This window comes from Polypterus senegalus, chromosome 11 (assembly GCF_016835505.1).
Source record: "Polypterus senegalus isolate Bchr_013 chromosome 11, ASM1683550v1, whole genome shotgun sequence".
In the NCBI taxonomy this organism is placed as follows: Eukaryota; Metazoa; Chordata; class Cladistia; order Polypteriformes; family Polypteridae; genus Polypterus; species Polypterus senegalus.
The window spans coordinates 28,425,589-28,541,758 of NC_053164.1; the positions used below are offsets into that span (position 1 = coordinate 28,425,589).

The 116,170-nt window shown below is 40.9% G+C and overlaps 1 protein-coding gene across 1 annotated transcript; it reads right to left on the reverse strand.

Annotated features, from left to right (window-relative positions):
• Window positions 1-23,633: 23,633 nt before the first annotated feature.
• Window positions 23,634-80,554, reverse strand: nccrp1 (P1, F-box associated domain containing). Its single transcript, XM_039768245.1, has 6 exons — window positions 80,063-80,554; window positions 53,518-53,589; window positions 43,243-43,339; window positions 37,671-37,766; window positions 24,092-24,239; window positions 23,634-23,925 (listed from the first exon to the last, which is right to left on the reverse strand). Exons 1-6 carry the CDS (start codon window positions 80,406-80,408, stop codon window positions 23,788-23,790), a joined length of 897 nt encoding a protein of 298 aa, XP_039624179.1. The 5' UTR covers window positions 80,409-80,554; the 3' UTR covers window positions 23,634-23,787.
• Window positions 80,555-116,170: the final 35,616 nt, after the last annotated feature.

A 116,170-nucleotide genomic window follows, 5' to 3' on the forward strand; every position in this document is an offset into this window, starting at 1 on the left:
TGTGTCTCTCTCTGCACACACAGGGAATGCACAGGAAGAGACTGAACACGTGCCGTGTGGCCCCACATACACACGAGCTCCTGGACGCACACAGGGGTTTTATTAAAGAGGATTCACTTAGTTACGGTGAATTAGGATTACAAATAATTAAGGAAAGGAAAAACATTTATAATGAACTGTTTACTCTCCAAAAAGATAAAGCTGAACTCAAAAGATGAAATGAAAAAGCCGAGTTAGACAGATATCGATTATTCTCATCAGTATCTGTGTTGTTTACTACCAGAATGGAAGTGAAGATTCAGGGGAAAAAGTGTGTGCACTACTTCCGCAGATGCTGATTGGTGTACGGCTTTCAGTTTTTACCAATAATAAGGATATGGGGATTTTCAAATTTTTAGGAGCCAAAATTCTGGACTTTTTCAAAATTTTATAAATTCCTCCCAGACAGTCCAGGGTGCATTAAAAATGAGGACGGCTGACAGCCCTGTTTTCTCCTACACCTCCATATAACTGATTTTTCTCCCCACATTGTTTACCTCACTTCTCTGTACATGCCCATACCACTTCAACATTCTTTCCTGAATTTTCTTAATGATTTCCCCAACTTTTACTTTACTTCCCTTTCTCTCATTCAGGGTCTTATCAAGCTTTGTTACTCCACACTTAAATCTCAGCATCCTCATTTCTGTAGCACCCAGTTTCCTTTGAATGCTGGTTGGACCACTGTTTTATACACTTTGCCCTTCTCTCTTGCACTGATTCCTAAGTCAGATAACGTTCCAGATACTCTTTTTTCCAGTTTTTTTGACCTGATTATATTTTGTGTTTTTTTTTTACAAGTTCTAGTTCTCCATTCTCTGTTATTTTTGATCTGAGATGAGATATTTTAACTTTTACATCCCTTTATGCCTTTCCCCTTGCAGGTTAACCTCCCAAACCTGATCCTTTCCCTTAATATTTAAATATTCTGTCTTTACCCTGCTAATTTTAAGGTCTCTGTCCTCCACAACTCTTCTCCATTGCTCCAGTTTCTTGCCACAATATTCTTAGTGATGTCACATTGCACAATACCATCCGCAAATAGCATGCACCATGAGACCTGATCTATTATTCCCCTTGCAATTACATTCATATCTAGACTAAAAAGATATGGGCTGTAATAAGGATGCAAAAGAGTCAAATAAAAAGTTTGGGGATGGACACCCTGTATAGTTGAAAAAATGCAGGAAAAATAAACAAACAGGTCTTTACAGACAGGAGTCCAAAACACAGCTAACGGACATTTGGAAAGCTGCTCTATAAATGAGGTGGAGGTGGAGTCAGGGAGGCTGGATCAGGAACTGACATGGCAGGAAGACGGGTTCGAGGTAACGAATATGACTTCATCAGAGGGTGCCCAAAGTTAAATCAACAGGGGCCAGACTGGTGGTGATTCCATAAAGATCAAATTCTTCGGCTGGTCTGCTGAGCTACAAAGAGAAAGCATCAGATGACAGCGCTAACCCCCGGTTCAACTGAGAAATAACACTATTTGAGTCTGTAAACCGTCTCCTATACGCACATGTGTGACAGAGCTTAATGATGATTCTTGATGCAATCCAACCTTAAATGGAAACCTTTCTGTTATTCCTACACTATTTCTGACTTTTGTGTAGGCACCCTCGTACATATCCTTAACTATCTTTACATACTTATCTACTTCTGTGATATTTCCTTAAATTTCATACAGCTCAACATTCCAACTCAGCTTTATTGTTCCAAAAATTAAGTTTGGCTTGTTAGCAGGTTTTGCAGAGAGACCACGACATAACATTAAAAAGACATCAACAAAGAACGTAGCTATTAAACATAGACTTAATACAAACAAGTTAAATATAGCAATGAGTATAATTTACATGGTGAAACATCAGTCAAATTAGACATACAAAGTAAACTAACATTTAGACCTGATTGATTCAAAATGCCAACTGTTCATCCTGCGATTTAAGCTTGTAGATGTTTATTAAAATTGAAATTATTTAGAAGATTAATAGCATTTGGAACTCAAGAGTATTTGATAGGGAACTCTAAATATATTAATTCCATACTATTTTTCCATCGATCTGGCATTTTTCTCTTCAAAAAAGATAATCTTCTATATATACATTGTCACGCATGTACGTCAGAGGATCTCCTCACAGGCTCAGGCAAGGTATCTGATAACCCACCACGGCGAGAGGGGGCACTGTTGCTAACATTCTCTACCCCTCCTTCTCTCCCCAAAGTACAGAAACCTAGTGAGGGTACTTAGCCCCACCCCTTCTAGTTTGTGCAATACAAGAAGCCCACCTGCTCCGAAGGAAGTGTCTTTTGCAAACAATGTGACCTGCTGGGCAGCGCTCCAGTAATTGACCCTAATTTGATTGGAGGAGAGCCAAATGCCTTTTGTCGATTATTTGTCCAAGGGGGCTGCTTATAAAGACACCAAGTGGTGTGTTTTTTGTTGGACTTCCTTTAATTAAACTGGACAACCCATTTGGTGTCCCAACTATTCATCCTCTCCACGACTGCCATTCCTGCATCTGGCCACACCATCTTTATTATGTAAACGTACTGAAGTAATACAGAGCCAGAGTGTTTCTGGGCAACCTCCTGCTCAAGGCAGAAATTAGCCCTAGATAAGAAAGCAGGACATTATTGGATATCCACACTTGCACTTCTTCATACCAAGCCAATTTAGAAACACAAATACCCCTAATGCATATCTTTGAAACATGGAGAAAAACAATATAAACACTCTTATAACATGTAAACTGAGCATCTGTAGATACCTTGCTAGAGGTTGAACTTAAATCCAACCCACGCAGTGGGGTTATTGACTGTTGTGAAGCAGAAGGAGTTGGTTGACATTGTTCCTTACCACTTTTTCCTGACAGACTTTTTTCCCAGAATCAGGATATTACAGATGGATTATGTTGGCCCTTTGAGACATATAACCAATACATACTACACACCTTCAACATCATAAAAAACTGCTTATGTGATCTTGCTAGCTCTATATCAGATGTTTCTTTGTTGATGAAGCATAATCATGCTTCCATTGTTTCAGTTTTTGTTTGGTCATAGTGGTGTATCCAAGTCTTATCCTGAGTTATTAAAAACCCATCTTGAATTTTCCCCAGTCTGAATTCATTCACTTGAGAATCTCCTTGGAACATTAAATGCTTAATTTCAGGAACCAACATTCTAGGCAGCCAACATCCACACACTGTGCTCATGTGTAAATTGTTCAGGAAGAGGGAATTCAACTAATGTGCACTGTTGAAAACTCCTTGCAGGTTAAAGCTCAAAACGTTGCAATCACTCCTTGTATAAAAATGTTTTCTCCATCCATTGAGGTCTCTAGAGGGTGCTGTTGAACTAAAGCTAAAAGTTGCTGGTGAGGAAAAAATAAGTACATTTAAAAAACGTTTCTTTATAGTACAAAACAAAGTGAATGGAAGAGTGGAGGGAATTTGAGAGGCAAGATACAAAATACAACAGCAATAAAAAAACAACAGGCACTTGGGGTCTTTCTGCACAAGATTCATGCATTAACTATTAGGTGGCATTGCTGCTTCCTTTGCTTGCCTATTCATAGTTTCATATGGTCTATTTCTGCTTTCACCTCTTATCTCTGTGTCTTTAGACCTTTCTTCCTATCTACCAATCACCAACTTCTCCAATCTAGGCTCAGTAAGGGATTGTCTGGAAGGAGCTAATAAGCAGGATAATTTCAGGAACTGGTTTGGAACATTTCTGGCCACCCCCACTAGACCTCCTTCTTGCACCTTCTAAGCCTTAAGTCCATGGCTATTTGCCCACTAAATGGTTTGCAGGCACCCATGTTTGCCATCTGCCAGACTAGGGCACTTTTAACAAATAATTGTGTGTCCCAGGAGTATGTAGCTCTGGGACTCCAACTACTGTCCTTTGGTAATGTCTTGTTACTTAACAGGGGTTTAGCCATCACTGTCAAATAATGGGTCATGTGCCCTCTGGGGTCTTAGCGTATCACTTTTCCCTACAAGGCTAATTAATTCACTAACTTTATTGCACTCCTAATAATCTTTTACAACACATTGGATGATTATGGTACATATTGCCCCAATAATTGTTCCGCAAACGTTTGTATTGCTCTCCACTTAGGCTTTGAATAGCCCAACTCCTGTCTTGTACTGTTTCAAATCATTAACAGCCGTGGTTCTCCTATCACACAGTATTTCTTAATGTCTGTTTCTAATATTTCTAATAACAAGTTTAAAATTCTCTTCACAAAAACTAATAAAAAGGGAGCTTCAGCTAGTCCAACAATTACCACTAGAGGTTCAGTTTCTGATAAACGAATGGGCTACAAAGCTACAATGGGCTACAATCCCACATTAGTTCCTTGACGCTGCAAAAGGTTCAGACAGGTTGTGTTGAAAAATCATTAGGGGTAACATCTCCAGTGGTCTTATTAAGACTGAGTTGGAGTTAACACCATTTAGAGTGGACTTTTTACAGTACACTGTGTTAGGAGTTAAAGTGCTCACTGGGTAATCGGAGGGTAATTGGTTTAGCTCTTGCTAAAGGATAATAACACCATTATATTAAGTCAGTGTCAAGGGTGAACTGAATTTATCTGATGAGCCAGCTGTCTTCTGTGTGCCATTCTGAAATTCAAGAGCTGCTTCTCTCTTGGTGGTGCAGGTTCTGCTTAACTCAATAAGCTTAAGTATTTAGTTCATAACATATGGTGTCTGATGTAACAAAATGCTGGTTTAGAGACATTTTAATATAAAGTCCTTAATTTTTTCTTCATTAATATTTATAAATAAAATGAATGTAAAAGTGAATTCCAGCCTAACAAAGTAAGAAAAAACATGAAAATCTTTAAAGTTTTCCTTTTATTTTTTACATGGAAATGTTTTGTTTTGCTCACGCATGCTAACACAACACTTCTTAACTTCATCTTATAAGCTTTATGTGGCTGTGTAAGAGAAACGGTCCAAAGTAAACTAAAATTCTCATAACACAGTGATAATGAAAATATTAATGGGAAGATGGTGCACCTGTCTACAACATTTAATTCAATTCAATTTTATTGTCCCAAGAGTTAAATTTTGTTTGTAAGAACATTTTATAGAGTGACCATGACATAACATTAAAACACATCATAAGGAACACAGTCATCCAGCATAAGCTTATTACAAATAAGTATAGCAGTGAGAAAGAATGGTGAAACATTAGTGCAAATATAATACATATACAAACCGGATTCCAAAAAAGTTGGGACACTATACAAATCGTGAATTAAAACTGAATGCAATGATGTGGAGGTGCCAACTTCTAATATTTTATTCAGAATAGAAAATAAATCACGGAACAAAAGTTTAAACTGAGAAAATGTATCATTTTAAGGGAAAAATATGTTGATTCAGAATTTCATGGTGTCAACAAATCCCAAAAAAGTTGGGACAAGGCCATTTTCACCACTGTGTGGCATCTCCCCTTCTTCTTACAACACTCAACAGACGTCTGGGGACCGAGGAGACCAGTTTCTCAAGTTTAGAAATAGGAATGCTCTCCCATTCTTGTCTAATACAGGCCTCTAACTGTTCAATCGTCTTGGGCCTTCTTTGTCCCACCTTCCTCTTTATGATGCGCCAAATGTTCTCTATAGGTGAAAGATCTGGACTGCAGACTGGCCATTTCAGTACCGGATCCTTCTCCTACGCAGCCATGATGTTGTGATTGATGCAGAATGTGGTCTGGCATTATCTTGTTGAAAAATGCAGGGTCTTCCCTGAAAGAGATGACGTCTGGATGGGAGCATATGTTGTTCTAGAACCTGAATATATTTTTCTGCATTGATGGTGCCTTTCCAGACATGCAAGCTGCCCATGCCACACGCACTCATGCAACCCCATACCATCAGAGATGCAGGCTTCTGAACTGAGCGTTGATAACAACTTGGGTTGTCCTTGTCCTCTTTGGTCCGGATGACATGGCATCCCAGATTTCCAAAAGAACTTGAATCGTGACTCGTCTGACCACAGAACAGTCTTCCATTTTGCCACACTCCATTTTAAATGATCCCTGGCCCAGTGACAACGCCTGAGCTTGTGGATCTTGCTTAGAAATGGCTTCTTCTTTGCACTGTAGAGTTTCAGCTGGCAACGGCGGATGGCACGGTGGATTGTGTTCACTGACAATGGTTTCTGGAAGTATTCCTGAGCCCATTCTGTGATTTCCTTTACAGTAGCATTCCTGTTTGTGGTGCAGTGTCGTTTAAGGGCCGGAGATCACGGGCATCCAGTATGGTTTTACGGCCTTGACCCTTACGCACAGAGATTGTTCCAGATTCTCTGAATCTTCGGATGATGTTATGCACAGTTGATGATGATAGATGCAAAGTCTTTGCAATTTTCACTGGATAACACCTTTCTGATATTGCTCCACTATCTTTCTGCGCAACATTGTGGGAATTGGTGATCCTCTACCCATCTTGGCTTCTGTGAGGCACTGCCACTCTGAGAAGCTCTTTTTATACCCAATCATGTTGCCAATTGACCTAATTAGTGTTTATTGGTCTTCCAGCTCTTCGTTATGCTCAAATTTACTTTTTCCAGCCTCTTATTGCTACTTGTCCCAACTTTTTTGGGATTTGTTGACACCGTGAAATTTTGAATCAACATATTTTTCCTTTAAAATGATACATTTACTCGGATTAAACGTTTGATCTGTCATCTACGTTCTATTACAAATAAAATATTGACATTTGCCATCTCCACATCATTGCATTCAGTTTTTATTCACAATTTGTTTAGTGTCCCAACTTTTTTGGAATCCGGTTTGTAGAAATTGAACCAACACTTTGGCTTACCTAATTATTCATGCAAATGACAGCTGTTCATCCCATGATTTAAGCCTGTGAATATTTAACTTGTTTGGTAAAAAGCAGTTAGAATGCAAGAGTATTTGGACAAGCTGCTCATTATCCTTGAACCTGTCACCTGATGGCAACAACTGGAATTGTGAATGTAGTGGGTGAGTCCTGAATGACAGAATACAGTCAGCTTTCTCTAATATTTATGTTAGAGTTATTTTACTGCTCCATTTTACAATCTGATTTATTCTGATTTTCTTGTGGACATTAGGATGGACTTGTGCCCTGTGGAGGGTTTGTTCCTGCCTTGTGCCCTACGCTAGCTGGGATAAGCTCCGATACTTCCCATGACCCTGTTCAGGACTAAGTGGGTTGGAAAATGATTGACAGACTCAATGTAGGATTTATAAAAAAACCTGACATAATGATAAGACTAGCATTAAACAGACTCAGCTTCTTTAAACAGTAGAGTACTGATGTCAGCAAGCCATATACCTGTTCTTGTTCTCTTAGACTTGAGTGCGGTGTTTGACGCCATAGACCAAAGTATTTTTATAAATCGCCTTAGATAACAGATGAGACTCTCAAGCAGTGTCTTAAATTTGTTTCAATCTTATTTAGATAGACATTTGTGCCCCTGGGGAAAATTTGAGTTTTTACTGAAGCTCTGTAAATAAATCAGACAAGATGTGTGTGTGTGTATGGAGCCATCTGCTCTGCTCACGCTCAGCCACAGCCACTAGATGGCACATGCAGGCACTTTTAAAATTTTTTGGCATTTGCATCCACCTCAGTTGTCACTATGAAAGACGTGTGTATGTATGGAACAGACTGCTCTGCTCACACTCAGCCTCATCCACGGGAGTTGATGTGAATTCTACGGAAAATGTAGAAGCTTATACAAGTGTGACTTGCACATCTGTAAATGACGGCTGTCCGACTAACTGCAATTTTAGTTCCTTCTCCTTTCTCTTTCTCAGATCGCTTTTCAGAAGGAAGTCAGTTTTGAGTTTTTATAAACAGTTCGAAAGTGCCTTTCCACATTTTCCTTCTTTGGAATAGCAATGATAGATTGACAGATTAGACAAACGCACTTCGACTGTGACATTGTGAGAAAAAAAATCCTCTTCCATTTCCACATCCAGCCTATACCCTCCCCAAACAATTTTTTTAAATCCCTTCTTTAGTCAATATAAATTGAAAGGCTAACTGGATGACAGCCGGAGTTTTGCAGTAGCTCGCGCGTTTGATAGTGCATGTCGGGATGACCAGTGTTAGAAGAAAACAGATCTCAGACTGGCCACCCTGTATTGTATGTCAATCAAGTGGCAAATGCCATAGGGAGGATATACTGTATGATAGACTAACGTTTAAAAAATTTTTTTTTGAATGCAATGCGATCTACCGGTCGATCGTGATCGACGTCTTGGGCACCCCTGATTTAGACACAGGAATTAGCGAAGGGGGGTTTGGGAGGACCATTCAGAATGATGCAGTGAGCACAGCGGCAGCTTCTCAGAATTTTTAAATCAACTCTCTCAGGCACTTTAAAACTGTACAAGGACTGTCTAACATCCACTTTATCCAAGGAAGACTCAGGAATTCTCAGAAGAGTTGGTCTTTGCCACAGCCCATAGTGTTCAGCAAATGACGACCCTGAAGAAGAACTCAAGAGAACAGCCAACTGGAGACAGAGCAGTAAAAGTAACAGTGTGAACTCTTTTAATTACTTCATACTTCAAGGTTATTGGATTTATGTACAGCAGATGCAGATCAAATTGTTTTTACTTCCTTTATATTTCATACATGGATGAAGTATTGCTTTCACAAATCAACAAAAACACATTTTGGTATGCATAGATATTCTTAGCATTTTTGGAAAGATGTATGTCTAGGTGCCCGTGTGCAGTTAGAACTGTAAGGCATTACTGACTGGCCTAGTTTTGTGTTACACAAAGTTAAATTAACACAAGCAATTGTATGGCCAGCAGGGCACCAGAAAAACCAGGGAATGCAGCCTGTCTGCTTGATACACTTCAGCTCTTTGTCTTTTTTTCTGTCAGTAAAAGTAGCAGGTAGCAAACAAAGACAGGATACATAGAGACGTGGACAAATTTGTTGAAATTTGAAAAAGTGCTGTTTGGCTCCTGAAAAGTAATGAAATGAAGAGCAATTTTCCAGTGTACACCTGCATACCTTTGATACATTACAGTATAAAGCAAGTCTTGTGTGAAAAGAGATCGAGTATCACTTATTCTACAAAGATATTTTAAAATGGCTTTGACATATTTCTTGATTTCCCTATAAAAGATCATAAATAATTGGACTGGAGCGATTTTTTAAGCAAGCCATTTTCTTGAATTAGTATCACACGTCTCCAATCGTGCAGTCAGCCATTCAGCTTACTTAAATGGCGAAAAAGCATCACTCTGCTTGGTATCATCATGTGTCTCACACTGAATATGGACCAGAGAAAGAAAAGGAAAGAGTTGTCCAAGGAAAGTAGAAAGAAACTTGTAGACAAGCATGTTAGTGGTAAAGAATAGAAGACCATTTCCAAGCAGCTTGATGTTCCTGTGACAACAGTTGCAAATATTTTTAAGAAGTTTAAGGTCCATGAGACTGTAGCCAACCTCCCTGGACACGGCTGCAAAAGGAAAATCAACCCCAGACTGCGCAAGAGGATAGTGAGAATGGCAGACAGAAAGCCAAGGACAACTTCCAAAGAGAAATTCCAAAGACAAACTGAACTCCAAGGTCAAGGTCCATCAGTGACTGATCACACTATCCATCAGAGTGACAGTGGACTCAATGGAAGAAGACCCATGAGGACTCCACTGTTGAAAGAAAAACATAAAGAAGCCGGACTGGAACTTTGTATAGAAACTACAATGCTTTTGGGAGAAAGTCCTTTGCAGAGAGGAGACAAAACTGGCAAGCCACATCAGCTCTAGGTGCACAAATGAAACAAAATTAAGCTTTCAAAGAAAAGAACACCATAGCTACTGTGAAACATGAAGGAGGCTCGGTTGTGTTTTAGGGCTGCTTTGCTGCATCTGGCACAAAGTGCCTTGAGTCTGTGCAGGGAACAATGAAATCTGAAGACTATCAAAACATTCTGGAGTGAAACATACTGCCAGTGTGTGACAAATCTGTCTCAGTTTCAGGTCATAGATCCGTCAACAGGATATGATCCAAACCACACAGCAATACCCTAGAATGAGTAAGAAAAAAATATTTGACTGTTCTGAAGTGGCCTTCTGTGAGCCCTGAGATGAATCCTATTGAACATCTATGGAAAGAACTGAAACACGCAGTTTGGGGAAGGCCCCCATCAAACCTCATTGAGAGATCCAGGAATCACTTCTTTGTAGTGATTGTGCAACAAAATATGAAGTTAAGGTTCCCATTATTTTTGTCCATGCCATTTTCATTTCTGTTATTATTTGAAATATTCTGTTGAATCAAAACTCTGAAGTCAGACTTTTTTTAAAATACAGTATAAAGAATGATGGGTTCCAATTAATTTTGTTAGTTTCAAATTATTTCTGGGACAATTGTGGGATCTTCTTTTTTCTTGGAGGGATACCAACAAATTTGTCCATGTTGGTAGAGGGTTAACCAGTTGGAATTCATTAGAATGAATCAATAACAATCACTATCCAGGCAGAATGAAATGTGTTTAAGAGAATGATAAAGTTCATTTGGTGGCGATACATCTACAGTACATTTGCTGCCAGCCAAGATCTAAAGCAAAAAAGAACAAAGATCAGTGCTGACTGCTGCCAATTGTCTCCCATTAAGTATTCTGTTTTATTAGAAAAATATTTAATTGTATAGATAGATAGATACTTTATTAATACCAAGGGGAAATTCACATAATCCAGCAGCAGCATACCGATACAAAAAACAATATAAAATTAAAGATTAATAAAAGTTGCAAATAACAGAGAACAACTTTGAATAATGTTAAAGTTTGCCCCCCTGGGGGGAATTGAAGAGTCGCATAGTGTGGGGTAGGAACGATCTCCTCAGTCTGTCACTGAAGCTGCTCCTCTGCCTGGAGATGACACTGTTCAGTGGATGCAGTGGATTCTCCATGATTGACAGGAGCCTGCTCAGTGCCCGTCGCTCTGCCATGGATGTCAAACTGTCCAGCTCCGTGCCTACAATAGAACCTGCTATCCTCACCAGTTTGTCCAGGCGTGAGATGTACTTCTTCTTAATGCTGCTTCCCCTGGACACACCCGCATAGAAGAGGGCATTCGCCACAACCATCTGGTAGAACATCTGCAGCATCTTATTACAGATGTTGAAGGACGCCAGCCTTCTAAGGAAGTATAGCCGGCTCTGACCTTTCTTACACAGAGCATCAGTATTGGCAGTCCAGTCCAATTTATCATCCAGCTCCCAGGTATTTATAGGTCTGTACCCTCTGCACACAGTTGCTTCTGATGATCACGGGGTCCATGAGGGGCCTGGGCCTCCTAAAATCCACCACCAGTTCCTTGGTCTTGCTGGTGTTCAGGTGTAAGTGATTTGAGTCGCACCATTTAACAAAGGCCTTAATTAGCTTCCTATACTCCTCCTCTTGCCCACTCCTGATGCAACCCACGATAGCAGTGTCGTCAGCAAACTTTTGCACATGGCAGGACTTCGAGTTGTGTATATAGGCTGAACAGGACCTGAGAAAGCACAGTCCCCTGTGGTGCTCCTGTGTTGCTGACCACAATGTCAGACCTGCAGTTTCCGAGATGCACATGCTGAGGTCTGTCTGTAAGACAGTCCACAATCCATGCCACCATGTGTGAATCTACTCCCATCTCTGTCAGCTTGTCCCAAAAGAGCAGAGGTTGGATGGTGTTGAAGGCGCTAGAGAAGTCCAAAAACATAATTCTTACAGCACCACTGCCTCCGTCCAAGTGGGATAGGGATCAGTGTAGCCCCCACCTTCTCCTGGTATGCGAACTTCAGTGGGTCAAGGGCGCGGTGGACTTGTGGCCTCAGGTGGTGAAGCAGCAGCCGTTCCATGGTCTTCATCACATGTGACATCAGAGCGACAGACCGGAAGTCATTCAGCTCACTAGGACGTAATACCTTTGGGACTGGGATGATACAAGATGTTTTCCAAAGCCTCAGGACTCTCCCCTGTTCCAGGCTCAGGTTGAAGATGTGCCGTAGAGGACTCCCCAGTTCCAGCGCACAGGCCTTCAGCAGTCGTGGCGATACTCCATCTGGACCCGCTGCTTTGCTGGCACAAAGTCTCCTCAGCTCTCTGCTCACCCTAGGCAGGTATAAGCAGAAGGATGGTTGGAGGATGCAGTACTCTGAGGTGAGAGTGGGTTAGGGTGGTCAAACCTGTTACAGAAAATTGTTCATTTGGTTTGCTCTTTCCACGTCTCCCTTGATGGTGGCACCCCGCTTCGAACTACAGCCAGAGATGATCTTCAACTCATCCTACACTTCCTTCATGCTGTTATTCTGCAACTTCTGCTCCAGCTTTCTCCTGTACTGCTCCTTCGCCACACTGAGCTTGACTCGGAGTTCCTTCTGCACACACTTGAGCTCATGCTGATTACCGCCTTTAAAAGCCCTTTTCTTCTGGTTCAAAAGGCCCTTGATGTCACTTGTAATCCATGGCTTGTTGTTAGCATAGCAGCGTACTGTTCTTACTGGAACTACAATGTCCATACAGAAGTTGATGTGATCAGTAGTGCAGCCAACAACCTCCTCAATGTTCTCACTATGTAATCCTTGCAGGATATCCCAGTCCGTAGTTCCAAGGCAGTCTCTCAAAGCCTGCTCTGCCTCAGGGGACCACTCCCTGAATGAGCATGTGGTTGTAGGTAGCTCCCATACTCTTGGTTTGTAGTGAGGCTGAATGGTTAGGTTAGGGTTACTAAACAAACAAAAATCTTTATATATAAAACACTACCGTGGCTGTTCATTTGTATGTCCAGGATTTTAAATCACCTGCAGCTTGCAAACCATTTGACCTATTGACCTGAAATTTGGTATACAAATACTACATGACATCTATAGTCCGCTTTCAGGGTGATGATTGACTTCCAAGGTTATTCTTGTTTTTATTTTATTGTAGAATCAACTCTCGGCAGTGGGCTGCAGTGTGGCTGTGCCGCACATGCATATGTCGCTGTTCTCATCCCTACCACCTTTGCCGTCACTTCCCCTACCCCTTCATAGCTTAAATCATTCTTGAAGCAGATTGAAGACTTGAGTGCCGGCTTAAGAGAAGAAAACAAACTAAGTAATTACAACACAAAAACTGATTTAATCAGTTTAAATGCAAAAAGATGCAGACAAAAGAAGAGAAGAAGTGGGCCACTAGGGTGGAGAAAGCAAGAGCTGCTCAGGAAGCAGCAAGCACATCAACCTCTGAGCAAACAAATGCTAAACGTTCAGAGAAAGAAAGAGGATGAAAACTAGGAATGCTCAAGTCAAGTGTATTCACTGCACGATATGCAGTGCGCCGTTACTGGTTAATAATATTACAGTTAAGTTTGAAATTAGGCTCTTGTCTGTCATTGCTCTGTCTACTACTCTGTCTCTACTATAAGAGAGGCATATTTAAAGATATGGAGTGATTCAGGATAAGAAACCTGTAAGGCGGCTTTGTGTTTGTTTTTCCAACAGGGGTAGATGTCCCTTGGTGGAACACTTAAGATGATATCTTCAGAGGCAACTTGGTGGAGCAAGAGTATAACCACACATAACATGGTAAGTGGATGATGGTTTTCGGAAGGGATATAGAGAAGAGTAATGGTTGTGACTGTTATTAGCCTGAACATTAAAACAAACATTTTACACCCCAATACAGTGTTGTGAGAATTTTGTGGAAACTGAACTTTGAGAACAAATGGGCCCTTATGAAATTCTTTAGATGACGTGCACTTGTTAAAGTTTTGGGTGAACTCCAATTATTCAGTTTCAAGGTTTAAAAGTTTAAAGTTTAAACCACTGCTCAAAAGCTCCCAAAATCTATCAAATATGTTCATGATTTTAAAAGTAGGACTTTTGTGAATTCTGAATTCAACTTAAAGTTTGAACTTAGAGATTTCAAAGTTCAGAAATTTCCAGTGCAGTAGTTATAACAGCTAAACTAATAAATAAATAAATAAATAAAACATTGATTTGATGTTTTTATTTGACTTCATCAAATTACAGGATGTCTTTTTTTTTTTTTTTGCACTTTTTATTTAAAAATCTTTTTGCATTTTAAGATTGCATCTTTGGTTTATGAGTTAATGGAAGAAATTATTAAGCAAAAGATTTAGCAGCACATGACAAGAACAGTTTTACTGAACAGTCAGCTTGGGTTCAGACGAGGAAAGTCATGCTTTACTGGCATGCTGGAATTCTATGAGCATGAACAAAATAGTGTCAAAGTGGAGCTTATGATAGTATTTATCTTGAATTTCAGAAAACACATGATAAGGTGCCACATGAGAGGTTGGGCATAAAACTGAAAGAAGTGGGAGATCAAAGTGATGTTTTTAGGGTGGGTGCAGAATTGGCTAAGACACGGGAAACAGAGGGTGATGGTGTGAGGAACTTCTTCAGAATTGGGTGATGTTAAGAGTGTGGGATTGGTAGACAATCTGGAATACGTTGAATCATTACAGAGGGACTTAGACAGCATTCAGGCTTGAGCAGATGAAATTTAATGTAAGTAAATATAAAGTATAACACGTAGGAAGTTAAAATGTTAGGCTTGAGTACACAATGGCTGGTTGGGAGCCTGCACTGATACAGCACATTGCCGCACCCACCATATGACAAAACCACTCAGGATCCCAGATTAGGACCCGAGTTCAGTCGTGCAATGGGTGACACCTCAGCACCACACTAGTTCAAATGGAATGGAATAGTGTGAGGATTTTTACAGTCCCATAATGGGAGGTCTGAAAATCGAAAGTCCATCTTATGAGAAGGACTTACGAGTCATAGTGGAGTAGACAATATCAACTGCCAGACAGTGTTCAGAGGCCATTAAGAAGGCTAACAGAATATTAGGTTACATTGCACCCTGACATTTATATAGTTCAAGTCACAGGAGGTTCTGCTCAAACTTTCTAACATACTGGTGAGGCCTCATCTTGAGTACTGTGTGCTGTTTTGGTCTCTAGGCTACAAAAAGGACATAGCAGTGCTAGAAAAAAATCCAGAGAAAAGCAACTAGGCTGATTCAAGGGCTACAGGGGATGAGTTATAAGGAAAATTTTAAAAAGTTGAGCCTTGTCAGTTTAAGCAAAAAGAGATTAGCAGGAGACATGCTGGGCATAGCTAATAGAAGATGGGTAAATTGTGGCCATGAAGGGATGCACTTGGTCGACAACAATACTCAAATAGGTTGTGGCATTCAAGCGAAAATTCACTGGCATTAACAGGCCCAAAGTGTACCAAGAAAACAGTTCCCACACAATACTAGTACCAGCTGTTGACACAAGGCAGGTTTGTTGCATGGATTCATGCTGTTCGTGTCAAATTCTGACCCAACCATCTTTGTGCCTCTGTAGCAAATGAGACACATCAGACCAGGTTAGATTTTTTTCCAGTTTTGGAGATTCTGTGTCCACTGTAGCTTCAGCTTTCTGTTCCTTGGCTGACTGGAGTGGAACCCAACATGGTCTTCTGCTGTTGTAGGCCCACCACCTCAATGTCATCTGCATTCTGAGATGCTTCTTTGGTTGTACAGAGTGCTTATCCTAATTTCCATAGCCTTTCTGTCAGCTCAAACAACTCTGGCCATTTTCCTCCTCCATAATAAAGAGTCAAAAATCAAAAGTATCATCAAATAGTCTAAAACGATACCTCACATGCTCATGGATGAAATTTGTTATTTTTATCCTTCTTGGAGTTTCTCTTGGGGGCCTAGGACTGCCAGTAAAGAAACAAATATCATAAATAGCACATTCAAAATAGCATAAAATAACACTCCACATGCCTTTAATAGTTTGAAAGCTTTGTAAAAGGAGTAAGCTTAACCCCTCATATCCTTTTGGGCATGAACCCCTGGGGTCAGTTGATGTGGAATGAACAACCTCAAGTTCTTTTAATAATTTTTGCTGAAGACACCTATTGGTTAACTCATCATAAATGTGTAATTTCCTGTGCAAAATATGATTCACATTTTTTAAATTATATTCACTCTCACTCAAAAATTTTTTTTTTTTTACAGCTCACAGTAGCATTTCATTTATGGCCACAAAGCCTCCAGCAGCCCAGCACTGTCCTACTGTGGCTTTTCTGTAATTTTGCTTGCTACACCATGGCCCTTTATCACACAGAATTTGTTTTCATCTTCTTGAGTGTTAGTCCCACACATGTACCAGGTTCAATGCTGGGAAATGTACTGTGGAAGGGTAATTCCACTTATGGCACCACCTATAGTCATAATGGTGAAACACAAAACAACCAAAACCATCATGACACAAGTAATAATTTCATATTTGGCTTACATAAAAGAATTTATTTCCTTCTTTAGCAGAGACCATCCATGTGCTCTGGCTACTATCTTCTCTGAGTGCTGTTGGAGTGTGCAGAGGATTTGAGGGTGGAAGGTTACCAGTGCAACACCTTCTCGCTGCTCCTGCCTTTTGAGCAACCAGGCCAGTGCCCAGCCCACTCCTGATTAACAGTATTAAATCTGCCTTCTGTTCTTACTGTTCATAACAACATTGCATCAAAGAGCGTTTGGCAAAAACAGACAGCACATATGCAGAAGTGCGCTGCCCTTTCAACAAAGTAATTCACGTGACCTCTGTATTTTTTTCTCCTCTTCACCACTTTATCCCCCTGTGATTGCAGGTGCCATGTCTCAGAAATGTATCTGAAATCTGATATAAGTGGGGAAATGCAATATAGTTATTCAGTCAATCACAGTGACAATTAATTCAAAACTGTATAATAGATTAAGGAAGCATTGCTGCTTTACAGTTAGGAGACCCAGGTTCACTTCCCGGGCAGTCCCTGCGTGGAGTTTGCATGTTCTCCCCATGTTTGCGTGGGTTTCTTCCCACAGTCCAAAGACATGCCGGTTAGGTGCACTGGCGATTCTAAAAATTGTCCCTAGTGTGTGCTTGGTGTGTGGGTGTGCGTGCCCTGCAGTGGGCTGGCGCCTTGCCTGGGGTTTGTTTCCTGCCCTGTGTTGGCTGGGATTGGCTCCAGCAGACCCCTTGTGACCCTGTAGTTAGGATATAGCAGGTTGGATAATGGATGAATAATAGATTAATATTTTGATAATTATTTATAAATTGTTGGTTATGAATGAATTAGTATCTTAAAGAAGCAGATTTCTTCAAAGACGTCATTGTAAACTCCACATTTTAGGAATGCTGTCACTGATTACATTTTTTAAGTGCTGCTTTCACAAATAAAATTTTTGTTTTTTGGGAAGTTGGAATTAGTCATCTACCTACTTGTAAACAGTTTTATGAGCCATCACCCCAAGAAGGTACAAGTAAACCGTTGAAACTGGCAAGCAAGCCTGAGATGAAAGGGCAACACAGTTAGCATGGAGATGGAATGGCGTTGTGCTGAACTTCTTATTCCTGCTTATTCCATTGGTCATTGCAAAACTGGGTTGTGGCTGATTACGAGTGGTCACTGCATCACGAGAGTCACTATGTACCACAACACCCCATTGGTGCTTGACGTGTGACCAGAAAACAAAAAAAAGGATTGGCATAAGTTTTGGTCTCTCTGCATCTCTCTCACCAACATTTTGCATCTTGTGAAGACCACCTCTCTATCTCAGCACAAATATTCAAGACAGGCTTATTGGCCTTATCCAAATGATAATCTGAAGAGAGGTGACCAAAAATGATCTAACCAGAGAAAACAGAGCTTGACTCCATGCATATGTGTTACTTGAAAATGCACATCGAGCACTAGCAGCTTGTATTAATTGCAAAGCCATACTCCGTTAGCTTTTATATGGCACTTATTATAATAAAATGTGTCATCTATAATACATACATAAATGTGTTCTTGCCTGTTCTGGTACTCTGTCTTGTTGTCTAATGTCAAAGATATAAAAAAAATAATGTAACATAGGAGGGTTATAGAAGGGAATTCGGGACATTTATGGATTACACAATAAAGAGTATAAAGGGGAGGAACTGAGTGAGGCTAAGACAACAAAACAAAAACTAAAGGGTATGTTACTCCTTTTTCAAAAAGTAACTTTTGTCACAGTCTTTGCATACATTAAATTTGCCAAATTGTTTTAAGTAAACATAAAAAAAAAAAGAACTACCATGTCTGTTGCAGTTTTAAAAAAGGCATCTATGGTGCCTTGGTCCAAACATGAAAACAAAAGCCTTAAAAGGAATACTCCACCCAAAAAACACTTTTTTTTTTGACACTTGCCCTATGAGGTTTGTTGTGATGGCAATCCCACTTAAAGATGAAGATTAGTGGCGTTTCTTGAGGCTAACAGCTTGAGCTAATCCGGGCCCCTTCAATGACCATTAAACAGCTGCTTATGTTTAATTTGTCAGGTCACTGTGCATCCTCTTCATCTTCAAGGGGGACTGTCGTCCTCAAAAGTCTTCACAGCACACGGCCTGCCTGCTTTTCTTTGCCGAGTCTGAGTTAGGGCATTGGATCTGCCACACTATTCATCACTGCCCTTTTTTAAGCTCCTTCAGTGCACACTGCTACCACCTGCAGAGTCTGCCCGCTCCTGTGGAAACTGTCCTTGATCACAGGCATTCTGCTAAATCGATATGGCACCCTGCTGCAGCATTATGAGACTGAAGTCACCAGAACCATCATGGCAGTTTGGTCATCCGTGTCAACACATGATGATCAATTGACATTGTTATCACTATCTATTCAACTAATGGTTCTTTCTCGGTTTGTTTTAAAATTGGCTTTACAGCTTTCCGTTTACACTCCATTGTATGTTTTAGTTGGCTCTGCCTCCTCATGAATATTGATGAGTTAGCATAGTGTGGCAAACAAATATTTATGATTTTGTTTGCAGCATAATGTTATTTAGTTCCCCACTAGATAGCAGGATAATACTGTCCTAAGTGTTATTTGGGCTTAATGCTGTACTTTAGATCACAACAGCTCAACCCAAGAGACACTCAAGGTTAATAGCTTTTACATAGAATTCCAAGTCGGAGAGATGCTTGGGGTAAACGTCAAAGAGGTAAAAAATAAATAAATAGATAAAAATAAAAAATGCCTCTTGCATGTTGAGACATTACACATGAATTATGGGACACAAGTAACAGGATTTTTTTTCTTGGACATTTTCAAATGATTTTATTTAACTTGACTCCTCTGTCTGTTTGTCTGGGTCAAATCTTGCAAATGATTTTAAGCCCACTTTTGGCAAAATTAATTACTTCAAATTTTGCATACATCTTCAGTATCAATGACAATGCTATAATCTGTCAAAACCGATGCAATTACGTAACAAATTTTGCCATAATCAATGGTTATGTGATTCTAATTAACGTACACACAATGACGGACAGAGAATTATAGTGCGATATAGGAGCATAAAAGTGAGAAACGCACCGTATTGCAAGCACTTGCCTCTTCCAGTGAGTGGAGTGGGTAAATATGCAGGCTGACTTTACTTGTTTACTCTGTCGAAGGAGTAGCCTTGATGATCACAGTGAGGAAGTTTTGCCATAAGCTTGCCGTTCTGTCGTCGATATTTTTTTTTTTTCCCCCACAGCATTCGAGCGCTAAGAGACTGAACAGAAAAACAAACTAAAATATAATTCTTTTTAGTATTCTAATAATTCTGCAAAGAAGATATACTATGTAATACTTTTAAAGATGCTTCCCATTGATGAAAAACTATTAAAGAGAAATCACTAAGACTAAAAAGTGAAAACTAAAATATATAAAAAATGTTTTTTTAAGTAAAACATTTTATTTACTTTAGTTATAAATGCACTAAGAAGCAAAAAATACATTTTTCTTGAACCACAATTTTCGTGGTTATATGTGACTAAATTGTGGGACACATATAAGTGAATTAATTCATAGATTAATAGAATAGCTACTTTCATCATAAAATATAAAAAAAAACAACATTGTAATTCACCACCATTGTTTGAGTCAATTAATTTATGTGCACCCCACAGTTTTATTTAGTCACATATAACCATGAAAATTGCGATTATAAGAAAACAATTTTTTGCTTTTTAGTGCATTTATAACTAAAGTAAAGAAAAGCCAAGCAAAATGACACCTTTTATTGGCTAACTAAAAAGATTACAATATGCAAGCTTTCGAGGCAACTCAGGCATCTTGCCTGAAGAAGGGGCCTGAGTTGCCTCGAAAGCTTGCATATTGTAATCTTTTTAGTTAGCCAATAAAAGGTGTCATTTTGCTTGGCTTTTCTCTACATTCATAATGGCTAACACGGTACAACAACCTAGTACTAACTAAAGTAAATAAAATCATTTTATTTAAAAAAAAATAATAATGTTTGCTTCAGTCCAGTGTTGGTCTCCACAAACTCCCATTCTATCAGAAAATGCTTTATTGCCAGTATGTATGAAGACAAATTCAATAGGTATCATACATAAAAAATAAAAAAATCTAAATCTAATTTTTGGTTAGGGTATTCCATTAACTCCACTGGAGTGCAGCAGTGGCTATAGGTTTTCATTCTAACCCTTTTTCTAATCAGTGACCAATTTTCACTGCTAATTAACTTTTTCTCCATCACTTCAATAGCCATGTTAGAAGAGTTCAGCCCTCTTAATTGATTCCTTTCTTCATTAAATGACAGCCAAGCAGAAATGAGTTGTGAAACGAGCTAACAGATAACCAGCTAAACTGGGGCTTCAAACTCCAACCAATTTCACTCCAATCACTCTTAATGAGAAGCCAATTCTTGCTGTTAATTAAACCAGTTATTTAATTCCATGGCTTGTTGCTGCTCTCTTTCTGCCACAGCACACATTTTGAAAATTGTTGTTTTTCTGTTCTAAGAACACCAATGTCAAAATGTTTTGGTGACCTGAGAGATCAACCTTACCAAGACCATCACCTCTCTTTAATTTCAGATATTGTGTGATGGAAACAGGGGAGCTGGTCGTGTGGTGGCTTGTTTTGTGTCTCATTATTGTTTGGCTGCTAATTAAAGAAACAACTAAGAGGCCTGAGTCAAATTAATTAAAAGAAGTAATCAGCAGCAAAAACTGGTCACTAATTAAGAAGATGGTAAGAATGAAAACCTGCAGCCACTCTGACACTCGAGGCCAGGAGTTTGCCACCCCTGCATTAAAACTTACCTAACGTGTGATTTCCAAGCTAAGATTGTTCTCAGTTATGAATATGCAATAAGATTGTACTCGGCACATTAATATTGCATTTGAAGAAAAAAACAATAGTGAGATTCTGCCATCATAAAAGTCTGGTGGTGCTCTTCACCTCATATCTCGACTCCTTCCTTTTAGCCCAGGGGTTCTCAAACTCAGTCCTGGGGGCCCACTGTGGCTGCAGGTTTTTGTTCCAACCAGCCTCTGTTTTTAATTGGACTCCTGGGCTGATTAAGTGAACTGTTGTTTCCCAGATTCCCTGTTTTGGGAACAATATACAAATTAGAAAACTAAGTTTGGTAAAAAAAAAAAAAAAAGTATTAAAATGTACTAAGCAGTTATAAGTATTTTTTCTTTTTCACAGAATTTTCATCTTGATTGTCATTCTACTTTTCTAGGTGTTCTAATTGTTTAATTAATCCGTTATTTACTACATTGTGGGGCTGACACTAAAGTAGTTGCAGCCTTTCACGATTGAGTGTTGTTTGCTTGTGTTTCTGCTCTGCTCGTTTTTAATTGTCATTATTAAGATTCAATGAAGGGAGCAAACTGCACAGAGAAAGGGTGAAATATAATAAAAAGAGAGTTAAGCATTTAAATCCATAGCAAAAACAGACATATTTCAAAGTTTCTTGTAAATGTAAAAATCATGCTGCTGTGCTTTTCTGAATCCAAAAGAAAAATAATACCAGCTAATTAAATGAGATCAGTGCTATCAGGTGTTGTCACTGATTAGGAATCTGGTTGGAACAAAAACCTGCAGCCACAGGGGTTCCCCAGGACCGAGTTTGAGAAACACTGTTTTAGCCCCAGATGAGTAGTTCACTGCAGCGTGTCTTATGAAGGCTGCAGTTGTTGGGTGGGGTCGCTGTGCTTAAGGTAAGATTTTTCTCAGAATTTAGACAATTAATCCATCATTTTAATAACAGTGACAGGTCTCACCAAACAATTCCAGACATGTGTGGTTTCAGGCTATTTTACTTACTTGTTTACTTGCTGAATCCACCCATGACAGTTGCTGTGAACAGAAATGTACTCTTAACTTGGGAGAAATAGTGCTAAGAATCTATACTAATAAAAGGTAAAGCCCTCACTCACTCACTCATCACTAATTCTCCAACTTCCCGTGTAGGTAGAAGGCTGAAATTTGGCAGGCTCATTCCTTACAGCTTACTTACAAAACTTTCGAAACTCTACACTGAATGGTCATAACTGGAACCTATTTTTTCGTCCATATACTATAATAGACATCTGCTCAATGGCCATGGGAGGCGGAGTTATGCCTTCCACGTAATTTAGTGCCTGCCCATATAAGGCCGTCCGTCAGCGGCAATCCAATAGAAACACTGCCGCTAAATATTCACGTGTGAAGGACTGTGCTTATGCAGACGAAGATGAGATGATCAGGGTGGTGTTTGGCACAAACTCTGTGAAACTGCGAGAGAAACTTTTAAGTGTTGGGTCTTAGCTAACATTAAATACAGCCGTGAACATCGCACGAGATGGCACCAGCACAGCTAGGAACCTTCGATGCATGTACACCGAGCAGCTCACGTGAACTGATGCAGTGCACAGACAAAAAGCAACAGTTCCAAAGAGTGCTGAACAAAAAACGAATTACACAATTGAGAAGGCAGCAATAAAATATGAAGCGTCTGACACATACAAGCATATTCACAAGTGCAACTACTGTGGAAACAAAGCACACGGTGGAAAAAGTCAATGTCCCGCTAAAGGAAGACAGTGTAAAAAAAAACCTGTGCATGCAGTGTGTCACGTCTCAGATAAAGAGGAAGACGAGCTGTTTATTGATGCTTCACTTAAGAACATTTTCAGGGGCAAATTAATGAGTACCATAATCGTCAAAAACTAAACAGGACTTGAAACAAATGCTGTATTTCTCCTTTAAGCTAGAAGTGCAGCTTGAATGGTTTCGCTGAATGATCAGCCTATCCAGACACTTTGGAGCACTGGGACTGCACCTCATTATTAGGAGAAAACAGAGTGGTGGTCCTTTAGTTCCAGCCACTTTCACCTTATAGTAGGCCACCTATTTTAATTGAACATATTATTTAACAGTGTATGCCTTTATTGTGTTAAACTAACAGCTGCCAATACGTTTTCTTCACTCATGTTCTATAACCAGTTTTGCAGTTTATACAGGAATGTGCAGTTTTTATAAAATACAATTTAAGAAATCAGTCAGTCATTTTCCAACCCGCTATATCCTAACACAGGGTCACGGGGGTCTGCTGGAGCCAATCCCAGCCAGCACAGGGTGCAAGGCAGGTACAAACCCCAGGCAGGGTGCCAGCCCACCGCAGGGCACACACACACACATACAGTACGTGGGACAATTTAGGGTCGCCAAAGCACCTAATCTGCATGTCTTTGGACTCTGGGATGAAATATTTAAGAAATCAAGAGAAAGAGAAAAAAAAATGTCAGTCATTGTATACCTGTGTGCTCTTTAATTCCTACCCTCCGTGATTACACCCTTACATTGCTCAAACTCAAAGCTGCAATGCATCAGGACATCGCACAAGTTTGTCAAGTAAGATTAACAAAACAATTCCATTCTCAGTCTCTCAGCTTCACCACCACACTGCTGTCTGTAACTCGGGTGCCTTGAAAGTCAACCACCCGCATGTTCTTGACGCGGTGCAGGAAATGGATGTAACGTACTCCAGAGCCATAATCTCGAAATATGTGGGAAACCTGTGGAAAATGAGAAAACACTTCAGAATGGTAAAAGGTCTCCGATATGAGAAAAGAAAAAAAAGTGGCTACTCCTGAAGCAAAAGGAGCACAGAGAGAGGACAAGCAAAAGAGCAGAGTAAGAAGTAAATTAGCCTGCAAGTTAACCAGCGTATCCCAGAAGTACCTCTATCCAGCTGTGAGAATTCTCTCCTTCATGTCCTCTGTCACTCTGAGGGTTGTGGGAGTATTCTTGAATCACAGTTTCACCATCTGTCCCAAGCAGCTTGACATTCAACTGGTATATAAATTCATGAATCTTGCTGTCTTCATACCTGAGTTAAAATCCAAATAAAATGAGCTTTGTTTATTTATGTGGGGGCCAGATGGTGACCAGCTGATTTGGCACTTCGATAGCGTAATTCATAGCATTAAAGCAATGTCACACATTTATACAGGGTGAGCCAAAGTGAAGTAGCACATTTCTCAAGGTCACTGCGCGAGGTAGAGGCAGCGGAGTGCATTGCGGTGGGGGTCCTTTGATAGGCGATCCCTTGTAGTTTTTAGTCGGCACATGCATTGGTCCGGTGAACACCATGATTTCACTGTCAGGGGGTTCTTCAAAAACAACGAAATCATCATCACTATGCAACACACCTTCCTAATGCACTTCAGCATTCCTCCTAATGGTGACGTCCCAAATTGGAAAACAATTCTTCAATGGGTGGTTTAACTTAGACAGACGGGTACAACATCCATCCATCCATTATCCAACCCGCTATATCCTAACTACAGGGTCACGGGGGTCTGCTAGAGCCAATCCCAGCCAACACAGGACGTAAGGCAGGAAACAAACCCCGGGCAGGGCGCGCGCACGCACACACACCAAGCACACTCTAGGGACGATTTAGAACATTAAACAGAAAATTTTCAGGCCATCCTCGGACTGTACAAAATCCTAAAAACATCCAAGCTGTAAGGGCATCAATTTTGCAGTCTCCTAGGCGTTCAGCGCACAAACATGCTTCTTCACGTCTTTGAGGAGGATTTTGCATGAGGACCTTAATTTGTATTTCCATACAAAATGACGGTAGTGCAGGAACTCACTGAAAGAGATTGGGAGAGCCATAGAGAGTTGTGTGCGAACATTCTGCAAACTGTTCATCGAGATGCCATTGTCATGTGCAGCAATGAGGCAAATTTTTATTTCAATGGTTGCATAATACTCAAAACTTTTTGCGATTGGGCTGAAATCAACCCTCGTGAACTTCATCAGAGACCCCTGCACAGTAAGCATGTTACAGTTTGGTGCGCTGTGGCAGAATTTGGCATTGTAGGCCCTTACTTTTTTTGAAGGGGTGGGCGCAATGGTCACCATCATTTCTGAATGTTACATTGAAATGCTAGAGAACTTTTTGCGTCCTCTACTGGAAGAAATGAATGTGGTGGATGTCGGGTTTCAACAGGATGGAGCAACGGCTCATATGGCGTGGAGATCCATGCAAGTTTTGCGGGAGATGTTTTTGGGGAAGCTGATCTCCCTGCGTGGTGTGTGGGGTGGCCTTCATGTTTGCCTGATCTCGCTCCATGCGATTTCTTTTTGTGGGGCTATCTCAAGTTGAAGGTATACACACACCTACCTCAAAACCTTGAAGCCCTCAAGGACGCTATTTGTCATGAAATCGCCGTTATTCCCCTTGAAATGGCCGAACGAGTCGTGTGAGTGTTCAGAAATCATCTAGAAGAGTGCATCACTAATGATGGCCACCACCTTGAAAACATGATTTTTAAAACACAGTGAAAAAAATCTATTTTGTATACCCTTTCTTGTGTCGTAAAGTAATTTATCTTGCAGTGTTTTTGTAGAGTAAATGTTTGAAACATGGTACTTCTTTTTGGCCTACCCTGTTATCCCTCCTATTTATTGAATTGCCCTCCATTTCTTGTAACTTTCAGTAAGAGTGAACAGCTCACTTTTATTATACTTATATATACACACACACACACACACACACATAAAGTGCATCCAGAAAGTATTCACAGCACATCACTTTTTCCACATTTTGTTATGTTACAACCTTATTCCAAAATGGATTAAATTCATTTTTTTCCTTAGAATTCTACACACAACACCCCATAATTACAACATGAAAAAAGTTAAATTGAGGTTTTTGCAAATTTATTAAAAATAAAAAACTGAGAAATCGCATGTACATAAGTATTCACAGCCTTTGCTCAATACTTTGTCGATGCACCTTTGGCAGCAGTTACAGCCTCAAGTCTTTTGAATATGATGCCACAAGCTTGGCACACCTATCCTTGGCCAGTTTCGCCCATTCCTCTTTGCAGCACCTCTCAAGCTCCATCAGGTTGGATGGGAAGCGTCGGTGCACAGCCATTTTAAGATCGCTCCAGAGATGTTCAATCAGATTCAAGTCTGGGCTCTGGCTGGGCCACTCAAGGACATTCACAGAGTTGTCCTGAAGCCACTCCTTTGATATTTTGGCTGTGTGCTTAGGGGGGTCGTCCTGCTTAAAGATGAACCGTCGCCCCTGTCCGAGGTCAAGAGCACTCTGGAGCAGGTTTTCATTCAGGATGTCTCTGTGCATTGCTGCAGTCTTCTTTCCCTTTATCCTGACTAGTCTCCCAGTTCCTGCCGCTGAAAAACATCCCCACAGCATGATGCTGCCACCACCATGCTTCACTGTAGGATGGTATTGGCCTGGTGATGAGCGGTGCCTGGTTTTCTCCAAACGTGACCCTTGGCATTCACACCAAAGAGTTCAATCTTTGTCTCATTGGACCTGAGAATTTTATTTCTCATGGTCTGAGAGTCCTTCAGGTGCCTTTTGGCAAACTCCAGGCGGGCTGCCATGTGTCTTTTACTAAGGAGTGGCTTTCGTCTGGCCACTCTACCATACAGGCCCGATTGGTGGATTGCTGCAGAGATCGTTGTCCTTCTGGAAGGTTCTCCTCTCTCCACAGAAGACCTCTGGAGCTCTGACACAGTGACCATCGGGTTCTTGGTCACCTCCCTGACTAAGGACCTTCTCCCCCAATCGCTCAGTTTAGATGGCCGGTCAGCTCTAGGAAGAGTCCTGGTGGTTTCGAACTTCTTCCACTTATGGATGATGGAGGCCACTGTGCTCATTGGGACCTTCAAAGCAGCAGAAATTTTTCTGTAACCTTCCCCAGATTTGTGCCTCGAGACAATCCTGCCTCGGAGGTCTACAGACAATTCCTATGACTTAATGTTTGGTTTGTGCTCTGACATGAACTGTCAACTGTGGGACCTTCTATAGACAGGTGTGTGCCTTTCCAAATCATGTCCAATCAACTGAATTTACCATAGGTGGACTCCAATTAAGCTGCAGAAACATCTCAAGGATGATCAGGGGAAACAGGATGCACCTGAGCTCAATTTTGAGCTTCATGGCAAAGGCTGTGAATACTTATGTACATGTGCTTTCTCAATTTTTTTATTTTTAATAAATTTGCAAAACCTCAAGTAAACTTTTTTCACGTTGTCATTATGGGGTGTTGTGTGTAGAATTCTGAGGAAAATAATGAATTTAATCCATTTTGGAATAAGGCTGTAACATAACAAAATGTGGAAAAAGTGATGTGCTGTGAATACTTTCCGGATGCACTGTGTATATGTGTGTGTGTGTATATATATATATATATATATATATATATATATATATATATATATATATATATATATATATATATATATAAAATCAACTGCTCAAAAATTAAAGGAACACTTTGAAAACACATCAGATCTCAATGGGAAAAAGAAATCCTCCTGGATATCTATACTGATATAGACTGGGTAATGTGTTAGGAACGAAAGGATACCACATCGTTTGATGGAAATGAAAATGATCAACCTACAGAGCCCTGAATTCAAAAACGCCCCAAAAATCGGAGCGAAAAAATTATGTGGCAGGCTAGTCCATTTTGCCAAAATTTAATTGCAGCAACTCAAAATTATACGCAGCACTTTGTATGGCCCCTGTGTTCTTGTATACATGCCTGACAACATCGGTGCATGCTTCTAATGAGATGACAGATGGTGTTGTGGGGATCTCCTCCCAGATCTGGACCAGGGCATCACTGAGCTCCTGGACAGTCTGAGGTGCAACCTGGTGGCATTGGATGGACCAAAACAATGTCCCAGAGGTGTTCTATTGGATTTAGGTCAGGAAAGTGTGGTGGCCAGTCAATGGTATCATTTCCTTCATCCTCCAGGAACTGCCTGCATACTCTCACCATATGAGGCCAGGAATTGTCGTGCACCAGGAGCCACTGTACCAGCATAGGGTCTGACAATGGGTCCAAGGATTTCATCCTGATACCTAATGGCAGCCAAGGTGCCTTTGTCAAGCCTGTAGCGGTCTGTGTGACCCTCCATGGATATGCCTCCCCAGACAATCATTAACCCACCACCAAACTGCTCATGCTGAATGATGTTACAGGCAGCATAATGTTCTCCATGGCTTCTCCAGACCCTTTCACTTCTGTCACGTGCTCAGGGTGAACCTGCTCTCATCTGTAAAAAGCACAGGGCACCAGTGGTGCATCTGCCAATTCTGGTATTCTATGGCGAATGCCAATCGAGCTGCATGCTGCTGGGCAGTGAGCTCAGGGCCCATTAGAGGACATGGGGCCCTTGGGTCACCCTCATGAAGTCTTTCTGGTTGTTTGGTCAGAGACATTCACACCAGTGGCCTGCTGGAGGTCATTTTGTAGGGCTCTGGCAGTGCTCATCCTGTTCCTCCTTGCCCAAAGGAGCAGATACTGGTCCTGCTGATGTGTTATGTACCTTCTATGGCCCTCTCCAGCTCTCCTAGAGTAACTGCTTGTCTCCTAGAATCTCCTCCATGCCCTTGAGACTGTGCAGGAGACACAGCAAACCTTCTGGCAATGACACGTATTGATGTGCCATCCTGGAGAAGTTGGACTACCTGTGCAACCTCTGTAGGGTCCAGGTATCGCCTCATGCTACCAGTAGTGACACTGACTGTAGCCAAATTCAAAACTAGTGAAGAAACAGTCAGAAAAGATGAGGAGGGAAAAATGTCAGTGGCCTCCACCTGTTAAACCATTCCTGTTTTGGGGTCATCTCATTGTTGCCCCTCTAGTGCATCTGTTGTTAATTTCATTAACACCACAGCAGCTGAAACTGATTAACAACTCCCTCTGCTACTTAACTGACCAGATTAATATCCCATAAGTTTCATTGACTTTATGCTATACTCTGATTAAAAAGTGTTCCTTTAATTCTTTTGAGCAGTATATATATATATATATATATATATATATATATATATATATATATATATATATATATACACTAGCAAAATACCAGCTTAGCTTGGAGAAGTAGTGTGTTAAAGAAGCAATGAAAAGAAAAGGAAACATTTTGAAAATAACGTAACATGAGTGTCAATGTAATTGTTTTGTCACTGTTGTGAGTGATGAGTGTTGTTGTCATATATATATATATATATATATATATACACATATATATATATATATATATATATATAAATATATATATATATATATAAATATATATATATATATATATACACATATATATATATACATATATATATATATATATATATATATATACATATACACATATATATATACATATATATATACATATACATACATATCTACATATACGCTGCTTGTTAAAACGGATAACTCCCGCTCTTACGTGCAAGTCTGCGTGGATATTATGAACTATCGTATTTGTTCAAGTTCTATTTAAATTTTAAATAGAAGGAATTTTTATTTAGTCGACAGAAATATCTTTGGTAGGAATGGTAAAACAGACAGGAATATTATTCGTGAATAAATCAACTCAAACCTTAAACAACTTATAATATTTTGCTCTCCATAAAAATTTATCCTGTCTAAATTATACAAGTTAGAAATAAAGTAAGCGTTAAAAGAACAAACATTCAAATTTCTTTACTCTTATGTAATTTTATATAAAAATAAACTTAGATTTTAAATATCCCAAAAGATTTTGCTCTCCATAAAAATATATCCTGTCAAAATTATACAAATTCAAATATGAACATGCTGCATAACAAAACCTAGAAATATAAATAAAATGTGTTCCTTTCAGCAATAACAAATCAAATCATTCAGTTGTCTTTGCTCATATGTCATTTTAGAGCTGGACGCCTGGCATCTTTTTGGCCACAGGTTCGTTTCTGTTTGGTGTGAGGTTCTGTGTTGTGGAGATTCTCAGGATGGATTGCAGGTGCTCATCAGTGAGGCGACTCCTGTGTGCTGTTTTGTTAGTCTTTATCACTGAGAAGAGCTTCTCACACAGATATGTGCTACCAAACATGCACAAGGTTCGAGCCGCATGTAGACGGACTTTTTTTGTTCTTCAAAGTCACCAAAGCGCCGTGCAAACTCAGTGCGCTCAGTTTATCAGCAAAGTGCGATTTGGGAACACCGTAGTGACGACTTGGTTTAACATTACTTGGCAACAGGGAAAGTGGGGCAAGGTGCACTGGTGCATTTGTGTCTCCCATAAAAGCAGCTTCACTTGAAATCACTTTGTGATTGTGCACGGGTTAAACCGTCCGCTGAAGTGTCAGATTCTTATTTAATTATGCTGCTTTCTGTATCTTCTGCATTGCATTCAGGTTAACCTGATGTTTTGTCTCATAGTGCCGTCTTAGATTAAATTCTGTAATTACAGCCACATTAGCTCCACAAATGAGACACACGGGTTCAGTAAACATATACTCAGCCTCCCATCGGTTTTTAAAGGCTCTATTTTCAGAATCAACTTTTCTCTTCAGCATCGTGTGAGCTAGCTTCGCAATAACTTGATTAACTCGGTAAGTGTTAGGCAAGGCAGCTGAAGCGCTGCATTATGGGATCTGTAGTTTATTGTGTTACCAGCGCTTCATATACCGGGCTTTAATAACAATAATACAGTATATAAAATGATCTGCGGGCGGATATAATTACACGCGGGCGGATGTGGCCCTGCCCTTGAGTTTGACACATATGGACTAAATAGAACTTGAAAAGATATATTTTTCAAATGTGATCGCGCAATTCAGATAGAGTTGCGCACTACAGCCTGCATGCCTCAATAAGTCATCCTCCCTCGCTCTTACTTTTTACCGTTCATCTAATGAATACACTGAGTATGGCTTTACCAAAACAATCATTGATGGCGAATAAAGTATCCATTATTCGAGTATGTAGATCGGGTTATATATATATATACATATATATATACCAGCGTATAGCGAGAAGTAGTGTGTTAAAAAGCTAGAAAAGAAAAGGGAACATTTTAAAAATAGCGTAACATGACTGTCAATATACAGTATTTGTTTTGTGAGTGTTACTGAGTGTTGCTGTCATCAAGGATTTGATTATCATTATTTCTTTCAATCAGGTTCGTATTTGTAGGATGTGTTGTGTTCAAGTTACATTCCGTGTTTGTCAATCGTTGTAAAGATGACAGGTTTCATTCATCGATTCGTTTCTTACTGCATCAATAAACAGCTCGTCTTCTTCTTTATCTGAGACCTGACACACTGCATGCACGGTTTTTTACACTGTCTTCCTTTAGCGGGACATTGACTTTTTCCAACGTGTGCTTTGTTTTGGATTTATGAATATGCTTGTATGTATCAGAGCGCTTCATATTTTTGCTGCCTTTTCAATTGTGTAATTGGTTTTGTTCAGCGCTCTTTGGAACTGTTGCTTTTATCTGTGCACTGCGTCAGTTCCGTGAGCCGCTCGGTGTACATGCATCGAAGGTTCCCAGCTGTGCTGGTGCCATCTCGTGCTATGTCCATGGCTGTATTTAATGTTACCTTAGTCCTGGCACTTAAAACTTTCTCTCGCAGTTTCGCTGAGTTTGTACCAAACACCACCCTGACCATCTCATCTTCCTCTGCATAAGCACAGTCCTTAACCCGTGAATATTTAGTGGAGTTTGCTATTGGATTGCGCTGACGGACGGCCTTATATGGGCAGGCACTAAATTACAAACGCCAGCGCAGCCTGTCTATGAACTTAATTTAAAGTGTAGGTTTACATCGTGCTTTGTTTCAAGTAGCAGAACTCATGAATATGGTTGTATATGTCACTCGCCGCTTCTTATTGTTTAGCTGCCTTCTCAATTATATAATGCATGTTTTCTTCAGCGCTTTTTAGGTCTTCCTGGTTTTCTATGTACTGCGTGATTACGTGAGGCGTGATGATGTCACACGAAACTCCGCCCCACGCGTTGAAGCTCATCTCCATTACAGTAAATGGAGAAAACTGCTTCCAGTTATGACCATTACGCGTAGAATTTCGAAATAAAACCTGCCCAACTTTTGTAAGGAAGCTGTAAGGAATGAACCTGCCAAATTTCAGCCTTCCACCCACACGGGAAGTTGGAGAATTAGTGATGAGTGAGTGAGTGAGTGAGTGAGTGAGTGCTTTGCCTTTTATTAGTATATATATATATATATATATATATATATATATATATATATATATATATATATATATATATATATATATATATATATATATATGCAAAAGTTTGGGCAACCTTGTTAATAGTCATTATTTTCCTGTATAAGTCGTTGGTTGTTACGATAAAAAATGTCAGTTAAATATATCATATAGGAGACACACACAGTGATATTTGAGAAGTGAAATGAAGTTTATTGGATTTACAGAAAGTGTGCAATAATTGTTCAAACAAAGGCAGGTGCATAAATTTGGGCACCGATGTCATTTTATTGATTCCAAAACTTTTAGAACTAATTATTGGAACTCAAATTGGCTTGGTAAGCTCAGTGACCCCTGACCTACATACACAGGTGAATCCTATAATGAGAAAGAGTATTTAAGGGGGTCAATTGTAAGTTTCCCTCCTCCTTTAATTTTCTCTGAAGAGTAGCAAAATGGGGGTCACAAAACAACTCTCAAATGACCTAAAGACAAAGATTGTTCACCATCATGGTTTAGGGGAAGGATACAGAAAGCTGTCCGTTTCCACAGTTAGGAACATATTGAGGAAATGGAAGACCACAGGCTCAGTTCAAGTTAAGGCTCGAAGTGGCAGACCAAGAAAGATTTCGGATAGACAGAAGCGACGAATGGTGTGAACAGTCAGAGTCAACCCACAGACCAGCACCAAAGACCTACAACATCATCTTGCAGCAGATGGAGTCACTGTGCATCGTTCAACCATTCGGCGCACTTTACACAAGGAGATGCTGTATGGAGAGAGTGATGCAGAGGAAGCCTTTTCTCCGCCCACAGCACAAACAGAGCCACTTGAGGTCTGCTCAAGCACATTTGGACAAGCCAGCTTCATTTTGAAATAAGGTGCTGTGGACTGATGAAACTAAAATTGAGTTATTTGGGCATAACAAGGGGCGTTATTCATGGAGAAGAAGAAAACAGCATTCCAAGAAAAACACCTGCTACCTACAGTAAAATATGGTGGTGGTTCCATCATGCTGTGGGGCTGTGTGGCCAGTGCTGGGACTGGGAATCTTGTCAAAGTTGAGGGACGCATGGATTCCACTTAGTATCAGCAGATTCTGGAGACCAATGTCCAGGAATCAGTGACAAAGCTGAAGCTGCGCCGGGGCTTCAAGACAATGACCCGAAACACTGCTCAAAATTCACTAAGGCATTCATGCAGAAGAACAAGTACAACGTTCTGGAATGGCCATCTCAGTCCCCAGACCTGAATATAATTGAAAATCTGTGGTGTGAGTTAAAGAGAGCTGTCCATGCTTGGAAGCCATCAAACCTGAATGAACTAGAGATGTTTTGTAAAGAGGAATGGTCCAAAATACCTTCAACCACAATCCAGACTCTCATTGGAACCTACAGGAAGCGTTTAGAGGCTGTAATTTCTGCAAAAGGCGGATCTACTAAATATTGATTTCATTTCTTTTTTGTGGTGCCCAAATTTATGCACCTGCCTGATTTTGTTTGAACAATTATTGCACTTTCTGTAAATCCAATAAACTTCATTTCACTTCTCAAATATCACTGTGCGTGTCTCCTATAGGATATATTTAACTGACATTTTTTATCGTAACAAACAACGATTTATACAGGAAAAAAATGACTATTAACAAGGTTGCCCAAATTTTTGCATCCCACTGTGTGTGTGTGCGTGTGTGTATATATATACATACAGTGGTGTGAAAAACTATTTGCCCCCTTCCTGATTTCTTATTCTTTTGCATGTTTGTCACACAAAATGTTTCTGATCATCAAACACATTTAACCATTAGTCAAATATAACACAAGTAAACACAAAATGCAGTTTTTAAATGATGGTTTTTATTATTTAGGAAGAAAAAAAATCCAAACCTACATGGCCCTGTGTGAAAAAGTAATTGCCCCTTGTTAAAAATAACCTAACTGTGGTGTATCACACCTGAGTTCAATTTCGTAGCCACCCCAGGCCTGATTACTGCCACACCTGTTTCAATCAAGAAATCACTTCAATAGGAGCTGCCTGACACAGAGAAGTAGACCAAAAGCACCTCAAAAGCTAGACATCATGCCAAGATCCAAAGAAATTCAGGAACAAATGAGAACAAAAGTAATTGAGATCTATCAGTCTGGTAAAGGTCATAAAGCCATTTCTAAAGCTTTGGGACTCCAGCGAACCACAGTGAGAGCCATTATCCACAAATGGCAAAAACATGGAACAGTGGTGAACCTTCCCAGGAGTGGCTGGCTGACCAAAATTACCCCAAGAGCGCAGAGACGACTCATCCGAGAGGTCACAAAAGACCCCAGGACAACGTCTAAAGAACTGCAGGCCTCACTTGCCTCAATTAAGGTCAATGTTCACGACTCCACCATAAGAAAGAGACTGGGCAAAAACGGCCTGCATGGCAGATTTCCAAGACGCAAACCACTGTTAAGCAAAAGAACATTAGGGCTCGTCTCAATTTAGCTAAGAAACATCTCAATGATTGCCAAGACTTTTGGGAAAATACCTTGTGGACTGATGAGACAAAAGTTGAACTTTTGGAAGGCAAATGTCCGTTACATCTGGCGTAAAAGGAACACAGCATTTCAGAAAAGAACATCATACCAACAGTAAAATATGGTGGTGGTAGTGTGATGGTCTGGGGTTGTTTTGCTGCTTCAGGATCTGGAAGGCTTGCTGTGATAGATGGAACCATGAATTCTACTGTCTACCAAAAATCCTGAAGGAGAATGTCCGGCCATCTGTTCGTCAACTCAAGCTGAAGCGATCTAGGGTGCTGCAACAGGACAATGACCCAAAACACACCAGCAAATCCACCTCTGAATGGCTGAAGAAAAACAAAATGAAGACTTTGGAGTGGCCTAGTCAAAGTCCTGACCTGAATCCAATTGAGATGCTATGGCATGACCTTAAAAAGGCGGTTCATGCTAGAAAACCCTCAAATAAAGCTGAATTACAACAATTCTGCAAAGATGAGTGGGCCAAAATTCCTCCAGAGCGCTGTAAAAGACTCATTGCAAGTTATCGCAAACGCTTGATTGCAGTTATTGCTGCTAAGGGTGGCCCAACCAGTTATTAGGTTCAGGGGCAATTACTTTTTCACACAGGGCCATGTAGGTTTGGATTTTTTTCTCCCTAAATAATAAAAACCATCATTTAAAAACTGCATTTTGTGTTTACTTGTGTTATATTTGACTAATGGTTAAATGTGTTTGATGATCAGAAACATTTTGTGTGACAAACATGCAAAAGAATAAGAAATCAAGAAGGGGCAAATAGTTTTTCACACCACTGTATATATATATATATATATATATATATATATATATATACACATATACATATATATACATATACACACACACACACACACACACACACACACACACACATATATATATATATATACACAGTAATCCCTCCTCGATCCGGGTTTATGTTCCAGAACCCCCGCGATAGATGAAAATCCAAGTAGAAACCATATGTTTGTATGGTTATTTTTATATATTTTAAGCCCTTATAAACTCTCCCACACTGTTAACATTATTAGAGCCCTCTAGACATGAAATAACACCCTTTAGTCAAACGTTTAAACTGTGCTCCATGACAAGACAGAGATGACAGTTCTTTCTCACAATTAAAAGAATGCAAACATATCTTCTCTTCAGGAGCAGAGAATTTCAGAGAGAGAGAGAGAGCTCGCAAAGAAAAGCAAACAATCAAATAATCAATATGTGTGCTTTTAAGTTTGCCTCTGCATTTTTTTTTAGAGGAGCGTCAGTATCTTCTAAGCAAACAGCCTCTGTGTAAACAGCCCCTCTGCTCACATCTCCTCCGTCAGGCGCAGAGAACGTCAGAGAGAGAGAGAGAGAGAGCGCAAGATTAAAGCAAACAATCAAAAAATCAATAAGTGTACTTTTGGAAGCACCGCGATAAAGCGGTATTTCTTAGAGGTGCCTCCGTATCCACTAGGCAAACAGCTTCTGTTCAAACAGTACCTCTGCTCACAGCACCTCCGTCAGGCGCAGAGAATGTCAGAGAGGGCGAGATTGAGGCAGAGACAAGCAAACAATCGAGCACCACGCAGGAAGCATATCTTATAGCATTGAGGAGTTTTAGTTAATATGTAATACATGCTCTGATTGGGTAGCTTCTAAGCCATCCGCCAATAGCGTCCCTTGTATGAAATCAACTGGGCAAACAAACTAAGGAAGCGTGTACCATAAATTAAAAGACCCAATGTCCGCAGAAATCCGCGAACCAGCGAAAAATCCGTGATATATATTTAGATGTGCTTACATTTAAAATCCGCGATAGAGTGAAGCGCGAAAGTCAAGGTTGATATAGCGAGGATTACTGTATATACATTATATATATATATATATATATATATATATATATATATATATATATATATATACAACACACACATACATACACACTGTGACGTACGGCCAGGGTCCATGACCAGCCAGGACACCCCTTCGTTATATGCTCAGGGGGAGCAGCCATGGACGGTGCAATACCTCCCCCTGGACTCTAGATGGCGTCTTCCCTGGGTTGGAGCAATGCCTCGGTTTCCCGCAGGGCTCCACGGGAATTGGAGCTTGGGACAGCCCTGTTGGGTCCCGCAGATGCCGCCAGCGAGGGTGCAGCTGGAACTCCTGAGCACTTGTGAGCAGTGTTTTTACCACACCTGCAAGTGCAGCCGTAAGTCAGCGATCAAGCATCTGGAGCACTTCCGGGTGAACTATAAGAGGGGCCAGCAGCCACCACTTGGGGGCCAGAGTTAGGAGGAGGATGACAAAGCTTTAAGGAGTGGTGGTGAAAGAGAAAGTGTGTGGTGCATTTTTGGTTGTGCTTTTTTACACTTGGGACTGTGTTGTGCCTGTGAGGATTACGGGAAGACATGCCCCACAGGTGAAGAAAAATAAAAGTCTTTTTATTTTATACGTGCCGCCAGTGTGAATCTGTGTCAGGTCGGGTGCTTATATAGCGCCTTTTTACAACATGCATAAATAAATAAATACATACATACAGTTCCTTAAGTCCAATTTCAACTGTCCTAGATCAGTGACATTCTGAAAAAAAAGACTGCCCTATAGTCAAATTCATTTGAATAGAAATGTCTGAAAATAGTTTAGGTATCTAAACCTAAATCTAAATCTAAATGGAAGTCACTGTTCAAAATGCCTGCGTTGAGACAAAGTGTACTAGGCAGATTTCAGTCACAACGTACCAGTCTTGGATGCAGATATCAGGCTGATAAGCATCCATCAGCTCTTCCCAAAGACCCTCTTCCATTAGGTCAATGCGCTGCTCCAATGAAAACCAGCTGTAGGCAAGATTGAGAAGCAGAATGTGTTATGCTTGAGGGTCACAAGTTTCTTTTATGCAATTCTGTATCAACATCAACTGGTAATTTTTGATAATGTCAGTTTGGACAAAAATTGCGGAGGCAAAATGCCGGAGAGAGCAAAAGCAAAAGATCTGTGGGACAGATGTCCTCGCCTGGCCTACATTTACATATCTTCTCAATTATGCAGTTATGTTATGGATGACACAAGTTTGACAATTCAATAAAACAGAATAAAGGTTTATAAAAGCAGAACTCCAAGAACCAGTAACGCATGAAATATTTCATTCAAGCTGTCAAACTAATACAAAGCTAGTTTTTCAAGATTTCAGTGGTGCTACAATGCTTACTGCTACTAGGCCACTTCTTTCCATCCATGCATTTTCAAAAGCCAACCACTCCAGTTTTAGGTTAAAGATGTTTAGTGCACACAGTAACTCACCTCGGACAGGTATAAGCTAGAAATGCATGCAGAATAGGAGGACTGTTTACAGTTGGGAAATTCAATTTTGCCAAATCAGCCAAATTGCAGGACTATAAACTATAGAGTGAGCCCCACATGAGCATGGCAAGAATATGCTGTATACTTGCCCAAATAGAGCAAAACCTGCACGACTGTAGCATTGTTCTGAAGTGGGGAGAGCTCCCCAATGTGTGCGATATTTAAAGTAAACAAGAAGAGGTGATGTTGTAGCAAATACTCTACCCAGAATTAAGCTGCAATCTACAGAAATAAGCAACAAGCATCTAAACCCAAAGAAGTTATGACAGAATACAGAAAGAAAAAAAAATACTCAAGATATAGCAAAAAAAAAAATAAAAAAATCACGTATCCTCCCTGTGCTTGTGGAGAGTTTGTATGATTGGCTGCATGAAAATATCAAATATTTCATAAATATTGGAGTCTAATACCAGTTTGGATTTTTGATATATTCTGCCTTTAGACTTTCTCTTTTGGTATTTGGTATCTCCAGAACGTCCTGGGTCTGTCCCAGAGGTCTTCTCCAAGATGGACATGCCCAAAATACCTCACCACACAGGAAGTATCCTAATCAGATGCCCGAATCACCTCAACTGTATTCTTTCAATGTGGAGAAGCAGCGGTTCCATTTTAAGCTCCTCCCAAACGTCTGCGCTTCTCACCCTCTCTCTAAGGCTGAGCCCAAACATCCTGTGAAGGAAACTCATTTCTGCCACTTGTTCAAGTCCACAAAACATATATAGACAGGTTAAGTTTATTCCAACAAACCCTCCAGAATTCTTGTGAGGGACAAAATCAGCATTGTTCCTCCTGAATCTGAGGCTTGACCAGTAGCTGAATCCTCTTTTCCAAAACCCTTGCATAGGCCTTCCCTGGGAGGCTCAGGAGTGTGATCCCCCTAAAACTGGAAGACACCCTTCAGTCCCCTTTCTTAAAAATGGGGAATACTACCCCAGTTTGCCAATGCAGAGGTATTATCCCCAACCTCCACACAATTTTGAAAAGGCATGTCCACTGAAAGTAGCCCAAACCCATCCTGAGCCTTTACGAACTCGGAGTAAACATCATCCACCACCAGAGCCTTGCCACTGAAGAGTTTAACTGCCTCAGAGACTTCAGCTCCAGTGATGGACGAGTCCCATCCCTGAATCCCCAGGCTCTGATTCCTCACAGGAAGACATGTCAGTGGGTTTAGGAGGTCCTTGACGTGCTCCTTCCACCACCAGCCTGTCCCCAGGTGAAGTCAGTAGCACTACTTCCCTGCTGTAAAGTGCATGGACAAAGCACAGTTTCTCCCTTCCAAGTCACCTGACAGTTTGTCAGAAACACTTCAAGGGTGACCGAAAGTCATTTAACATGGTTTCATGAAACTCCACCCACACCCGAGTTTTTGCTCCACAACTGCCACCACCACATTCTGCTTGACTTGTCAACTGCCGCTAGAGTCCCACAAGTTAGCCAAGCTCAAAAGACCTCCTTCTGTCTGAAGACTTCTTTTACTGATGGTGTCCACCACGATTCAACCACTACAAGGTTCAGTGATTACTTGCCACAACAGGCACCGATGACTTTTCGTTCACAGCTCTGCACTGCTGACTTAGCAATGGAATCACAGAACATGACACATTCAGGTTCAATGTCCCCCCACCTCCCTAGGAATTCAAGATAAATTTGTCTGGAGGTGTGAGTTGACGATCTTCTGGACAGGGGTGTCCGCCAGATGTTTCCAGCACACCCTCACTATGAGACTGGGCTTGCCAGGTTTGTCTGGCATCTTCCATCGCCATCTGAGCCAACTCATAGTCACTCAGTGATCAGCAGACAGCTCAGAAACTCTCCAGAGTGTACAAGACATACTGTCGCAGATCTGATGACAGGATTACAAAATTGTTCATTGACCTATGGGCACTTATGAACACCCTTATGTGTGGACACAGTGGTTGTTGTGAGCAAACTGTGACTAGCACAGAAGTCCAATAAACAAAGCACTGCTCTGGTTCAGATCAGGTAGGCCGTTCCTCATAATCACACCCTTCCAGGTTTTGCGATCATTGAAGTTCACCAGTAAAAATGATACAATTCCTAGCCTCTCCTTGAATTGCCATTTTATCGTGGTCAAGAGGTTTGTGTATTTCAATGATCCTAACAGCTATGTTGTCTGGCGCCATTGCCCCTGGTTGGGTCACTCAAGGCAAATTGGTCCTAAATAAGAGATCAGATGAAGATCAGTTAATATGACTATTACAGAAAGAAACAACAAGGATTCAGGTTCCACCCCAGCACCAGGCCCTTGTTGGCAAGTGTCTAGTAGTCAGGCTGTTATCCATAGTACCTGTGAGCAACATGGGTCAATTCTCTAGATGGCACACCGACTGCAGCAGGACCAAGCCCCAGCTACTGAAACTGACTCCAGGAACGTGGGATGTGACCTCTCTGGTGGGGAAGAAACCTGAGCGAGTTCAGGAAGTAAACAGGTACTGTCTAGATATGGTCGGGCTCACCTCAACACACAGCACAGGTTCTGGAACCAAACTCCTGGGCAGTGGTTAGACTCTATTCTACTCTGGAGCTGCCCAGGGTGAGAGGCACCAGGTGGCTATGGGCTTACTTATAGCCCCCCAGCTTGGTGGTTGTTAAAAATAATGTTGGAGTTTACCCTGATGAATGAAAAGGGTCATTTCCCTATGACTTTGGATTGGGAGAAAGGCTCGGACAATGTTTGGGCTTATGCACCAATGGTTGGGTCAGAGTATTTGGCCTTCTTGTAGACCTTGCAGGGAGTGCTAGAAGGTGCTCCCACTGGGGACTTTATTGTTTTACAGGCGATCAATGAAAATCAGGATGTTAAATGACAGCAGTAGCATGCATTATATTAAAATGATACAATATGTAATAAGTATTTTTTTTTAAAGAAATTTAACATCTTGTAGCTCTAGACACTGTACACATTTACGATGCAAATGGGCTATAGAAAAAAGCACCTCTCAACTTTTTTCTGTATTTTTCTATTTGTTGTTAATAAATCATTTATTTATAAAAATTCTCTCTTTGCCCTTTTGTAGGCAAGCCAATTGCATACAGTCATACCTCATCTTGTGAGACTTTTCTTACCGTATTTCCCCAAAAATAAGACCTACTCCGAAAATAAGCCCTAGTCAAATTCATCAGCTGAAAAGTAAGACGCCTAAGGCTAGGTTTGTACTTCACGTGATGTGACACGTGTGCCCAAAACATCCATTAAATTCCGAGGACACCTTGTCACGATATCTCTGAAAAGATGTTTAATGATTACATCCATCAATCCGGGGATGCGCCCATTCCAGCAAGCAAGACAGAAATAAAATCCCTGAACAGGGCATCAGCTTATTGCAAGGTGAACACAAGCACACACACACGCAAACATCATTTTAGAGTCACCAAATCCCCAAACCTTCATGTCTTCGGAAGGAAAACAAAGCACACTGTGGAAACCCACCAGGAAAACATGCAAACTCCAGGCAGGGATCACAAGGGATGCGACTCTCTGCAAGACAGCAGCGCTACCACTCTGCCATTGTGCCACCCACATATGTGTAAATATTAACAGTATCCATTATTTAAACAAAGTTAACAATTTATCTGTAAAATGTAGCATACATGGTTTAATGCATTTCATCATGAAAGTATAAATCTAAAACTTCTAAATGTGCAGAGAGTTGGATCATCATAAATTTGATGTGCTCTGTGTGGTGATCTTTTGCATCTTGCCGCTGCTATCAGGTCAGGAGGAAGATGGCACAGAAGATGGTAAATGAGACTTTAATATATCATGTTATTATACTGGGAAATATGCGACACTTGAATATAAAGGCACCATGAACACATTTGTTTGTCTGCATTTTGCTTCAACACATCGAAGCACGCACATCGATCCCGTAGAATCCTAAAAGTGGCCGGAGTAGCAAGAAAAATCAGGGTTTTAGTGTGGAGAGTTATGACGATATTGCAGAAGATGACATGACTGTATGTATATTGTGGTTCATGAATAAATATAAGACATCCCCTGAAAATAAGCCCTAGTGCATCTTTTTGAGTAAAAATTAATATAAGTCTTATTTTCAGAGAAATATGGTAGATCTTTAGGACATTTCTACTTATTTTGCCTGCTCACCTTGTTTAGGGGTCCGCCAGGCTGGAAGCCTGCAGACTGCAGTGTCAAGGCAAAATGGATTTGGGTGGAGTCTCCTTGTACAGGCCAGTTAGGTTATGGCCCTGCCTTTATGGTCCTTTTAGGCCTCACACCCATTGTATTAGGTTTGAAAATCCTAATCATAATAATAATGTGCATATGTGACAGTAAGGACCCTATAAATCCAAAGTGAACAGAATAATCTCCGAATCTGGAAAGACAAGAGAGTTCCAAAAGTTGATACTGTGAAACTTTTGGTCAGAGACATGTTAGAACCAGTACCGCCGAAGATATGCACAGCTACTTTTACAGAAAAAAGTAATTTAGGACAATATCTACAATAGCTACTGTAGTCTATAAACCTCAACAGTTTTACACCTTGTAAGACTCCAGCCCATGTTCTATGAACTCAGTCGTTTGTGACACCTTCTTTATGAAAACAATCGTATCTCAAGGAGCCTCTTCACATCATTTCAGCCCCTTTGACATAAAAAAAAACCAAACTCGCATCACCACCTGCAAAAACACTTCACAGCCGGCACTGTAAATAAACAAAAGGATAAAAACAACAGTAGTGTCCACAGAGTAAACTAACAAGTAAATCGTTAATCCACAGATGTGTACACAAACACCCTGTCACACACCTGGTACTGTGCCAAGGCATGCCGCTGGGACTAATTTCTGAGCAAATTCCAAGCACCAGTCCTTTGAGAGTCAGTTTCATCTGCTCACTAATAAATGAATCCAAAGCCATTCAAGCTGTAGAAGGCCTTGTCCTCCACACCCCCCAAACATTTCCCTTTTACCTGTACATTGGCAGGTAACACACTACCACTCCAGGAGGGATGCCACTCTTGTCTACAGGAAGGTGTTCAGTATTTGTGGTCCACCCGATGAAGTCACCTGATCAGAACAAATATAATAATAATTTTAGAATCAATTTGAACAGAGACCAAAACACCAAAGCTCAGCCTTTAACATCCAAGTTGTGAAATCTGTTTAATCAAAGTGGGCCTTCAAAACCATTCTAAAATGTAGACTTTTATTTTAATGTACCATACCAGTTTTCCAGTTTTATAGTCGTATTATGACTAGACCAGTGCCCCATCCAGAGATGGATTTTGTCTTGTGCCCAAAGCCATTGGGATGGGAGGAACCTTTAGGCAATCCTATAGTGGATAAGGGGTTAGAAAATGGATGGATGAATGCAAATCAAGCTATACTATTGATCTGCAAAGAATCTAAAATACTCCTAACAATATATATCCTATTTATTCTTAAGTAGTAGGGTGTTGTACCGTGTTAGCCACTATGGGTGTAGTGAGAAGTCAAGCAAAATAACACCTTTTATTTTACAATAAGATTACAATATGCAACCTTTCAAGGCAACTCAGGCCCCTTCTTCAGGCAAGATCTTGTAATCTTTTTTTTAGTTAGCCAATAAAAGGTGTCATTTTGCTTGACTTCTCACTATTTATACTTAAGTATTTTAGTTTATAAGTAAACAATTTAACAAGCTAACAAAAATTAAACATATTCATAAGGAAAAATAAAAATGGATTGAGGTGGATCTTCAGTTGACTTCCACTCAGCTTCTCAAATTAAGAAGAAACTGTAATACTACAAGCATCTTCTAGGTGGTGCTGCAGCACTTCTCATACTACTCAGCTGATGAACACCCTGTAGACCTGCTTTTTCAGTTGTTCAACAGGACTCCTGGTTCACTGCCAGGTAAACACTTTACTCACAACTGTAACTCATTCAAACTTAAGTCTGGACACCACTACTGACATAACATGTATACTGGTGGTAAGACTTAGGATATGAAATAGTGCCAAACCTTTTAACTGAATTCAGATCAGGGGAGGTATATGGTAACATCATCAGTTACTGTGCAAAATCAGCTTATCATACAATGGCCAATTCCGGATTTCCATGGTGGCGAGCTGTGCCACCACTACCACCTAATCAAAGCACCGTGATGTCCCTACATTGATGTATTAAAGGCCAGAAGTCCCCATGACCATCATCATCAAATTCTTCCAGGAGAACCCGGAATACAATGAGGAATGATCGAGGTCATTGATGTTAGGTAGAATGCCTAGAGGGCGCTGGGTGGTCTCGTGGCCTGGATTTTAAATTTTTTTTCCAGCCGTCTGGAGTTTTTTTGTTTTTTCTGTCCTCCCTGGCCATGGGACCTTACTTTTATTCTATGTTAATTAGTGTTCCCTAACTTTAATTCTTATTTATTTTGTCTTTTTTCCTCTTTCTTCATTATGTAAAGCACTTTGAGCTACATTATTTGTATGACAATGTGTTATAGAAATAAAGGTTGTTGTTGTTTAAATGGATCAACTGAACTAATGCATACTTAACATTAAGCCATCATATTTAATAATAGTGTCCAGTGAAAGTCTGGCATCCCATTCAGACATGGACATTACCTTTCCATCACAAAGATGTGGAATGGACATGTTGAAAATGTAATGGGTGCTTAGCACATGACATTCACTATGAAAAGGTACTATATATTAACTAATTGAATAACACACGGGTAGCACGGTGGCACAGTGGTAGTGCTGCTGCCTCGCAGTTAGGAGACCCGGGTTTGCTTCCTGGGTCCTCCCTGCGTAGAGTTTGCATGTTCACCCCATGTCTGTGTGGGTTTCCTCCGGGTACTCCGGTTTCCTCCCACAATCCAAAGACATGCAGGTTAGGTGCAGTGGTGATCCTAAATTGTCCCTAATGTGTCCTTGGTGTGTGTGTCCCCTGCGGTGGGCTGGCGCCCTGCCTGAGGTTTGTTCCTGCCTTGTGCCCTGTGCTGGCTGGGATTGGCTCCAGCAGAAACCCGTGACAATGACTGACTGGCTGAATAACACATGCCTTTAACTGACTCAGTGAATTGAACTGAACCAGCTGGTTTGGAAAATGGATAGATGAATGGATGTAAAAATTGAACTTTACTGTTAATAAGTGTTGGTTATGGACTCAACAGATCCGGTCTTGGAGAAGCCCAATACAAAACAGGTAAGTTTCTTTCACAGGGTTAATGCCAGTCCAAAGAACTTTACATATATAATGCATTTTTTCAACTTTTCTGAAACAAGTGAATTTCCTCTTCGAAACTGCAATATCCTGCCAAAAGTGTTTTAAGACATGCTTTAAACCTGGGGTCTCCAACCTTTCACACAAGAGAGAGCTCCTTTTATAAAATGAAAATGGCAGCGAGCTACTCATGTTTTCTAACATTTATTCTCATAGCTTATTTCAACCCAAACAAACTGAATAAGCTTGTTTTGCCTGAACATTTACAAAATGTTGGTGTCCAAAGGTCAAATTTTGTATTAAAACATCACAAAAAATATTTAGTTCACCTGCAAGTGCATTTTGTATGTCTGTATGCATTTTCTAGTGTATCTCACACTATTGAGTTAAAACATGAATGCTGTCAAAACAAAACAATGCAATTTCAAATCCACAGATATGACTTCTTCATTTGTCATTGTGTTCCATGTCACTGTGTCACTTTATTCACATGTCCAGCTGTATGTGTGATGCGTTTTTTAGATAGCCAGATGACTGGCACTGCATGGAGTCAACAAGACAAGCAAGTGTATGGTGGAGTGGAGCCACTGAGGTTCACTCTTCTGGAGTCACTTAAATGTTCGTCTGTCAGTCTTGTTCTGAACTTTGATTTCATGACATTCATGTCAGACTCACAGAGGAGACATTTTCAGAACTGCTTGGTGAAGATTTTTACAGTTATCTGGCTCTACTAAGCTCCAGAAATGCTGTTGAGATGTTAACTGCACATTATTTTGAAGGTTTACTAATATATACAAATATATATATCCAACGTCTCTCTGTCTGTATGTCTGTCCACTTTTAACGAGAGAAATACTTAATGGATTTAGATCGGGTTTTTTTTACTATAATTTGCTTGAACATTCCGGTTGATTTTGTGACTTCTCTCATTTCGCTACATATCATAGTTCGCTTGTGGTGCCGATTTATTCGCGCTAATCCGAGAAACATGCAGCGGGCCAAGGGGAGGGGCCTTCCTCACTCAATCACCAGCTTCGGGGCGTCTTCCTTAACTCTGCTTAGCTAGCGAATGAGAGAACAATTTAATTCAACTTTGTTTGATATTTAAAATAAAGCGTTACTTAGGTCTTGATGAGTTTGGCTCCGGATAGTCTCTCAAGTGTATGCCACATTGACAAGACAGATTGCAATTCAGATTGTGGATCGTGATTTTGTGTTAAAAGGATCGTGATGTGATTTTTTGGAAAGATCGCCCACCCCTAATTTGACTAATCAAGTTTTCAAATTTATGTAGGATTCAATAATTCATTCATTAATTCTTTGGCGAGCTACTTGGAAAGGGGTTGTGAGCTACCGGTAGCTCGCGAGCAAAGTGTTGGAGAACCCCTGATTTAAACTATGCAGAGTAAAAAAAAAATTTGTGTTGCAAAAAAAAGAAAACAAAATCTGACTAAGAGGAGGAGCGCATTCAGTCCATCCAGCTCACCTGTTCAGCTAATAACCAAGAGGGCCCAGTATTTCATCCTGATGCTTGTTAAGGTTGTTAAGGTTTTTATGTGACTCGATAGTTTGTTCCCTTGAGTGAAGAAATGCCTCTTGGGTTCAGTCCTAAACACACTACCTCCTAATTTGAACTGGTGTCCTTATAATAGGGAAGTGTTTAATCGTTGGCCGTAGTCTGTGTAGTGTGGTATTAGTGTTGGGATGATGTCGCCAGGTTACTTTCTTACAAAATAGTGCAATATAGCACATCTGGGTGGATTCAGGTGTTACAAACTGTTGAGCAGAATGGGAGCACAGGCCTGTACTTAGAACAGCATCAAGTTGGTCCAAATACACGCAATTTAGAAATTATTCAAACCCTCATACTTTTTTCACATTTTACTATGATTCAGCCTTGTGATAAAATCATATAAATGATCTCAGAATGACAAACTACATTAAAAACGGGATTTTTAAAATTTTTGCAAATTTATTAAAAATAAAAAAGTGAATTATCACTGACAAAGATATTCCAACCCTTTGCTGTGAATTTTGTCTCAGGTCTATCCCATTCTATTGACCATTACTGTGGTCAACTGAATTGACTGGACCCGATTAGTAAAGGTACACACCTGTGTAAAGAAGGTCTCACAGGTGAGCAAAAACCCAGCCACAAGATCAAAGAAATTGCCTGCCGAGGAGCTTAGAGATAGAAACGTGCCGAGGCTACAAAAAAAAAAAAAAGAGGAAGAGGTTCCCTAGAGCTGGCCATCTGGCCAAACTGAGTAATCCTACGAGAAGTGCCTTGGTAAGAGAGGTGACCAAAAACCTAATGTGCAATCTGGCCAAGCTCCAGAGAACCTGCGTGGACATGGAAGAAACTCTTAGAAGAATAACCACCATTGCAATACTCCACCGATCTGGGTTTTATGCAGAGTTGCCAGATGAAAGCCTCCTCTCAGTAAAAGACACAAGAAAGCCTGCTTGAAGTTTACAAAAAAAGCACCTAAAGGACTTTCAAACTGTGAAAAACAAGATTCTCTGGTCTGATAAAACCACAATTAGAATCATGTCTGGAGGAAACCAGGCATTGCTCAGCAGCTGTGTAATACCATTCGAACAGTGAAGCAAGCTAGTGGTAACATCATGCTGTGAAGTTGTGGACTGGGAAACTAGGGAGGGTGGTGGGAAAGTGGAATAGAGCAAAATACAGAGAGATCTTTAAATTAAAACCAGTTCCAGAGCACTCTGGACCTCAGACTGGGAAGTTCACTTTCCAAGAGAATTGTGATCCCTATGTGCAAAGCCAAGAACACACAGAAGTGGCTAAGTGACAACTTTGGGAATATCTGTGCAGTGACCAACCCCAAGCCTGAACATCTCGAGAGACCGGAGAATATCTGTCCACCATCATGCTCCATCCAAACTAAGATCTGTATAGAAGGATGGCCAACAATCCTCAAATCCAGGTGTGGGAAGCTTGTCACATCAGACCCAAGAAGAATCGATGGAGCTTCAACTGAGTACTGAATAAGATGTCTGAATACTTGCAAAAACTGATTTTTTCATTTTTTTTTTTATTTTTAATAGGATTTTCTAAAATTTCTAAAACCCTTTTGCTTAGTTATTCTGGGGTATTGAGTGTTTGATTAGGAAAAAATGTACTATTTTAGCAAAAAGTTACAACATAGCAAAATGAGAAAAATATGAACGTGTCTGAATTCACAATACAGTCAGTATTAGGATAGGTATTTATTAAGAAACATGAAGTATACAAGGGCAGTACACAGAAAACAAAAACATTTCATTAAATAAAAATAAGGCCTTCTTACACTCTTCTGGTTTAAGAACTAGATTATGGGTGCCTCGACCACATACACAAGAGAACACCAATGTAAACAGCTCAGTCCAGACTCTGAGCCTCCCTTTCCTTCTCACCAGGTCAGCCTTTTCCTTTAGTCCTCTCCCAGCTCCAAAATCATCTGACTGAGGAGATTGAGGCCCTTAGAAGGCTACTCCCTGGAGTACTTCCTGTGCTACTCGAGTCTACCAGGAAGTCAAAGAGGCCAACATAGTCTAGCTGCAGATCCCCAGAGCTCCACTCCTTTGAGGAAGTTGTTACTTTGCATTATACATTAATGATGTTATGTAATACTCCCAGTTAAACTATGGTTAAGATTAGTTTTGTGGGAGGGTTAACGGACTCAATTTTAACTTTCAACATAAATGTGCAAACAAATTGACTGGTCAGATTTCTACAGCTAGAGCCTTCTCAAATAGCCTCTGCAGAACCCCAAGTCTTTCAGCAGAATACTGTTGCTGCCCACTAAGTGGCTTCACATGTTCTAGAACTCTGTGGTGTGTTGGGCTGGTGGCATCACTTTAAGAAACACCCACCAAATCAACAAAGCTATATGAAAGGGCAAACTTAGTTATAGAACACACTTTGGACCTCCTGTGAGGTCATAGCAAAGGAGAGAATTAAAACGGGGAGGTACAGTGGTAGCACTGCTGCCTCGCAGTAAGGAGACCTGAGTTAACTTCCTGGGTCCCCCCTGCGTGGAGTTTGCTTGTTATCCCCATGTCTGCTTGGGTTTCCTCCGGGCACTCCAGTTTCCTCCCACAGTCCAAAGACATGCAGGTTAGGTGCATTGGCAATCCTAAATTGTCCCTAGTGTGTGCCCTGCGGTGGGCCGGGCCCTGTCTGGGATTTGTTCCTGCCTTGCGCCCTGTGTTGGCTGGGATTGGCTCCAGCAGACCCCCGTGACCCTGTGTTAAGATATAGCAGGTTGGATAATGGATGCATGGATGGAGAATTAAAACAAGAGACTGAGTGCCATTATGAACAACGTTGCACATCCTCTCTCTGACACACTAACACGGAGGACTTTCAGCCAATGAATTATTCAGCAGAAGAAAGTCAAGAAATGAGACTGGGGCTCCTTTATACCAAGAGCGATACATCTGCATAATGCTTGACTGGTACAGGGACTGGCAAGTCCAGGGGTGCGGAAATCCAACGCCCGACTTGTCCAACACGGGTAAATTGACCGTCAGAGAAGCGTGTTTTTTTGTTTTCAGTTGTCTGCGGACAAGTGCAATTTTAAGAATTATATGTGCTGTGCAGGGCACATCTTTACCACTACTTTCAAATTTTAAACATTTGGGTACATACTCCGTGCGGAAACAGTCCACTTAGGCATGTTCTTCATGTCTCAAATTAGTCTTCAATATTGTTTCCAAAATGACAGCTGATTTTTCAAAGGGGAAGCACTCTTACATAAATATTTTACCCTACTATACTGCTCAAAATAATTAAAGGAACACTTTTTAATCAGAGTATAGCATAAAGTCAATTAAACTTATGGGATATTAATCTGGTCAGTTAAGTAGCAGAGGGGGTTGTTAATCAGTTTCAGCTGCCGTGGTGTTAATGAAATTAACAACAGATGCACTAGAGGGGCAACAATGAGATGACCCCCAAAACAGGAATGGTTTAACAGGTGGAGGCCACTGACATTTTTCCCTCCTCATCTTTTCTGACTGTTTCTTCACTAGTTTTGCATTTGGCTACAGTCAGTGTCACTACTGATAGCACGAGGTGATACCTGGACCCTACAGAGGTTGCACAGGTAGTCCAACTTCTCCAGGATGGCACATCAATACGTGTCATTGCCAGAAGGTTTGCTGTATCTCCCTGCACAGTCTCAAGGGCATGGAGGAGATTCTAGGAGACAAGCAGTTACTCTAGGAGAGCTGGAGAGGGCCATAGAAGGTCCATAACCCATCGGCAGGACCAGTATCTGCTCCTTTGGGCAAGGAGGAACAGGATGAACAGGATGAACACTGCCAGAGCCCTACAAAATGACCTCCAGCAGGCCACTGGTGTGAATGTCTCTGACCAAACAACCAGAAAGACTTCATGAGGGTGACCCAAGGGCCCCATGTAATCTAATGGGCCCTGAGCTCACTGCCCAGCAGCATGCAGCTCGATTGGCATTCGCCATAGAATACCAGAATTGGCAGATGCACCACTGGTGCCCTATGCTTTTTACAGACGAGAGCAGGTTCACCCTGAGCACGTGACAGAAGTGAAAGGGTCTGGAGAAGCCATGGAGAACATTATGTTGCCTGTAACATCATTCAGCATGAGCAGTTTGGTGGTGGGTTAATGATTGTCTGGGGAGGCATATCCATGGAGGGTCACACAGACCACTACAGGCTTGACAAAGGCATCTTGGCTGCCATTAGGTATCAGGATGAAATCCTTGGACCCATTGTCAGACCCTATGCTGGTACAGTGGCTCCTGGTGCACGACAATTCCTGGCCTCATGTGGTGAGAGTATGCAGGCAGTTCCTGGAGGATGAAGGAATTGATACCATTGACTGGCCACCACACTTTCCTGACCTAAATCCAATAGAACACCTCTGGGACATTATGTTTTGGTCCATCCAATTTCACCAGGTTGCACCTCAGACTGTCCAGGAGCTCAGTGATGCCCTGGTCCAGATCTGGGAGGAGATCCCCCACAACACCATCTGTCATCTCATTAGAAGCATGCACCGATGTTGTCAGGCATGTATACAAGAATGCAGGGGCCATACAAAGTGCTGCGTACAATTTTGAGTTGCTGCAATTAAATTTTGGCAAAATGGACTAGCCTGCCACATAATTTTTTCACTCTGATTTTTGGGGCGTCTTTGAATTCAGGGCTCTGTAGGTTGATCATTTTCATTTCCATCAAACGATGTGGCATCCTTTCGTTCCTAACACATTACCCAGTCTATATCAGTATAGATATCCAGGAGGATTTCTTTTTCCCATTGAGATCTGATGTGTTTTCAAAGTGTTCCTTTAATTTTTTGAGCAGTTTATTTACACGCTTGGAGATGCGGTCATTTTTTTTCATGCCGACATTACGATGTAATCTGATGACTTTTCATTATAATTGATAACTTTTATATATTATTGATAAAATTCATTGTTTCTACATAAAAATGCAATCATTTAATCTTTCCTGAAATTTGCGATTTCGCGTAGGTTGTGATACTGTATATTGAGGAGTTAAGAAATGTATTGTGTGACAACATCAATTTTGATGAGCTGTCTACAGATCGTTTTTGATTAGAGAATTTTTCATACAAAACAAGTTGGTTTTGCGCTGTCAGTTTATTAAAAATAAAGAAAACATTCTAACGGTTTCCAAATGTTATGAAATATCTATAGAAATCTTCACTTAGACGCGATTATTTTTTCCCCCGACAACATCGGTAATATTTACTTCTTTGGAAATGTACCATCTTGCGGAATTTCGAACACGTCATTAGGAATTACCTGCGTAACCCATAATGCACTGCAGTAATCACATTTTTCACGCTATATGCGTGTTGCTGAAACTGAAGCAAGTAGCATTGCAGATGAGAAATGGATTGTTTCTTGATTAAAACTGGCACAACAGGCCCTGAAAAACCTGACAATGAGGGCAAGAAAAGAAAAGACAAAAGCTGAAAGGGACCGTTAGTATGATAAAAAATGAAAACGGTCTTTTCAATCACAATGGCTAGAGTTTCTGTGGGTAAATACAAACGACACTGACTCCGTTTTTTGCCAAATTTGCCATCAGTATCAGTACCAGGAACCATGCAGTTCAGCTGAAGCAGAAATGAACAGCATTCAGCCCATGCTGTCTGAGATGGTAAAGATTCTTGGGGGAGAAGATGTTGCAAGGCAAAAGCTGAAGAACATGGCAGAAAATGAATCAGAACAGTGTTCTGTTATGTAACTGTAATATATGAAACAGAACTAGTGTAACTATAATGAAGGCATTGTTTATTAGTGAGTTAAAATGATAAGGGAATCTTTTATATAATGTTCTAGAGCAAGGTGGCAAAATACTACTCCCTGAAAGAACTTTTTTCAGTTTTAAAATGGAAGGCAGTTTTGGTATCAATAAAAGAGATCAGAAAAAATAAACTATTTTTCACTTGGTTATTTGTTTATGTGCAAGTGAATTTAACTGGCGGACAAGTGGATTTTCTAAGTTTACTTGTCCGTGGATAAGTAGAAAAAAATTTGATTTCCACACCCCTGCAAGTCAGATCTTTTCTCTCTTTTTAATTTTCTTGCTTTAGTCATTCTAGTGCGTTTTCAGACCAAAATGTATGTGGAAATGTATTTACTAACCTGCCTATTTAAATATTTATTTATCTAAAGAGCTTCTGCAAAAAGTCAATATTCCCCTTGGGGACAAATAAAGTTCTATCTATCTATGCTTATACAAATTAAAATTCTGCCATTGTGGCATCCTTGCCAGTATGCACATTCTCTTGCCAATCCCACCAATCTCCTCTCCTCCCTTACAATTACTGAAAAAAGGCTTAAGTTTTAACAGCACTAAAAAAACAGAAGAAAATAAGCAGAGACAAGCAGCACAATTTATTATTTATGCAATCATATTAAATGCCTGGAGGGTCCTACAATGAATAGCCAAGTCAAGCCCATCACTCTTTCCCTCCAATGCAGTTGGAAAACAAAATAAACTTTGCACCATACCTGTTTGTTCAAACTGAGCCACTGTGATTTCATCAAGTACATGAGCAGGTAAGGGATCTGTGTGGGAGAGCCCTGCAGGGGAAAAAAAAAACAAAAAAAGAGGAGAAAAATTAAATATCAGCCAGCCTTGTCCTTGACTAGAATACAAGCAGAACTGAGCACTCAGCCCAGCGCACACCCACACACACACCTCCTTTCCACCTCGGAGCAAGTGCATACCTTTCTTGGCCACTATAAAACAGAATATTATTGTGGGAATCCAGCAAGTACAATGGTCTCTAGATGGCACTTGTTTTATATCAATAGAGGAGGATTTTTGGCAACTCTTTTTAAGAGTGGCTTTAAGGGCTTACTTTAGTGCTTCTATTAGTCACTTATCGCTATGTAACACAAATAAGCCTTTGTAAAGGTATAGATGTGTAACTGAAAGTGACTAATAGATAAGCTATAGGGAGTTCCCATTGAGGATTAGCCTCATTACAGTTTTTTTCTTTGGTTTACTAACACACTAACACTGGTTTAACGGTCAATATCCCCTATAGCCTGGCACCAGCTCTCAGTAGATCAACACTTTCCCCCAACAATATAACCACAATCCAATAAATTTTTTACGTTATCCAAACTGTGAAATACATCAATCTAAACTTTACTCACAAGTGTCCTCATGTAACACTAACAATCACAACATTTAACTCAAGTCACCACAAACTGCACTTGTTGAAGCAGGCCGACATGGCAGGGGCACCCTCAGCCCCCAAAAGGCGGCACCCTGTGACCAGACTCATTTAATATGGAACAATGAGCGTCCAGCAATAGGCACCTTTTTCTTTTAACACAATTCTTATCATTTAAGCCATTATTCTTCCTCATCTGACTTCTAGAATTCCATTGCTCTAGTCCTGCCCCCAATCTACCATTTATGTAGCACTTTGAGATTTCTAAAATATGAAGTGCAATATAAATAAAATGTATTATTATTATTATTATTATTATTATCTCTCAGCTGGGGGGTGTCAAACTCTTCATTGTCCATCATATCTGTCTGACAGCCCCTACCTTCACCCCCCTTCTTTCCCAGCACTCACCAATTATTTACAACCCAAGAGTTTACATTCCCCTTCTTATCATGGGGCCCCTCATCATCTCTTCTCAACTCTCCTGCACGTGCAGACTTTAACTTGAGAGATAATGGTGGTCTGTGGCTTACACGGGGTAATAAAAATACATAGGCATGAGCTTTTTAATTCCTAACTCTTGCATCTTATTAAAATTTAGTGTCTACGTTTCTTATGTGCTTAGAATACTTTTCTAATACATGGAGATTACCAATTTTAAGAATACAATTTCCTATACGCTCCTTTATCCAGGTGTAATCTTTAATCATGAAAACTGCTTTCTCACATATCAGAAGTTGAGACTATAAACAGGGTCAAAGGGTATGTCAATGTTTTTGGAACAATGGATCCAAACAATGAGAAGGAAAGACTTTGTGGAAGACAACTTTAAAGAAGACGACAAATGAGGAAGAAGAGAAGGAAGGGGTGGCACAGTTTATATCAGATTGAATACAGGACACAATGGCACACAATATACTGATTCATGGGACAACAATGGTAATGCCTAGAAGGCACGTTCAGCCAAATGATAACCACTACAGAGACAGTTATTTTCCAAACTTTTTTGACAAGAGAACAGGTTAGCTGCAGTACTTTTGTATCTACGATGCTAATGTGAATGGTTAGGCTTTTAATCAATTCAAGCGTTGTGAGAGCGGTTCCCATGTGCAGTGCGGGAGTGGATGGCCCCGCACTTAGTGCACAGGTGCAGGGGCACCAGCAACCCAAATTGATGCAGGGAGCTGCTCATTGCCACAGCTATGTAACGTCCCTGTTTAAAAAGGGAAGTGCAAGAGAGAGAGGAACGAACTAAAGAAAAAAGAAAAAGGTTAAAATGAGAAGAAGAGAGGGAGGTGTGTGAGAGAGAGCTGGCACAAGGAAAGAAAAGCAGACAGATGGTTATGGAGCATATGTGGCCAGAGCTCAGGTTGGGGCTGAACAAGTAGCAGGAGCGACCATTGCACTCAGGAATGTGCTCTCTCTGGGAGGAGCCGACAGACTGGCAGCAGTGGGAGGAGCTCGTGCTGGGAGAAGCCAACGGACGGGCAGCGGTACATGTGTAGCAGGGCTTGTGCTACCTGCCCAATTTGCATTGCACACGGGCAGAGATTCCACATATCTGTTCTGTAATTGTACTTTGTGCATGTGTGAGTAATTTACAGTGCAGAAACACAAATATTGCATCAGCAAACCATAATGAAAATATTACAAAAATACTTTGTTTTTCTGCGTAGATCTATTGTATATTGTGTTTTCGCTGCTGAGTTAACCATGTTATACTCCTTACTATGTAGACTGAGTAGTTGCAGGTACAGCCCCCCGCAAGAGTATATAATAGTGACCCCTTGCCTCACAGACTCAGTGGGTATATACTAGTTGTAATGTTAGGAGCTCTGCGGTGGGCTGGCGCCCTGCCCAGTGTTTGTTTCCTGCCTTGCACCCTGTTTTGGCTGGGATTGGCTCCAGCAGACCCCCCCGTGACCCCTGTAGTTAGGATATAGCAGGTTGGATAATGGATGGATGGATGGATGGACGTTAGCAGCACAGGAGATGAAGAGAGAGATGAAGGACTCAGAGTTTAAGTTTATATCACGGAGGCATGGCAGCACAGTGGCTTCACAGCTCAGGACACTTTTTGGCCACAATCACTGGTCCATTATAGTTGGTAAAGACTTCTCTAGCTCTCAGAGACACTTACACCATTCTAATCTGCTTAAAACTAGGTCCGTTTCTCATTCCCCATTGACTTCAATACATTTCACAGAGTTTACCAAACTCCCCAAACAATTTCCTGCATTTTCACAAACTTGGGCAAAGTGAATTCAGCAATCTTCGCTGTTTATTAGTCTCAAGCACAGGAGGATGCATGGGAACATGAAGTCCTTAAAATTCTTGAAGGCACTGAAAGCACATTCAGACAAACTTTTTGAACTAAATGGAAAATCATGCACTCAAGGATACTAACGAGTCTTATATTAATTTTTCATCCAAAAGACGCGTTAGGTCTTATTTTCAGGGGATGTCCTATTTTTCCATGAACAACAATCTACATTTATTCTTGAACAAAAATTTACATTTATTCAAATACAGTCATGTCATCATTATCTGAAACACCATTATAACTATCCAAACACCAAATTCCATCATGAATTTCTTGCAACCCCCATTTCCTTTGGAACCATTGGCCCCAATCTCTCATGTCTAGCAATAGAGTTTTCCTTAAATGAGTATCTCTTGTCCATGTAGCCTGCTCGTAGTGCATTGGCAACTGTCAGCGATTTTATCCCATAAATTCCTCACCCAAGTCACAATCTCTTGCAGACTAGGCTTCAAAGTTTCCACACTGATTTCTCTCCATTCTATTTTCAATGTACTGTAGTCGTTAATTTCCATGCGCAAATGGTCCTTGAATGGCTTGTTTATTGCAATATGAAGAGTCTGGAGATAGGCAGTCATTCCTGTGGGAATCATTATTTGATCTATTCCTCTCTCTTGAAGGAAGTTCTTCATGTCTTTAGCACGTTGTGTGCTGCTTGAATCCCAGACTAGCAGACATCTTTGGCCGCCTCGCAAAACAAGAGGCAGCATGAAAATCGACCCACTTCCTTATAACTGCTTGTGTGCACAAGGCTTTTTCGATTTCAAGAACATAAATGCCTGAAACACGTTCAATCTTACCCTTCGTGATGATTAGAGGTGGGACTTTATTTCCATCCAGACGAATTGCCAAAATACAGGTAAGATGTGCACTTTCATAGCCAGTGGATGGAATGTACAGTGTGCACTAGGGCTTATTTTCAGGGGATATCTTATATTTATTCATGTACAACAATATACATTTATCTAAATACAGTCATGTCATCTTCTTCTGCAATATCGTCACAACTCTCCACACTCAAACCCTGAATTCCAGCCTAAAATTTCTTGCTACTCCAGCCGCTTTTAGGATCCTCCAGGATCGATGTGCCTGCTTCGATGTTTGATGAATGGTTCAATGTGGTGAAGCAAAATTCCGACATATAAATGCATTTGTGGTGCTTTGATATCCAAGCATTGCATATTCCCCAAAGTAATGACACGATATATTTTAAAAGTCTCGCATACCATCTTCTGTGCCATCTTTTTTTTTGCACCTTCACAATACGATCAGAATGTACGGCAGCGTATTGAGCCACAGAGAATGATGAAATAATAATGTCTATTTTGTTATTAAAGTGGAAATTTCGGCTTTAAACTCGAAATGTCCACTTTAACTTCGTAGTTTACTTTATCATTAAAGAAGACCATCGTAAACGTCATCTTAAAACCGACCCAGTTGTTAAATCGCTACGTCCTTCTGTGGCTTCCTCAACAACAACATTTATTTATATAGCACATTTTCATACAAACAGTAGCTCAAAGTGCTTTACATATTAAAGAATAGAAAAATGAAAGACACAATTATAAAACAAAATAAATCAACATTAACATCAATAAGAGTAAGGTTCAATGGCCAGGGGGGACAGAAAAAACAAAAAAAACTCCAGACGGCTGGAGAAAAAAATAAAATCTGTAGGGATTCCAGACCATGAGACCGCCCAGTCCCCTCTGGGCCTCCTGACCTGACAGCAGCGGCAAGCAGCATCGTCACACAGAACACATTACATTTATAATGTTTCAGCTCTCTGAATATTTAAAATTCTTAGATTTATACTTGATATCACTTTCATGATGAAATGCGTTAAAATATATGTGTTACATTTTACAGACAAATCGTTAACTTATGGGGTGGCACAGTGGCCGAGCGGTAGCACTGCTGTCTTGCAGAGTCACGTCCCTTGTGACCCCTGTCCGGAGTTTGCATGTTTTCCAGGTAGGTTTCCACAGTGTGCTCAGTTTTCCATCCAAAGACATGAAGGTTTGGGGGATTTGGTGAAGCTACAATGACGCCAGTGAATGTATGTGTGTGCTTGTGTTCACCTTGCGATGAGCTGATGCCCTGTCCAGGGATTTGGTTTCTGTCTTGCGACAATGCTAGCTGGAATGGGCACATCCCCAAATTGATGGATGTAATCATTAAACATCCTTTTCAGAGATATTGTCGCAAGGTGTCCTCGAAATTTAATGGGTGTTTTGGGCACACGCGTTGCATCACATGAAGTATAAACCTGGCCTTAGGCGCCTTACTTTTCAGCTGATGATCTTGACTAGGGCTTTTATTACAGAGGAGCCTGAAAATCATGCTAGGATTTAATTTTGGAGTAGGTCTTATTTGCAGGGAAACATGGTAGACTGAGGAGGCATCCCGCTCATCAATTGTCGTTTGGGATCCTTGGCCCATAAACACTGCAATTGTTATCCATAGCAATCATGTTGGAAAGTTGGTATTTAGAAAAGTCAATGCCATCAACAAAGGACTTGCAAGTGCACATTTAATAACTTCAGCATCTTCCACCTTGAACAGTGTTGTCAATCTTCTTAGAGACAGTTCATATCGTTGAAGGAAGCCATCCAGCCAGTGTTGTGATGCTTTGAATTCTTCTGGGGATATTTCTAGCTGTGGTGCCATTGCAAGGGCAAATGCTTGAATATCAGCCCTGCGCACAACCAAAGCTTTTGCTCTGCTGTCAGCAACCCATTCACAGATCACAGTGTTCTCCCCAGAAATTTTATACAGCCGGATGGCATGAAAAAGTAGCCAGGTGGGGTGGGACGGGAAACTTGGTGGTGGGGAAAAACTAAATGTACACTATTTTTATTAGTTAATTATTCTTATTTTCCAATGCTCAATTTTAATTCCTTTTTTAAGGTTTGACACTTGTGCCAGGATATTTTTATTCAATTTAAGAAGTATCTAATTCAGGATCCTGCAACCCTAACAAAAATTTTAAATAACAATTGTTATGACATAAACCAAGAGGCACAAGTATTGCCGCTGTCGGGAAGAAAAGTGAAAAAAATGAAGAAAAAAAAAAAAAGTATGGGAAACCTAATGAAGAAAATTATAAAATATTCTTTAAAGTCAACTTGCTTATGTAGAAGGTGTTTTCAGTTAAATATTTATTCCCCAGGATCTGGGCACTCTAAGGAGATCAGCATGAGATTATTTAGCGTGCTTTGATTCATGCGATTTCTTAAACATGTCTTGATCCTTTTAAGGGCAGAAAACCCTCTTTCACATTCAGCTGTGCTCACTGGTATCACTAGCCCAATATGAGCTAGTCTGGCTAAATTTGGAAACGACTCTTTGAGCTCTGATGTCGTTGCCATTTTTAGTAAAATCTGTTTTAGACTGAAGTCTTTGTATGATTGACTTCTGATCTTTTTGACGCAACTGTTATTTTCTTATTTTAAAATTGGAGGGCTACCATTTTTGGAGTAATGATCGAAAAGAATTTCAACAGACTTACTTGAATTGCGAGTTTCTGCGTTTAAAACTTTTGAAAAGCTGGAAATAATTGGCATGTCAGGGAATCTTGCATCTAGGTGCTTGATAACTGTCTCTAGGTATTTATCACATATTGCAGTTTTTAATGACTTTTGAATTACATCACTCGGTGTATAAACAATGTGGAGATCTGACCATTCTTCTGCAAGACAATGACGAAGGCTTTGAAAATATCTCCCAGGAGTGTCTTTCAACTCCATGATGGACAATTTTGTGACGAGCAAAATTGGCTCAAATTCAGTAAGATTGACATCTTGCCTTTCCCAAGACTTACAGTGCATCCGGAAAGTATTCACAGCGCATCACTTTTTCCACATTTTGTTATATTACAGCCTTATTCCAAAATGGATTAAATTCATTTTTTTCCTCAGAATTCTACACACAACACCCCATAATGACAATGTGAAAAAAGGTTACTTGAGGTTTTTGCAAATTTATTAAAAATAAAAAAAATTGAGAAAGCACATGTACATAAGTATTCACAGCCTTTGCTATGACGCTCATAATTGAGCTCAGGTGCATCCTGTTTCCTGATCATCTTTGAGATGTTTCTGCAGCTTAATTGGAGTCCACCTGTGGTAAATTCAGTTGATTGTACATGATTTGGAAAGGCACACACCTGTCTATAGAAGGTCCCACAGTTGACAGTCCATGTCAGAGCACAAACCAAGCATGAAGTCAAAGGAATTGTCTGTAGACCTCTGAGACAGGATTGTCTCGAGGCACAAATCTGGGGAAGGTTACAGAAAAATTTCTGCTGCTTTGAAGGTCCCAATGAGCACAGTGGCCTCCATCATCCATAAGTGGAAGAAGTTCGAAACCACCAGGACTCTTCCTAGAGCTGGCCGGCCATCTAAACTAAGTGATCGGGGGAGAAGGGCTTTAGTCAGGGAGGTAACCAAGAACCCGATGGTCACTCTGTCAGAGCTCCACAGGTCCTCTGTGGAGAGAGGAGAACCTTCCAGAAGGACAACCATCTCTGCAGCAATCTATCAATCAGGCCTGTATGATAGAGTGGCCAGACGGAAGCCACTCCTTAGTAAAAGGCACATGGCAGCCTGCCTGGAGTTTGCCAAAAGGCACCTGAAGGACTCTCAGACCATGAGAAACAAAATTCTCTGGTCTGATGAGACAAAGATTGAACTCTTGGTGTGAATGCCAGGCGTCACATTTGGAGGAAACCAGGCACTGCTCATCACCAGGGCAATACCATCCTACAGTGAAGCATGGTGGTGGCAGCATCATGCTGTGGGGATGTTTTTCAGTGGCAGGAACTGGGAGACTAGTCAGGATAAACGGAAGATGACTGCAGCAACGTACAGAGACAGCCTGGATGAAAACCTGCTCCAGAGCACTCTTGATCTCAGACTGGGGCGACAGTTCATCTTTCAACAGGACAACAACCCTAAGCACACAGCCAAGATATCAAAGGAGTGGCTTCAGGACAACTCTGTGAATGTCCTTGAGTGGCCCAGCCAGAGCCCAGACTTGAATCCGATTGAACATCTCTGGAGAGATCTTAAAATGGCTGTGCACCGACGCTTCCCATCCAACCTGATGGAGCTTGAGAGGTGCTGCAAAGAGGAATGGGCGAAACTGGCCAAGGATAGGTGTGCCAAGCTTGTGGCATCATATTCAAAAAGACTTGAGGCTGCCAAAGGTGTATCAATAAAGTATTGAGCAAAGGCTGTGAATACTTATGTACAATTTGCAAAAACCTCAAGTAAACTTTTTTCACATTGTCATTATGGGGTGTTGTGTGTAGAATTCTGAGGAAAAAAATGAATTTAATCCATTTTGGAATAAGGCTGTAACATAACAAAATGTGGAAAAAGTGATGCGCTGTAAATACTTTCCAGATGCACTGTAGATAAGTTGGACAACAAAGGTAATACGTCTGAAAGCATCATCAGAGAGGAAACAAAATTGTATGTTTTAATATATCTGCTTAATCCTTCAGCTGGGATGTCATTTCGTTCAGTGGCCTCTCTTTCCAGCGCAGATATGACACTCATCATACACTGTCGTTGTGACTGTACTGCAGAGTCATGAGACAGCCATCTAGCATCACTGGCCATTTTCAGCTTAATCTGGGGAATGTTCAGAATATTTTGAATTTCCGTTAAACCAGCCATCCTAACTGAAGAATTTTGGAAGATACAGCACAGCTGCCTTAAGATGTCGTTCAGTTTTGTTAAATAAGGTACAGCAGCTGCTGCTTGGGCACATGCAAGGGCCAATCGGTGGTTTGTACGATGGCAGTTGACCAAGAGTCCAGATATTTTTTCTTTAAGCAGTTTTGCCACACCTTCCGTTTCCCAATCATAACAGCCACTCCATCTGATCCTAGTCCAACCAGATTAGCAGTTTTCAAGCCTAGAGTGTCCATAGTCTCACTCAGTGTGTTGGTTATAGTCTTCGCTTGGCCATCAATCATTTTGAGGGTTGATGCAAAACTAATTCTGACCTCTTTAGTGACCTGGCAAACCTATTTAATGTAAATAATTGTTTTACAACGGAGATGTCTGTGGTTTCATCACACAGAATACTGAAAAAATTTTCAGCGTGTATATTTTTCAGTATGTTAGATTTTATTTCTGATGTCTGAAGACATCCAGCAGCTCTTGCATTGTTCTTTCGGAGGTGTAAGGTGCATTTGTACCAACATCGAGATGTTGTAAAAAGCAACAACCCATTTCTTTACAGTGTTCCAACATCTTTTCAAACAACGTTGTATGTGGCAACTAATTTTTTGCCAACCAATGCATGGATCTTACAGCTCCCACAAAGGCATCTCTCTGTAAGTTATTTAACACAGATACAGATCTACCCATTCCAGTTTACTCTAGTACACACTTTCCTAAAAAGTCAGCAGAAGACTCAATGTGCGTTTTACTTTTTTCATGGTCCAGCAAGCTTTCTTTTCGAATTCTTGTACATGGCACGTTTACCCAAGGTAACACCCTCCTTGGGGGATGTTTGTTTGAATATGTCATGCACAATGAGCACCACATACCATTTACTTTGACCATTAGCCAATCAAAATCTTTAAACCATTGTTTGTTTATGCCAGATAAGCGGTGCTTAGATTTAGCAAATGGCCGAGTGTGTGCTGAAGATATTTCCCCTGATGGACCAGCCTCTGCAATGTCTTTGTCTGAAATTGCCACATGAGGAGATGACGCTGCACCTTCATTAGTTTGTGGCATCTCTTTTCTGAAATAACTGAGCAGTGTCGTTTTCTGAACACTTTTTTTGCTCATGTTGGTATAACATGAAAAAAATTAAAAGTACTTATGAATAAGGCTTTTGAGTGGGAAAGTGAGAGCCTGTTGGATATTCAATGCACACTTGCACTACAGCAGGGCAAAATATGAACGAAAAAAGGAATGGCAGATGGGTCACTTTAACAAAACCCTCAGCAATTCAGTGACAAAACCTTTGGTCAGGAGACAATGTGTGCTGCAAGGGTTTCTGCACACTTGAAATATGGACGCAGGGATAAATATGAGCAAATATAAGAACGGCAGATGGGGTCACTTTAACAGGAACCACAGTGAGTGCTACAAGGATTTTTGCACACAGAACACACCTAATGCTTAAACAACTCTGTGTGTGTGTGTGTGTATATTATATATATATATATATATATAGGTTTGATATGTACTGAACAAGAAGAGAGCAGCTGTACGCTTAGCAGCACTACACAGACTGCACTGACACGGAGAACAGAGACGTCACTTCCTGGTGCCCTTTTTCTGATATCTGACAGGCTGGTTCCACTAGTCTTTTTTGATTTTATCAGTCCTCCTCTTGCCCACCCACCTCCCCATACTCTTTGCTTGTGAACTCCGCTCCGCCTCGTCCCCGCTATTAGCTTGTTCAGCATTGAATGATCGGCAACATCCTGTCCCTCGCCTCTCCCCAATTGCGATCCTGCTTCTAAAATATTTGCCCACCCGCCCGCTCGTCCATTGCCATCTCTACAAATCATTAGATCTGCGGCTGTCATCTTGCAATGTCATGCAAGATGACAGGCAGAGCACCCGGCTAAAAGATGCTAGGGAGAACACTGGATCATGTCTTCCAGCTCAAGAAATAATTGCTGCCGACCTGATCCACACTTGCGCTTCTTAGCACTTCCCTTGAACACCTGTTGACAGAGGTTACTGTACTCTGCTCGCCATTTTCGGACCATTTGGATATCCAAATTCTTCTCTTTGCAAAAAGCAGTAAGATTTTTGCCCTGGGACTCCTCCACTATTCCTTTCTTGTACTCAACAGAATAGCTTTTTTCGCTCATCTTGTCAGAGGGTCAAAAATATTTCCTGTTCATCTATACATACGGTACTGATAGGCATTTATCTCTCATCCAAAAGATGCCTGCACGGGATCATAACTAGGGCTTATTTTTGGAGTAGGGCTTATATTATGAGCATCCTGAAAAAAATCATGCTACGGCTTATTTTCAGGTTAGGTCTTATTTTTGGGGAAACACAGTAGTAGAAATTAAATGAAAGTGCATTAAAGAATGAAGCCAGGAAGCATTTCTTTACACAAAGAGCCGCAGGAATCGGAAACAAACTAACAAAACATGTAGTTGAAGCAGAAACCTTCAGGCATCTGGATCAGGTATCAAGACAGCTTAGCTACTAGCTAAACAAACAAGCAACAAAAGGACTGAATGGTCTCTGCTTGTTCGTCAGATTTCTTTTGTGATAATTTAAGATTGAGAAGTATAGCGGTGCATTGAGTAGCGCCAGAGCACAGTCTGTGGGGAGTCTTCATGTTTCCCCTCTGTCTACCTGGGTTTTCCTGAAGGTACTCTGCCTTTGCAGTTTAGCTTTAGTAAACTGGCAAGTACAAACTGGCCTGAGTGCCAGGTCCTGTGATACAATGAAAACCATTTCCTGCCACATGCTGTAGGAGAAAGTGGGCATTGCCCAATTTGCTAGGTTTTTAGTTCCACACAAGGCTCACTAAGAGAGCAGATTTAACAGGAATGCGAAAGCCATTTGCATTCTCACCTGTATTTCAGAGTAAGTGGCTGAACTGCAGCTCATATCACACTTGATAACACTTCTGATAACAAAGGTGCAGTGACTTCTTCAGACGAAAAGACATCCACAAGACATCCATTTTGGGCTTGTAACCACAAACTGATATGACAGACAAAAGAACATGCCTATAAATGGGTAATAGATATGCAACTGAAAGATGATCTGATCACCAGAGGTTATACCTTCTTTTAAAACTAGATCATTCATTTCTTTTAGGGACTTAAAAGCAGAAGATCCAACTTCTTTGGAGAGAGAAGTCATCCAAAATCTTTCAAAAAGTTCAAACATTCTTTGGCTATGAAGCTACACTGCGTCGAGCATTGGGGCTGGGCACTGAACTGGCTCCAAAATCCACTGTGCCAAACAAAACTCTGTGCTAGTGACTATGCCCAATCTGAGAAGGACGTGAAGCAGCCATTGCTTCAGCACCAACACTCTTGTTCCAGGAACAGAAACGCTTTTCCCTATAAAGTTGCAGAAGATAAAGCAAAGAGCCTAACAGAGAGCAGAGGAAGGCAACACCACAAACAAAAGAAAGAATCATCAAGTGTGCACTCCAACACAAGAAAAGTCTCTGATTTGAACGTGGAGCAAAAATAGGCAACACCACACAACAGCCTCATCCTTAAAGCCTTGGTATCATTAAACTGTGCCAAGATAAATTAGAACTCTAAAAATGTCTAAATTAGCATAATCTGCCTTAATTTATGGAGTTCATAAGAAATGTTACGATTTACTTCTTGAGGTTGAAGTACATGATAAACAAGAACAGTTGCGTCAAATATTTGAAATATTAAAATGTACTGTTCAGTTTAGAAGTCTAAATATTTTATTGTAATACATAATTTGTCATTTCCACCCACTGAAAGGAGTCAATAGAAGGCTAATTTCTTAGTAAAGCATCAAAAAAAAAAGAAATTATATTTGTAATCATTGACCTTGAAATAGTCTAAAAACCATACTCTGCATGCTCATGTTTCAAATTTCCAATTTTTAACCTTCCATAAGTGGCTCTTAGAGGGCTAGGACCAGCCATAAAGATCAAAAATATTATCATATTCATGATCAGCAACCTTGATATAGGATAAAATGACACCTATTTCACAGATTCCCATTTTTTCCTAAGCTTTCTGAAAAACTGGATCCTTCGTACCCCATTTGGTGAAACCCTGGGGTCAGTTATGATGGCAAGCAAAAGTTCCTCTTATCATTTCTGCTGAATGTACTTATTGGCCTGCCCAAAATATTGTACAAAAAAGGTCTAAGCAGGCCTAGGAAGCCAAAAATAGAGGTTTGTTCTTGGGCGAGTAGACACACTCCAAACAGCTTGAGGTCCTGCATAACTACATATCAAGACGAGTCAAATGGTATATCATATGTGGGGATTTTCTCGTACAGAGAGTCAGGAGGTAGCAGACAAAAACACCGGAAAGGATTTCAAAGCTTCCGACCTATTCAAATTACGGCTTGCAGGCCACATGTGACCCAGAAGCAATCTCTGAGTGGCCCAGTCTGTGGTCCTGAAAAAGAAAAAAAAGACGAGAAAAAAACTTCTCAAGTCTTCAGAAATTCCTACAGTAGTACACACCACACACCATGAATGGAATACACCATATAGCCTAGCATCATTCAACCCACAATGCTGCACGTTGCTGTGTCTAGAAGTGGTAGTAGTTGTCTATGATACAGTGTTTTTTTTAATGATTCTATAATCAATTGTGTGCAGAGTCTTAATTGTATTTCCAATTTCAACTAATAAGTGCGAACGTGGGTTTTTGCGAATTAATCAAATTGTTACTCCAATGAGAGCCTCATTACTGACAAGCGCTGCCAGTAACATCAATCAAACAGATTCTTCTTCTCAATTCAATACATATTCCCCACAATGCCCAGCACTGCCAGGATATGCTCAGCACCCCTTGGGGCCCTCAATCAGATAACCTTGCAGAACTGAGTGAGAGGTTGGAATCAGCCCTGGGCAGGAAGTGAGCCCACTGCACTTCACCCTCACATTCACAGGCAGGGTTAATATGGAATTGCTGATTAATCTAACCTGGAAATATTTGAGAAAAGCCCATACAGACACTGAATCCTGCATCTGGTCATTGCCCATATGGAGCCTTCAAATTCTTCAAATCTCAACACTTTGGAACTGTAAAATTATATGAAATTTTTAAGTTGATTTTTTTAAATCATATTGTGAGGTGTAATAGACCCTAAAAAGGAAAACTGAAGTACTGTAAAACAAGAGACAGTGTGGATTTAGAAGACACAGACAGACACGCGGGACTTTTTACTTTGGTGTTACTTATAAAAGACAAGGTTTTGCCTTTTCCAGACAATCCTGAAATATTTGAAGATACCTTTAAAACAAGTACATAGGTAAGAAATAGTTTGGGTAAGAGGACTATCTTTAACCTGAAGTGAGCTTGGTCAATTTCCTCCATATTTGACCCTCGACTCTTTCTAAATGTTAATGAAGCAGACTTGAGGAATGCATACAGGGCACCAAAATAGTAAAGACACAACAAATTGTAAATACTAGTTAACATTACTACTGAACATCTCTACAATGGCTTCAATTCCCAGCCCCAAAAAGGTCATTTTCCCTGATGACTGCATGGTTTTCTCAGTTTCCTCAGGTTTCCTCTCAACTGTCAGGTGGAGCGACCACATTAAACTGGGTCATTGTGTATATGTGATGCACTGCCCTCTATGCAGGATTGCTTTCCAACTTGCTGCCAGTATACCCTCCTCAACATACGAGCTGGCCTAAGCAGTATGCGTTAAACAGATTGAGCCATTTTTGCCACTGATTCATTGGTCTCATGCTTCTCTGCTTGGTGCCTTATAAATCCTGTACTGCACACACCCACTAATTAACTAAATAGCAAGTCTTCACTAAAATACATGTTGAAGTGTGCTCATTTTCAGACTGTAGCATGAGCCAAGTTTTTATACCCCCAAATTACAAAACACAGCACAACAAAGAGCAAGACTCTCAAGACACCAGCTTGAGCAAGCTGGACGTCAACAACATGGAGGCAATCAACGCAGCTCACTAAACAGGGAGACTAAACATTATTATTATTATCGTTGTTATTATTAGCTTAGTGGTTAAGGCTTTGGTCTTCAAACCATGAGGTTGTGGGTTCAAATCGCACTACTGATACTGGGTAATGAGGAGCAAGTCACTTCAGCAGCCTGTGATTCAACTGGAAAAACAGAAAGAAATGTAAGGAATTGTTTCTCAAATGCTGTAATGGCCATGTCACTATAGGCAACTTTCCCAGTGATTTTCAATTGTAGCTTCATTTATATAATTATAACAAGGTCTGACTCAGTCGGCAGCTTGCTCCTGTAAGAAGCTGGTCATCTAACGTGACATGTCCGGTGAGTCAGTCCAACTAGACACTCCCTCTAATAAAATCAAACAGGTCTGATTTTGTATTAAGTCATGGGGAGGGTTCTGTGTGTGCATGAGACCTGACAACCAATGAATGATCATTCAGAAGTATAAATACGTATAATGCAGTGGCAAGAAATAAAGAAGGTGGGTGGCTTTGGACATCACAAGCAGAAAAGGTGGTCATCTGTCTGACGTCCCGTATTTTAGGTACTATGGCAGAGTGGAGAGGGAAGAGAGAGAGAGAAAAAAAAAGGGAGGAAGCAGAGATTGTGGCTGAACTCTCCATATCTGATAATCCTTCATACAGCATCAGCTCCATCAGGCAGCACACTGTTTTCTGTTAGCCAAGGGGGTGAGCACAACTGAACTGGACAGTGGGAACGAGATTGCTAAATGTGACATAAGCAGCTATTTAGTTTAATTTGACATGGTTCAGCAATGAGAGGAGCAAATCCAATATATCCCGCAACTAGAATTATGCAACATCAGCTTAAGTCACTTTGGATGAAGGCATTCGCCAATTAATAAAGCAAGAATGACTAAACATCATCATTCAGTTTTGTAAAGGATGACCCCAAAAAGGGTAGTCTGGTCAGGTGGCTTCTTCCCTTTTACTTGGGGATTTGAAAAGGGGAAATTTGTTGGAAAAACGAATATCATGTTGTCCCAGGAAGATGCATTGCTGGTTTACAACACTTAAGAGTGTTTGGATTAAACCCTCTAGGGGTGTCATTTGTGTGAAAATTGTATGTTCTCTTGGTTTTCTTGTACAAACCTCAATTTAAAAAATTTATAAAAATGTAATTGCTTGTTTTAAAAATGTAATTGTTCTATATTGGCCCTTTCAATCTAGAGAAGGGTTTTTGTACCAAATACAAGAATACAGAACTACAACCAAAACAGGATGGAAATCATTTTTAAGAGAATCATACCCTTGTATAAAGCAACGTGTCCGAATCACTAGAAGTTCTGTGCACATTGAGAAATCCATTGTGAAGCCAGACACTATCTCAGCAGAGCAGGGCGCAAGACAGACAACCCTGGACAGGCTGCCAGTCCATTGCAGGGCCTACTTGTGCATAGTCCCACATGGGGCAATATTATAATATAATATAATATTACAAAAATTTCAACAAGAACAGGCCATTCAGTTTAACAAAGCTCACTAATTCTGCCCAACCAATTTCTCCAAAATAAGTTGAGTTTTGATGGTCCCTTAAGTCTTACGGTCTACCACACTACTTGGTCAAATTTATTCCATGGATCTATGGTTCTTTCCATGGGAAAAGGAAAAAAAAAAAAACCCTAACGTTTGTGGAACATTTATGCTTAAAAACACAGGGTCACAGTGGGAACTTTCTTGTTAAGCTCAGTTTAAAGTAACACTCTTGATTCACTGCTCTAGCTCCTTTCATAATTTAAAAAAAGAAATTCAATCACATCACCTCTGAGAAGGTTCTACTCCTTCATCTTTTCATAATACAACAACAAGTATTTGAAATGACCAACTTTTCTGTTCTAATTGGTTATAAAATGTGATTTGATCCTCAAAGTATAGACAAAATATGTGAGTGCTAATAACAAAAAACAATCCTTCATATTTTTATTGAACACACCCATCAAGCATTCAGTCAGCTGTGAAAAAAGTGAACCCTTGGCTTTAATAAGTGGCCAAATGTCTTTTGGCAGCAATACCCTCTAACAAGCATTTCAAGTAGATGCGGATCAGACCTGCACAATATTCCGGAAGAATTTTGGACCATTTCAGGATTGCTTCTGCTCAGCCGTATTCTTAAGATGGTTGGTTCTAGACAGCTCCCTTGAGGTCATTCCAAAGCATCTCCATTGGGTAAAGGTCTCGACTCTAACTGTGCCACACCAAAATATTTTGGCGAGAACAGGCCTGTTCTTTGCTAACAAGTTGGTTTACAATTGCACTCTCATAAAATATGAAAAACACCTTCTGTCATCATCATGTCTGTCTGTTTACATGACATGACCAATTTAGTTTCAATTTGGTACACTTATTCAGCACATTTGTCAGGAGAGTTCAATTTTCACCGAGATATCTCAGATAGAGAGTACTGTACACATTTCTGAAATCTGAAAAACTCCTATTTTAAAGATCAGTTGTAGAACTTTTCAAATATTCATTCATTTACTTTTCACCACTTATCCGAAGTTGGGTCTTGGGGCAACAGTCACCACAGCGAGGCCTAAATTTCCTTTTCCCCAGCCATACTTGCCAGCTCATACTGTGGGATTCCCAAAGCATTCCCAGGCCATCTGGGAGACATAACCCTTCCATTGAGCCCTGGGTCTTCCCCGGGGTCTTCTCCAAGTTGGTCGTGCCCGTAAAACCTCCACAGGGAGGCATCCAAATCAGATGTCTGAACCACCTCAATTGGTTCCTCTCGATGTGGAGGGTCAGTTGGTCAACTCCAAGCCTCTCCCAGATGTTTGTGCTTCTCACTCGTTCTCAAAAAGGGAGAGCCCTCTATTTTTAAACAGAAACATTCTGTTCAAACCAAATTACTATTTAATTAAAATATTTCACATTAACCTTCAGCTTGGTTATTTCAACTTGTATATTCTGTGCATTTTCCTCTTTTGTGTGTTCGACAACAAAGCAGATGCTTTATGCAATAGAAGGCCATGTCACATTACACGATTTCCCAGCAACCTTCAGTTGCAGACTTCATTTACATAAACTTCATACCAGTCTTGCAGTCTGACATACCAAGTGACTCAGTCCAACTGGTCTGTGATGTGTTAAGTCACAAAGATAGTCTTGTGTGATGTCAAAGCTGACAACCAATGAGTGCTCAGTACAATGCATAAAAGGTGGAATAATTTGATTTCAGGAATAAATGTTTGTGTATTGGCACTACCAGTTACTGTTGACTTGGAGCAACCACTTTTCACAGTTATGTATTTAGTTAGAAAATGTTGCCACTGCTGGAAACATACTTGGAACGTCTATTACTGGAAAACCCTCGAGTTCCTTTGTCATACGTCTGGGGAAAAAAATCTTCATCCTTTCATAGCAGTTTTTATCTTCAGGAAGAGTCATAAATCACAAGGGGCTTGTCACAAGTCATGTGAACAGGGTGGATGATCCAATTTGGCAATAGATTTTATTAGCCGAAAGTCAATAATACTAAGAGCATCATGGTTTGAGATTTTTTTAAAAGATGGATGATCTACTTCTGGTGCCATCGTTCACATGTTCTCATTTCTTCTTGAGCATCTTATGCCACTCACAGACACTTGACTTTTTTTTATAGCATTCTCACCATTTGAGACAGCTCCTGTGTTTCAGTAGCACTTTGTAGCATAGGCGACACTACACTGCTGATCAGGTAATTAAATTGCTACATGTTGAGTAATGCAGTGATAAAAATTAAGGATCATGGGCGTTATGGACCTCAACAAACAGAAGAGAGGCTCATCTATCTGATGTCTAGTATTTTATGAACCACAACAGAATGGTGCGGAAAAAAAAGCCAGCTGAACTTTCCATACCTATACAGCATTCGTTCAGCTCCGGACTGGTCATGCATACATTTTCTAACTTGTTTTTTTTCCTTGTGAAGAACTTTGTATCTCCTGCTGAAAAAAAGTAAATCTCAATTCATCAATATTGTGCCTTAATTTATCCTATGCATACCATAAAACAACTGAAAATGGGTCTCATTAGAATGCCTCTCCAAAGTATTTACTTATTTTTGACATCCCAGTACATTGAGTGTGTCTGAAGATGGGAGTTTGCAGACACTGAATTGTTCAGTCTGAATGTAAATTGGCCTAGTTATTAGAAATTTATAATACTAAAAGGATTTTGAGCAAAGTCACCCCAGTAGCTTCCACTTTACAGAGAGGAGGATTATGGAAAATCTGCACATCTGTGTTTCAAGTTTAAAGGGTCATTATTGTCACATTTATGGAATACACTCTTAAAATATTCCTTCTTTAATGACACTTTGCTATGCTGTGTAGATTCTTATTGAACCATTGCATGATAAAGAACCACTTCATTCTGGGAAGGATTCTTTGCATATGAAATTGGTTCTTTTGCTTTGCAAAAGGTTTTTAATATGTGAGCACAATAGAAATCTTTAATGTACTAGCTGAGCTACCTATCTAAGTTAGGATGAAATCTAAGTAATCAACACCTACATCAGCATTAACATTTGTAGTGTACCATGTTTTCAAATGTATTTTTTAATTGTAACAAAAGCGCTATAATGGAGCCGACCTGACACCGGTGTCCCACATTCAGTACAGTCCCAAAAGCACAAACCAAAGCAAAAGGCACACTACTCTCTTTACCACCACTCCTCCCGGCAAGCGTTGTCCTCCTCCTCCCGATTTAGGCTCCCGGAGTGGTGGCTGCTGACCCCTTTAATAGCTCACCCGGAAGTGCTTCAGGTGCTTGACCACCTGCCTCCAACTGCACCTCCAGGTGTGGCTGAGCTACAGCCCAGATGGGCCCAGGAACCCCTGCAGCGTCTCCTGGTGGCCACCCTGGATCCCAACAGGGCTGTGGAGAACTCCATCTCCCACGGAGCCCTGCGTGTATCTGAGGCACCACAGTCACCCAGGGGGGCTGTCACCACATGGTCCGGGGGAGGAACTGCGCAGCCCATGCTTGCTCCCCTGGAACATATAGAGAATGGGTCATCCCCGCTGGGCATGGGCCCCGGCCATCCGTCACATAGTGTATTTTGTAATAAAATGCATTGCATTTCCTATTCCAACAGATGGCACATCAAACATTTGCAGTAATGCTACAAATATTTGTGATGTGCCATCTGTTTGAAATGACAAAGATATTGAAGCCAGTTTGATACACAGATAAATAGACACTAACCCTTTTATTAGAGTGAATAGTATGCAACTAAACAAGGTACTCAAAAATCATGAAAACCTACATTTTTCCTGTGAGACTGTATACAGCAAGAGTCCTTTAAAAATCATGAACACGAGGTTACTGTATGTCACAAATCGGTTACTATCTGTTTGTGACTGTTTGTGGAGTTTGTAACAGACTAAACCAAATAATGTTTACTTATAGGACCATCATTTGGACATGGCCAGATCTAAAATCAGGGTGACTTAGGTGTGCACCCTGGGGCCCTACTTGCAAAGGATCCTCATCATATGGCAGGATAATAAAAATAAAAGGGGTAGGGCATGATCTGAACAGGTCTGTAATGCAGTTGATGTGGTACTGTGACACAAAAGAGGAAAAGTCAAAAAGAATGGTTATTCAAAGTGATATCACAATGGAGCAGCCTAAAGGAAATTAATGAGAATCAAGCAAAAGTTGCAAAAATATACTACTACTAAGGGGCTTTGCCCTCCTGCTCGCTTCACTTGCCAACCCCTGGGCAGTGATACTCACTAGCCTCTTTGCGGTTCTGCTGCTCGCGTATGGGGATGTGAATGTACAAATTAAACAAATTTTAATTTTACATTTGTTTCCATGGACATATAACTGCCCGACTGCATTTCATTTCTTTCTTTCTATTAAATAAAACAACAACAACAACCTTTATTTCTATAGCACATTTTCATACAAATAATGTAGCTCAAAGTGCTTTACATCAGGCATGTCAAACTCACTACCATTGGTGGGCCGCTTCGACTGCCATACGTGCATCAGCGGGCCGCACTGTAACAAATACTATTACACTATTATACAAAGTTACTGTAGCTTTCTTTCCAATACTGAAGACTTTAAAAAAATGTAACACTTAAAAGTTTAAAGAAAAGCAATTGATTTCCATAGAATTTCCGTACAACAGCGTACAATTAGAGTCTTAGCTAGGTCCTTATGGAGGAGTCTTACAGTTTGAGATCTATTTCTTTTGTCCCGACACTTGGCATCTCTTGTTAGTAACCAGTTTGTCAATAATAGGCTTGAAATCTTGTGCAGCTGCAACGTTTATGAGGGATGAAAGGTGCTCGACAGTAAGTCTTGAGCGACATGGAGTTTTGGTAGCTTTCATTAATGAAAACAATTGCGCACAAAGGGAAGTGCTTCCGAACATAGACAGTACTCTCAATGCCAACTTATAGATCTGCACATACGAGGATGGCAGGTAAGCATACAAGCCTGGCACACCAACTTCGTTGCATTTTGCCTTCAGAATAGAATCTGACTGCAGTTCAATCAATTCCATTTGGATATTTTCAGGCGCATTCTCAACGTTGTAAGAGTATGGTGACGTAAACAGTGCAAAGTCCTGTTCGTGTGAACTGAAATCACAAAAATGCTCACTGAATTCATTGCTCAGTAATTCAAATTGTAAAACAAATCCTCCAAAAAATCTAATTTTACTTTACTAAGTTTACTTCAAAGTTTATATTATAAAATGAGCCGATATGCAAAAAGCCCCCTGACCTACACTCATTTTACAAACTCAAAATCACAAAAATTTGTCAACAACTCACCAACTTCTCATGTCCACTTCAGATCTTCAGCTGTAGTCTGCACTGTTTGTTACAATACTAGCACAAAATTACATAAAACTAGAGCAAAAAAAGTGAAAATATCCATCCATCCTCTTCCACTTATCCAAGATCGGGTCACTGGGGCAGCAGTTTGAGCAGAGATGCCCAGACTTCCCTCTCTCCGGCCACTTCTACAAGCTCTTCCGGGGGAATCCCAAGGCGTTCCCAGGCCAGCCGAGAGACATAGTCCCTCCAACATGTCCTGGGTCTTCCCCGGGACCTCCTCCCGGTTAGACATGCCCAGAAAACCTCACCAGGGAGGCGTCCAGGAGGCATCCTGATCAGATGCCCGAGCCACCTCATCTGACTTCTCTCGATGCGGAGGAGCAGCGGCTCTACTCGGAGTTCCTCCCGGATGACTGAGCTTCTCACCCTATCTTTAAGGGAAAGCCCAGACACCCTGAGGAAACTCATTTCAGCCACTTGTATTTGCAATCTCGTTCTTTTGGTCACTACCCACAGCCCATAACAATAGGTGAGGGTAGGAATGTAGATTGACCGGTAAATTGAGAGCTTTGCCTTACGGCTCAGCTCGTTTTTCACCACGACAGACCGATGAAGAGCCCGCATAACTGCGGACGCCACACTGATCAGCCTGTCAATCTCCCGCTCCATTACGTGAAAATAGGTGAGCTATTACTACTTATGATGGTCAGTTCTGCCCTGTGGCCAGTCTCAGCAGCCCAGCCAGTAGTGTAGCCTGCCAGGCTGCTGCAGCCTAGCACTTCAGTTGTGACATCGTGGCTCATTAACTTTGGTCAAGGCTCTTTTTTGGGGGGGTTGTTGGTCTTAGTGTCATGCCTAGGGTATCAAGGAGCTGATGCCACAACTGCAACTATACTAGCAGATGCCATGGGAAAACGTGCTTTTCTCAGAAGGCGGAAGTAAGAAAAGTCAATAAGTAAAGCCGAAGATGCAGAATGATTCAATCACAAACAATACTAATCATTTTACACAAGTTTAGTGCTAACTAGGATCTGTCATGTGGGCCGCACAGATTTCTGTTGTGGGCCGCATGTGGCCCACGGCAAGCATGTCAAACATGCGGCCTTTACATGATGAAGAAAGAGAAAAAAAAAAGACAAAGAAAGAATTAAAATAAGAAAAACACTAATCTATACTAATAAAAGGCAAAGCTCTCACTGACTCACTCACTGACTGACTCATCACTAATTCTCCAACTTCCCGTGTAGGTAGAAGGCTGAAATTTGGCAGGCTCATTCCTTACAGCTTACTTACAAAAGTTAAGCAGGTTTCATTTTGAAATTCTACGCGTAACAGTCATAACGGTCAACAACGTCCTCCATGTTGAACTTTCTTACTTATGGCCCCATCTTCACGAAATTTGGTAGGCGGCTTCCCTGCGCTAACCAAAACCAATGTACGTACTTATTTCGGTGGTATGACACCACTTTTAGCCACCATACGTCACTAATTCTCCAACTTTCCGTGTAGGTAGAAGGCTGAAATTTGGTACTTATTTCGGTGGTATGATGCCACTGTCGGCCGCCATATTGAACTTTTCAACAGTCTTTGTTACTTATGGGCCCATCTTCAAGAAATTTGGTACGCGGGTTCCCAACGCTAACTGAATCCTACTTACGTACATATATACGTCCATAGCCTGCAGCTCGGTCACCGTGTGAGGCGGCGTTGGGTTCCCCATCCAAACATCTCCCACGTTGTTGGCTGCCTGCCTATATAAGGCCGTCCATCGCTCCAGTCTCTACATTCCCTTCCTTGCTTCGCCACAGGATTCACGTCTCCCTGCTGATAACTACAGCCTTTTTATTTAATCCACGGCTTCTCCGCTGTTTTATTGTTAATTTATTACGATTATAGTTATTGTGTAGGTATTTTAGACTTACTTCACATTGTTCAGGTACCCATTTCCTTTATCATTCTAACCGTACCCCTATTAACATGTCTATCGAGATGATCACTATCGATCAAAAAACTGTTTCTTACCGAGTAGTTTCCATGCCCGGAGATGGCACCTACCTTTTCCATTCTCTTTGTTACATATTGCACGGCCATATCAGGCTCACTCTTGATATCCGGAGGAACATTGTGTCTTATGTATTGAATGACTGGGACAGGTACAAGGTGTGGACTGATGACAGTACAGGAGATAATTATACTACACAGGAGCACTAGAAGAATGAAATGCTTAAGCCCTTCACCTATGCATCTGCATGTGAGTTGATGGCTGCCGCTGAATTGTTCGGTTGTCGCTTTCAAGTGTACCAAAATGGCCAAATATTTTACACCTTTGGACAACCGCCAATGCCTCTTCAACATCTTAGACTCACAGGTGACAATTTCAGTAGTGGACACTTTCATGTTTATGAATGTTTAAACTCTCAAAAGCTGGATGTGAAGTTATCGATGAAACCGGTTGTATGCTTACAACGCTTGACAGATGCTGAATGTCTCTTCAACACAAGTCCTATAAATACTGTCGTAATTGAAGCAAACCATGAAACTCAAACCGATTATGACAGCAGCAATCCAAGCTGTGAGATTTGAAACAAGATTACTGTTCACATGGCTAACTGTACGTTGCATGCTTAAGAGTAAGCTCAGTGCACAGCTTGGTCATATTACAACCGGAGGGCCGAACTCACAATGTGGTATACAAAGAGATCTTTAACAAATAATTATTGGTATATTTTCCCTCAGTTTAAAAAGATTTAAATTTCTTCTTAATAAAACTTTTAAAGCAGTACTTTGCCGCTGTGAAGCGCGGGTATTTTGCTAGTTAACATAGAATAAAAATAAGGTCTGATGGCCAGGGAGAACAGAGAAAGAAAAAAAAAAATAAATAAATAAAAAAAAAAAAACTCCAGGCGGCTGGAAGAAAAAATAAAATCTGCAGGGGTTCTGAGGCCACGAGACCACCCAGCCCCCTCTAGGCATTCTACCTAACATAAATGATCAGTCCTCATTGCCCTCACGACTTTTTTCAAATGTTTGGCTCTGAGATTTGTTAATTGTCTTTGCAAAAGCTATTCTAACAGAAAACTGTTAACGTTTTAATACAAATGGCATATCAAGATCTCCTTCAGTGTGTAATGTCATCCACGGGAGATGTACTACATTACCTTTGTTGGATACATCCTTTCTACAGTAATTTGTGTTAACGGTTGTAGATATTCTACAGCATAGTCTATCGATACACGTTTAACCATTTTGCCATGTTACTGATCAACATTTTTGGCATAAATTTGTTTGACTTCATCATTTCTCAGTGCTAGGAATGTCCATGTACTCCTTTTTTCATTAAAGAATTTCATCACGAAGGGTTGGTTATCAATAAGATTTGGACATAAGTCTTCTTTAATTGGGAGCTTAAAGTGAGGAAAACGTTTAAAATTTATAAGAGCTGAGAGTGCAGAAGTGTGTTTGACAAAAAGCATTCACACGAATGAGAGGTGAGAGGGCTGTGGTCTTGTTTGAAAATGGTTGTAAGTGGGGCGTGGCTTGAAAGAATCTCATGTTAAAAGTCTCTGTCTTGCAGGACTTCATTCCAAAAAGACTCTTTAAAATGTCACATCTCTTCTCCCAAGATTTTTTTATTATAATAGACAGATAATAACAACAACAACATTTGAATAAGCCAGAAGTACAGAGACCACTGAGAGTAGCATTATATATATTTAGGAAATGGATATTACTGCTTCTAGCAGCACTGTGTAGTCCCATAATACCAGCAGACATGAGCAACATAGTAGAAGATGAGACCACTGCAGGAGATAAGACTCACAAAACACCACCAAACCCAAATAAATCCCTCTACACACTCTTTTTATTTGGTGCAAATGTGTAAACATATTGCTTTTCTGCCACAAGATTTTTAAAAATGCTTAACTGATGTTTGTTATCCGCACTATCAGAAGAAATCTGACTTCCCACTGATCTGATTTTGAACTCATCAGTTCATTTCTTAAATGCACTAAAAAAAGTAAGGTGAATTTAACCCAATATACATTTTTGTCCCCTTTTTTATTTCAATGTTTGTACCCGATTTGTCAATGACATGGTGTTCACGGTGTGATTATGCAAGTGCAGTTAAGGTAAGGGGGTCTATTTGAGCTTCGACACCATGGGGGGTTCATAATCCAGTTTGCACGAGGATAGCTTATTTGTAATCTTTGCCATGGCATCACTCTGAAGAACCATTTTGGCCCCTTTATTTTTAAGAGTGTGCCTTTAAATTCTTACTTGCACGTGCTATTTAACATACAACAGGTCGCCACGATAAAGGAGTTTGACTAACTTGCCACGACTCTGGACATCCTTACCTTGCGATCCTGCATAAGAAATCAGGACTGCTAATGAACAGGAAAAGCCAAGTGCAGGACACATGAGATTTTTGATAACCGTTTAGAATGGGGGCAACCTGTTTGAAAACATGTTACAGTAACTTACTGACATGTAAGAAGACATTAACAAAGGCTAATTAAGAGTTAAGACAGCAGTGACAGCACTAAAAAAAAAAAGAGATAACGGTATATCGAGAGCATTTATTTGTCACTTTGACTCTGTGTAACAAGACTGTAACACAAGCTTTGTTCCGCCACTAAAGACCCTTTAGCATAAGGGCTCTGTAGAATACATACATTTGTCACTAACCGCAATATAAAAAGATAGATATATAGATCTTTAAGTGTCCCCTGGGGGAATATGGCTTTTTACAGTAACTCTTTAAATGAATAAATACATAAATAGATAAATAAGTTCAGTAACAAAAACAGAAAAACTGTGGAAGATCTTATCAAAGGCGTGCTCTGCGTTACATACTGTAGCAATGACCGACTAATACACCTTACCCCTTAAGAAAACATTACTAGACCTTTTTTTTAAGGTGCATAAAGCTGCATCGCTCTACGTTAAAAGCAAACAAAACGCTTAATTCAAGTGATTTATTGTTCCACCCCTTTGCCGGGAAATACAAGACGTGACCGGTACTCCACACTTTATCTCAGTCCATCCCACCCCACGGCGCCCTTACCTTGCGGCTTCGGGTTTTTCAGGAGGTTTCTGTTAAAAGGCTTCTTCTCGTACGCGGCCTTCCAGTTTAAGGAATCCGGGACTCCGATGTTCCGCTGCTGCAGTTTCCACTCCGTTTCGCATTTCACTTTCCATTCTGAATCGGACATTTTAACGATAGAAGGAAAGAAAGAAAGAAAGAAAATTGTCCTCACTGAAGCACGAAGTGAAGCAAAGGAGAGGCGAGGCGAGGCAACCAGCGAAGCGTCGTCACCGCCCAGGACAGGGAGGAGGGTCTGCAGACGGGACGAAGGAAAATAAGGGAGTGGGAGACGTGATAACGAGAAAGAAATGGTAAATAATGCCATATAGAGATATAGTTTATAAATTAGATATTAAATCATAATTTAACATCTAGCTTACAATTCTAAACATTACTACAACCATCACCATGATGAAGTGATTGTTAATTTTTGGAGGACAGCAAGTTTATGTTTCTCTAATAAGAGACTACACGAGGACTTTAATTGAAGTTCTCGCTTTATTTAAACCTTTGCTTTTTCCACTTTCTATCATGATTGTGTCAATTGGGTAAGCAGGCCCGCCCTGTCCATAATGGCAAATGTGTTTCTTAATCCGTGGATCGCTGGACACCCAAGATTGATCGTCAGCCCAAGTTTTAAAAATAAAAATACAAAACAGACATAGCGTTAATGTTTGAGAAGGTAAAAATTTTAGATGTCTGTTCTGAAGCCAGTCAAAGTAGCATTTTGCTCCCGTGAACTGAAACGACTGACATAAGTCCAGTTACGAGCAGGTGTCAAACTTTTCTAAACCTCACGCTTCTTTAAGAAAGTCAATGAACAGGACAAGTTCATCAAATGCATCCTAGCATCACCTATTCTAAACTTTTACAATTACGTATCAGACTCACAAGATTCATCCCAAAAGAACATACAACCCACTTTTTCTGAAATATACTGTAATGACCCGGCAGTCAGCGCTGACAGCGTGGTGCATTGTGGGTATATTTCTGTAACGTTTACTGTTTGTACTGGGCAAGCAAGGTAATTGATTTCCTGTTCTATAAATGTTACATGTGTTTATGTTTCGGTTGCTTGGGTGAGCTTGGGTCATTTGAAGCCCAGGTATAAGTAAGTGTAACAAGTTACCATCAGTGAGAGGGATGTTTCTATGAATGACCTTGACAATGGCCTTGCAGTGTGTTTAGCTAGAGCTTTGTTTCTGACTATCTGCTCTAATAAAGAGATACAAAAGGACAGAGCTGTGTGTTGCTAGATTCCATCTATGCAATTATGTACGGAGACACTCGGAGTCGTGTGGTGTATGGGACACAAGTGCTCGCTTGCTTAATGAGCTGGGTACAGCTGCGTGCATGGCGCTGGCATTCCGCTGGCCGACCAGCTTGGGGGAAGTGCGCAGTAGAGTTCGGCTCCGAGAACTTCAATACTCAACCACGGGTTGTTACAATACATTTGCATTGACTGTGAAGCTATGTGATCAACAGCCATTATGCGTTATATGCAGTATGACAGATAGATACTTTATTAATTCCAGGCGGAAATTCACATAATCCAGCAGCAGCATACTGATACAAAAAACAATATTAAAGAGTAATAAAAATGCAGGTAAAAACAGAGAATAACTTTGAATAATGTTAGCGTTTACCCCCCGACCGGGTGGAACTGAAAAGTCACATAGTGTGGAGGAGGAACAATCTCCTCAGTCTTACTGCAGATGTTGAAGGACGCCAAACTTCTAAGGAAGTGTAGTCGGATCTGACCTTTCTTACATAGAGCATCAGTATTGGCAGTCCAGTCCAATTTATCATCCAGCTGCACTCCCAGGTATTTATAGGACTGCACCCTCTGCACACAGTCTCCTCTGATGATCACGGGGTCCATGAGTGGCCTGGGCCTCCTAAAACCCACCACCAGTTCCTTGGTCTTGCTGGTGTTCAGGTGTAAGTGGTTTGAGTCGCACCATTTAACAAAGTCTTTGATTATCTTCCTATACTCCTCCTCCTGCCCACTCCTGATGCAGCCCACAATAGCAGTGTTATCAGCGAACTTTTGCACCTGGCAGGACTCCGAATCGTATTGGAAGTCTGATGTATATAGACTGAACAGGACCAGAGAAAGTACAGTCCCCTGTGGCAATCCTGTGTTGCTGACCACAATGTCAGACCTGCAGTTCCCGAGACTCACATACTGAGGTGTGTCTGTAAGATAGTTCACGATCCATGCCACCAGGTGTGAATCTACTCCCATTTCTGTCAGCTTGTCCCTAAGGAGCAGAGGGAGAGGGAACATTGTAGCATATAGATGATGGCATCCTCTGCTCCCACCTTCTCCTTGTATGCGAACTGCAGAGGGTTGAGGGAGTGATGGACCTGTGGCCTCAGGTGGTGCTCCATGGTCTTCATCACATGTGACATCAGAGCAACTGGACGGAAGTCATTCAGCTCACTAGGACGTGATACCTTTGGGACAGGGGTGATACAAGATGTTTTCCAAAGCCTCGGGACTCTCCCCTGTTCCAGGCTCAGGTTGAAGATTCTTAGAGGACTCCCAGTTGTGACAGGCCTTCAGCAGTTGTGCATACTGCATCTGGACCCGCTGCTTTGCTGACACGAAGTCTCCTCAGCTCTCTGCTCACCTGCGCTGCTGTAAATGTGGGTGGGGATGTCTCTTCTATGCTGGTATCAGCAGAAGGATGGTTGGAGGATGCAGTACTCCGAGGTGAGAGTGGGTTAGAGTGGTCAAACCTGTTAAAGAAGTTGTTCATTTGGTTTGCTCTCTCCACGTTTCTCTCAATGGTGGCACCCCGCTTCGAGCTGCAACCAGTGATGATCTTCATCCCATCCCACACTTCCTTCATGCTGTTATTCTGCAACTTCTGCTCCAGCTTTCTCCTGTACTGCTCCTTAGCCGCCCTTAGCTGGACTCGGAGTTCCTTCTGCATCCTGGCTTCAGACTTAAATGGACTTTCCATTAATTTCATCTGGTGTCCGTGAGTAAATCATACATCTTTAAGCCAAAATAATTGCTGGATCTACTTAATACCCCTACTCTCTACCCCTACTCTCTTTTCTGTTTCTTTTTCCAGTTTCTTTGTGGTGGTGGCCTGCGCCACCTCCACCTACTCAAAGCTTCATGATGCTCCAACAATGATGGACGGATTAAAGGAAGAAGTCTACGTGACCATCATCATCATCAAGCCCTTCCGTGAGAACCCTAAATCCAAAGAGGACTGTTTCATTTATGTTAGGTAGAATGCCCAGAGGGGACTGCAACCAGTGTATCATGGTCTGGAATCCCTACAGATTTTATTTTTTCTCCAGCCGCCTGGAGTTTTTGTTTTTCTGTCCCCTGGCCATTGAACCTTACTCTTATTCGATGTTAATGTTGATTTATTTTTTATAATTATGTCTTAAATTTTCTATTCTTTAATATGTAAAGCACTTTGAGCTACTGTTTGTATGAAAATGTGCTATATAAATAAATGTTGTTGTTGTTGTTGTTAATAAATGCCTTTTGAGCATTTGGAAGGCTTGAATTAGGTCCTCACGCAGCCACCTCTGCTCAATGCTGAACAGGTTTCATTCTCTGAGTCTGTCACAGTAGGACTTGTCCTGAAGTCCTAAGAAAGTTCCTGGTTGCTTTCATCTGCAAGGCTTCAAGTGCTGAAATGTCTTTCTTGTAGCGTGGTAACCAGACCTGCACACAGTACTTCAGATGTGGTCTCACCTGTGCATTATATAGTCTGAGCTTAATGTCCCTTGATTTATATTAAACTGTTTTTACAATACCATTTAACGTTTTAATTGCCTTTTTAATTGTTTCTGCAAATTATTTAGACAGTATAAGTGTGGTGTTAACATAAACTCCAAAATCCTTTTCAGAGATTTCTTCCAATAGGACAGTTTTTCCCATCTTGCATTCATATTTTCCCCACATGTAGTACTTTGCACTTTTCTACATTAAACTGCATTTTCCAAGTGTCTGTCCAGTTCTGAAGTTTGTCTGAGTCTTTTTGAATTATTTTTGCTGCCTCCTCAATGTGTGCCATTCTTCCAATTTTAATATCTGCAAGTTTTACAAGCTTACTAAGTATACTGAAATCAGTGCCTTTAATATAAATAAAAAAAGTAACCTCTAAGAACAGACTCCTGAGGAACTCTACTGATGACCTTGCTCCATGTGAAGTATTCTCCTCTTATCTGTACCATTTGTCCCCTGCTGGTTAACCAACTTGAAATTGAGTTTTGCAGATTACTTCTGATACCTACAGCTTCTAGTTTCATAATTAATCTTCAGTTTTTGAAGGTGTATGTAAATTATGTTGTATGTTTTATGTTTGTCCACTGTTGCAGTTGCTTTTTTAAAAAAAATCTAAAAGATTGGTTTAGCAAGATCTTCCTCTCATAAACTCATGCTGGCTATTATTTAGTATATTATTTTCATATAGGTACTTTTCTCATTTATTTCTTATTACAGTTTCCATGATTCTGCATGGCACAGAAGTAAGACTTAATTCATCTGTAATTACCAGGATCCACTTTGTCTTTCTTCTTAAAGGCTGGAGTCACATTTGCAATTTTCCAGTCCTCAGTCCTCCTTTCTGAAGTGACTGTTGACATACAGTATGCCTAATAAGAGTTTATAGGTGGCAGCTTTCATTTCTTTCAGTACAATTGGTAAAATCCCATCTGGTCCATGGGTTTTATTAGTCTTCAGCATATCGAAGGCTTGAAGCAAACCTGACTCTTCTATTTTGAAATCTATAAACTTGTTTTTTACTTCTGCATTTTGTACCTTTTTTGTTTCTTTCTTTAAAAACACTTGGGTAAAATATTTGTTCAGTTCATTTGCTATATCCTTCTCATTTGAAATAATTTTTCCTATTGTTTCTCTGAGGGTTCTTTTATTGTCTTTTACTAAAGTTGCACTCAAAAAATTGATTGATGTTTGTTTTGGCTCCAGTAGAAAACATTTTTTAGTTACTCCCTTGACCTTTCAAATGATGATAGACAATTTCTTTATTCGCAGCTTCGCTCGGTGGTTGATGGGTGTCCACGAGGTGACACTCCTCTGGTCATGGATGACTTCAATGCAGCCACTGGCACTGACAGGGCTGGCTATGAGGATTGTCTTGGTCCCCATGGGTCTGGTGACCATGGTGAAAGTGGCTCTATGTTCCTTGACTTTGTAAAAGGTCAGGGGCTGCAAATTGCTGGATCCTGGTTCAAGCACCTAGAACCGTATTGTTGGACTTGATACTCCAATACTGGTGGTGTGGTGAAGGAGATCGATCACATCCTCATGGGCAGATGCTGGAGGATCTTGCGAAACTGCAGGGTCTACAGAAGTGCCCAGTTTGTGAATTGTGACCACAGACTTGTTGTTGCTACTCTTAGGATCCAGCTTATGTCCAGTAGGTTACCACCTACTAGGAAAATGAGCCTGGACTTGGCCAGACTCCAACACCAGGCTGTTTCTAAAGTTAACATGCAGTTTGTGTGAGGAATTTTCAGATTTGGGTACAACTGCTGATCCTAATGTGATGTGGGAGACCTTCTGTGACAAGACCCTGAAGGTTGCTGAGGGTAGTGTTGGTGTTACTGATGTTCTCAGAAGGAGGTGTTTCATCTTGCAGGGCACCCTGGATATCATTGAGAGGAGTCGCACAGCACAGCTCAATGGCAACTCTGGTTTGTACCGGGAACTGAGAAGGATGGCTGCGAGGGCTCTGAGGGCAGATAAAGAGGCATTTGTTAGAGGAATCTGTGAGCAAGTGACACACCATCTGTGGTCTAGCGACCTACATCCTGCTTACAGAGAAATCAAAGCATTACGCACATCTGAATCTGTTCCTCAGAGAGTCGAAGTCAGGGCAGCTGATGGAACAGTCCTTACAGATGATACTGCAGTTGTTCAAAGCTGATCCTCTGGCTAGGACGTTGAATATCTCTGGGTCCATAGTCCTTGAGGCTGATCCTCCAATTAGCTGTGAACCACCCAATCTCACTGAGATTGCACAGGTGGTGAACCAGCTGAAGGGGGGAAAGGCTGCCGGGATCTGTGGTATCCAGGGTGAACTTCTCCAGGCTGGTGGTAAGGCTGTCCTCCTGGCATAGCAAGCAATCTTTGCTTCCATTTGGCAGACTGGCATCATCCCAACTGACTGGAAAAGGGACTTGTCGTCTCTATCTGGAAAGGGAAGGGTGATCGCCTGGATTGCAGCAACTACAGGGGGATAACACTGCTCTCGGTGCCAGGTAAGGTCCTTGCTAGGGTCATCCTCAATAGGATCCATGATCACTTGCTGACTTACCAGCGACCGGAACAGTCTGGTTTTACGCCTAAGGAGTCTACCATCGACCGTATCCTTGCACTGAGGGTTCTCATGGAGCGCAAACACGAATATCGGCAGAGTTTCTTTGCAACCTTTGTCGATTTTCATAAAGCGTTTGACTCAGTTGATCGAGCTGTCCTGTGGGACATCCTGAGGGTTTTCGGGATCCCCTCGAGGTTGCTGGATATCATGGCTGGCCTGTACACTGGCACTGTGAGTGCTGTGCAGAGTGGAGGCAGGACCTCTGTATTTTTCCCAGTTGATTCTGGGGGTCGTCAGGGGTGTGTTTTTGCTCCTACTTTGTTCAATGCTTGTATGGACTGGGTGTTGGGCAAGGTCGTGGGGTCCAGCAGCTGTGGGGCATCTGTTAGTGAAGAAGATTCATGGTTCTTGACTTTGCTGACGAAGCTGTGATCTTCACAGAGTCAATGGAGGCTCTGATTGGGGCGCTTGAGAGACTGAACGAGGAGTATGAGTGTCTGGGCTTGCGAGTGTCCTGATAAAAACCAAGATCCAGGCCTTTAATGACCTCTTGGGCACAGCCATCAGCAGTGTGTCTGTTTGCGGAGAGAGTGTCAACCTTGTCGAGAGATTTACTTACCTTGGCAGTGACATTCATGTCTCTGGTGACTCTTGCTATTAAGTCAGTAGACGGATTGGGAGAGCATGGGGGGTCATGAGGTCGCTGGAAAGGGGTGTGTGGTGCTCCTGATATCTATGCAAAAGGACGAAGCTCCAAGTCTTTAGAGTCCTGGTGCTTCCTGTCTTGCTGTATGGTTGCGAGACATCAACACTATCCAGTGACCTGAGATGAAGACTGGACTCTTTTGGTACTGTGTCTCTCCGGAAAATCCTTTGGTACCATTGGTTTGACTTTGTGTCGATTGAGCGGTTGCTCATGGAGTCCCGAATGAGGCACATTACCTGCATTGGGAGGAAGCGTCAGTTTTGCCACTACGGCCATGTGGTGCATTTCCCCGAGGGTGATCCGGCTCGTAAGATCCTCATTGTTGGGGACCTAAGTGGCTGGACCAGGCCAAAGGGATCGCCCACGTAACACCTGGCTACAGCAGATAGAGGGTCATTTCCGGAGGGTGGGACTGGACCGTGTGTCTGCCTGGGGGTTGCCAAACGGGATCCTGAGTTGTTTTGTTGTGTAGTGGATGTGGCAACACGCTGTACCAGTGCATGCTCCCCAACATGACTTGACTTGACTTTCAAATGCCTCTTTGATCTCTGGCTGTAATGTCCGGTATTCCTTTGAGTCAGAATTATTTGGGTGTTGTTTAATTTTCGTGTACACTGATCTTTTCAGTTTTACTTTTTTCATGATGCTCATGTTTATCCATTTTGGATGATTTTTTAGGTGTTTTCTTTCAGTGGTTTTAAGAATAAACTTTTTGAGCCAGGATTGGAACATCTCTGAAGTGACACCAACTGTCATTTATAGTTGATGAGTCTTTGCTTTCCCTATGAAGTCTGCTTTCATCAACTTATAAGTCTTCGTTTTGGTGTACATTTGTGTGTTTTCAAAGATTATCTCACTTTTGACCATGTGGCCAAACACAGGTTCAAGCAAAGCTGGAACAAACCAAAAAGGTTTGGGACTCCAGCCAGGTAGTCTCTTTTAATTCTTTCAAATTTCTCAAACTTAAACAGGTGCCGTCTTGTAATACTCAAAATAAGGCAACCAAGAATAAAACAAAAACTGCTATAGTGCTTGGTAACGGCAAACAAAACAACGGAAAGTTTTCCCAGAGCTTTCACTCTCCAGAACTGGTCTCATCAAGATAAGACAACTTAGTGGAGTTACCTGGCCTTTTTATAATGGGAGGACTGGAAGGGGTTGGAGCTCATTTCCTTCACTGGGAGGTTTCTGGGAGCTGTGGGGAAAAAGGGAACAAGTTTAGCGACAGTGCCCCCTCTCTGGTGGGTTACCATTTATCTGGAATGAGTCTTCAAGGAGATCCTCAGACGCACATGTGTGACAATAAGATTAAGAAATATGTGTACTTTTTTCTTTATCTTTTAGATGCTTATGTCATTTTTTTAATCCACATTTACTGTGCAGTTTGCTGTTTTAATTGTATTTTAATACTGTCAATTAATGACAAGTGTAGCAGACATCGAGTAACTGACACTAAGAGCGTTTGCATGCATTTTAATAATCGGTTATTCACGGAAACCCTGTTTCAAAAATGCCTTATTTTTACGAAGAAACCCTATGAATGGAGCCTTTTGTGCAGTCAATGTTGCCACTGTTCACTACAGACTTTTTATCAACTTGTCCCCAGACATGCATTCCATTTTGGCCCTGTGAGACTGCTATATGAAAGAAGTTTGAATGTCCTGTTCTTCTTCTTCTTTTGGCTGCTCCTGTTAGGGATTGCCACAGCAGATCATCTTCTTCCATATCTTTCTGTCCTCTGCATCTTGTTCTGTTACACCCATCACCTGCATGTCTGCTCTCACCGCATCCATAAACCTTCTCTTAGGCCTTCCTCTTTTCCTCTTCCCTGGCAGCTCTATCCTTAGCATCCTTCTCCCAATATACTCAGCATCTCTCCTATGCACTGGTCCAGACCAACGCAATCTCGCCTCTCTGACTTTGTCTCACAACCATCCAACTTGAGCTGACCCTCTAATGTACTCATTTCTAATCCTGCCCATCCTCGTCACACCCAATGTAAATCTTAGCATCTTTAACTCTGTCTCCTGCTTTCTGGTCAGTGCCACCGTCTCCAACCCATATGACATAGCTGGTCTCACTACCGTCCTGTAGACCTTCCCTTTCACTCTTGCTGATATCACTAATTACTCCTGACACTCTTCTCCACCCATTCCACCCTGCCTGCACTCTCTTTTTCGCCTCTCTTCCACAATCCCCATTACTCTGTACTGTTGATCCCAAGTATTTAAACTCATCCACTTTTGCCAACTCTACTCCCTACATCCTCACCATTCCACTGACCTCCCTCCCTGGTCCTATTTAGAGTAATGTTGGTTTGCATCCCACATCCCAAAAAAACATGTTTGGATGAAATTAAATTGTCCCTCTGTGCGATTTGACATTTGAATATCCATTGTCTCGTGTTTGACGCCACCCAGATGGACTCCAACCCACTAAGGCCCTACACAGGGTGAAGTAGATTTGAGAGTTTTATTTTGGATTGTTTTAAAACCACTGGCTAGCTAATGAACACTGAAGCTGTGCCACAAAAAATGTTTAGTATAAGATATAATATAATATATATATTAAGACAGTGTAACAAATGCCAAAACATAAGAAAAGAGAAAAATATCTGTAAATGATTTGTTACAATATGTCACACACTTTTGTGCATTTCTGACTAACGAAACAGAACTTCCAGGAGTCACCAGAACAGAATGTGGCCATCGCTGATGAGCAGGCTTGACTGAAGAGCTTCTGTTCTGTGTAATTTTATCTCTTATTAGCAGGATGTTTATGCAATGTAAGCATCACTTCCTCTCATATGAAAAGCGTACAGGTATGCTCACAAAATTCTGTTCAGAGCAGGCAATAATAAACCAAGAATATAAGTGTATATTTATGAAATAAAAATAATTGGAATATATAGGGCTGGCACAGTGGTTAGTGACAGCTCCCCCTGCCAAGGACCCTCCTTTCATTTCCAGTCTAATTACTACCTGTATAGAGGAACATTTTCTGCAGTCACTCCAGCTTGCTCCCATATGTCAAAGACACGCATGTTAGGTTGACAGGCATCTGTAAGGTGGCTCAGATTAAGGGTCAGTGATTGAGTGACATCCCATCTAGTCATAGCTCCAGCTTTACTTCCAGTACTAAGAGGGTCGGTTTCAGCTCCCTGCAGTCATGTAATGGAATAAAAGGATTAGGGAAATGAATGAACAAGATACAACCCTTTACTCAAAGCAGTATTTCACCACCTGGAAAGTGTGCTCACTTTTGGGGCGTTTCAGTATTACAAGTGAATTGATTCGTTAGCCTCTTTCTTTGAGTTGCACAATAAGTGCTTCATTATTCAGGGTCCAACCCCTTTTTCAAATTTTATTGTCTCAAATCTTGAATCAGAAATTGAGTCATTTTAGAATCCTCCTCGGTGGATTCTACAAAGCTCTTCATATCTTATCATACCATGTCAACATTTTTCAAAAAGTATCCATCCTTTGGTTTATGAACTTGACAATCCCATCAGTTTCTGAGTGCAAGGCAGGAGACTACCGTGTACTGGAATTTAAAAAAAAATCTTCAAATTTTAGACTTTTTACAATGGATTCAGAGGGTATGCAGACCTCTTAATTGATTTTGTTGTAGACGTAAATGGATACGTTTGCCCATCAGTCTACACTTTATAGCCCATAATCACAAAATGAAAACATGTGCTCAAAAATCTCTCATTCATATAAGTATTTAGACCCTTAATTCGGTACTTTGTAGAAGCCTCTTTGGTCTCAATTCCAACTTTGACTCTAAATCTCTGCAAGCTTTGCACACCTGCATTTGGGTAGTTTATCCCATTCCTCCTGGCAGATCTTCTGAAGCTCTATTGATTGGATGGGAACTGTCATCTTCAGAGGTCTCTCCAGAGATGTTTCTATGGGGTGTAAGTCTGGGCTTTGGCTAGTTACTCCAGTGTTGTCTTATATGTATGCTCTGGGCCATTGTTATGCTTAAAGCTGAACTGTCACCCCGGTAAGTGGTCATGTGTACTCTGGAGCAGGTTTCACTCAAAGCCCAGTCTCCCTGACCCTACCACTAAGAAGCACCCCCATAGCATGAGGCTGCCACCATCATGCTTAACTGTAGAGATGTTATTAGGCAGGTGATGAGCAGTGCCTGGTCTTCACCAAACATACTGCTTGGAGTTCTGTCACAAAGAGTTCAATTTTTGACTCATCAGACCAGAGAATCATTTTCATCATGGTCTTAGAGTCCTTTACATACCACTTGGCAAATTGTAAACAGGAGTTGGCCACTCTACCATAAACACCTGATTGATGGAGTGCTGCTGAGATGGCCGTCCTTCTTACAGGTTGTTCGGTCTCAGCAGAGGACTTATTAGAGATGGAATAACCATTGTGTTCTTGGTCACCTCCTTGGCCAAGGCCATTTCTTGCCTGGTTAGTCAGTTTTTGCTATATGCCATACTCCACAAAGTGTCCTGCAGGTTCCAGACTTCTTTGATTTCACAATTATTGAGGCCACCGTACTCCGGGGTATACACAAAGTGTTAGAGTGTTAGTTTTATTCCCTTGCTCTGATCTATGCCTCATCATAATCTGATTTCGGAGGTCTACAGAGAGTTCTGCAGACTTCATGGTTTGGTTTTTGTCCTGACATTGAGAGTGAATTGTGAAACATTAGATACACATGGGTGTGTCTTAGTAAATAATGGCCAATCAATTCAGCTTGCCACAGCGGATTCCATTCAAGTTGTAGACATTTCTCAAGAAGACTTAAAGCAAACAGGAAGGCACCTGACCACAATGTGGAATGCCACAACAAAAAGTTTGATTTTTAATAAATTTGCAAACATTTCTTAAAATATTAGAACATTAGAGCGATCTAGATGAGAGCAGGCCATTCAGCGCCATAAAGCTTGCCTGTCCTATCCACTTAAACATGTCTTAACTTTGTCTTTATAGATTTCTGAATGTAGATTGATGGGCAAAAACAGCAAATTTATCCCTTTAAAATGAAATTTGCAACACAATAACATGTGCAGAAAGGGAAGGGGTCTGAGTACTTTCTGAATCCACTGTTTAGCAATTCTAATTTTTCTAATGTACAGCTAATTGCCACAATAACTTGTTATGATTCTGGGATTTTAATATGTGCTAACTCTGGTTTTACACATTTTTCAAGTTTTATTTTAATTTTGAGGCTATGACAATTTTCATCATGTTATTTTTTACACTTCCGCACCACCAGTTTGGCTTTTTTATTTTATGCACTGGCACCACCATCTTATGCTTTTTCTTGTTAGCGATGGTTAACACGTGGTGACTGGAAGTTGCAGTATTTGATGTAATCTGTGTGTTGATGCAGCACCTATCAAAAGTCTTCACCCTTTCACATGTTTTCACATTTTTAGTTACGCAGTCCCAGTGTGGATTTCATTTACCTTTTTTGATGACAGAAAAAGTGCTCTAAATTAATTACAAATGCAAAACACAAAATAATTGACCACATAAGTATTCACAGCCTTTAATCGGGCACCCCTAAACTATCACTGGTGTAGCAATTGAATTTGGATGTCACAGAATTTATTCAATGGAGCTAACCTGTCTGGGCTTTCATTTCAAATGTAGAAGGTGTAACTTGTGGTGAGTCAGCATGCAAAATGAAGACAAAAGAACATTCTGAGCAACTTCACGAAAAGAAGGGGATGAAGGCAAAAAAAAGGCAAAAAAAAATATTCAAGTCATTGAATAGCCATTTGAAGGCAGTTAAATGAATCATTCAGAAATGGAAAGAGTATGGTACCGCTGTAAATTCTGCTAGAGCAGGCCATCCACAAAAACAGAGAAAACAAGTGAGAGAGATCTGTGAGAAATCTAAAGGAGTTAGAAGCTACAGAGGGCCAGAGTGAAGTGACTGTGCAGACTACAACTGTGTCCAGGTCAGTCGCAGCTTTATGGGAGTGTGGCAAAGAGAAACCACTGTTAAAAAATGCATGTGATATGCCAGCAGAAGATATATGGGAGACCCTGAATTCACCTGGAAGAAGGGTCTGTGGCCTGATGAGGCCAAAATTGTGCTCTTTGGCCATTACACTAAACGCGGTGTTTAGTGACTTCAGCCAAACACTGCACATTATCATAAATACAGTATCTACACCATAAAATGTGGTTGTGGCAGCATCATGCTTTGGGGATGCTTCTCAGCAGGAGGTTCTGGATGTCTTGTAAGGGTAAAATGTATGCAGCAAATTACAAGGAAAACCTGGAATGAGCATGGAGTTGGCCCACCCTTTGCAGCTACAACAGCTTCAGCTCTTCTGAGAAGGCCTTCCACAAGGTGTAGGAGTGTGTTTATGGCCATTCTTCCAGGAGAGCATTTGTGTAGTCGGGCACCGATGTTGGACCAGAAGGCCTGGCTCGTAGCCTACCACTTCGTGGCTGAGTTGCTGTTGTTCCCAGTTGCTTTTACTTTGTTATAATACCACTAACAGTTGACCGTGGAGTATTTAGTAGCGAGGAAATTTCACAAATGGACATATTGCAGAGGTGGCAGCCTATCACGGTACCATGCTTGAATTCACTGACCTCCTGACCCGTTCTTTCACAAATGTTTGTCGAAGCCATCTGAATGCCTAGGTGCTTGATTTTATACACCTGTGTTCATGGAAGTGATTGGAACACCTGAATTCAATGATTTGGAGGGGTGTTCCCACACTTTTGCCAATATAGTGTATGTATATATATATATATTTATATGTATATACATATATATATATATATATTGTCACAATAATGAGACATGAACAGATAAAGGTTTGGGGCAGCCACCCGTGTAATATGGTATCCCGGCTGCAAAAGTAATTTTTGTCACAATAACCAGCACTGAATTGCATACAACGGAGTCCAAAACAAGACTGAGAGAAAAGGGAAAAGGGGCAGGTTTTTAAAGGGGAAGACAGGAAGTGAGGTCATAAGGATCAAGCATGTGATCTTCAACCATTGGATCACAGCCGGACGTGACATCAAAGGGGCCGGAGCTGGTGAGGTCGACTTCCATTGGCTCAGTCCCGGAAGTGATGTCAAGAGAGCCAGGTGGACTCCCCCAGGAATGGTCTACAGTAAAGGGAGAAAAAGAGTCAGTGTACTCTGCCACATCCCAGCATGCCACCGAACTGCCTTCACTCAAGCCCTTTAGCTGCCTCCCATGCGCACGTGTGTGACAATATATATATATATATATATATATATACACAAGACATTAAGCCCGTTACAATAACGGGCGCTAGAACAGTAGTGCACAAACATTAGTAGGAACAGTCTATATTAAATGGCAAGGGACTTTGACCTCATTCTGTTTCTTGTTTTAATTGTTTTTTTTTGTCAAAAATATTTTTGCAAGAAGCCTGAAGTAAAATAATAATAAAAATAAAATAGAAACATACATGACAATACAGTAAGTATAATTAATATTGCCTTAGTGTAAAACTTTGTAACAATCTGTAAGACACAATATCTGAAGAAGATATTTAGGAAAAAATTTCTATTTTTTTACCTCATGAAATGTTTCTATAAAATTTCCTTACAGACAACATTTCTTATAAATATTCTGTCTGAGTTTGGCAGCAGTTTGCCTTGTTCAGGACCATCTACAACCTTGCAAACAACATCTGGAAAACTCTTGATAATGCAATATATAACTGACCGTGGCTGAATACTGGTTCTGGCAAGTAAATGCCAACTTTTTGTAAGGTTTGCTCTTCTGAGTCTTTCTCTTTTAGCGTTTTTCTTCTTTTTCTTCAATCGATTTATTTGCTCGTATTTTTGTTTGTCTTTCAGCCTTTCTTTTGTTGATGTTAACTTGTTGAGCTGACCGTTCTTTCAGGAGATATTGCTCATATAGGATTTGATTGTCTGTGTCTTTTGTCCTACTTTTCATGTCCTTTTTTTTGGGTGGCATGTTGTTAGTAGATATGTCCGTAATATTTTCTCTTACAGTAATACTGGCTGTAATATGCGTCACTGTATTTATTGTGTGTCTGTAATTTTCTCTCGCAGTAATACTGGTTTGTATTACCATAAAATGCCTGTAATTTTCTCTGACAGTAATACTGGCTTTGTTGTCCGTAATATGACTTTAATTTTCTGTCACAGTGGGCAATCAGCAGAGTGTCCCCAGCAACTGATTTAATGTGTGGCGTGTAGCTGATAATTGTGCCCAGCAAGTACTGTTTAGTTCCCCAGCAAGTATTTTAATCTGTGCTAGTGTGCAGCTGATTATTGTATGTGTGGCGTCTCCCCAGCAACGGATTTTATGTGCGCGGCCGCGACTACCCAATCAGCACTCTCCCCAGCAATGTTGTCCTTTACATCTTATCATGCGCGGCCGTGGCAAGGCCATTCACTGTGTGCCCAGCTTCCAGTGTGTGTGTGTCCACGGTGCCGTTGCGCATGGACGGGGCACGGTGCGATGCATGGCGCGGCCGGCGCATGCGCACTTCACCAGAAGACACACACACACGGACACCTGGATGCACACAGGGGTTTTATTAAACAGGATACATCTTTAAATTGTGAATAAATGCAGAGTTAAATAAAAGTCATTTAGTTATTATAAAATACAATTGTATTTTGCGTCACTAATGCAAATTACATTCACTAAAGTAATTACTAATGTTACTGTTATAATTACATTAAACTATTGCAGGTCTCATTTCAAAATGGCCTTGTTTTTATTGAACAATGAGATTTTTCCAAACAGCTCTTTTAATTCCAGTGCTGTTTTTTCAGAATGCATCATTTCATGATTTGGCACAAATGGCATTTTGCAAAGTGTGAAGAGAAAGAAAACACAAGTTGATTTTACATAAAAATATGTGAAACACAAAAAAAAAAATAAAATGTTCAGCCGGGTGTAAAAGAAGCCCGGACACAAACAGACCCTGAGACAGCCAGATGTCCACAACACACTTTTCTTCTTCTTTTTTTCTTCAGCACACAGCCGCAATGAACTCACAAGGTTGAGTCCTTTTTACTTCTCTTCTCCTTTACTTCACCGCCACCTCATCCACTCATCTCTTGCAAGCTCCGTCCTCTTCCAAAGGTGGACCCTTTTATAATGCACCCAGATGTGCTCCAGATGCTCCCTGATGGCCTTCCTGCAGCACTTCCTGGTGTGGTGGAAGTGATGCATGGGCACCCGGAAGCGCTCCGGGTGTGCCTGCGTCCTGGTCTGGCAGCACTTCCTGGTGTGGCGGAAGTGCTGCAGTTCAAGGCTCCATATTTCTTCGGGCGCCCCCTGGCGGTGGCAATGGATCCCCACTGGGTTGATCCTTCCAAGCTCCGCAGCTTCCACATCATCCAGGAAAGCTGCCTTCTTGCGACCTGGGGAAGGAATTGCCTTTCTCCCGGTCCCCTACTTCTCCAGGCCTCCCGGTGGGGCATGGTCCCCAGCCATCCATCACACGGGATGAAACCCTGACTATCCCATAAAACGTGTGACCGGCAACAGGCATCCATTCTTAAAACTGGAACCAACCATTAATGTTAAAAGAACATGAAATCCAGTTTTCCGAGATATACAGTCGATTTACTTTTTACTGGGAAGTGTGGTACTTCCAAGCAAAATCATGAAGTCTTCAACTATAAAGACATTTAGAAACCAAGCATGCTACTTACAGAAGTAATTTTTTCAGCTTTTTTAAATGGAAAAAATGAAAATCTTGAGGGTTCACAAAAATCATTATAGTGTGTTTGTACAACAAGCCAGCTGTCACTTGGGGCATCATCTTATTAATAATAATAATAATAGATTTTATTTATAACACGCTTTTCATTGACAAAATCTCAAAGTGCTACAACAAGAGCAATAACCACAAAGTTGAAAAGTTTAAAAGACAAGATTAAATTTACAATCTCAGCAGTTATATGCTTTCCTAAATAAAAAAGTCTTCAAATTTGCTTTAAAAGTGTCCAGAATTTGTGTAGTTCTCAGTTCAACAGGGAGCTGATTCCAGAGCTGTGGGGCAGCAGAGCAAAAAGCTCGAGCCACCATAGTACGGAGCTTAGTAAGGGGAGTCTGAAGCTGCATGCTGCCAGATGATCTGAGGATCCGATTGGAAGTTTGTAAGTGAATCAAATCTTGAAGGTAAGAAGGTGCCTGGCCATAGATACATTTATGGCTTAATAGAAGAATTTTGTACTCAATCCGGGAGGAAACAGAGAGCCAATGAAGTGATTTGAGGATGGGAGTAATATGTTCGAATTTCCTTACACTTAGTAGTATTCTTGCAGCACTGTTTTGGATATATTGAAACTTTTGTAATTCCTTGGTATGAATACCCACAAAAAGTCCATTGCAGTAGTCCAGCCTTGAAGAGATAAAGGCATGGACAAGTTTCTCTGCATCTGGGAGGGTTAAGAGGGGGCGGAGTTTGGAGATTTTTCGTAGATGGTAAAACGATGCCTTACACACGTGTTTTATGTGGTCACTAAAGGTCAACTGTGGATCAAACCGAACCCCCAGATTAGTGACCGAGGAAGAAAGAGTAATGACCTGGCTGTCAAAAGTGAACTGGAGTGTTGGAAAAGAACGAATCTTGTGGGGGATCTTATTGCACATCAAACTGCCAAATATAAGAAAGCACACACAGTTGCAGAACAGCTCTTCTTGCCTTGTGCAATAGACGTGTGCACCAAAATTCTAGACAGCTGCCTGAAAGCGCGGACATATTCCTCTCTGTACTCTCTTCAGTTTCCCCTGATTTCGACAAAATAAATCTTTTCATCATAAGAAAGTTGCTTGACCTGCCTGTGATCCAATAGGAATTCCAAAAGACCAATTGTATCATAAATGTTTCTTTACATCTTGCCTAGTACTAATATCATAAATGTTATAAGTCATGGTGGATAAAGGCATCAACCAAATAAGTAAATGTAAATGTACATTTCTTAAAGAATTCTCTTGGCCCTGTGTTTCTAGTCTGTGTTTTTTTTTGACGGTGTTTCCCCCGTCTAGTAAGTATTTTGTACCTGTGCTTTTGGGACTCCCGCATATCACGACACCAACTAAAGCAATATTCCCAGAAAACATTCAGCTGCTGGATCCTGCCAGAAGGAGGACCCAGCATCAGTGATGTCAGGGTGGCCCCACCACCTGGGGCTCCAGCCACAAAACACAATGAATGGCGGCACATATAAAAGGATGCTGCACAACAGAATACGCATAAAAATATCTTTAAATTCAGACCATTATGGAACAGTTTGATCTTTTAGCTTCTGTTCAGGGATTGCTGCTGCCTTGTGCCCTTGGCTTTCTGGGATAGGCTTCAGCTTTCCCAGGATCCTACTCAGGGTAAATCGGGTTTTGATCACAAATGAATGGATGGCTTCTGACTTGGGCATGTCACATTGGAATAAAAATTCTTCTGTGAAGTGTCTCCAGATGTTTTGATGGCCCATATTTTTGAGCCTCTTATATAAGGCAGACAGTTTCATTTGGCTAGGAGGTGTTATCATTCATCTTTCCAAATCCAATCAGCACCTCAGTTTTCACAAATTAATTATTTTTAATTTTCACTTTTCAAGGTTTTTACACTCCCAAGCTATTTTAAACAATCTACACACACTCTCCCTCTGAGGCTTAGGCTTTTATTCTTGCCCCTTTCAAAGGTTATCCGCCTTCTGATGTGCTCTTGTCATATCTCTAACCCATCTAGCTTGCCACAAACAAGTTATCATCTCAGCTGTACTTTCCACTTCACTTACTGTCATGTCATTTCAGACTAGACAGCATCTGGTGGGAACAGCTGAGTCACGGTACTAAAGCTATACCCGGATTTATAGAATCAATTTTTGACACTGTTGTCTTTGCATTTGTGGGAAGGAAGTGTCTTGTGAAAAGGCAGTGGTGACGGTGACGATATGGCCCTGCACACAAGGGGTCTGTGAAGCCTCACCTTGCTCTGCCTTCATGGAGAGGACCACATCCGGTTTAGCGCTTCTGGTGCTCTATTGCATGTAAAACATGTCTTACAGTTTGAGCATTTTTCTTAAATGCTGATGCAGCCAGCAAAGCTGCAAGCTCACATAACTTGATGTCCACTTATCTGTCACTGCATTCCCTTTCTGACCTGCTCATTCCAATGTTAGTGGTGCAGTGGGGCTTCAGGCTATCTGAGCAACACAGAAAGGACCCAGTCTATACAATAAAATACAATACAGTTTATTTTTGTATAGCCCAAAATCACACAGGAAGTACTGCAATGGGCTTTAACAGGCCCTGCCTCTTGACAGTCCCTCCGCCTTGACTCTCTAAGAAGACAAGGAAAAACTCCCAAAGAAAAACCTTGTAGGGAGAAATGGAAGAAACCTTAGGAAAGGCAATTACAAATTTGTAATTTTACTGTACATTGTAAAAAGGTGCCCGACCTGACACAGATGGACACAGGAGCCATGTATAAAATAAATAAACTTGTGAAGTATTGTTCTTCACCTGTGGGGTATGTCTTCCCCATAATCCCAAGTGTGCAAATAAAGTACTTAAAACACACCACACTCCTCTCTTTCAGCAGTGGCACCCCTCTTCCTCCTCCTCTAAGCTGCAGGCTCCTTTTATAGCACCCCCAGAACTCCCATTTGGGGTTGCCACAGCGGATTTTCTTTTTCCATATTACTCTCACTGCACCACTTGGAGCATTTATATCACTGTATCTGAGTGGGGAATCACAGCTCAGCAGCTGATTGGAAAGAGAATTATCGGTATACAGCATCAAGCACACGCTGCCTCAGCCATGCTGCCTATTGAACTGCTCTCATACAGCAAACGCTTCAGAGCCTTTCCTGTACAGACTTCGCGGTTCACAAACAGTTTTATCCCAAGAACTGTAAACGCACTCAATCAGTCCATCAAGTGCTTCCTGTAGAACTGTTTGTACTTATAAGTACAATGACCTCACTGTAAACTTGCAATACAGTTATGATATTGCACAATCTAAGCCACTTTATAAAGCGCGTATTTACATATGATGATATCATTTTTAAGATGAAATACAGCAACATATGTTTAATATATTATACAAATAAAATGTTAATATCATTTAAATAACTAATGTTTAAACTTTTAATAATTAATCATGTGAGAACACGGTGGCGCAGCGCTAGCTAGTTCAGGGATTGTTCCTGCCTCGCGCTGTATTCTTGCTGGGGCTGGCGCGACAAGGGAAGGACAGATGGATAGAATAATTAAACATGTACTGTACTATGAAGATATTTCAATGTTCCTTAAAAGTTTTGAAGAATCTGTGTTCTAAGCTTACAGATGGCTTAATGTCTATTACAGAGCTGATTGTGTGGTGATTGGTTACTTGGAGAAAGAAAAGGAAGGACAGGAAGGACGATAAATTATTTAATTGAAGGTCGCATGAACAATCTCTGGACAGGGTGCCAGCTTGTCACTATCACTGCGCCACCATGTTCCCATGTTTAATATCATGCTTTAACTCCTCGCATCAGGAAAATGATATCAAGTATCTCAGTATTATAATTATTCAGAGAGCTGTAATATTACGAATGTAACAGATTCTGTGTCCTGTCAAAGGAAGAGAAAGCCCGGAAGCACGTAGTGATTCACACACATAGAGCACATAGAAGATCAAATACAAAACAAAGCATTTAACATGCTACTTTAGTTACGATGGGATTTGAGAAACTAGTAAATTAAACAATTTAAAGATGAAGTTTATGATGCTCTACTTTAATGACAAAATAAACTATGTGATTAAAGTGGAAATTTCGATATTAAAGTTGACATTTTGAGCTTTTTTCTCACTGTGTTCCTATTTTTTTTTCTTTTCTCTGTACTCTAATAAGCTTTCATATGGCACTCAGAATAGTGGACTACGACTCGCCTTTTCACTGCGAATTTGATATCTGGCAACTTCTTTTTTATTTTGGGCACTGTGTGACTTTGTGAACTTGAGCTTTCGTATTTCTCCGACACTCTCTGTCACTCGATCAACTTCCTTTTGTTGTTCATACCGCTGTTTAAACCAACAAATAGTAAGTTTTTCCTTGCCTCCACTTGGTATTCACTGAAATTCTTCTATTTTTCCCCTGCTTTTACCATTGTCTTTTCACAGAACACTGAGTTTAAGGGCTATTTATATTGATTTGCATATTCAAAGAGGCATAATTCTGGGAGGAGTTTGATGAGTGGCAGCAGGCGCATGCACGTGTGTTGCTTTTCACGCTGACTGTGATTTATGGAGCGGAAGAACGTGGAAGTTGGCATACGCATAGATTTATGCATCTGGATTTTCTTGCACATACAAACCTTTCAGCTTTTGTCCGTACGCCATGTTTTAGTGTGAATTCTACCCACAGCCTTATGCATGAGGCCCCTGGTCATTTAACAAGATTCTAGATACAGGCCATCCACCAGGTAAGATCCAGGCATTGAGGGCATCTGCTGAACAGACTCCACCGAGAAGGTGGGCTGACTATATGAATAAGTAAGTGCACATTTTCATTTTTCTGCCATTGACCGATGTATTACTCACCCAGTTTTGACAATGGAGTTTAAACCTTTGTTTTAGTTTAACTAATGTTGTGCATAACTGGAGATAATCTCTTCAGAAATTAACTCATGGGACTTAATATAGCACCTTTCAATATTGGACACTACACCATCCCATGGCTTTTACAGATTTCCTTGTTTTGTTGTGGTAGGGTCTTGGGGTGTCCCTTTTCTCCCCTTTATACTCATAATTATGCAGACCCGTAAAGAATGCCTCAAATACCTTACTCTAACCATACTGTCAGGCACTGTAGTCCAGCAATTGTCCATTCCTTTGACATCTGTAACCCCAGGCAATTACACAGAGATCCAGAACAGGCAGGAGACAAAACGATACACATATATTTATGTATCAGAGATAATCTAACAAATTATAAGCAGAGTTCAAATGGGTGTTGACAGAATATTAATAATATGACCTTGAGTAATCATCAGTCCATCTTGATTAGACTACTTGGTGGCTCTGTCTTATGTTCTGGTCCAGTCCGATCCTTCATCCAGCATGCAGTCTGCATAAGGCCAGACAGCATGACCTGTCTAAATATGGCTACTGAGAGAGAGAGATGATCTTCTCCTTCTCTATGGATGGAAAAATGGCAGGGAGCACAGCCCTCTGCATGGATGAAATAGAGAGAATGAGCTACTTTGTTACCTCAGTCTTCATTTTAGTTTAGCTTCCTTGATGTACCTCCTGGACCAGTGAGACATTACAATACAAGACGACTTCCTACCTCATTCCAATGTTTCAGCATGACTTATCCCCATTCCATTCTGTTTCATCTCAGCCCACCTGTATTCCCCCTGGCTAGTTGATCAGTCAGTTTCTGAAATTTTCTTATTTCTAGTTTTAACCAGTAGTAATTTCTAGAGTGTGTACTTATTTTTATCATAATATTACTGCACTGTTCTCATGACAATACTGTACACGTTCTGCTTCAGTGGAGCACCAATAGGTTAAATGACTTGCACATGGTAACACAATGACTCAGTGGTGGTGACTGAAATGACAGGATTGTGGTCAGCATTTTAAAGACTTCGCCGCTATGGACTGAAATGTTCATAACATAGCATAGCATAACATAACATGGAACAAGGCAGGAAATAACCCTGGACATGGTGCCTGCCTCCTCACATGAGGGGCAGTTTCAAATTTTAAATTAGCCTAACACACACACACCTTTGGATTGGAGAAGAAAGCCTGAATCATCTGAAGCAGACACATACAGACACGGGGAGAACATTCAAACTCCACACAGACAACAGCCAAGCATGTCATCCCATGGCAGGGTCAACCCCTAAGCCAGCACTGAGTCTGTCAAGAATTAAGAATTTTGAATGTGCAGAATTCATGTCTGTATTGTTTTGCATGTTTATATTCCTTTAAATGATGGTATTTGTTTTTATAGCTAATTTTGTAACAGAAAACCACAGAGTCAAGAAAAACAAATTACCAAGTAGTGTAGCAGAAAGTGCAATACTTGGTTTGAAAAAAGCAGAATAGAAAAACGTAAAAGGGACCAGGAAGTGAACTGACCTAAAACTGTTTATGCAAGAACATGCCAAGGTCAAAACTGAAAGACAAAAACTCGAAAATGTGATCTGAAAGCACAGTCAAATGGAATGCCAAGAGTCATTAAGATCCTTTCCAAACACTGCACAAACCATCCAGATATTTGGACATTGGGACATGTGTTGGCTGGTGTCCTCTACAGGGACCGTTCCTGCCTTGCTCCTTATGTTTACTGGGATAAGCTCCAAGACCCACGGACCATGTTCAGAATAAAGTAGGTTTGGAAAATAATTTGTTATACTGTGATCTTGGCATCCATGTGCAATAGTTAAATTTGGAATTATAATCACATTTTAAGGGATGCAGTGTTGTTTCAGTCACAAACAGGAATCTGCATGACCAGTGTTATGATTCATGTTTAACAATCACTCAATAGGACATACATACACAAAAATGAAAACCTCAGTGTGAGCCCGCTACAAACAGAAATTAAATTCTGGGGTGCCAACTGGAGCGTTCTATTTTACTTAAAGATTCAAACAAAAATCAAAGCTTATCTTTAGTTGATCATGGAGCTCCTTTGCTCAGGTCACTTGAATAAGAAGTGACACTTCTTTCTGAACAGTTGTGCTTTTATGGCCTAGGGACCGGAAGGGGCTATAAAAGTTAATTGCCCACACTGGGCGTTGACTCTGAATTGTGGAGCAAAAAGAAGACAGGATGTTAACAGCAGTGCCCCTCTCAGTCCAGAGTAGAATTGCATAACTGGGAGGAACTGGAGTGGGAGGGGGTGGGGGTGTCCCTGTGATGTGCATGCATGACACCATTTAGCAGGAAAACCTTTGGAATCAGAAACCTCTTTATAGAAAAGCAACAAGTCCACCTGTTGTGAACATTTGAAAACTTCTTAAGGGGGTTCAGTTCACGTTTATTTTTGTTGCAGCCATGAAAAAGACAGGTTGCTAAATTTAAAACGGGAACAAATGTGTAATATATCTTAAAATTCCTTCCGTGCACTCAGGCTGAAATGACAATGCATTCATTTTCTCATTTAGAGTTGGGCTTTCGAAGAACTTAAGGAAATGCAGAGGTGACATGGGAGAGGCCTTGGAGCTGTGGTTCCCAACCATTGGGCTGACGCTGGTGGGTTGCAAGTTTCAATTATTTATAAACGTAGCAGGCCATGGTGGGTTGCTGCTCTGGCGATCACGCTTGACAATTCTGATGATTATGCTCAATTTACCTCCACTTTGGTGGGTCCCAAAGGCATTTATATAGGAAAAAGTGGGTCACGGCACCAGAAAAGGTTAGAAACACTGCCTTAGAGCAGTGGTCCTCAAATTCAGTCATGTGGGCCCCCTGTGGCTGCAGATTTTTGTTCAAACCCATTCTTCTTTTAGTAGAACAGTTGCCATAATTAATCAAGTTGTTATCTCCCAGTTACCGTGTTTGAGTGTCAATCCAAAAATTACAAATGGACTTTGCTAAACTTGAGTTGCTATTTCGGAAGCTTTATATTCATACCATTGGTGCAACTTGGTGTTTTTATCTTGGACTAAAAGGATTTTTATCATCATCATCATCATCATCATTTCAATTCCCCTTTTTCAGGTGTTGTAACTATTTCACCCGTCATTCCCTGATGACCCTGCTAGTGGGTCTGACACTAAAATACTTGCAGTCATACAGATTTCAGTGATGTTTGCCCACTCCTCTCCTGGCTAAGTGCCATTATATTTGGTACAATTAAGGAAATTGACAGTAAAATTCATTTTGCAACTGTGAAACTCACTAAAAATGCGGTTTTGTAGTTCTTCTGGGGCTTGAAAGTAAGGACTGCTCTTTAATAAACTGTAATATATAATATGCTTTATGAGTATATTTCTCAGAGAAGGATCTAGATCAGTGTTTCTTAAATGTTTTGTTCTTGTGACCCAATCTTGCCCTTCTTAGTGTCTTTGAGATCCAATCCAAGACAACCATCAGATACAAATTAGGATCCCAACTGGAGAATCAGTTACAGCCATGGCAAGGAGGCTTTAAGCACGAAGTCGAATGCTTAAACTGCCCATGGCAAATCATCGCGAGATATTTCTCAAGCTGTTTGTGACCCGATCCCATTGAATACAACAGTGAGTCATGACCCTGCACGACCTAAAAAGGTCCCCAAACAAACTATGGCCTAGATATAAGCAAACAGGAAACAACAGACTTTTGGAAATTCAACATGGCTAAATGCAACCCATGACGGAATAAAATGAAGTACATTTAGACAAAAGCTGTTATCCAAATGATTTCAAAAGAAAACGCTGTACCTGTGGTCTTAAATGCGATCCCACTTGCGCCAGCTGAAAACGGTGTCCTCACATCAGACCCAGTGCACTCTTACTGCCTGATGGGAGTTGTAGTCCCTACATTGGTGCTGTTTTTTGAGTTCCCCATCCCCATTACACCCCCTCTCCTCAATACATCACTTGTCCCATATTTTAAGTGGGACCAAAAATTTCATGATAATCAGTTCAACTGGTTTTATGTGACTGGTGAACAAACAAACAGATTCCCGTTGAGCTTCTATGGATTGTTTGTATCATTACTATGTTGATGTGTTTGCTGGCCTTTGTTGTTCTTGCATGGTCTCTGCTGGGGTATGGCTGTAATAAGTACATAAGTTTAATATGTCACTCTGCTCTGTACAAAAAATATTTTATAAATCCACTCACATGTACAGCTAATACAAGGCCAGATTTAGCACGCAGCAGCAAGCTTTAGAAAACAAGAAAGGGACAACTGCGAAATGGGCATTGCACTATTTCTGTGTGTCAGAATCAGCATGACATTGGATCTTCTTTTCCTTGTTTGGAATGGCATGATTTACCTAAGTGGGGGCCTGCGCACGAAGAAAGAGTATAAAGCCTTGGAGCATTGCCCAGCACACCTTTGAAGCTGACGGACAGATGGGAGATACTGTCATCCGATCCAGAAAATCCTTCTAGCACAGCAACAAAAATGGCAGACTGTATACATCGATCTACCACTTTGGTAATGGTCTTGTCATGTCTTCCTCATTTGTTATGCCGCGTAAACCGTCATTAAAGAAAGCTAAGTTATTTCTTCTATGTGATTTCTTACTGCAATATCACTAAGGGAGGGGTATCGCCTTTTAACATCTTATCTATATAGTTTAGGGTTATGTAACATGCCGCATTACAAAAGAACTTATTCCAATCAGGGAGCTAGCGCCCCCTGCTGGATTCAACGGCACAGAAAGCTTTTCGATTTACAGAAACTTCTAGAAAAGGAGGGGGTTCTGATTGGTTTGTTGTTTCAAAACAATATTATCCTAATCTAACAAGCACACTGGCATGTTTTTGAGGATGTGCTGATTACAGCCAGTAGTCAAAGTGGTGGCACTGAGGCTAGTGATCTGTGCTGGCAATCGGAAAAGCCAGAAGAGACTCTACTCCGTTGGGCCCCTGAGCAAGGCCCTTAACCTGCAATTGCTCCATCCTGGGTATCACATTAATCTGCATCCAGCCTTGCAATCAGGTCCTCCATCTTGCAGGGAAAATGGAAGGGTTGCTGGTAGGATTGGCACTCCTGCCACCATAAAAAACCGTGGTGCTGAGGTGTCACCTGTTGCACGGCTGCATTTGGATCTCAATCCGTGTGGTTTGCCGTGTGGTTGGTGCGGCAACACGTTGTGAGAGACCTCAAATGTCACACTCCGGGCATTCAGCTGATCTGCTCAACCCTGGGAATTTCTGCTCTCCATTACCTTCCACACTCCAAACAACTTTGGATTCCTACAGCATCTGGAGAAGACAACAGCCAGAGCACGGAGAGCGCCTCAGCTGCCTGCTGCATTTGCCTCTGTTGACTCTTACTGGAGTTTTCCTAACAGAGCCTGATGGTGCATTCATATGCTGAAAGATTAGTTAAAACAAGGTAAGTATAACCATTTTATTTTTGTCATGATTGATTTGTGTTCATGTTGTGGTCAATTTGTGGCTGTTGTGGCATTGAGGTGGCACTGTAAGTGGAGCACCCTGTCCGCAGTGCAGTTCCCAGTGTTTGAACTTGGCCCACCTAAGGAGCTAGTGCTCCCTGCTGCGCGGAGCCACATATAGCAGCTTTTCAAAATGAGCAGCAGCATACAGTATGTTGCTTTACAGATGCCATACAATTATTTGACAATTTCCTACAATTACAAAACAAGCAGCCAAGGTTGTCAACACAGTGTTACACAGCATGGACGGAAATGGGGATTGAACAGGCCACCTAGCAGTATGAAGCCCAAGGGCAGACTCTTCATAGTGTCTTTCTGTAGGGAGCACTACTCCTGAAGTATCATTAGAGGAAAAGGGTTAGAATGAAAACCTGTAGCCACTGCGGCACTCCATGCCTGGAGTTCACCACCCCTGCATTAGAGCATTAGAGCAATTGTGATGAGAACAGGCCAAGCAGTCCAACTGCACCTTCTTTCTACTCACAGAGACTGTCCGTAATAAAATCAAGTTGAGATTTGAAGGTCCCTAAAATCTGACTGTCCCTCACAGTACTTGTGTCTATGGTTGACGCTTTAACATTTGTGTGACATCTGCCCTTAAGTTTCTAACTGTGTCCCTGGCTTCTTGTCGCAGAATTTATTTCAAAGTAACAGCATGGATCCACTGTGCTGATTCCTTTCATACTATTAAACACTTCAATAATGTCCGTTCATTATCTCCATTTACTTAAAGTGAAAATGTTCAACTCCTTCAGTGTCTCCTCATAGCTCAGACCTCTTAGTCCTGGAATCAGCCTAGTCGCTCATCTCTGGACTTTCTCTAGCACTGCTATGTCTTGTTTTGGAATATGGAGACCAAAACTGCGTGCAGTACTCCAGACAAGGCCTCACTAGTGCGTTATTAAGCCTAACCTCCCTTGACGTGTACTCCACACGTCATGATAGAGAACCTAACATCCTGTTAGTCTATTTGGACTGAATGTAGATAGTGATGAGCCCACGACTCCTAAATCTTTCTCATAAGGGGCACTTTCAAGTTTCACACTTCCCATTGTGTGTTCAAAACTAACATTTCTTCTTCCTACATGTGACGCTTTACATTTACTTGCATTACATTTCATGTGACATAAATCTGCCCAAGCCTGCATGCTGTCTAAGTCTCTGTATAGCACGTTAGATGATTCTGTATTATCTAAAATAAACAATATGAACCATCTTATTGATTATATTCTTGTGCAGATCATGTATGTTTAATAAAAAGAGCAGTGGTTACCCGAACTGATCTCTGAGGGACATCACCTAATTCTGAAAAACTTTCCCTCACCCCAACCTTTGGCATCTTATGTCTGAGCCCATTTTGTACCCACCCACAGACAGTGCCCTGAACTCCCACTTAACCTGTGATGCATGTTAAACTTTTGGTCCTGCCTACTATCATAAGTATCACAACAGTTTCCATTCTGTTTTGACAAACTGAGCTCAGAGAGGTTTAGTGCCCGCTCAGGTCAGCGTGTAGGACTGCACGGGCAGCTTTGTGTGGGTTAAATGTGCTCTACAGCTATTTCCATGTCTTCACAACTGAGCGGCAGCCTTTTAAGTGGCATGCCGAGGGTGGCATATTGAGTCAATCAGATTCATTTCAAATTTCAAGAATTTTATGTTCAGTGGATTTAGAAAGTGTCCAGACCCCTTCACTTTCTGCGCACTTCTATTGTATAATAGATTTCATTTTCAATTAATACATTTGCTGCTTTTGCCTATCAATCTACTGTACACTCAGTATACCCATAATGACAAAATGAAAACCTGTCTTCAGAAGGATTTACACATTTATTAAAAACTGAAATCTCTCATTTATATAAGCATTCAGACTCTTTGCTTTGGCACTCCAGATTGTGGTCCAGTGCATCCTGTTTGCTTTAATTCCCCTTGGGTTGTGTCCAGAACTTGATTGGAGTCCACCTGTGGCAAACTGAACTGATTGGACGTCATTTAGAAAGTCACATATCTGTGTATAGAAGGTCCAGAATTCACATTGAGTGTCAGAACAGAAACCAAACCGTGAAGTCCAGACCACGGTGAGCCATAGATAAACACAGAGATATAAAGCCACTTGTAAAGCTTTCAGTGTTTTCAGTGGGCATAGTGGCATTGGAAATTGTGAAAGAGATTAAGTTTGGAACAACTCTCGAAAGAGCTGACTGTTCAGCCAAACTGAGAAACACAGCAAGTAGGGCCTCGGTCAGGAAGAACACAACAGTCACTCTAATAGAGCTTCAGAAGTACTCTGCTGAGGTGAGAAAACCTGTTGGAAGGACAAGTCTGATCAGCAGTCCTTAAATCAGAGTTTATAGTGGAGTGGCTAGATTTACAGGACTCTGAGGGCATAAGGAAAAACATGCTTTGGTATGATAAGGTTGAGATTGAACTCTTTAGACAGAACTCTAAGCACTATGTCTGGTGAAGAACAGGCACTGCTCATCCTCTCCTGAATACCATCTCTATGGTGAAGCATGGTGGGTGCAACGTCATGTAATGGGGGTTCTTCTCAGCAGCAGGATTAGAGGGGCTGGGCAGAATTGAGAGAAGGATGAAGGCAGCCAAATACAGAGACATCCTTGAAAAAAATCTGATTTAGTGTGCAGATGACCTCAGACTGAGGGGTGGTTCACCTGTCAGCATGGCAATGACCCAAAGCATGCAGCCAGCTCAACATAAGTCTGATTGTTCTTCAGTGGCCCAGACAAAGCCCAGACTTAAACCCCATAGAACATCGTGGAGAGACCTGAAGATGGCAGTTTAGACAGATGCTATAGATAGATAGATAGATAGATAGATAGATAGATAGATAGATAGATAGATAGATAGATAGATAGATAGATAGATAGATAGACAAGTAGAACAAATTTCCCCAAGGGTATCTGTTTTATCTTGGTAGAGTAATATATATATTGCTTTACTTTCCCCTATTGTATTATTAATATGTAGCCTTAGAATGCCTGATCTCACAGACTTACCACTGTATATAACTTATCCCCACCTTCCCTTCTATATCTATAACCTTCGGCAATTAGATGTAGTAAAAAGACAAGCAGGAGTTAAGTTACACATAAAATAATGTATTACTGATAACATTCATAAATAATAACAAAATGCAAAGTACAATTGAATATTGGCAGCCATACAACCTGATAAAATGGTGATGTGTAATTCAGGTGGCTCACAAACTTGCAGTTACTTCAAATGTCTCTAGTTAAGGCATCGTTGGTGCTCAGCTTTCAGCCACATGTCTGTTCAATATGGCTGCTGAGCTGTGCTCTTCATTGTGTTGTCTTCATCATCACAGGTTAGCAAGAGAGATGCTTCTTCGTCATATGTGGGTCAGAGAGAGAGAATGTGGTTGAGCAAGTACATTTATAGATGTTCTCTCCAATTCCTAGAACCAATAGGACATCATGGTACTTAAAGGCCTCTGAGACAAGCCAATTCCAAACAGCCATATCTCAGACCAATGAGAGAAATAGTACATTTAACACCTCAACCCACCAAGACCATATGTTAAGCTAACCTGGCTTTGTGTGGGGGAAAACTGGTTTAAGACATCCCCTCAAATCCTGTCATAAAATTACAAAGAGACAGTTGTAAAACAAACATGAATACCTCTAAATTACATTGGCTTGCCTAAATTATAAATAAAGGCATACAAAATATTTATCAAGTTATATGCAAAATCCCACATCACAACATTATCCATCCATCCATTATCCAACCCGCTATATCCTAAGTACAGAGTCACAGGGGTCTGCTGGAGCAAATCCCAGCCAACACAGGGTGCAAGGCAGGAAACAAACCCTGGGCAGGGCGCCAGCCCACTGCAGGACACACACACACACACACAAACCAAGCACACACTTGGGACAATTTAGAATCGCCTGTGCACATAACCTGCATGTCTTTGGACTGAGGGAGGAAACCCACGCAGACACGGGGAGAACATGCAAACTCCATGCAGGGAGGAACCGGGAAGCGAACCTGAGTCTCCTAACTGCAAGGTGGCAGCGCTACCACCATACCACCCCGTTTTAATTTTCTCCTTTGCTATAACCTCCCTAGAGGTCCAAAGTGTGTCCTATAACCGAGTTTGCCCTTTCAAATATCTTGTTGATTTGGTGGGCCTTTCTTAAAGTGTCGTGCCACCCTCCCCGGGGGTATTTTTTTTTTTAACCAAAGCTCATTAATTAGATAGATAGATTGATAGATAGATTCACCTTAATGAAAGGATAAGTGTCTGTGTGTCTGTCTGGGTGTCCATTGTCTCAATAGATGGTGGATCACAAACATTAGCACTGCTTTTAAGAATTGTATGCCAAATGAAATATAACAAACAAATACACATTGCATGTTGCACTGCAAATGTTAAAACCGGGAAACTGTGTTGATTATTTAGATTTCAACCCATCTTAGATGTAACACAGCTGGTAGATAAATTATTAAATCAATATACACACACACTGTGGTATGAGCACACACCTCGATAACTAGAAAGCAAGTAAATTTAAATGATAGAAAACTTCTGATTTGGCAGTATCAGTGTTTCATTGTGCAGGTGCAATGCTGTTTGTGTAAAGGATCCCCCAGTCACATTTCTTGACAGCTGAATACATCTTTGGCTGAAAGTCCTCGGTGTTGTTGTGTCAGAGAAAGGATGTGAAGGATTGTTCATAGTGGCACTCAGTTTTGTTTTTACTTTTCTCCTTTGCTACTACGTCCAGGGGGTCCAGAGTGTGTTTCATAACAGTTCCTTCCCCTTTCAATTAGCTTGTTGATTCAGTAGGTCTGTCTTGAAGTGATGTCATCAGACCAACACACCACAGTGTAGAAAGTCACACCGGTCATCACAGAGTTATGAAAGATGTAAAGGATGTCACTTCCCAAATGAAAGGAACGCAGTCTTCTAAGGTTAAGGAGCCTGTTCTGCTCTTTCTTTTTTAGTTCCTCTGTGTTCTGAGACCAGTCCAACCTGCCATAAAGGTGGACCCTCTTGTAGAATTGGACCTCCTCTACATACTCTCCTTGAATAGTGACCACACATAGAGGCTCTTCAGCTCGGTGAAAGTCAATAACAACTTCCTCGGTTTTATTGGTGAATCATTTCAGACAGTTCTTTCTCCACCAGGTTATAAAGTTCTCCACCTGACTATTCTCTGTCTCATTCCCTTTATCGTTACACCACATAAGTGCAGAATCATCTGAGAATGTCTGCATGTGATATGACCTGGTGTTATATTCAGAGTGTGTTATGTACAGAGTGACCTTGTGGTGCTCAAGTGTTCCTCACAGCCGTATCAAAAACACAGTCCTCAGGTCTCACAAACTGCAATCTGCCAGACAGACAGGCCAATATCATGCATCTACCAGCATATTTCTGATTTTACTCCTTAACAGGGATGGCTGGTTGGTACTGAAGGCCCTGGAGAAGTGAAAACGCATAATCCTCAAAGTGCTGCCTGCTTTGTCCAGGTGAGATAAGCCTTGTGTTTACAGACACTTCTCTTCCAGTCTAATGGAGCTTGAAAAGATCTGTCAGGAAGAATGGGATAAACTGCCCAAATCCAGTGGTGCAAAGCTTGTAGAGATTTAACCAAAGTAGACTCAAAGCTGTAACTGCTTTCAAATAGGCTTCTACAAAGTACCGAATTAAGGTTCTGAATACTTTTACGAATGAGAGATTTCAGTTTTTGATTTTTACTAAGTTTGCACACCTTTCTGAACCCGTTTTCATGTTGTCATTATGCCTTATTGAGTGTACAAGATGGGCAAACAATGTCAAATGTATGCATTTAAAATTAAATATACAATAAAGTGTGCTGGGGTCTGAAAACTTTATGAATCCACAGTGTAGTGCCATGTTCCAGTGCATACTCCCCTCATGACATTTTACAAGTGGTCTTACCAGGTAAAGTGCCTTGCTCAGGGTCCTACAAGAAGTCTGAGGGGGATTGAACCGGCAGCCTTGCGGTCAATAGGCCACATTTCCTCTCAGGTCTACCACATGCAAAAGTGCCTGAATGCATCCTGACAGAGCTGGTAGGCTACAACCGCTGAGAAGTGGTCCAAAAATAAACCCAGGAAGGGGAAGGCACAGTCTATGCAAGCCTGTCATGGAGGACGGCATTCTAGTTTCATTTTTCACTCGGAGGAAATGAGGTTGAAATGACTGGAAGGTTAAAAAAAGATTATATGAAAGAACAAAACCAAAAAAAAAAAAAAAACAAACAGAGATCAAGTCTTTAAGTTGAGTGTATTAAACTGTACAGCACATGAAAAATAAAAATTCAGGTCTTAGAAAAAATACATTCAGTCCATTTGGAATATATTAGATCTTTACAATAAAACAAAGCTTCTTCAGTTTGTTCCCCATTCTTGTACAAGTAAAATAAATACAAAATACATTTATAAGGCATTCATGTGAATTTCATTTTCCCTGAGATTAAACTAATGTAAGGTATCTTGGGTGGCCCATTCCCCCTTTAGTGAAAACTGGATTAGTTAATTAAAAATGTAAATGATTCATTAGTACTAATCAATCAGTGAGCGTGATTGGTTAATTAATTAACTACTCAGTCAATTACTGAACTGATTTCTTGGGGCTGATTTATTAGTAACCTCAGTGGACTCATTTGACTATTTATTCATTTTTTATTTCTCTCTGTCTTAACTGAATTCATGTTGATGGGGGCTTAAAAAGGGGACACGGCCCAAAACTGAGGCACCCCTAACGGCCCCGTCACATTCCATGACTTCCCCGATGATTTTAAGTGACAAATTTCATTGTCACAATTTCATCCTGTCCAACTGGTAGTCGTGTAATGTGACGCCATCTTAAAAGTCCTCAGAGTATCCCATAAATCACCAGCGCTGCTATTCATGGTTTTATATGATATATATAAATAACTAGTCAATAAAAATGCTCGTTAATTTCAGGAATTTCATTGATATAATCAGCAAGCCAGTGTGACTGGCTGTTGTGTAGTCTGACATACCCAATCAGTCTGTGACTCTCCCTGACATTTTGTCTTTACTCATTGGGGGAGGCTCTTTGTGCATCAAAGCTGACAACCAATGAGCACTCAGTCGAAAGTACAATGCATAGAACGAGCAGGAGGAAGAAACACAAGTGATTTGGTCCTTCCCGATAGAAGAGCAGCTCTTCTGTCTGATGTTGCGCTGTAAAGTTTTTGTGTGGTCACCTGCTCTATCAGGCAGCAAAACAGTGGCATTTGGGGGTGGCAAGTGGGACAACCGCCCCAGGCCCCGCACCTAAAAGGGCCCCGCTTTAAGATAGATAGATAGATAGATAGATAGATAGATATGAAAGGCATTAGATAGATAGATAGATAGATAGATAGATAGATAGATAGATAGATAGATAGATAGATATAAAAGGCATTAGATAGATAGATAGATAGATAGATAGATAGATAGATAGATAGATACTTTATTAATCCCAAGGGGAAATTCACATTTTGAGGTCCGCGTGTCCCATTCGAGCAGATGGGTCAAGTTATATTCTCCCATATAGATCAACCATATCTCAAGACAGGCTTTGCGGTCTGGTGATCCTATCTATAGAAAAAGACATTGCATCCGGATTAGACTATGAAGATGACTTCAACAACTTTTCCAATCGGAAGGCAAAAAAGTGGATTTTCGTCTCTGAACCTGGAAACCAGTAAGAGATTTCCTGATGATACCACTATGTTAATTTCACACTTCCTGTGGAAACACTGAAACTCACATTTTATTTGTAGGCCATAAACATGTCTGAATATTAATACGCAAAAACATGTATCGCTAATGAAGTCAAGTTCGCCATCCTGTCCAACTGGTAGTCGTGTAATGTGACGGCATCGTAAAAGTCCTCAGAGTATCCCATAAATCACCAGCGCTGCTATTCATGGTTTTATATGATATATATAAATAATTAGTCAATAAAAATGCTCATTAATTTCAGGAATTAATCACTCAATGAAATTCTAATTAATTAATTGAGCTATTTAGTTATTGGTTAAGCTTACTTATTACCTCATGTATTAATTTTTGACTCCAATAGTTCCAGATGCCAACTTGACCAGTACGTGATAATGTGGATGGAGGCCTATTAAATGATGTGGCACAGAATCTGGGTCTTCACTAACGATTCACTGGGTATCCCGTAAATCAGGGGTCTCCAGCTCCAATCCTGGAGTATCTCTGTGACTGCAGATCTTCATTTTAAAACAGGGGTCCTCAATCCCAGTCCTGAAGGGCCGCAGTGGCTGCAGGTTTTTGTTCTAACCCGGTTGCTCAATTAGAAAGCAATTCTTGCCAATAATTTAATTTCATGGCTTGTTAGTTGCTTTAACTCTGCTATGTCAGGTCATTCTCATATCCTAGATTTTCTTCCCCTTTCTAAGGATATCATCCAAATGATCCGAAGGCTAAAATGATGAGTAATTCTCAGTCCCTCACTTTTTTCTCTTCACTTTCCTTACAGGTATTTAATTAAACCCAATAGTTCAAGATAAATACACACAGAGGGGTGTAAATGGTAACAAGCTAAATGGAGAACTGCTGGGCTCTATTGTCATTTGCCTGTTATTGCTAATTAGGAGCAAATTAACTCTTTCAGGGCTGATGGCGACTTTTGTCAAAAGGAGGAGTTGACGATGGTAATCAACTGTAAACTGTGACAAAATCAACCGTTATGTTTTAGTTGGACTCTCGTTGCTAGAAGGAAAGTTGCCTTCATTGGTTTGCCAGAGATTTCCTGCACTTATGTGAGTAGTAAGGTGCAAACAAGAACAAAAATGGTACTGACACAATGGTGAGAGATCAAAGCGAATGGGTAAAGCAAAATATTCCGTGGATGAAGTTTTGCCTATTATCTCTGAACTGGACTATGACTTGTCGGACTCCAATTTTGATACAAGTGATC

Bases quoted from the DNA above. Each gene is read 5' to 3' on its own strand.
- nccrp1 (XM_039768245.1), bottom strand. From the start codon at position 80,408: ATGGCATTATTTACCATTTCTTTCTCGTTATCACGTCTCCCACTCCCT. The intron at 24,240-37,670 runs GTACGTTGTGAC...ATTTTAACTCAG, and splicing joins GATATCTGCATCCAAGACTG to GTATGAAGACAGCAAGATTC. The intron at 23,926-24,091 runs GTACTTCTGGGA...CATTTTCCACAG, and splicing joins ATTCTCACAGCTGGATAGAG to GTTTCCCACATATTTCGAGA.